Here is a 106,081-nt window from a genome sequence, read left to right on the forward strand (position 1 = left end):
TTTATTGAGAGATGGAATTGAATCTTTTTGCCATGGAAAATTGTGTATACATGCGATATAAGGTTCCCACTAGGTTAAGAAAAATAATATTTTTTAAAATATTGCTATATCATGCCAACTTCTGCGGATTTTCAACTGATCGGATGTTTAATTGTCCAAACATATTTTTACAAACACATAGTTTTAAGTATATCACTTTTTAGCTTTTTGAGGAGATAAATATGAGAAGTGTCACAGTCACAAATAAAGAAACATTTATTATATAATATAATATATAACTATTATATTTCAAATAATTTTGTTTTATTTTATTCATCATGCAATCTAGTTTGAACAAGACAGAATTAGGTTGGATTACAAAATTTAAGCTTACATTGGACTTGTTTATATTTAGGTCTGAAAATAATGTATTTATATTTAGTCTGATCTCTCTATACATATGCAACAAATCCAATTGGCAATGCATTTTGGACTTCACCTATATTTTAGAAAATCAAAAATTATGCCAAAGAGAGCAGATCAAGAATATCATCCAAATAAAGCTCTAGAATAGAACAAATCAAAGTAAAGTTAAAATAGGTTAAATCTTGAACATATTATATACCTTTTTTCAAATACTTTTTATTATTTTTCCTAACAAATAATCACATAATTCTTCTGATTACTTGAACCAAATGCTGTGCTCGAGGGGTCAAATACAAATCTTATGTGTAATCAGATTGGCCTCAAATAATTTAGAAGCAATTCACAGTACATATCATTTTTCTGTCTTTTTTTTTTTGTTGCCTTAATGGGATCGAGTTGGCAACTATGGCTTAGAAATTATCCGTCCTAGCTCTAGGTTTGACCGTCCAAGCAAGAAAATTTTGTTCCATGAATTTTTGCCAGGTTACTAAGGATGAATAGAATGCTCGGTATTCTTTTTCTATATTTTTATTTCTCTATAAATTAGTGAAATATCATATGAAAATAAATGTTGAAGATAGTATATCCATAATTTCTACTTATTTTGAATGGCAATAAATATTTGCTATTAAAAGCTCAAAAAGATTTTTATAAATATTTCTTAAAGAATAAAGGGTTATAACTGCAAGTTCAATCTAAGAATTTGTTTAGATATTTCTCCACGATTAAGCTAAAAATCTTGAGAGAATCGGACCTGATCCATCCAACATATATTTTTTAAACAATATGCATATATCAACGGCATCTCTTGCGGTCCATTTCTTAAGGTGAAAAAAAAGATCGGATGAAATCATTTTTTTTCTTTCTATGGGAACGATGCCAGTCTACTCTAAAAGATTTATATTAACATTGTAAAATAGATCTTGCTCGGCCTGTGCTATCGGATTGCATCGAATTATTCAAACAAATCCCAATTTATCCTAATTTTTTAATATATTTTTAAATTTTTTTTTTTAAAAAATAGCAATACCAAAACCAGCTAAAATTTTCTTTTAGTGTAGTTTAAAAACAAATAAAGAGAAGAAGGGGATAGGACTTAGGAGTCGCCGTCCAGACAAGAATCCAGTCCACAGTCCTCCAAACACGCGTCATTTTATTACATGCCTCCGGTTTCCCGTTTCCCTCATCACCCCGTGACCCCGAGCGCCCACACGTGACCCCTCCCAGATCCCAACATCCTTCGGTCACCCTCTGCCTCACTCAACTTCCGAACATACGGACACTCGGTGGGTGAATCCTAAGATCACCTCCAAATTTCTTTCAGTTCCCAAAACGTCGCATGCCATTTGAACCCCAGCCCCCCCTTTGTCCTGTCTCCCCCTGACGCATGCATTTCTGTGCCACAATTATAGATCATATATTATATTCAAATAAATGCAAACTATTATTTATTGTATTGTTACACTCAACCCATCACGTTAATCTCCTTTTATTTATTTATTTATTTATTTTATTAAAGTGAGCATTTTATAATACATTTAATAAAATTAAAAAATAATAAATTTTGAAGTGTTTTGGGTAACTTTTTCTTCCGTCCTATAGTACATTCAATTCACAGTCTATATATATTTAATCTAAAAAATAATATTATTATTTATCATAGTCCGTTCTGCTTTCTTCCCTAACAAGCTCGACGCTGGAGGGGGACCTTTGTCCTTTTATTTATGGTCCATTCCCCGATGATCTCTTTTTCTTGTTCTTTTTTTTTTCCTCTTGGAGAAAAGGAAGACATCGCTCTCTCTGCTCCCTCCCCCTTCTCAAGAAATGGAAAGCCCGTGATCTCTCCCTTCGCCTGGAACCTTGTTTTTTTTTTTTTTAATCGGAAAAGAGAGAAAAGAAAAGAAAGCTGTGTAATGGGCTGCGTCCAAGGCAAGTGCTGCGGCCGCTACCAGCCCGCCGCCGCCGCCGCTTCCTGCGATGGCGATCCTATCCATTGCCACCGCCGCCGCCGCCACCTCCTCTGCCGCAGCCCCCCGGGCTCCGCTGCCGTCCACTCCCACCGCCTCCTCCTCCAGTTCTCCTCCCTCTCCCAGTGCGGACACTACCCCGACTCCCCCGACCGCGAGAACCAGGACACACTCTGCATCAAGACCCATCTCCAAGGGAACCCAAACCTCCACCTCTTCGCCGTCTTCGACGGCCACGGCCAGTTCGGCGCCCAGTGCGCCACCTTCGCACGCGACCGCCTCGTCGAACACCTCGCCGGCGATGCCAACCTCCTCGACGACCCCGTTAAATCCTTCGATTCCGCGTTCCTCGCCGCCAATTCCGAGCTCCACGACAGTGAGATCGACGACTCCATGAGCGGCACCACGGCGATCGCAGTTCTTGTCGGCGGGGACTCGCTTTTCGTCGCGAACGTCGGCGATTCGAGGGCCGTCGCCGGCGTCTGGAATGGGGACCGGGTGGTGGCCGAGGACCTTTCTTGGGATCAGACGCCGTTCCGGAAGGATGAGTATGAGAGGGTGCGGCAGTGCGGGGCGAGGGTGCTCAGTGTCGACCAGGTAGAGGGCATAAAGGATCCGGACATCCAGAGCTGGGGGGATGAGGAGAGCGATGAAGGGGACCCGCCAAGGCTGTGGGTACAGAATGGGATGTACCCGGGGACGGCCTTCACGAGGAGCGTCGGTGACGCGACGGCTGAGAGTATTGGTGTCATCGCCGTGCCGGAGGTCATGACGGTGAAGATCGCGTCGAACCATCTCTTCTTCGTCGTCGCAAGCGACGGGGTGTTCGAGTTCCTCTCGAGTCAGACGGTGGTGGATATGGTAAGGATTTGTTGTTTTTGCACGAAAAGAATTGCTTTAGGTTTTGCAGTTGCTTTGTGTATCATTAATTTGATGGTCGAATTATTTCTTTCGTCTAAATGAATTCCTCAACAATAAAAGTTAAAAGATGAAACATAATTGTCAGCATCGAACAAAAAAAGCAAGGGAATGTAAGTTAGGTACATCTGCAGTTGATGCATTTGTGAAATGGTTTTTTGTCTTTTGCCTCATCTTCTTAATGGAAAATTTTTTGAAGTTCATGGCATGAATTTTCTTCAATCACTTCTTTTCTAGGGTGAATTTCCAGAGTTGGATGTAGTAGACTTTGAACTATGCCTTGTGCCTTAACAAAATGTGATATTTATCAACTTAAGGTGAATAATGATGGGATCAGGTGAAAGAGTGGGCGCATAATCTGGTAATGCATTAGTGGAGGCAACAGGGAGCGGGGACCAGGGTAAAAGCATAGAGTCTAGTGGCAAAGTAGGTCTGAAAAGGAACTGGGGACTGAGTGTTGCCCGAACTTTTTTTGTCTGTTCCAAGGCACAGCTAGCTTTTAACATTGCTGAGATGTTGTTGTATGTTGGTAATGCAAGAGCAATTGCCATAGTGGCTGCTTTTTCTGATTAAGATTTCGCTAGTTGAAGGAAACTATGTTAGAAAACCAATACTTTTCAACACTTGATACAAATGAGTTTTCTGCTATGAGACTATGTTGTGCCTCTTGGTTTGGGAAGTGGTGGATATATGCTTTTGACAGAAAAGTCGCAGAAGATCTGTTACTTTAAATGTTACGTGCATGTAGCTAAGGGTTGCACTGTGGAGGTTTTTAAGGGAGCAACATGTCGAACATTATTCAGCTTGTTCACTTTATAACATTACTGGAGTATTCAGATACATGCGGATTGGTTTTGTAGTTATTTGTTTTATTGATAAACTACACTCTGCAGAAACCTTTTTAAAAATGCAAGCTTATGGTTGGACTGCAGTTGTATTCACGACTTTGTTTGCTTACTATGGCGGTCCTTTCATCTAAACTTTTATTTGCTATACTATGAAATTCATTGTTAGCAGAACTACACCTGGGTTTAGCATCCTATTTTCTGCATTTTTGCTACCTTGAAAAATAATACATATCTGACAAGCCTACTGACTCTAGCACCTTTTCCTTTAGTGTTAATTGTTAGGTCAATTTGCTCCTGAGTTAGTTTTTCTTTCTTTAACTACCAATCCATGGAAATCAAAGTAATATGAAGTGAAAAAAGATGTGCTTTTAATTAATTGGTGCCCCTGATAAAATTAGTGTGCTATATGTGTCAAGCTACTATGATATGGGTAAAATTACCATGACACCGGGAAAACATAATATGATTTGTGTTTTGGTATATCACAACTATGAAATATTTATATAATATACTGATGCACTATGTCAGATCTTCTCCTTTAACCACCAATGCATGGAAATCAAAGCAATAGGAAGTGAAAAAGATATGCCATTAATTAATTGGTGCCACTGATAAAACTAGTGTGCTGAGGGTATGTGTCTACTAGGAAATGTGTAAAATAACCATGACAGCAGAAAAAAAATAATTATAATTTGTGTTTTGGTACATCACAACTATGAAATATTTATATGATATACAGATAAACTAAGTTAGATCAATTTGTATTTTTTCTGATAATTGTCGAAACGGGATAGATTCCTACATAGAAGTCTTATCACATATTGAAATATACAATAATAAGAAGATTCATATATTTTACGACACCTACTGATTTGCTTATTATAAACTAAATGTTGCTACTGATGCATGGTGGACTTGTATTTTTTGGTGACAAATTCACCTTGATATTGCAACAACAAAGCTCACAGCCAGAGCATACTAGAGGTTTGAATACAAGAATTAGATTTTCTGTATGGTTAGGGTATGCAAATTAGGGTTCCAATGAACCTAGTCTAAGGTGGTTTAGATTATATTTATATTATGCAGTTAAATTTTTTATTTTCAATTATTTTTTATTTTGCTTATTTTTAAGGAATAAGTTGCATATTTTTAAATTCCCTTGCAACTTGTGGACTCAATTTGAGGCTATTTTTCTACTCATTTTTCAAGTCCTATTTTGGTAAAGATTAGTATCAGTAAAGCTTATTCTAGGTCTAGGTGGATTAGGAAATTTTTATAATCATTAGAGTTGTGTTTTAAAGATATTTTAATGGCTTTCCATCTTGGATTTCATAAAAATGAAAAAATGTTCATATTTTTCAAAATCCTATTTTATGTTTTGTCAGGTAAAGCTTGATACCACCATATATGTTTCTTATGATTATTTTTTTCCTAGAGAGAAAATCTACAGGTGTCCTGGTTAGATCGAAAATCCTGCTTTGTCAATATTATTAAATAATTATGGCTTTAGCTGTAGAGGGAGAAGAAAAGGGTATAATCAGTTTTGGTGAAAAATAATGGCTATCATTCTTGCTTCTGTATCTGTTCTTTGTCCTGAGCTCTTATATTATCTGTTCAGGCATTGATCTAGATCATGGAAAGTTGGAAACAATTCCCCGCATAATTGTTTCTTTATGCTGATTTAAAGGTTATGCTGGGTCTGCACCTATTGTAGGTATGATCAAGTGGATCAGATCATCATATCGCAACTCCAATATATTTATCTAATATTTTCAGCGTCTAGGTTAACTCATGCAAACTGTTGACAAGAGTAGCTAGTTTATTCAACCGGGTGCCACAGAACTATCAAGAATTTGAGCCTCTCAGAATTGCTTGAGGGATCAAACTGTAACATCCTTGAAAATGATGGGAAAATTGCTGCCAATTCTAAATCTAGTGCGGTTCATGTAATTTTGAGTGGTAGGGATCACTATCTGGTTCCTTGGAGATAAAGGTTCTGAAAAAAGACTTAGGTTGATGTGCTTGAAGATGGAATGTTGGTATAAAACTCCGTTCCATCGGTGGTGTAACGTTCTGAATCAACCAATGACTGAGAATAACTCGAAGTGGCATTTCAGGCAACAGTCTCTAGTCAAGAAGGGTAAGGACTGATAACAGGTCATTGGCTTCTTTCTGGTGATCAGACACCATGCTTGGAATGCTTAACAGAAAACAAAGCACAGGACCTTGACCTTGTCAAGATCTATGTGCTTCTTCAGCAGCCATAGGCAAGAAGATTGCTGGATATTGGTGCAATCTAATGAACAGTTGCAGAGAAAGGTCATGGCCTTAGCAGGCTGTTATCTTAAGAGGTGCATGCATGTAGGAGTGCATAAGCAGGAAGCCTGGAGAGTGTTCAAGTACCATCATGTATATGCAAAAACATGGCCTTAGCAAGCCACATTCTTAATAGGTACATGCACACAAGAGTGCGTAAGCAAGAAGCCTGCAGAGTATTCAAATACCGTTTTCTATATGCAACAACTACTTTCTACTACATTGCCTTTCAACTAATGAAATAAAATACCATTTAGGGCCTGTTTCAGTAATTCAGAAGGATTGGTCTGGATTTCCTGCTGGATTCATTCATTCGATAGTCTATTTGGACATGGCCCAGATCAACCCAACACCCCCCAGCCCAAATCTTGTGGGAGGAAAAAGAAATATCCCTGTGGACCTTTATAGGCCTACAGGCTGGGATTTAAGTTGAGACTTGGGTCGGCCCTTAGAAGACTGTAGGCTTGGCTGGTCAACAGGCCCAATTCTTGCAGGATATTCCTGCAGGAATACCCAAATAGGCATTTAATTCTTTTTATATAACAAAGTTCAATTTTTGTTTTATTAGTCATTCACTTACCATCTATCTCTTCACATAGCTTACCAAATGTAGCAAGCATCTCATGTTGCCACTTCAAGGAAAACACCACAAACTTCAATGAGCTGATGATCATAATGAACATTTCATTTTTGGCTTCTTATGCATGCCATAAACATATTTCTTTGGATGATTGGCCTTTCAATTTGACTTTCTATTTTTATGTACCAAATGCAAATTACTCTTGTGCATGCTACTCTCTCTCACATACACACTCGCCCCCAACCCCACCCCCACCCCAACCCCCACCCCTTCTCCCTCTATTGTTTGTGTGTGCGCGTATGCACGTGCGTGCATGTGTGCTTACTTGTGTATGATTGGAATTGCTTTCATTAAAACTTCCTGCACTTCACTGCAGGTGTCCAGATACCCAGATCCCCGGGATGCTTGCTCAGCAATTGCTGCAGAATCTTACAAAATATGGTTGGAGCATGAAGAACGGACTGATGATATAACAATCATTATTGTTCATATCAAAAACTTGAGTGATGTAAGTTCAATCATATTTGCATCAATTACCTAAAAACAGTTGCATTTTATTGTTAGGTTGGTTAATGACTGCTAGTCTTTCAAAAACATCTGATCAGTCAGATTCTGTAGCAACTAATGAAGCAAGTCATACCAGCATGAAGGCTTCCCTGATGATATCTGCATTCCCAGCGTCAGAAACTTGTCATCCAAAAAGAGGGAGTTTCCTTGAGCTTCATTCTTGTCCTTCTGACTTTCCCCTGGAACGAAATCTCTCATGTGTTGCTCCTTCTCCAACACATTCTGTCTATAGAAACGGTAAGCAACTACTGTATTGCTATTCTGTTCGACATTTTGATCTCTCCAAACTTGATGGAACAATATATCTGTTTCTTGACAGTGACATGTGCTGACTGACTGACTGAAGCGGCTTGGTATTCATCCTACCTTCCAATGTAATATGCCTTCTCTAACTCGTAAGCTTACTATTTATAGGGAAAATGCTAGTCTGGTCTTATCATAATTTAGTTACAGAATAACAAATCATAAATATACTGTGTCATTGTTTGTCAAACTATCTAAGCAGTCTGTCAATTCGATTGCATTTTTTTGTTATATTGCCATAATTTTGAACACCCATGAGTTAGTTGTTTGAGGATTTTTTTTCTTCTGTAATTTTGTATGGATGAAGTATGCTAACTCTAACTAGTTACTACGTGGCAGGATAAGTTCATCAGCAATGGTGGAGGGAATAATTCTATTCCTTGTGATCTTTTAATTTTGAGAATCCATTACAAGGAGCTTGCTTGTATCATCTTTGCCGCATTTTCAGTATCTCACCTTCTAGACCACTTGTATATAACACAATGGCTGTTCTAATATGTGAGTAAAGCGGGGTGCTGATTTGAGAAAAAATGATGCCTGTTGACCTTTCCAAGGACTATTGAGTGGCCATTGCTGCATGGCTCTGGAAGATGGTTGTGCACTATTTGGCATCCTACATGTTAATTTCTTGCGGAAGGCATAGGGCATGGAACAAAGGATGGTGAGCATAGAAAATGCCTGTGTTAGGAAGTTGAGGCTTATGATAAGGTGACCAACGACATTTACCAAAAAAAAAAACAAAGAAAAGAAAAGAGAGAGAAATAACGGTAACCTTATCGTGTCACTCTGCACTTGCTTGAATGTCTTGTATGCTTGATTACCGTGTGTTCCAGATATTTTTTTTTTTGAGATGGAATGATGATTTCTTTTTGGTGCAAGAGATCTTGATCATCTCATCTGGATGGCCTGTGCTTAGATATGTGAGCTTAGATACCTTGTGACAGCTCCTTGGTCGTCCAGAGCTCAACCAACCAACGAGGTACTCAAACTGTGCCTGTCTGCCTCTGCCTGCCTCAAATCCATACACGCAACGTTCAAGCGTTCCAAGAGGAGTCTAAAGTAATTACATTTGAGTGCCACTATATCTGGGTCGTTTGAGCAAATGACATTTTGTATATTTTAGGAAAAACTATCAATTCTGACTGTATCAATGCGAAGTTCGCCATACCGATGCGATACTAGCATAGTGGCGGTACGGTACAACGTATTGAATATCGGTATACTATTGGTATCGAACTGATACGGTACAATACATCCGGTACCGTCTACTATAGTATAAAATACCATGATCAATACTCAGAGTTGGATAAATTATTCAACCTAACTTCACATTAACATGTCTAAAATTGTAATTTTGAACTGCTTGATTTAAATTTTAAATTGCAATTTAGAATTTAGAATTGCAATGCTGAACTGACAAAAATCAAATTGCTGTTTTTCATGTTTGCCAGTAAAATAAATTTTTTTAACTTCATTGGCTTTTCTAGTAATACTTCAACTTGATGATTTCTTTTTGATCCCTTACAAGAATTAGTACTAAATATATCTAATCAATTGGAAGTCATACGCTGGCGAGGCTCTCTGCCGAAGCGCATGCGTGGGTGTGATAGGAGGATAGACAGTATCTTTTGCCCTACAACCCCACGCGAGTATATGGCTTACATGGGGCTCCGTGACCAACCAATCACTTCTGACGGTTCGCCAAAAACCTGGTTGTGTTTTCCTCTGGGCGTAGATCGGCTGAGAACTGGTAAAACTCATAATAAATGCACAACTCCCATGTGCCAGCTGCGTGTGCTTCACTTTGGTCTTTCGTGAGTTTTGTTTATTTGGCCATCAAGAAAAGTCATTTGACGTTTCTTGAACTCAGCCTCGTGGCAATCCCTTTAACAATATGTTCCCTAGAATCGAGTCGATTCATAAATGTTAGGCTTGGGAGGTTAGGTTCTCTAGGAGGCTCGTTGAGATTTGATTCTGCGACTTCTTCCAATCCCAGCCTTTACATGTGATGGCCGTGGATTATGTCCCAAAAGGGATGATGAATGAGAAAGAGGCATGGGAAGAGATTTTTTTTCAGAGTTCGTTTGGTTTGTGGAAAGCATTTTTTTTTAAAAAATATGATTTCTAAAAAATAAATTTTTAAAAAGAGGATGCCTGAAAAAGTATTTTTGGCATGTTTGGTTAATCATGGAAAAGTGACAGATTTTCAGAGTGCTTATGTTTGGTTGACCCTTCACTTTTCTGGAAAAGTTATGCATAATTTCTATTATATTCTTAATAAAAATTAGATTTTTAATGCTTCTTTAATGCTGAAGGGTCATTTTGAAAAAAAATAAAAATAGAGTGATTTCCGGCTCATGAAAAAGTATCTTTCTTATGTTTCTCATGAAAAAAACTTTTCCAAAAAATATAGAAATCATAATCTCACTCCTCAGGCATTTTGCGCTCAAAAAAAGTTGTCAATTCGGTTTCCCATTCTTTCCCCCGACCCTGCTACGAGGAAAGACGTTCACTTCTTAAAATATCCCATATATGTAGGTGGGAACAGAGGAGTGAGGCTCAAAATCATCCCTAATTGACTCGATCAACAAGCAGTTATCGGCATTTTCCTTAAGCGCGTTTTCTGCTTGAACTGGATTCTAGAAAGGCCGTTAGTTCTTTGACCCGAGGAGAAGCAACTCCATAGGCAGTCTGCGCGCGCGCTAACCCGAGCGGGACTCAAAATCTTCCCGCGCTTCTCCGAGGGACATGGTTCGAAACGAAAAAGAATATAACTTTCATGTCTCTCTCTTTTGAAAACTCCAACCAAATAAGAGGCATCTCATTACTTTTCTGTTGACCACACTTTCCTCCTTTCTTTTTCCGCAAACCAAACGATTCCTTAGCTTTTCTTTTCAGCACAGCAATGGGAAAGAATTACAACGTTAGTTGGCATCTGATAGCGATCTTTGGAAGCCACTAAACAACGTTTTAGTTTAGATCGAGATATCAAGCTTTCTAGTTTGAGGTTTTTCAGAAAAAAATGGCCAAAACAAAAGTCAAAGCAAAACCAATTGCCAAGAAATATTTGGTACCAGTACTGTAGCATCTCTCGAGAGAAAGGTTTCATAGCATAGGATAGCAAACAAAGAAGCCAGTCTCAACATCCAAACATCATTTTAATACAACTCCAGTCCAATAAAACCCAAGATTGGTAGTTGAAATACTAGAATAGTGAAAAAAGGGATGTTGCACCTGAGCTTTACCATTTAGACGCTATTTAAAGCATCATACCTTGCAATCCAGCTATCCCTTCTACTTGGCTTTTAAACCATCTGTTTGATCTCAGACATTCTGACACATACAACCATTATGGCCACAAATGAGCCAAGAAGGGCTCATTCATCTTCCAGAAGAATTTCGAGAATGCTGCACACCTGAACAACTCTGGTACTTCTGTGGTGAAGATTTGAAAAACTCATTATACCGTGCCAATGGCATCATTTCAGGGAATATCAACTAATAGAATGAGCAAGGGAAAAGGACATGATAACAATACAACATTATATAATTATTGGATAAAAAGCACATGAATGGGATTCAAAAATAAATAGTTAGTTTCTCATCTATCATGTCTTGCAAATTCTTACATTGCTCCAATAACATTGTCAACTTCTTATTATTTATGGACAAAGAGGCAGCTACCCTCTGTTTGCTTCTATCCCCTGATAGGGAGTAATCACCAGCAAAGTTACTGCCTCTGAAATCTCCATCAGTTTTCCCACGTTCAACGGCAGACTCGGAAGCACAACCATCTTCAAGGGTGACCCCTGGAGGCGAGCATACAGGCACGGGAACTGATGAGGGTTGCTCTACAAATGAATCGCTACAGTTGATTTCAAAAATTTCATCAAAGGGCACTTCGTTTGGAACATAATGCAGTGGTTGTTGCCCTTCGGAACTAAATCTGCTCTCAAAATACTGCATGCCTGTATTGGACTTCATAGGCATTTCAGCATCTGTCTTGCAGAGTGAATCCGTTATGGAAGGATCCAACACATAAGCAACTGAGGCCTCCCCAGATGTCAAATTCACCAGTCGCCAATTGTAGATCCGCCTGAAAATTGTAACCCATCTTGGAATAATGAAATAACATGAATCGTGTAGCTCAAGACCTGCACCCTTCTGTACCATTACACTAGCCTCCTTAGCAGCTAGATCCCGACTCAACAATTGGCACGACTGGGTAAGATACTTGATCAAGCAATCTTCAAAGGCTAACTTTTGATTTGGAATCTGTAAACCCATATGGGAACCTTGCCTCAAAAAAGACAGGTCGTAGGAGAAATTTGGAAGTTTGCAACTCTTTATTGCTCTAGTGAGTGGCTCAGTTCTTGCAGGCGAGCTCCAATCAATGCTTGGTAAGAACATGTCTGCTATCATTCTCTCTCTGCTCGATTTCTCTAGCAGATCAACTTCAGGACAAGGCCAATGGATTGGGTTGATGGACGCCGCAATCAGTATTTCCTCCACCAATCGGTCCAGGGCTTTATTGAAAGCTAAAATGCAACAATCTGGGCCCATTTCAGAGGCATTACAATTGTCAAGAACCCTCAGTGAAGATCTCAAATAGCTCAAGACCAGCTCACGGGTCTTTACCAGACGAGGAGAAGGTTGTACAGGTGAACAGTTTGCCAGCCACTGTAGACCCTCTCTTAATTTATCGTCGTTGAAGAAACCATTAAAGTGCTCTTGGGGGCTATCAACCAGGAAAACAACTGAAAACAAGTTTACCCTTGTCTTGTCTGCATCATGAAGACCAAGTCTCTTAATTACTGTGGCTGAAGGATCAGCAGTCTCTTCTTTGTACGCATCACCAACTACTATCAAAAGAGGTAGGCTTGATCCAGAAGGTACAGACGTTAAAAGGTTCTGAAGCCGAACCCTCTGAATTTCCCACGGAATGCTTTCTGATACCAGAAATATAATGCAGCTTGCACCAGCAAAAGTATCATCTTCAGAAACTTGCTGCTTATGGACAAACATTGCCTCCCTAATGACAGATAAACAGCAGGCTTCGGAAGAACTATTTCTGTTGATCCATTTCTTCCATATTGATAAGTGAGACGACAAAACCATCAGCTCATCATTTTCTTCACCAGACCCCATGAGTTTTGAGAGCAACCATCTTGAAGCCAAGAGATTGGTTTGACCCGTTGTGACATTTTCCTGGACACAGACAAGCAACTTCCAGCAAAGGCATCTGGCATTGGGATTTTTTGCACTTAAAATTGGTGCAACCAGTTCTGAGATATTCAGTGTTGACCATGATTTCTCATGTCTTCCATATCTCTCTCTTGCAATATAATCAATGTTAAGCTTGCAGCTGGCATGTCTTGGTGGCTTCATTAAAAGATAAAGTAAAATAAGGAGCTAAATTTAACATAATATATAACTTTACAAATAATTTATGGAGATCAGAGACATATGAGGGAGGTAGCTTACTGCTTCAATTTGTCGTACTGGTGGTCCAAATGAGAGTGAACTCAATGCTGCATTTGCAAGAAACATTCTTTGTTCCCGGATTTCCCTCTTTGAGGATGCTATTCGCTTCCATTTTCTGGCAGTTAATAATGCAAAACATAACTGTCAACTCCTATTTTTAAAACATGAGACATGTAAAAAAAAATTAAAAGAAGAAGAAAAACAAACCTTATAATCAGCTTCAGTTTTTCACTGGCAACTTCATTCTTCTGACACACAATGATTTTTGATGCTTCATTTTCTAGGCTTCTGCCTACTTCTGTCTGAGGGGCTGTATTCTCAACTATGAGCTTGGAGTTTGAGAATCCAGGTACTGCAGCTTGAACTATAGTTATCTCCATTTGAGGCAAGATCCCCTGACCCATGGAGGTACCTCCATCTAATTCAGTCATTTGTTCATCCTCGTTATTTAGAGAATCATCTTCAGTTGAATAGCTAGCAACTGGAGGGAAGACTTCAGTCATTTTAGCATCATTTTCTTTTATTGCAGTAGCTGGAAGTGGTCCCTCGAGCAGTTGTTCAGTTCGTGCGACAGCCCTAAGATCATAATCAGATTTATAATCGTGCACTTCTTCATTGCCTGTATTGATCCAATCTTCTGTTTTGGATGATTCAGTTCTCTGAAGAATGCTGTCTGGGACATCTGATACAACTTCTGTTTCTTCAGAGAGGTCTGAGGTGGTAGGACCAGAATAAACATCATCAACAATTCTCTTTGACTTCTTGAGGTGCACAAGTTTTGCACACTTGGTTGGGAAATCCACGTCACCATTAAGAAATGGACCTTCCTTCACCATATACATCCCTTCATATTTTTTCGAAACAAACCCATGATATTGCAGAAGACCTTCAACATCCTCCTCCTGAACAGGGCAACGAAATGTTCAGAGAATTAGTTTTGCAGAAATTAATTTGATGATTAACCAGAAGCTAAATGGCAAAATTTACCCCGATGCCTAGCCAGTCCACAACATGTGCAATGGGAATTCCTTGGTTATTCTGAAGACCACTGTGCAAAGACGCAAGTGCCTGTGTTCTTATCTGGAGAAAAAAGTGTTGCTTAAACTACATGTATTCCTAAAATATCATTAGCAGGTCTATAAAAGATGTAGTAAGGCTAAATCATGGCTAGTTATGATAATCCTGTCTTAAGGACATAAAGCATATAATAAATAAAAAAATGTAAGAACCACGATCAAGGTAATGGCTGGTTGAATTGAAACCATTAACGGATAACCATTGTAATGAGATTAGGGCTGTGCTAGGTGTGGATGAGCACATCCAATTTGAGTTGTCTAATGCACGCACGAAAGAGAGAGAGAACTCGCAGATTGCAAGGTGAGATTAGCTCCTTATTGCTTTTATGCTGAGCATTTTTTCCAATCTGTACCTATGAAAAATATCGCAGACAATAATTCAATTCAAAAAATATATATATCTTCTTTTAAAACTACTTCGCTCCTTGACAAAAATGGATGCAAAAAGAGACCAAAATTAACCATAACCCTCAAAACTCATTCAAAACCACATCTAAGGCATGCATATCCCTCATTTCCTTTTCTCTTAAGCTCGATCGGTTGCATAATAGGAACACAAAATCCCTTGCATATCAATTTTGATCAAGACGTCATCATCTTCAATTGGCCTAACACAGTCTTCAAAATGAGAAAAATTGACATGTTTGCCTTGCCATTTTGAGCCACTTCTTGATCATGCAGCCAATGCAATCTTAGAGGAATCTCTTCCATCAAAGTGATGCTATACCTAATGGGATCCCTGGGAAATTTATCTATGCTAGTCATTTGTACTAAGGACCATATTCCAACAACACAAGGATCAATCCATTCCCACAGATTCCATTCATGCGTCTCGCTAATAAAAGATATAGTTATTACAAAAATTGAAAATATTGCGTTGAAAGAATCTATTACAACAGTAGAGATAATAGATTTGAAGTAAATTTCGGGTTCATTGGCGTATCATTCATTTTCAATGGGCTCAAGGAAATCCATGCATGATATGCAGACAACATCAGTTCATGTACTTGCATCACAATCATATGAATTGCATGTGAAAGGAATGTAGATTACGTAGAAACAAAGTTACCTTGGCAAAGTGAGCATGCATCAAGCAGGCCTGCAGGTAAGTTGCTTTTCTTGCAAGGCGAAAGAAGGCAATATAATTACCTATTCTACATGCTCTGGAATGCCAAAACCATTGTGTTCTGTTATATTTCATTGTTATCATATTAAAAATAACTGACTGTCAATACACATGAATACCTTGCTGCATCTCGAGCAAATAAAATTTCTGGAGCGCATCTAATCTTTGGAGTCATCTTAGCAAGGTCAAGTGAGAGCTCCGCAGGTTCCACCTAAAACAGAGAGGGGAAAAGATCAGCCAAAAATTGTATATGGTTTTAAGCCACAGCCAAGATGAAAGACAGCTTACTTTGTATCCTGGATGCTTATCCAACTTGAGAAGTGCATAATAACCACGAAACTCCTTTTCTGTCGGAACACTGATTCCCTTCTTCCTGTGGTCATCATACATTTGAAACAACTCAACTGATGTCTTGTTCATTTGTTCTATGTTCAGGTGTGCATCAAATCCTTCTGAAAAACCCTCTCCTTTCTTGTATTCACACAACTCATGCATAGCAATGATATGGAGTCTTATCTGGTATCAGACAAGGAACAGCAACTACTCAACTTCTATTGTGTAATGGCAGCAACACACAAAAAAGAAATAGTAAATAAAAATAGAACTGAATAATACCATCTGCTCAAGCATGATGATAGCCTGTTGGTTGAAAATATGTTGCATTCTGAGGTCCATCCTTATCGCCCGCATTCTATCCCACAAAAAGTTGTAGATACTCAAAAAGTTGTCACTGTAAGGTTGATCCAGCAAACTCAGAAGATAATCAACTGTCTTCTGCAAGACCGGCATAGGCCTTATCAAGTCAGCTTCTCGCTCGGCTGTCCTATTATACTGCAAGAGACAAGAACTTCCATCATGCTTCCTGTTATAGGTGATGAAAAGTAATTTCAGAACAAATTCTATCAGGTGGACATGAGATGAAGATTACTCATCCACTACCTTTTTGACAGAAAGAAATTTGGTTGTTTGGTTTCTTTCTCCATCCAGGCGCTCATGCCTATCAAGATCTCCTTTTCTCTCACGCTCCTTCCGTTCAGATTCTGAATCATAACATAAATCCAGCTTATTACTCTCAAATGGTTTTTAATGCTCTTCAAGTTTTGGCGAAAAAGGACAAGCGGTGAGCATCTAACAACTATTGTTATAAATAAATACACAAGATTATGATATCTAAAACCTTGGATATACCTGGACACATATCTGGACAAAGCCCAACCACAACTTGAGATGATTCTGGGCCTTCAGTATCAAACAAATTGTCAGTGCTAGATAAATCACGTGCTAATTCAGTATGCTCATCTGCACTGCATTTGTCCAAAGAAGCTTGGTTGTCTTTATTTCCTGAAGGTTTGCGCTTTACAAAATCATGTAGGTTCTGAATTGGTTGGCTTAGTTCAACATTGAAGCGGGCCAACCGCTTCGCCTTCGCTTGCATTTCCCTGCATTCAAATTTACTTCAGAACTTGTCATGAGATATATACTACAATTGTTTTCCTGAAGAAAGCCAAGGTAAGCAGAATGGTAGAAAATACCTTTCAGAATCAGATTGTGTAGAAGATGTTGCCAAAACATCAGCAGAGGGCACAGGAGATCTAGCCCTTTTGGTTGCATTAAGAAAAGAAGGCTTCGGTGGAGATAGAGTTCCAGTATCATGTGCATCAGAATAAGACACAGCTTGATGATTGCTCTGTTGAGGTGGGAATTTATCATAATTTACTGGAGATTTCCTTTGACTGCCCAATCTAGGAGGGGATACATCAGGCCTGAAAAACAACTGCAATCAGATATGATCCATCAAGATAAAAAATGTAAAATGAGGAAACAGCAGAAACAATGATGATTTCTTACTGCCAGGAATACAAAGAATACAAAGTTTAATAAAGCACACCAAGACGCAACAAGGTTTCAAAACCTTGCTGGACCCATATATGTGTCTCCGGGCTATTAATTTATAGCTAATATACAATGAACAGTGTTATTAGTAAGCTATGCAATGATATATTATCTCAATCCAATTGCTGCTAAGACCATTTGAAGAAGAGCAAAGAATTAAAAGAAACATTAAAAAATAAAAAAATGAAACTCACCTTTGCACATCTTCATGAGAAAAATCAGGCTTCTGGACGGAGCGATTGCTTTCAAAAGCCAGAGGTGGTGACCTTATCCTTTTTGAAGTTTCAGAATTCCCATTTTCAAACCGCATTTTTGCATGAGTTTGCAATCTATCAACAGGAATCAAGAAGAGAGATCAGACACCTCATCACAATTAAGATAATTGAACATTTCAAATATGAATAATGAGCTATGAGGAAGCTGAAAAATGTATCAAATGACACTCTAAGTAACACAAAGTGCCTTGATGCAGGTGTGCATGGTATACAGGAAACTCAGGAATGATGAATGGAAAACCAAAAATTCGTAGAAAAAAAGCAGAACATAGTAACAAATCAACAAGAGTACATCAACACACCATATGATGATGCAAAGGCTATCTGTTGTCTTATCAACCTTGATTGATGTGCACAGTACACCATCTCGATACCAGGCCCCATACCGGTGCCCGAACTATGTACTGGTAACCGAATTGGCATAGTACAATATGCCTCGAAGCACACAGTTCGGTACGGTATCGCGTACCATGCTGATATACATGAAAGAAAATGATCCTTCACACCCTTGAATACCATAGTAGTAGAGTAGATTAAATTACCTATTTTGTTACTTGTTCTTATGTCTTTACCAAACACTTTCTACAGAACTTATCTATTGTCGCTCGATCTTACATGTGCATGCTCATATAGTTCCATATCGTGTCTCATGGTCCCTATAGATGAGATTGTAACCAATGTGATTAAGATCGGGATTGTGTTGTAAATTGTAGAGGGGGTCAAATTGGATATGATCACAAATTGTAAGATTCTTTCTTATTTCTTTGAAACAATAAAAATAAGGATCAAACAATATGAGGTAAGAAGCACAATTAAATTTGATTAAACAAATAATGAGTACTATCATCTAAGGACATAAAAGTGCACTTTCTGACAACCATAAGGTCATAAATATCATGTCCACGAAAAAATATTAGGTTGAATTAATTAATCTAGCTTTATCACACCACATAAGTCCTAGAATATCTTAATTTGAGTTGTTTTGACCCAAAAAAATATAAGCTTATTGAACTAAATTCTCCTTGGAAGTTTGAGGTAAGAGATTTTAGAAGGAATCAAATTAGTAAAAACAGCAAAAGAGATAATACTAGGTCTTATTTCCCAAAACAACTAATATATTTTCTAAACTCTTAGTAATTGTAAATTTAAAGGATATTGCTTCTTTGATGTTTTGGAATACTATTAAAGATGAATTGGCCATCATAAAAGTCAAAAAATAATTGATCTCAAGATATGGATAATAGCTTTAGTATGTAAAAAGATGACCTGGATCTGGAATCTACTACCCAGATCTGAATCTTACTACCCGTACTGAACTTCAACCACAGATCCGATTTGGATTGTTGAGGGCCATTTTGATACAATCATAGACGATGTGATCCTGATAACAATGATTATAGCAAGTCATTTAACTTAGGAAGGACTTTCCACTAACTCAAAGGACTTCTGTTGGTATACCATGAGGATAAGAACTCATCACTACAAAAAAATAAAATACATAAGGTGATGGCTAATGGCTTGTGGTCATGAAAAACTAGTTGGAGGTGCACATTTTTTTACTGAGGTAGGTTTCCATACTGTTCAGGAGAAAGTGGATCTTTCTTGGGAAAAAAAAACTGATTGACGTCTTTAATGCAGTACTGAGTCACAACTAGAATCAATTTTTCTTCCAAGGTTGCACACAAGGCTTGTTGCCTAGAACCACCTTGTGTAGTAATAACTGTTTTTCTGTATTGTACTTACGTCATCCACACTTTGTCTGCCTTCCTTATGTGATATTGGTGCAAGTCACAAGGCAACAGAACAGATTTTATCACGGTCAGCAGAACCATCCCGAACCGCCTGATTCGGGGCGTTGCGAGCCGTACCAGTGGCGGACCAAGATGGTTCCGGCAACGAAAATGAGACTGGCAATGGAAGAAAAGAAGAAGGAAAAAGAGAAAAAGAGAGAGGAGGAGAGGAAGAGGGAGAGAAAGGAAAAAAAAAGAAGGTGAAGGCCAAAGAGCCGCCATGCAGAGGAGGTGGAGGCCGGGGAGCCGCGGAAGAGGGGCTCTGCCTCTAGTCTCCAGTTTCGTTCGAAACAGAGGCCCAGAGAGGGCTCCTTTTATTTTTGTGATTTTTAAGTGAAAATCGGCAAACCCATTACTAAGTTCACTTAATTTTTTTATTAAAAAAAAATTAAAGTCAGTAGCTCCTCGGTTTCCGCCTCCTCCACGCGGCGGCTCTCCGACCCTCCGCTGGCTCTCCACCGGCCTCCCTCGGCCTTCCCCTTCTCTCTCTTTTCCTCTCTCCTATTCTCCCTCTCCCCTACCTCTTCAACTGTGTCAGTACAGGCCCAGCACGGTGCGGGCCCGTACGGACCCGTGCCGTCGGGCAACCAGTCCGGAGCCTGGTACCCACACAACAAACACTGAATTTTATAACTATAGTAGGCAGTTGAGAAAGAAAGGCATGAGTTTACTAATATAGAGCCATCTTAAATTCTTTATCCAATGGAAAACTAATTATAAAAACAATTAACAGGTTAACAGTTGGAAATTCACCATATCTCTAGATGGAAACAATTAGCAAGTTTGCTTTTCTCAAATAACTTACCCAGTTTTATACTTTTATCTCTCAGCAATTAGCAAGTTAACTTTTTCAAAACAATTGTAAAGTGTAATCCAACAAAAACCCTCCCATATGGATCAGATCTGAGCTTATTTCTGGATATCTGCAATTTGCTGTCACCATAACTACTAAATTGGTAAACCTTGCCCTAGTGTAACCCTATCACTACTGAACTATTAACTTGCTACAGTATGACAGATGGTTCTATACTCCTAAAGGGAGGGGGGGTGGAGGGAGGAATCCTAACATCTTAATACCACCCAAATTTAAGATGCTTCCTTGGCAATAACCTATGGCAGAAAAATTAGCTATGTGGCCAGATTATATTGTCTGCAGATAACTGTCAAAATTAGCAACAGCTGAACTAGGGAAAATACATCACCAAGGAGAAAGAGGACATCACCTACAACTCTGATGAAATATTGAATGGTCACTCTAGCATGTACTTCGATATCGAAGTTGCATGATCTCACTGTTTTTGCTAGCTTGCATGCAATGACATTCAATAAGCACATATAAAAATATGCCTAACTATTGTATATTAACAAACATAAAGGATTGAAGTACATAATAAGAAAGACAACCAAAATGGAATGGCAAATTCACCTTCTATTATCAGCATCAGTTGGATTATAATGTTCCAGAACATCAGCATCATGAGATGGCAAAGGAGGTGACCTAGCCCTTTTGGGGGTCGGAAATTTAGCCTCAACATGATATGCAGCAGCATAAGCTCCAACAGGAGAAAGCTTTTCAGAATTTGCAGGATAACCAAGATTATGTGACTGTTTTGGCTCATTGACCCCATAAGGAGACCGGGAGGCAAGCCTGCAAATAGGAGAACAACTATGATATGAGCACTGACCCTTGGACATTTAATGGCCAAATGCGTAGATGAGAGCTATCCGAGCAACCAGATATTAAACACTTGTCCAGATATTAACCTTCCAAGATAAGTCTTGTAATGTCTATTTCACCTTAAAAGCAGCAAGTATCCAGATATTGAGCATTTAGCCCCGCACTAACCTTCCTAGATGGATTCTTTGTATGTGCATTTGGGAGTTTGAGAAACTCCCAAACTCGAAGAGAATCTTTTCATGAGAAAATCATAAATTAAGAGAAAAGGTGGTTCCTACCGAATAATTTTGTTATATGGAATTCAGCAAACCTCAAAACAATTATGAAGAATCAACAGTCCACATAATACCAGTACTATCAAGTACAATAAGAGTGTATTTTCACTTTATCTAATAATTTTTAGGCTTAATTACTTAAAAAATCTTGTACTTTTTTCGCCCTTTTCAATTTTAGCATATCGTTCTTTTTTTTATCAATTGGGTATGTGTACTTTATAAATTGTTGCAATGTTGGCCTACTGTCAACCGGCGTCCAACTGTCCAACTTTGCCGTTAACGTGCAAACATGGAAATGACATGTAAACATTTTAAAAATCACATGTCAACCATCTTAAGCACAGAAGGGAGGTGGGAGGGAGATAGAGAGTGTTGAGAGAGAGAGGGGAGGGGGGAGAAGGAGTGAGGATGGTGAGGGTTGAGATTAGGGTTTGCATTTGGAAATTTGCTCTTGAATGCCCTTCATTTCTACTTGCTTAAAAGGGCAAGGAGCGAGATTAGGATTTGCAATTGGGAAATTGCAAGTTAGAGGGCCTTGGAAGCTTTGATACGATGGCGGGGACAACCACCTCAGCAATAGAGCAGTGATTCCCTTCTCTCCCGATGGTCCCTCATCGAGCTTCTCTCTCAGTGGTCCCTCATCGAATTGTTTGAAGAAAAGCCCAAGAGCTTTTTGTGCCAAAAGACAACGGTGAGTTTCTTATTATATTTCATTGACTATTTGTTTGTTTAATATTAATTGTAGTTTTGTACCGCATTATGGCAACAGTCAAGTAGGGATTATTAGGTTATTGCACATGCATTACACAGCAAGTGGTAGTTATGCTATTTGGAATGGTTAAGTAGTTGAAATTAAATAATTAAAGTGATGCAAGATTATATATTGATTAAGTTAATGGATTTTATTTTGTATTGCTTACTAACAATGTTAACAGTATGATTTTATCATAGAGAATGGGAGATTGGTTCAACATACAGATGCATCATGGGGGTGTACTTTGCAAAGGCATCTGGAGCTGACATACTTAGGAGGCAAGGTTGATATGTGGGACAATTGTGATCCAGATTTCATTTCATACTTTGAGTTGGTAAATATGGTTAAGGAGTTAGGATATCAAAAGGTGTCAAGAATGTGGTATATAGTTCCAAACATGAATGTAAGTGAGGGTGTTAGAGAAATTAGGAGAGATAGTGAGGTGATGGAAATGGCACACATTACACTTCAACACAGGACCATAGCGATGTAAGTAAAAGTTGCGGTTGTTTAGCACTTAAAGGGTAAAAATGTAGTTGAAAGTAAGGAGTCTGACACTAAGATTGTGGTCACTGATACTTTGGGTGAAACTGCTGCAAATAGTCAGATTGCAGCACTTTTGGTTAGTGACAAATCTACTGATGAAGATGATGATCCTGACAACATACCAATGGAGCCGAGTGCAACTGAGGAGACTTCGAGTGGTGATGAGCTCATGAGAGATGATGAAGAAGCAAGATGCAAGGCGAAAGGGCACTATTGAAGTTCATAACTTGGCAGTGGAGTAGGTGCACTTGGAAGTGGAGCTGATGATGTTGGACCAAGTGTTGTTGGACCAGATGCTATTGGAGTTGAAGGTAATGAACCTGCCCATTCTATACAAATTAATGAAGAGGGGCAAAGAGAGTTGAATGGTTACCATAGTGAATATGAAGCTTCAGATGCTGAAGTCCTAACTCTAGATAGTAGTGAGGATGAGCAATTTGAGTCTAGAGGGGGAAGGAGGGTAAGGTACACTTATTACAGCCCAAAGTGTGACAACATGAATGTGAAGTTTGAATTAGGGATGAAGTTTGAGGGGCCTAAACAATTTAAGGATGTTGTTAAGAGATATGCTATAGTGAATGGATACAATATTAGATGGGAAAGGAGTGGTGAGAAAAAGATGGAGGCCAAATGTGCAGAGAAGTTTCCTTGGAAGATATATGCAAGCTAGATGCAGATGGAGAAGACATTTGTTGTAAAAGCACTTGAAAATGAACACAAGTGTTGTAGGAGTTTGAGGAATAGACAAGCTAATTCTGAATGGCTTGCCTGGGAATACATTAATAAGTTTAAGGTTAACCCTAATTAGAATGTGAAAGAGATGGAAGAAGATATAAAAGAAAAATATGCTTTAACTGTAGGATCCAGTGCTATCAAGCCAAGTGGAGGGCATTGACAATGCTTACAAGTACTCTAGAGGATTATTACAGCAAGCTGTGGCCCTATACTGCAGAGCTGAGAAGGACAAATAAGAATGGAATTTTTAAGGATGAAGTTGATAGGCCTTTACTAGGGCAAAGCCATATTTTCATAAATTTTATGTGGGTTTTGATGCTCTGAAGAGAGGTTGGCTAGCAAGGTGCAAGCCAATCATTGGATTGGATGGTTGTTTCTTAAAGACATTCCTAGGGGGCCAACTTCTTTGTGCTGTAGGAAGAGATGGGAACAACCAAATGTTCCCAATAGCCTGGGCAGTTATAGAGGGTGAGAGTGAGAATACTTGGACTTGGTTCCTAGCACTATTGCATGAGGATCTTGGAATTCATGATGGATATAGCTACACAATAATTAGTGACCAGCGGAAGATACTTTTGTTAGTATCTTAACAACTTGTTTTCCATCTTATTTGTTTATTTTCTTTGTATTATGTTAATATCTTAACATGTAATGTTTGTTTGTCACAGGCCTTCTTAATATAGTCAGAAACTTAATTCCACATGTAGAGCACAAGAATTGTGCGAAGCACATATATACCAACTAGAGAAAATCCAACATGCACTGAAAAAGTGGTTTTGGATAGATATAAGGGCCGCAAATCAGGCAGATTTTAATGATGCCATAAGGGAGATGGAAGACTTGTCAGATAAGGTTGTTGATGACTTTATGAACCAAGATCCACACTACGTCTACAAGGCATTTATTGGTACCTTTCAAAGTCTGACATCATTGACAATAATCTAGCAGAGACTTTTAATGGTTACATTGCTTAAGGCATAAACATATCACATATATGCTAGAAGAAATAAGAGCTACATTTATGGAGAGGATGTCTGAGAAGAAACAAATAATGGTAAACTCAGATGACAACATATGTCCAAGAGCAAGAAAGAAGTTGGAAATTGCTAAAGTGTAGTGTCTGCACTCCAAGGCCTAATGGAGAGTTAGAATTTGAAGTTAGAGTTTTAGATGATAGGTACATTGTGGACCTTAGTCAGAAGTCTTGGTCATGTAGACAGTGGGACTTAACTGGCATACCTTCCATCCATCCAATATCATGCATCAATTGCATGAAGCAAATTCCAGACATGTATGTTGATGAATGCTACAAGAAGAAGGCAAATTTTATGGCTTATCTGTATGCCTTACATCCATTGAATGGCCGATGTGGCCCTGAGAAAACAATGAATCAATCTTGCCCCCTCCCATCAAGAAGATGCCTGGAAGACCTAACAAGAAAAGAAGGACAAGGATGAAGAATCCAAGAACAAAAAGAAGCTACCTAGGACTAGGCTGCAAATGCAATGCAAGGCCTGTGGCCAATATGACCATAACAAAAGAACATGCAAGCTCAAAGACCAATCTCAAGAAGCTAGACCTAAGAAGCTCCCAGTGTGCATAAAGCCCTATTGTAATATGCCTTATAGGTTACAATGACTTTGTGAACTTTTTTCACTACTTGTAGGTTAGGGAAAGAGGAAGACCACAAAAGGATCGAGGTGCACAAGCCACTCCTCAAAGACCAATGAGTGCGAGGAGGCCAAGAGTGCAAGAAAGACAAGGAGGGCAAAGTCCAATTGCATGTCATGTTAGTGCAAGCCCACCCCAGCCAAGCCAGCTACATAATAAGGCAACCTTCAAGACAGTCAGTGGGTAACATTGTTTCATATATACTTTTTCATAAATGTTAGCTCTTTTTAATTATAATTCTATACACTACATTGCTAAAGATACAAACATTCTTCATCATAGGTCATGCAAGGTTATGGTGTCTATCTCTCTCCTAAGACTGGACTAAATTATGTTAGGGTAATGTCATTTGTCAATTGTAATTACTATGTACTAACTCTATATGTAATGCTGACCCTAATGAATGAATAATTTGTGATTTAAAGATGCTTGGAAGTAGCACAATTCAGACCTTTGGAGGACCATCAAAGCATGTTGCCATCAGACCAACAGTTGGAGGTGCTACAATCAGACCATCACTTGGAAGTGCTGCAATCAGACCATGCACCTCTAGTAATATTGCTGCTACAATTAGAGATAGCTTTGGAGGTAGCCAAAGCTCTTCATTAACTCAAAATTAGCCAAGTCAGGGAGAAAAGGGCACTTAGTGGTGTTTATTATAGTAGAGTGTTCTGGTTGTTCTAGACATTATGCATGTATGTACTTTATTTGTGTTTGGAATATGTGACTATAGTGTTCCGGTTGTTTTGGACAGTGGTTACTTAAACAACCATTACAAATCTGTATGGGCTGACAGTAAATGAAAGCTCCTTTTTGATACACTTGCTTTTTTAACTATTCTATACATTATGTTGATACTCTTTATAGGATGTCTAGCAACCAAAGATTGCAGATATCTCAATTGGTTTTGCGTGGCAACTGACATAAAACAAAATAATCATAAGTAGAGATAATAACCAATTGAACACAGCTTCTTAAAAACTTCATAATACTATTCATTCATCATAATTAACATCCATAGCCTAACATCAATATATGATAAAGGTATTTCAATCCTCAACCAGTGCCTCACATGAAACATCAGAACCTAAGGCAAGAACTGTTGAGGTTGTTTCCAATTCACCCTCAGCAAGAGCCAATAGATCACTAGCATTGTCATCCATGAGAGGACAATGGCCCTAACATACATCTTTTCTCTTTCTTTCCACCTTGAAATATCAAGTGTTAAGTACTTGTTCTCCTCCTGCAACTTTGCATACTCAATTTTCAGTTTCCCAAGTTGATCATCCACCTTTGCCTTCAACATCTCTTCCAGCATTTTCACCTCTTCTCCAGCAATTTCTTTCATCTCCTCCACTAGTTGAAGCTTCTCCTTAAGCCCCTCCCTCTGGTTAACATGGCAGCCACCTCCTTCCCATGATCACGCATATCAAAATCAACCTACTTGAAGAAACTGCAATTATTATCTTGCAAAACAACAGTTCAATCGACAACTGCTAGCTTTCCCAACGTCAGCTAATAATTTGGAAAAAACATACCTTCCAAGATTGTCATCGCAGAAACCTCCTTCCTAGGTTCCTTTTACTCTGAAGTATACAACCTAGCTTTTAACTTGGTGATGGAATAACATTTCATCTTCAGACACCATTGAACTTGCTGAGATAGCTTCCAAGAACATCCATTGCAAACCCTAATCTCGCCTCTCCCCCCTCACCCAATTTCACAAAGAAATGAAACCCTAATCAAAGTCTCTCTCCATGTCTATCTCTCTTTCCTGTCCCCCTTCTGTGAATCTGACACATTTCCACATCTTTTATCAAATGATTACATGTCAATTCCATGTTGGCACATTAACGGCAAAGTTGGATGCCAGTTGATGGAAGGCCAACATTGCAACAATTTATAAAGTACACATACCCAGTTGAAAAAGAAAAATGAACGATGTACTAAAATTGAAAAGGGCACAAAAATACAGAATTTTTTAAGTAATTAAGCCTAATTTTTAACTTCTATGGTTTAATACTAAATTGATTCATTTAATGACTGGTCAAAGCAAAAGAGAATACATGGCTTGAGAAATATCACTATTTATGCTTAATATTAATGACTACATAAGGGTTTGGAACATGGTCTGCCGTACCAATCGGTACGGGTCGATACAGGCCGGTACCGGATGGAACCGGTATGGTAAGCTATATTTTTTGGTTCCGACTATTCACAACCCATACCGACCCGGTGCCGGCCCGTACCAAACTGGTACCAGCCCGTACCGACCTCAATTTTTTTTTGGCTTTTGGCCCGAACCGGTTCGGTTCGGTATGATACCGGTACCATACCAATACCGGTGCTCACTAGTATGTCGGTACGGTCGGTACAGCGAACCTTGGTTTGAAATTTAGTAATTTCAAAAAAAAAATATTTCATGTTATTAGTTCAAAGCTGAACCTTCACCTATCCTTATACATAGTTTTTCTTTTCCCATTTACATGCATACAATTGAAGTAGGGTCACACTTGTAATGGTAAAATAAAATAATAATTGTTTCGGTATATCTGAATCCTACTTCATCAGTTGCTCTTCTTAGAGGCTACCGCCAGGAGCAGTAATGCAACGCTTTCATCTTTTATAAGTCATCAAGGCTGTGATAAATAATTGATGAAAAGAATTAAACAGAGAAATGCAAGGACACCTATGCCAGAGGGGTACAACTAAGAGGCTACGACTAATCTAGCATCACCTGAAAACTGAACATTTAAGGAGAGCTAACAGCCCTGTAAGACCTCAGAAAGCCGTGCAAAGATTGGCTAGCTTGTCCAGCCTTTACAATCATTGATATAAATGAAAAGTCCTAACTAAATCTGATCAACATCCATAAAAGATTTAAACCCACAGACCAACCACATACTGCGTTTAAGTTCTAACCAATCAAGGGCTAATTCTTTGCAATTTATATTCATTCCAATCTTCCACATGCAAAATTCCTGAAAGCTATTACTGGACTTAAACCTGGCATTGAATTCCTACTGAAGGTACCATTTGGAAAATGACTAGCTGCTATAATACTTGGAAGGCAGCTAGAATGATACCCTTTATAAATTGCATAGTTTAAGATCATAAAACCAATCAAGATGTTTTAGGCATATACAACAAATACATCATAAAGCTGGTAATAAAGGTGGTTGGATGTGTATAAAACATAATCAGGAAACAAAAGATGTAAAACACTTAAGCATATACGGATGGCAGTTGTGAAATATAATTTAGAAAACGGTTGTTTGCATGAATACCCTCCTAAATATCAAATTTTGCATGAATACCCTCCAAAAATTGATATTTGCATGTATACCCTTGTAAAACACTTCTCTTGCAATGTGACAAACTTATTGGGAATGACCAGCAAATAAGGATCTAAAAGTTGATCCCAGATTATAGGGATAGAACTTGATGCTTATGGCAGTAGTTATTTTAAGCACATAACATGGGGCAACTTCCTAGATTAAAAGAAAGAGACAAAATTTTATATATGTAAACTAGGAATTTAGATCTAAAGTAAATAAACAATTGGACTCAGAATTTCTCAAAACTAGGTATACATATTACTTTGGGTGCTTGAACTTGTTTGCAGATAAATTCATACAGCCAATATCAGACAGTTTGGATAAGTCTTAGCTTGAGTAGTCAAATTCTCAAGGATACTTAACAAAATACGAAGTGAACTCAAGAAATTTGAAGATTGTGACTGTATATTCAATTCAGAAGAATCAAAGAACAATATTGTTTGGGAAGCTAAAAGATGGATTCTCAACATCATCATATGGTCGATCAAAAAAAGTGGTGGCATTGAATCTTCAAAATTGTTGTAAGCATCTAGTTTATTATGGTTATCCCAACACTGACTTTGATTTAAAAGGTGAGCAGTCACGAAACAAGTGATGTTTATTGATCGTATTACCAGCACGAAACTTAAACAAAACCATAAGGAGAAAATCAAATGACAAAAGCACCCAATTCCCATAAAATCATATCAGTAGATAAATAAACCTTCTCAAGAAGTGATCAAGATCAAGAAAAGACATCTCACTCACCAAAAGCTTCTTTTTTTTGTGTGGTACAATGAGGGATGCTAGGGAAGATTAAGAGCGAACATAGAAACAACCCATGGCATCAAATTGAGCTAATATGGCCATTTCAACAGGAAGATTTAAATCGGCCATGAAGTCACAATTTAAGTACCTCCCAGCCAGCCAAACGGCTGGAGCATTGGCTTCTCTAAATGTACGCAAGACATGGAAGGAAGCCAACTTTGATGTAATAACCTGAATATCTTGAAGAAGTGGGTGCGAAGAACCTAAAAAAGTACCATTTTTTATCGAGTTGATGACGATGAGAGAGTCACCTTCCAAGACAATCCTTGTGCACCTTATAATAAAGAAAGCAGTTATAAGACCCGCCTAAGCAGCCTGTAGTTCAGCAAGTGCAACCTTAGTAGCTGGAAACACTCTTGAAAAGTAATTTTTTATACAAGTTGTCTTGCTTTGCTCAAAAGTAGCTTGCAACAAGTCCTTCCCAAAATTTACCCCTCTCGAAAAGTGAAGTCCAATGTATGCAATACCATACCGAATCGACCAGTTTGGTTGGTATCGTACCGTAACGACTATGAATTGAGATGGTTCGTTGTATCGGTATAGAACTTTGATCCAATTGGTGCGAACTAGCCCTTGCCAGGCTGAATCGCCCAAAATCGCTCGAAACACTAGTTCAAGGTCTCAATAATTAGGGAAGAAAGGGATCCAACACACTTTTCTCCCATTGTTTCAAGGTAAGAGAGGAGCAGAGGAGAAGGAGAAGAGAGAGTGGAGTTCCTCCAATCTAGCTATTTCCCTCTTCCATTTTCTTTTTCGGTTCATCACATAAATGGCCAAAAATTTAAAAAAATATAGAAAAATCATACCAAAATTTCATATTATACTTACTTGATTTAACATGTAGTACACAATTACACCATTCTTTAGGCATATAACATCAAAATTTAAAGTATATTACATTTAAACATCAAAAATGAGCTCACAAAACCTTAATTTCCATTCAAAACTAAATAAAGGAAGCTTGAAAATATTGAAAACAAAAAATAAAAATATATTTTTTTTATACCAGTATGGTTTCATATGGTGCAGTACTAGTATTGTATCGTACCGATCTCCTACCGATACATAGTCATTACCGAGACTATGAACCCTGGCAAAGTCAAAGTGTCAAGAAAAATGATGTCTCATTAATCTTACATGACCACCTCCAAACCCGCTAGCCTTCTAATTATTAGTCTTGGAAAATTTGATCCTTCCACTCTAAAACTCCATGACCAATTGGAAAGTAAATCCAATTATGAATGCTTAAAGATTCCCACTATTGCACCTCAAGAATGTAGACAGAAGAATTATTTTCGTATTCTTGTTATAATCTAGCTCTTCGCAATTATTTTCCTTGATGACGTTGAGAACAACCACCAACCACAACACAACCCTAAGACACACTCGAAGTGGAGAAAAAATGTTGACACACCCCCCTCTTTAAGGAATGCACTCTAAACAGATTCATTCTCATGGTTATCATCATAGATAACTCAAAGCAAGGTTTGAAATACCAATTTTGGTACCTATACTAATACCATCCTGTAAGTTCGTATCAGTACGGATATCAACACTTGGTACACCCCCCCTACAGAGTATCAGATCTGAACCGATAAGGTATTGCTTGGTCTAGGGCAATATGTCTCCATGTGGCGAACCTTGACTCAAAGAATAACATGTTTTATATAATGAAATATTGACAACATAGATCCAGAAGATGCCAGGTGCAAACCAACACACTTTTTACAAATTATCATAATCCTCATATAGCTCTACAAACAAGTCTTATACTTCTATTAAAAAATTCTTGATCCCTGAGTTGGTGTCATATTCTCATCCAACTATGATTTAAACCAGAATTTTATTCTAAGAGACATCAAATTTCTGATAGTAAGACAAGTTCTCGTTGAATATTCCTTCCAAACCCCAAAAAAGGACCAAAATAAGACTAATAAGTAAGATAGGCGACACGCACCTAAACTAATGATCGAACCCTAAGAGCAATCAAAGACTCTTGAAAAACAATTAAAGCTTCCTGTGCAATACAACTAAAAAGAAGTCGTACCCCACATAACCTTTGCATGTTTCATTGAAAACTGAGGATAAAACACAGCAAGTAATCCATCTACTCCATTTGTTTGAAAATCCAATTTACCAAACATAGAATTCACAAATGACCATTTCACCCTATTGAAGGTTTTCTTTCTAGTATTTCTTGAACATGAAATCACTTCCTTTTTTCTTGTATCAAATTACAAACATATTTGTTGTCCATAAGCACTGAACCTGGAATGTGCCTGCATTTGATGAAGACGACTAGATAAGAGGTATCATTCCCCCAAAGCATTGTTTTTAATGAGAATAGGGAGATGTAAAGCACTTGCATCCTTCTAATCCAGCGAGAGAGACCTCCACCATAAAGGTAATAAATGGGTCCAAAGGACATGTAGCCGAAAGCAAGTTGGATGAAGGAAGAAATGAAAGTGAATGAAAGAGGCTTGGAGCAGATTTCTAAAAGGTGGGATCTGACCTCTCAATCGTCGCTTTTCCCATCTGAGGACTCTGTCGCCTTTGTCTTTCCTTTCAGCAGAGAAGAAGATGGAAAAACAGAAGGGGATATTTGTTTTTGATGGATTGTTCAACATGGGTTCGAGATGGTCAAACCTAGCCAGCAAGGTCAAGATAAAGCTCCCCAAGGATCCAACAGAATAGCTAAGATTTGTTGACAATATCCAGCAACAATCCCAAGGACATCATAGATAGTAGATTTTGTTTCGAGTTTCTTGGTATCATGCAACAGTTGTAGTAGTAAAATCTCACTCCATGTTTCCTTGTCTCAAGATTATATGCTCATGAAGCCTCGCGCCAGCCCTTCCTCAAACTCAAAGAGCTGGTAATATAATCAAAATCACAATGTCTTTTAGCTCTTGAGTTGATTCAATTTCAAGTTGAAAATCTTTGCTCCAAATTTTGACTCATGATTTGAATTCTACAATTTCTCTGGATGTAATGAGGCATATCATCCAAATTTGCCATTAAGCAAACACCTAAATATTACCAACTTGCTGGGACCTTAAGAGTTGATTTTTCCCATTAATTTTTTTGTTTTCTAAAGATAAAAAAAGGAATTTCGACTTAAAACTCTCACTATCACAAACAACTATGTCTTACTCATTGAACCCGGAGAACGCATGGATTGAATGGAAGCAAAGCAGTTTATCTCACGGAGAGAGTTATTGACTCAGTTTAACGTGTATAACAACTTGACCGTGTTCATTTGTGGGATACTTTTACAGCAACAGAAAGTGTGCTAAGCTAAAAGAACCGTTATACGCTCTAATTCATCCATTATGCGCACCCTGAAGAAGGCATAAAGAATACCTCTTTTGAAAAGATGTTTTGATGGATATATAGAAACAAATCTAACCTATCACCCCATAGTCCTTATCGCACCCAAAAATGAGAAGAAGCCCGCTCAAAGAACCCTAATTTATGCACTCAACTTTTAGGGGGGCGTAAGATAACTGGAGCCAAGGATACACTAGATCAAAAGAGGCAATTTACAAACTGAATAAAACTTCAAATCATAAATCACTGCATGCAAAAGAACATTCAAGCAAAGAATCTATTGATCAAAGATAAAACGAAGTACCAGTACTCACCTTTCTGATTGAGGTGGCGTTTGTTGCTTCCCAGGCATTTGCTGCTGCCGATTCAGCTGCTGAGAAGTCACAGGTTGGGTCTTTTTATCGAAAGGCGTAGGGTTTGGCGGAGAGGGAAAAGAGGTGGGGTTCCCAAAGAGGGGAACGGATCTTGGGGCGCCAGCGGGGCCCGAGTTCTTGCCAAAACCCTCGTACGCCATCAAAAGAAAAGTCACAGCAGAACTCCAGCTGCAATGCTTTTAGATTGCCCACAGAAAACCCTAACCCAGCCAAAATCCCAGACCCCCACCCCCCGAGAGCCGTTCGCAGTCACCGCCTAAAGAATAGGTCTGATAGAGAGTGAATAAAGACTGGGTGGGGATGGCATCGAAGACAAGAATCGGAGTAGCCAAGACGGCGGCGGCGGCGGCGGCGGCGGCGGCGGCGGCGGCGGGTCCAGGGTGGATGTCCAAGAACAGGCGGCGGGGAGGGCTACGCAGCGTCGGCAGACGGCGGCGGTGGGTCGCAGCGTCGGCAGACGGCGGAGGTGCGTCGCAGCGCGCGGCGGAGGACGCCGGACAGTGGCCAACGCACGGCGGAGGAGAAGGCAGCCGGACCAAGAACAGGGAGCGGAGAAAAGAGCTCCAAGAACTGATGGAAAGTATCCTAAGTTCTGTCTGACTGCCTCTCAGGGTGGTGCTTTTAATAGCGAGAGCGCCAGGCGCAGGCGTGGGTAATCTTGGGATCATATTGGGCTCTTGGGCACCTGGCCCAAGCTCAGCATGGCCCATGCCCAATCCAAAACTTGTGGTTCCAAGCTAGGCCCAAACAATGTACGGCCCTGGCTTAAACTGGACTGGCCCATGTTAGGGTTTACATGGGTTAGATCTATCAGGTTGTGATTTGTGAATAGGGCCACTTGGAGTTTTATCAAATTTTGGTAGCTTTTAAATTTTACTAAAAAGAATACAAGAAATTATATATAAATCATTTGACATAAATAACCTTACCAGTTACTAGCATACAATATTAGTTATGCACCAAAAGATTATATGTTATGAAGAAACATAAATTAAAATATAGACAAATAAAGTATTTAAAAAGAGTATTTGAGAGTTGATCTCATTATTGCATAAACTCGCAATTTCAATATAAATAAAAAGTGAGAAATTATATGCATGTCAGTCCTTCATCATCTCCTTTTGATGAAACAATCCTTCATCCACTTAGCTTTCAACCTGAAAAAGATGGAAAATGTATACTAAGTAAGTTAATTTTCAATGATCTAAAAAACCAAAATAATTAGCTTAAAATTTTGAAATAAGAGCAAATTCTTGGAAATGAAGGTCACTTACTCTTTGAATTGACAAGATTTAGATACTAGGCTTCTACGACCCCATATTTATGTCGATGTTTGAAATATATAAAATTTGGCACATTCAAATACCAAAAATTAGAAGCATGCATTAAAAAATGATAAGTTATTATTCCAAAATATACTTAATCGCCTGAAACAAGATAATCATTGTCATCTTCATCAAATTATATCATTGTTGCACCATATAGCCAATCCTGTATACAAATTAAACTCTCTACAGTTGATCACCCAATTTGCTATAATATAGATCAAAGGATTAGTCTTCAGTGTTAAATATTGATTCAAAGGAAACCACGGACACAGGATTTGCTAAGATGTCACATGTAATTTTAGATAGCACATAGTATTAATATCATTGGCTTTCCACCGTCCCAAAATATCAAAAATTCTATCATTATCATTACCATCATCATCACTTATGGCAAGAGGATAAAGTTTGTCATCTAAATTAAGAAGTGTTTTCTTTTTTATATTAAGAAGTGTTTTCTTTTTTATATTTGCAAAACTCTTTTCTAAAATCAGCTTTCTTTTTATGGCAAGAGGATAAAGTTTGGGGATAAAGTTTGTCATCTAAATTAAGAAGTGTTTTCTTTTTTATATTTGCAAAACTCTTTTCTAAAATTAGCTTTCTTTTTGTAGCAGAAAAAAACATTCACCCCACAACCTTAGATAGGTCGGAGCTTTCCCACTCATTTCACTTAACATTTGATAGAAAGAAAGATACTCGACATAGAGTTCATAAGTGCAATTATAAATATGTGCATGAATAAACTGGCCGCTACCATAATAAATCTTAGAATGGTAAGAATTTCAATTAGTCAAGCTTGTAGTGATGATCAAGAACAACAAAGACAGCCAATATCACCACTTTCTTCTGCATATATCAAGAGCCATATTTTTTGTACATCCATCCAAACTCTTTGACAATTCATGTAAAGAGACTTGTATGCTATAAATTTCATGACAAGAAAGATTCAAATTACAATACTATGATCCTGTAAAGCATTTAGTTGTACATTAAAATATTTCAAAGAATCGACGAAGAACTTCATCTTTTTGCCAATCAATATCTGTAGGAGCCATAACAAAGTTTGAATTTCGTGCCTGTGAGTGGGACCAAATGCTTTGAAACCCGTTCAAACGTAAGACATTCTTGGAACTCTTGCTTCTTTCATTATGAACTTTTTATATATTTAACATTTAAATGGATTCTTTTATTTGACTCAGACTATCTTATATATTTAGATTAAGGATGCGCATAACCATACATATGACCATAAATAAAAGCATGCCCTTAGAAGAAGAAAAGTTTTCAACAAGAGTTCGAATAAGAACATCATTGGTAGAACAATTGTCAACTATGATAGTGTATATTTTCTCTATGTCCCAATCCACCACACAATGATGGCATTTGTAAGATTTTCTACAATGTGTAGGGATAGAAGTATTGTGAAGTTCAAGATTTTCTTTTGCAGTATTCAGTCATTGTCAATGAAATATGCCCTTAAGAATAAATATCCAAGCATTTTATTTGAAGTTCAAATATTGGTCATAAGACAGACTCAGTGACATGAATCCTTTAATAACATTTTTATCTTAAGACTTTTATTCCTTATAAATTTTTATGCACTCCCTTTTAATAGTTGTTCGCAAGGCAGATTTGAATCTAGGCTGAAGATTAGTGACAATTTTTCACAAACCTTCGCATTCAATTACTGCTAATGGAAATTCATGCATAATAATCATCATGGATATCCCATCTACTACATTCTTGATCAAATTTTCATGCAGCTAGATTACCAAAATATGGGCCTTCCAATGCAAAAGATGATATCACTTGTATTTAGTTTTTTTTTATATATATTTTGAATATAGAAACTATAAGTGCATGCTTCACATATGCGATCAACTTGGTTTTCATCTCTAGTATGGTTCCAAACTCAGGATTTTATTTTAGTTTCTCTCTTGTAATATTTGCGGAAGGTTTTGAGGTGGTTCCACGTGTCGGACCAACAATGATTCGAGTGCGTACTAGAAGACACATGAAGACTAAAAACAATCGAATTACAGTACCTTTCTATTACAAAATAAGTATTCAAATATTTTGAGGATTGAAAATAGTTGGTTTAGATACCAATTTATGGATTAGGAAAACTAGAAAGCCCTCATGAGATATTAATCTTCCATGCATTCACTCTGAAGGATTAAAAGAGTAAAAAGAATGGCACATACTACCAATTTATATTATGATACGAAGCATATCAAATAAAATAAATCTTGAATCGAAAAAGAATGGAAAATCTGTTCCTATCCTGGCTTTTGTGACTTTTGCTGCTACTTCTCAACTTCCGGTAGACTACATGAGAATCATAAAGAGTTAAGAACCATAAAAAGTGATTAATATTGTATAACTTCTCCATTCAAGCAGTAAGTTCAACCTGATCAAGTGAGAAAAGCATGGTGAGGACTTTGGAGAGGTTGAGAACGACATGGAGCTTGGAGTCTTTTGGGGACCTATATGCAAGGGACCAGAAAGAGTTTGAATCCATGGTTGTTTGTGTTGCAAAGGGTTGTACAGTCTTTGATCACTGCTGCATCATCCAATTATGAAGATGGATGACTACCAAATACGACACTTTGCATTATATGCTGGACATGGTACATGGCCACTGGATGCCAAACATCTATCTATTTTTGCAATTAGATGATATGATTATGATCGAGAGCTGTACATTCCTCTACGGTGCAAAATATGCACCATAGAGGATCCCAATTCAGAATGAGTTTGGATCCTCTATGATGTGTGTTTAGTATCCTATAGATCTAATGCAGCCCTTGATCACCACCATATAATTCAATTATGGAGATAGACAGTTATCAAATATGACGTATCACTGTTGGATGCCCATAGTTGTCTGTCCCTATGTTGGTGGCAATCAAGGGTTGTATAGCTCTCTACATGCATAATACACACTAATACCATAGAGAATCCAAACTTGTCTTTATAGCGTTGACAATTTGGATACGTTGATTATATTTCTTTGTCATATCACTTTTCTTCTCTACAATCACATTTATTTTCCTAATCTAATTTACTAATTTATGCATGTAACCATCGACTAGATGATTAGAATCCAATATTGACAAGCATGGTTTACTTTTGACAAACAACTCCTAATATTATAGGGTATATGATAGATGATATCCTTTATATACATGTATACACGCGCGCGCGCGCGCACACACACACACACACATATATATATATATATATATATATATATATATATATATATATATATATATGTTTGCATGCATGCATGTATATACATATATATGTATGTATATTATATATATGGGCTAAGCTATCAATCTTACAAATTGCTAGCCCAAGTTCAACCTGATTTTAAATCGGGCTGAAAATTCTAGACCCAAGCTTAGCCCAGCCCGTAGAAAATATGCCATCCCACTTAACAAGTGGGTTGGGTCAACAGGCTGTGGAGTGGCCCACCTAATGTTCTTCCCTTACCAAGCACCAAGTGTGTGTATATGCAGAATTGAAATATCAATCATCCCGGTCAATTATGATTAGAACTATTTAGTTCACGCGAAGAAAATTTTTTTATTGAAATATTTTTCTTGAAAAAATAATTTCTAGAAATATGATGCATGAGAAAATAGTTTTAGCATGTTTGGTTGATCATGGAAAGGTGACGCATTCTAAAGTGGCTTATGTTTAGTTGAACATCTATTTTTTTGAAAAAGTTGAATGAATATCTATTATACTTATAACAAAGAAAAAGACTTTATCCATTGATTTTGATGGCTTAAGAGTGCTTTTGGAAAAAAAGAACCCCAATTCTCAACCAGTAGGCAAGTAGCTTTTCTATATCTTATTGGTTTTTTTTTTTATGAAACATGGAAATCTTATTTCCATCACAATGTTACTTTTCTATAAAATATGAGAACCTTATTTCTATAGAAATGCTACTTTTCTATCTCTCTTCTTTAAAAACGTCGACCAAATAAGAGTTATTTCCTTGTTTTTTCGTTTACCACATTTTCTTCCTTCTTTTCTAGCAAACCAAGAGGTGTTGTTCGTCTACACATCAGTAACATTTCATATGTCATGCTTGGGTAATAATATACACAAACTTTGAGTATCATTCTAGTTGTGCATCTCCATATTTTCTTCTCTATCATGACATTTAGAAAAATCATGAAACAATCAAGTGAAATCCTAGCTAATCCATAGAGGATAAAGGATATGCTTGGTTGAAAGAAAATATATGGAATAAAAAAAATATTTTTTCAAATTGTCCAAAAATCTAGTAATGAAATTTTCTAGTTTATAATTTTTTTGAAATAAAAAATAAAAACTATTTTTCAATAAAGATAATTCATTCCTAAAATTTTCCTTTCAACCGATGTAGTCTAGATACTTTCTCTTACACACCATCACATACAGACAAAGTGCCAAATTCTATTACTCAAAATTCAAAAATCTCAAATAAAAATAATCAAGTAGTTTCAACTTATCAACAAAGAAAAATAGCCACCACCATGCAAACGGATTAAATGGAACGAGTAGTTATAATCTTAAGGTAGAGTACTTGATCTTTCTTTGCTCTTGGTGCAGCCCGTTAAACCTCCACGACATCAATAAAAAGACAAACTTTTAAGCATATTTGGAATGATGCATTGTCATCGATATTCCAAATAATTATTAAACATTATATAAATATAATGATGATTCTTTATCTCAAAAAATTATTTTTAAATATATTAAAATACTCACTGAAATAATATTATTATAATAATTTATTGCAGAAATAACGAGCAATAGCAAAAAATAATGGTGTTATCTTTCCTCTTTTTTTAATTAAATAAAATAATATTTTTTTGACCATAAGCCACTCATGATCAGAATTTTGACTGAAATTAAAATTTAAAATAAATATTTAATTATTAAAAGAAAGCATTAGAGAAGATGATAGTCATTATTTGTGTAATAATGATGAGTTATAATGAGAAGTAAAAAAAAATGATATCATAATTTTTTATGCCATTTATCCTAATGGATGAGACTATTTAAACCATGCTTTGCTCTCCTTCCAATCATAAAACAAAAGAGAAAAAAATCAAAGATTTTTTTTTTTTGGTACAATAGCAGCTAACACATGATGCTATTAAATTATAGAGTGATGAGTTATATAGGATGCCATCTAATTTATAATATTATTTGTCTCTATGTAAAAATGTATAGTCCGACAATAAGCATACGCATTCAAAAGACGGGATAATGTTTGACACCTATCAGCCGCTGTTGATGATGATGGTGAGAAAAAAAAAAAAAAACATGATGTTATAATTTTTTATGTTATTTATCTGGATGGACGAGGCCGTCATAACCAAAACCATGCATTTTATTGTTTGAGATCCAAAACCTACCACCGAGTTCTCGAAGAAAAGAAGGAAGGGCAAAGATAAGGGATGGGGATCCAGCACCAGCTATTAAGGAATGCATCCCTGGCTTCATCCAAAACCTTAAATGCTCTCACTCCCCAGATTCCCCCTGCCCGGATTCCAGGCCACGTTCAATCTTCCAGGTGCAGCACAGCATTAAGTCGGTCTTTCTATCGAACCCCTTTAAATTCAACCACAAACCTCCCCAAGATCAGCACTTTATCCAAACCCAAGCCGAGGTTGGTGTTGTCTCATCCGAGCCGGAGGGTTGGTATTGCGATGGCGTCGTCGGGTTCCGTCCAGAATTCGGAGGAGGAATGGAAGGCGATCCTCACGCCGGAGCAGTTCCGGATACTTCGGATGAAGGGAACTGAGTAAGATTGGCTCTTATTTCATCAATTTCTTTTTTTTGTTGTTATTTTGGAAGTTTTGAGTTCTTGGGGTTTGAGTAAGAATGGATTTTTTTTTTGAGTGTTTGTTTTGATGTACCATAACATCACGATATTTTGTGATTCTAGTTGTATCTAAATCTGTAGCTTCTAATGTCTGCTGTCCTTGTTGGGTACCGGGAATTCATAAAATCCCTGAATCGTTGGATTTTAGATATCTTCTTCGGTTAAATTTCTTTAATTTACGATTTTTTTCCCATTTAGATCTTTGCCCTATCAACAAGATCTCAACTTTCAAAAGCTTGCAGCTTTGGATGGAGAAAAGGAGGTAGAATCTAATTTTTGGAAATGAAAATTCCATTCCTTTTGCTCCGTACTTTTCATTGTCCTGGTAGATGGTACTTGGCCCTAAGATAACTTCTTCTTCGAGAAAGAAGAACTTTGGAATTAAAGGCTTGTGCTTATCTTAAAAAAATTGTGTCATATCGGGATTTTCCTGAGAGAATGATGTGCCAGTTTGGAATAAACCATGCAAATTTGCATAACTTTCTTGGTTGATATATTTTAATGACACATATCTGGTTCTGGGTTGTTTCTTTCATCAAATTCTTGATGAACTTGGTCGATCCTGATAATTAGCCTTGTTGCATCTAGGTTCATAGTCTATGAATTTGATTTCTTGTAACAATTGTTTGAGCATTTTGATTTTTGGATACTTATGACTTCCTTGTCATCAAAAGCCTGATGTTCCCTTATCAATTGAAATATGGCTTAATCATAATGTTATTGAGTTGAGACCTGGGGATTAAAACTCACTTACTCTTGGCTTTTATGTTGGAAATGTTGGTCTGCCTATTGCCATTTTGATTATCACTTATGCTGTTTGTTTCTTTGTAGCTGGCTTTTGAGAAATAATCTAAACTGTTTGTTTAATTGTTTTCTCTTGGGCTTGTTATCTTCTAGTTTGACTAGGTGCATCTCTTTTCTGATTTGGAATTATGGATTAGTATAATTTGTTTTGTAGTTGGCAGTTTCAGTACTTGTTAACTGGAATATCTGATGGTATGCTGAATTCATCTTGTTTTGGGTTGTCTTATTTACCTAGTCATCTCAGAACCATCAAAGTAATCATTTGAAATATTATACTCCATGTTACTTACTATTTTCCAAGACTTTTTGTTTTACTGTTCCTATCTGCTGAATCGCATGCATTTTGCTGCCTAACATTTAAATTACACAATTGATTTACTTCTTGATTCACTATTTCTAGTGTGCTTGATGATTGGGATGAATGCATATATCAGCTGAAATCACAGGATTGTCAATTAGCATCTACTTTTAGCTTTAAAATCCAGTGGTCTGAATATGTGTGAATGTAGACAATGACCTGTTCACCTATTCATCTTTTTGTACTCTTTATTTTTTATTTTTTTTGAGCTACTTAGCTTTGTATCTTGTACATTGCTTGATTTATTGGATTTTCAATTGGTTGATTCATACTATCTGGAATCTTCTACCTAGAGTGCTGCACCTACTTCGAAATTGCTCCATTATCTTGCTCCTGCACCCGCTTCTTAGGGGCTTCCTTATTCAAAGCTTTCTTAGCGCTCCACTTCCCTGCTCCTGCATTTGAAGCTATTCTTCCACCTGCTCTTGATTCAGGTATCAAAGGATGGTTATCTGTTTTTTGTTTGATTTATTTTATTTGAATATTAATTATTTATATTGAGAGATAATTTGCATGGTGATCTGAAACTTCTAGTTTTTCCTTCCATCAACTAGCCTTCTAAGACTCGTGGCAGGCTTCTCTCTTGCTTGAAGATGCCTGGAATACGAATTTGGCTCTGACTCTGGAGGATTGAACTCATGTTAAAAACTGGGCATGAAGATTTTGTTCAATCCTTCCCTATAACCTTCTCAACTTGGAGTTATAATCCATTGCAACCACCATTAAGGCATGTTTGGATATTCTTACAGGGTTGGGCTGAAAATCTTGTAGCAATCGGATTTGTTGGCCCATCTAACTTGCATTTTCTAAGAGCCTGTCCAAACCAAACCTAGGTCCTAGCTTTTGGGCTGCAGGAAGAAAAAAAGATCTATGGAGGTCTTTTTTTTTTCCACAGGATTTAGGCCGGGTGGTATTTGGTTGATACAGGCCATGCTTAAATGGACAGCCTAATTCATGAATCCTATAGGATGTTCAGGCAATCCTGTAGGAATATCAAAGCAGGCCAAAAGGCAAAGGCTCTGTTGGTTGGTTTACATAGTAATAATGTCGTCACTTTATTTAAAGGGAAAGAGCACTTGCATGGTTTTGACATTTATTAGATGGTTTTATGGTTAAACTATTTATTCAAGTAAATGTCTTCCAGAAATATTGTTGTTTTTGTTTTAATCAAATAATGAACTTTGCAAAGAAATGTTCTCTTTTTAAAATAATAACATATGGAATATGTGATGGAATTCAATATGATTTTGTGCATCCCACAAATCTGATGGCACAAATCTGATTTTGATGCACATAAGCTTAAAGATGTGATCCATGTAAGTGCTCTATTAGAATCTCATATCGATGTTGCAAATCTCATAATTTTGGGTCAACATTTATTTTTCCCCAAAAGAAAAATGTGCAAGTGATAACTTACATTATCAAGTGGTCTTTTGTTTCTAACTTGACCTCTACTTCCCTCATTTTTCATTTCATTGCACTTGCATATATGTAAATTGCGAGTCTCAAGGCAAGGGAGAGCTTGTTCCACCGTAAGTTAAACCAACTAGTGCTCTTGGTTTTCTCCATGGTTGTTCTGATGGTGAGCTTATACTGATTCATGAGCTTGAATGGATCAGTTTCAAATTTCATGCCACGTATTTGATCTTTATGGTTCATATTACTATATTTATTTTTAAAAAAGATTAAAAGAAAGCACGGAGCGGACACTCTAGTAGAACTCAGCCCCGGCCTGCATCCCTCAATCTCAGAAAAATAAATTAGAGAAGGAAATGTGAAAGAATAATTTAAAACAAAAAGAAGAGGAACGTACAGCTTTGAGATCTTATAATGCCACTTCCACTAATTTATTTATAATTCAGTATATTGCTCATTATATATGACTGGCTGTTGGCTTCTTGAGTAGCTCATAAGTTGAGTCAATTGCTAAACTGACATTATTCATTTCATTTAATGGCTTCAAAAGAATGGAACAAGGCTTGTTACTTACAGCTAAGGCTTAAGATTATCCAATCATTTCACTCAATGGTTGTCCAATTGTCATTAAGGAACCTGAAAAGTACATATGCAACAAAGAGCAAATATTGTAGGACTAAATGTTTAGGGTTAGCATATCTATGTATTTATGTGCATGCACTTGCATGTGGGACCATGAAAAATTTAGGAAGAATGAATACTTCCATTTCTTTTTTCCTTCAATTTCTTATGTTTTGTTTGCATGCCAAGTCAAGAATTGAGCTTGTTTCTTATGTTAATTGAATATGATGTTGTTTTTCAGATACCCAGGCACTGGTCAATATGACAAATTCTTTGGTGAAGGCATATATGAATGTGCTGGTTGTGGGACTCCCCTTTACAAATCCACTACCAAGTTCAATTCTGGGTGTGGCTGGCCAGCTTTCTACGAGGGTCTTCCTGGAGCTATAAATCGCTCAGTGTGCTTCTTTTCTTATTGTTTTGCAATAATATATTCTTTTTCATGCTTCCCTTCAGCCAATTTATCTGTGTTTACAATAATAGTTTAACAAGGGTGACTTATCTTTTCAGCCAGATCCTGATGGAAGGAGAACGGAAATAACTTGTGCAGCTTGTGGTGGGCATTTGGGTCATGTGTTTAAAGGCGAGGGGTTTAACACACCAACTGATGAACGACATTGTGTCAATAGCATTTCACTCAAGTTCACTCCTGCCTCCTAAGCAGCTAATTTCCTCTCATGTTTATTATATGTGATGCCTTCCTAGATAAATAATAAAGTTGACCTATGTATAAGGATCTATTATCATCAACTGCTTCATATTGTCGGTTTATGAATAAGGATCTATTATCATCCAATGCATCCTATTGTCAATGGAAAGTTATGTAGAACGGCTTCAAACATTCTTTCTGTTGTTCCTCTGAACTGTTTGCGGATCCATGCCTTATTCTCAATCTTCTTAACTGAAGACCCACACAAAAACAAAAACAAAAAAAAGAAAAGAAGAAGAAGAAGAAGAAAAGTCTTAATTGAAGGGACAAATTATGATCAAATATCACCAATCCTCTGTCATGAAATGTACGATGTGCCTCCTCTCTTATTCGAAAACAAAGGGGAGAATCAAAAACCATCAGGGTTCAGGTACTCCAATATCATCTTTTTTGATTCTGGGATCAGAAGTTTTTCCACAGCTTCTTACAAGGGAATATGAAGTTTTCATTTTCTGCAAGAAGAATGCCTGCCATGAGTCACTTGTTCTATGCAGATGATTGTTTGATAGTGGCAAGTCTCATTTGTAGGTATAGTAAACAGTACTATACCACATGTTAATCTTTCAGGTCAGAAGTCATAAACTCGAAGTATGGTCAAGCATCTTGGTATCCAGATGGACAGCAGTAAGTTAGTGTTCCTCATTCCTTTTCCTATAAGAAATCAGCTGCACTTTAATTGGGATGAAAGTTAGCTCCTGCCTCAGAAGCAGCTTGCTTTCTTCTACGGGATATTTTAGCTTTCATTTACAAACAATAAGAGTTTTAAGGGCTTTGTTTTTGAATCTGCTTTTTTTTTTTTCAGTTTTCTGTAAGGGTAGTTTATGTTAAATGACTTACAGAATGCCTTTGTTGTATCTTCAATTGTCAATGAATGGCATCAAACCCTATATTGATAATTTGGATCTGGCCTGCAGTTCTAGGGTAAAGAGCATGGTCAGAGATAACTTCAGAGGAAACAAAACCTACCTGTTCCTGGATGTAAGCACTCAAATGTGAAGCTTGTCGGTTTTGAAAGTTTCCTTTAGATTGATATGACCCTGATTTTTATGTTTCAAGTCTTTCAGTCTCCAAATTCTAAGCTTCTTTTAATATCGGCAGTTATATTATTTCAACCAGTTCATTCCTGAACAGGTTACAACAGCTGCTGCTTGTTGCCCTCTATTCTGAAGATTTTGATTGTTTTTTCTTTTTGACAATTTGGTGGAAAACACAATGTTGTTCCACCATTCAATTAGTATGCATGCTAGGGCCTTTTTTTTTTGAACTATTATTTAAATCAGATTTACATTATGGGTCAGAAAAGGATTTGTTATACAGTAGGTTCTAATCAACTAAATCTATGATGATTTAGAGAAATATAGTTGATTAGGTTCCCTAGAATTGGCCTCCAGTAAAGAGGTTTAAATGGAGATTCCTTGGTAAAGTTAGATTCCTAGCAAAAATGATAATGAGGGTTGGGAGGATTTTGGTCTAATGATTCACACTGGTGCAGTTTTAAATCTTTTAATTTTTTTGGACTGTGAACGTTGCTAATTTTCCCCCGTTGATGGTGATCTTCAGTCTTTTGATCTCTAAGGCTTCAGTCATTGTTCCAAGGCAAATGGCTCAACCAAAGATAGGATGTTAGATACCTTAGACTTTTACTTCATCTACAACTCATCGTCTTTATAATTTTCACTGGAGATTAGTACTGGGCACACCTATTCCTGTGTGCAACAATTGTGCTAAATAACACAACATCAGCTCCAACTCTAAATGCATGCTTAGAGAGCATAATATCTTTTTTTTAAATTATCTTGGCATAGCATAATATGTTAAATTTTTACTATCTGCGAGTTTTTTTTTGCATCAGTTCAAGTCATAACTCTTTCTTTGGACGCAGAGTCCTTTCTTTGGCGTGCTATTTGATGTTTAATCTCTATCAACTGAAAGTTCTATTCCTGCCCCAGTTTCAATGGCTGTTCAATGTTTAGTATATAGTCCTTTACATACTTATGCTTGAATGTGTGCAGAACAGATATAAGAATGTACATAAGTATATGTGTGCAAAATACTATTAAACAAAAGCAAAAAATAAAAATACGGAATGAATCAAGGAACTAAGGACATTTCCAATACCGAAAAAATCGGCACCACCCATTGATTTTGCACCTTCTAACATCTCGAGACGAGAATTTGCTCATCACGTTCCTTCGCTGCTCTTTCCTGGATTCTTTGGAGTGAATATTGTATAAAGACCGAGTGTTAAATGACAATTAACTGAGGACTGGGCATTATGTCCCCTTCCTTTTCTGGTTCAATGTCTATGTTTCTATTTCAACACTCTCCAATGATTATTAGATAGGCAACAATTATTGCTTTCTGATTTGAAAAGCATTTAAATACTATTAAACAAAAGCAAAAAATAAAAATAATTTTTCTGAAAATATAACCATCTTGCACCCAAAATTTTATTTAAATTTTGATGGATTCTGTGTGCATTTGCATGTGTTCTTTTACTAGTTAAAATATATAGATAAATAGATAGTAGCACCAACTTGTCTTCTTAAAATTGTGTGGACCACCAAGTCATGGAAAGATGAAAGAAACTTTGATCAGATGAGGATTACAATTGCTCATTCTTCCTTGTGTGTTACAAGGTAGCCAACTCAAGCATGCAGTCAGATTGACCATGCTATCCATTAAATTAAGGCTAGAGGTTCCGAACTCGCATCTTAGGAAGTGGGATGGATATGATCCGGCTAAATTGATCTAATTAACTCGATCTAACCTAAACCGATTTGGCCCAATCCAATGTTGGTTGGGTTGGATTTGAGTTGAGAAACTCAGATTAAAGGTCTGATTGGGTTAAATTTTTCATAAAATTTATTTTCCACATTCTATGATTTATTAATTTTATGAAAATAGATTTTATTGAAAATAACCATATAAATGTTTTGATAAAAGTTATTTATTTTAAATTATACACTTATTTTAATAAAATTTGTTAACTAAATATTTGGACTTTCAATCCGATCTTAACCCAAACTGACCTGACCCGTCTGATTTCCATCGCTACTTGCAAAACATAAATATGATGTCACCTTCAGCTGTACCTTTCTAATATCTGCCGAGGTATCTACTTAGGTTGTCTACAGGATTGCTCGTTGTTGGTAGTTGAAACCGTTGCGAGGAGGACTTCATGGTTCAGCTAACCAAATCAAAGACCGAGCTCGCCTGTGAGAGCACAACCACGGCCGCTTCTTCTGAACCCCCCCCCCTCCGATCTGCATCCTAGATCTCAAACCCCTCTCGTTTTTCTATCTTCATCCAAAATCCCAATTTCCTACATAAAATTGCTTCTTTTGATTCCTTATGCTGTACCGACAGGCACCGGTTCGGTACAGGTTCAACTGAGCGGTTCCGGTCGGTTCAGCATACCTTGAGTCAAGCCATGTCAACTAAGTTGAGGAGATCCAAGATGACTATTTCATCGCCAATCGATGCTAACCCTATTAGAAATTTCTAGTCATGCAAGGAATACCCATTGAAGAACGGAGTTAGATCACCAAATAAGATTTGCATAAGCTCACTAGGACCTCTATAAGGAGTACGAAGCCCATGACTTGTCAAAGTTGAATTTCTCAAGCCAGGGAGAATTGATGCAAATAGGAGATGCACTAAAAGATAAGAATTGACCCTTAGGGTTATAGTAGAACCAAGCGCATCCAGGGTGATACGACAGCAATACTCATGTTGTCAAAGGATCCGATGATGGATAGCTCATTTTCAAAGCCAACAAACACCCGACGGTGGTCACTCCGCTGTTAGAAGCATCCAAAGGCACGTAGCTCACCATCGGAAGGTTTTCTTCTAGAAACAAACCAAGAAGACTCTCATATGAGCTCGAAGACGTACATTGTTCTAAATAATTTGGAGCGCATATCACCACAAATTCCTAGTAGTCGATCCTGAGTCAAAGACAGACTTGAAGATCTGACAGTAAGAATCCAACTTTAGATGGCTTTTGATGGCAAATTGACTACCTTCCAGAGCCTTCCGGCAGCGCCCTTCTCACCATCAGAAAGAAATCTCCTTCTAGAACCTCTTTTGGTTAAGATTATTTAGCTTGGCTGTGTTGGGGCTGTAGTTTCAAAATTGTAATCGGATTACAGAGAACCTCTATGAGTTGTCTTCATTGCAAGGGCTGTGGGACATTATCAATAGCTCCCCATGTACAGTTTTTCATCATTGAAAGTAATAACATGTTCCATTGAAATTTTCTCAAATTATTGAGTAATGAGAAGCTGCAGTTTGGGAGGAGGCTTTGGTGTTGCTGAAACCCTTGAAGACTGGAGGTGTGAGGTTGAAGGTCCAGCATGAAGAGGAGGTGTAGGGTCTTCTAGGTATCAATAAGCACAGGTTTTATTTCTTTCCATTAACCCTTAATTACTTTTACTCTACATCAATTTTCTGCGTCAGCTTTTACTTTAGTTTTGCTTCTAGATTTTCATTTCTGCTGTGTTACTTTAGTCTCGTGTAGGATAAGGACTCCCATAGGGCTCCATATTGCTTGACCTATAATAGAACACAGGGTGCAGATGTAGTGTTTTGAGGAGTTTTCACAAGCTAGAGGGCTTCTAGTCCTGCAAGGTAATTTAGAAGCCTCTTGAGGATGTCAGGAGAGTAGTAATTCTAAAGGGTTCTAATGGAGTCCATAGTTGATGTGTAAGAAATTCTCAGGTCACACTAAGAAAAGTTCAAGTGGGGTTTAGATGAGTTAGAAAGGGGATAATGTCTACAAAAATCAGAAATAGTTAAAGGGTATAATCAAGGATAAAATAAGGATTTAACCACTAGTTGGGGGGCAAATATCAATTTTTATTTCTAAAAAACAATTTTAACCTTTTCAGTTAATCAAGTATCATGTATTCGATAAAAGAAAATGTGCAGGAGATTTCTTGATATCATTATTAATGTTCTTTTTCAAGGATGTAAATCCTGATACCATATATCATTCTAGCCTAGTGCCGGGTTGATATGGTACCATGGAACTGCTAGTCTGACTCATGGGATGGTGGGGCATCCTAGTACCATGCTTTGATGCCTTTTCTTTTTTGTTATTTTTAACTTTTGTTGTTTTAAATGAATTTGTGATAAATATTTAAATGCTTTAAGTTCCTTAGATATGATTTTTTAGTTTGATGATGGGTTGTACGATGCTTGAGCAGGCAGATGTCGAGGATGCTCTTACTAGTTTTGCAAGGTCTCCACCATTGAGGAGGTCAGATCTCAGGGAGGGCAAGCTGAAAATGGGTTGAGCCTTCCCCTTCCTCTCCTCTCTCTTCTCTCCCTTCCTCTCCTCCTCCTTCCTCTCTTTTGCTCTCTCTCTAAGTTTTAGCCCCTCTCATGACTGAAGCAAAGAAGAAAGACAACAATAAAGGGCCAAGTGCTCTCTTTCTTATTCACGTCTAGCCTAACTGACTTGTCCTAATTGTACCAACTGAAACAGCCAAAGCACCCCAGTCTATGCCTAAACTGGTTTCCCCCACTGGTCCCGCATACAATTTCCTTTGTGGAATGGTATCGTACTATTAGGATAGGCTGACACAGTAGGGTCTTTAATCCTTCTTCTTGTTTAATATTGGATAGAAGCAATAATTTCATGTAAAAAATTGAACTAGAATGAGAATATTCATCTATTATTTAATAGAGTTTGGGAAATAAATGAATTGAAAATAGCAAGTTTTTAGTTAATGCAACAAAACAATTTGAGTGCCAATCATATGTCATAGAAGTACATGTATTTAAAAAAATATGGTGCAATATAGTTGGAGTTGTTCGGGGCCCTCATTTTCTTCTTGAATTGATAAATAGGTGAATTGTTTAATAACAAGAGGAATTCTATTTTGAGATTCTTGAGCAAAACTTTTGAGACATACCAACAAAGACCAGCAAAGTGATGCCCTTTTCGTTTAAGTGTTCAGCTCTTTTTTCTTATTTTGTTTTCTTTTTCCTTATTAGATTTATTGCATCGGGTCTTGGGTTGAATAACTTTTGGAAATAAGCTCAACGTATTTAAGCAGGACAGTGGTGGACCATACATGAGATTTGGATGTGGCTGGAAACAACTATCTAGAACTGGTAGATTAGAAATTTGGAATACTGAGAGTCAAGATTTGCTGTTTCGGTATTGAACCCTATACCGGTACCGTATTATAGTGTCGGTACATGATATGGTACGAGACGGTGAGGCATACTGAGTGTCGGTATGATACGAGTTTGCGTACCGATTCTGTACTGGTGTGGTAAGGTACAGTACTGACCGGTGCGGCAAACCTTGTAGAGAGTTGTACTATATCAAAAATTTTAAAACATCATGAGTGATTAAATGGCTGCTTAGGGAAGTTAAATGAGAGAACCGGAACTCTTATGTGACATGGTAGGTGTCCTATTTGAGTTTTAGCCAGATCGTGTCCAACATTCCAAACTAAATAAGCAAGGTGAGGACCACATTGGTAGTTCCTTTATTGGAATGCTCCTTGTCCACAAAAGTCCTTAATTAGGGTTTTTCCTAATTCTCCTTGGTATTGATGATAATGGCTACATCAATATGTGCATAGGTGTCCATACATCAATCCCAAATTATATAGTTAGATTGCTTTTTGCTTGATAAATCCATCAACCATAATCATGTAAGTTCTCCATGATACTGATGACATCCAATGCACACAGGCATCTTGTAAGTATTTTTACTAATGAACATGTATAGGTAATTTAATATTATTTAGTGATCATTTCAGGTAACATTTTAGTGCTTATTTACTTGATTTCTGATGACATCATTGATGTTTTTTCAGAAGGAATTCTTGGTGAAACTCTTAGCAAGTTCAGCATATGGAGTCTCTACATTAGTTTTGTGCTAGCAGCTGGCTGATTTATCAGACTTCAGTGTTCAGAACTCAGAATGCGAATATTCTATGAGAATCTCCCATCCTGCGACCGGTATGACTACAACCCGAGATTCTTCAAGTTTAACTTAAATATAATATAGATATATTTGTTATTCAAATCCCAAAAAAATCACCATGTTTACCTCTATGAACTTCAAAATTTCTTCTATTTTTCATTATTCCTAATAACCTTTCATTTATATTTATATTTTCTGTGTTGATAGAACTTGTTTTCCATTTTGTATGCGAACTAAGATTTATGTCATCTCAAATTCAATCTACTGCATCCTTGTTGTTTGCATACAATTTTAATCTAATTTTGATTTCTTTTGGACTAACAGAAAAAAGCAGTTCTATCAACATGTAATGGATGGTGGGAATAAATATTAACAATCTTTTATGTCCTGCTTTTCTCCTTTCTTCTTTGGTTTGAGATTCAAAAAATTTCTTTGTTCATATTTAGGCTGATAACAATCTGTGAGAACAAATATGCTGCACGGGCAGAGGGTAAGCTTGAAGTGGAAGAAGTCCATTACTAGAAGAGTATACAAAGCCGGACTAGGAATTACATGGAACTTGATTCACATTAGTAGTTACCAGCTTCATGGAGATGCTTGTAATGATAGATGCTACCCAAAGTTCGCTATCTCGGTACCGGACTCCGTACTGGTGCCACGCTAGCATAGTGTCGGTATGGTACGGAATTCTTTTAGCGTACCAAGTGTCAGTACGCCATCCATACCGGATACTAGTACCGAACTGGTGCAGTATGGTAAGTCCCATACCGCCCGGTTCGGGCCGGTATGGCATACCAGGATGCTAACACAATTTGATAGTCTAACAAAGGCAAAGAGCAAGGAAATAAGGAGGAGCCTCAGTCGTAGGTAACAATTTATGATATACTATGATTTTTTTTTTGTTGAATGCTGATAATGTTTATACAGGAATCCCTTTACTGGGTAAATTAAGCAAGATAGGTCTATGCATTCTCAGTTTAGCCCTCTCTGTAACTCATTGATATTTATATGAAAGCTGAGGTAGTTTTAGCTGCTGTTGAGGTGCTGAAAGAGTTAATGTTAACAGATTCTATACGTAGATTTGTTAAAGATCCAGACTCTCATGTTGTTGTTTGTCACATTGATGGGCTATGTGTGTTTAATTGCAGACTGAATCATCTTAGATAACCTTTATAAGGACCAAGGTTTTAGATACTGGTGGGATGGCAGCATGCCACCATCCCAGGTCTCAAGACAGAGCCCATCCTAGTGTCGAGACAAGACAAGTCGGGAAGCAGACCAGGGTGGGACAACACCATCTTAAGTGTCGGTAAGCGTGGTGTCCCGTTCCACAAAAAAACTAGGATGGCCTTGTGTCCCACGGTATCAAAACCTTGTGGCTTAATCTTTGATCAACTTTGACATCAAGAAATTAATTTTCAAGTTCGTTGCATTTTTGTTTTCTTTCACCCTATTTTCTCTAGGCGACACTTGTAATATTATTCTTTAAACTATCACAAATTAATCAGTTTTAATGGGATGAATGATTTTTTGAATGTTTGCTTATTGGTCCTATTGATCTAGATAATTTTGAGTCGCAAATGTTCTATGCAGAACATATTCATGACGTATTCGGGGAACAATCATGCATTAGATATCGTGTTTCTATTGTTGTTATTTTTCTATTTTTGCTTCTTTTTATATGAGTAGGTTCAACGACATATCATTAATGCTATATTTGGATTGCAGGAATGGGAGGTGGGAATGGGTATCATCCCCAATTCCTATGGTTGGTAACTTGCATTGGGAATATTGATTTCAGTATCAGATTGCCATAGAAAAGGACAAACCACACCCAGGGGGCTTGGGTATTGTTATCTCCAGTGCTGGATATGTGCTTGTAAAAGAGTTTTTTTATATTATATTTCTTGATATAAATTATATATTGAAAAGGTGCTATAATAATATATTATTTATTGGCTAATGGAATAATATATATTATAGCTCATATTAGTACTAATATATAAGATATAACTTAGATTATTACATGATACTATATATTACATATTATGTATTATGATAAATAATGAGTTAGGCCAGGATATATGATATTATCATTTATATTAATAAATTATAAAATATTAGTAAAATAATACATATAAAATTATACTATTTATTTATGAAAATAAAATGTTGCCTTTTGTTTAATTTCTTAGAGCTTCACCGAAAGTTAGAATTAGATCTACCTTTGAGAGATTGGGATACTGTAAGAAATGGAAAATATAATCAAGAGACTAGAAGTCAAAGTATGCTATACCGTATCGAACCGAACGGTACGGGGCGTATTGTACTGTACTGGTTTGGTACCGGTACATGGTATAGAGAGCATATCGACACTTGGTATGCCGAACTGGCTCTCATACTGGGCGTACCGATACAGTAATAGGGTGGCATTGGTACGAGGCTTGGTACCAAGACAACGTATCTTGTTAGAAGTGCTTCTCAACAAAATCTATAGTTTATTAAACTTAAGAACCTTTATAAGGAGTCCTATAGTTATTTGAAATTCCAAAAAGAATAGGGAGATAAGGCTGGGAGTGAACCAAGAGGAATGGAGGGTAATACTGTCTGAGATTGTCTGTTCCGAGGGTCTCTATCTATCTAATAAATAGAATTTTGGTTTTTCTAGGGGGCTCCAAGCCCCCCCCCCCCCCCCAACAAAACATGGTTCCACCCTTGAATATACTAATGTTAGTATTCTTAAATAATACATTATATTTTATTTGTTTTATTGTACTATATAGTTAATAGAAGTATATGTCATGTTACATTATATATTTACTATAATAATATAGTACATTATTTTATATTATAATAAATTTATAATCATCATGATAATGATATTAATATTAATAATAACAACATTATTAATGATATTATTGTTAGTATTAAAATATACTAATATAATTTTAATATATTAATGTAATATTACTATTACTAAATAAAATCTTACAATCACAATATTAATATTAATTTATTAAAGTAACTATGTTATAATATGCTACAGCAGTTTTCATTTCCTTCAAGATTACTTGGACTTATCCAAACATGGGGATCAAACTTATTCATTCCCGATAATTTCCAAGAATGGAGTCCTAGTAGTGGTAAAATAATTCCTAATACCCATTCCTAACAACCAATGCTTAATTTCCTAGCAAAATTGTCCCTGAATGCTAGACTTGTGACTGGCAGGTAGCATGGTGCAACGTGGTTTAATTCAAAAAGCATCAAGGAAAATTAAGTCTCGACATGCCATAAGTGATGACCTCTATCTTCGACCAAATTTAGTCATTTGGACTGCTGGGTCAAAGAAATGGTGATTCTCACCAAGGTTATTTATATGTAGGATTGTTGCTCGTATAATCAAATAAAATTATAAGTTATAACTGAGCTTTGATAAAATGCATATTTTGCGCTCGGTCCATCATTAGCAATTCATTTCATGTCTCACATATGCTTAAACTATAGTGGAACAGATACACAATCTACCAAATATTGTGGGGCAATCTCTCCACTGATCAATCTATTCTATGCTAAATATCTATACTTGAATTAATAAAAGTAGCTAGTGTGTATCACTGCAGTCATGCGATACGAAAACTTAATATATTGCATGCATCATGTCAAATACAACGTCTTACATGAAGGTAAAGCTAGCATCATGTATCACTGATCACATTCTAAGGTCATATGCAGCCCTTCTGTTTGCAAGATCAACTTTAATGTGGATCATGATTTTAAACATACATTAGAATAGAAGAATCAGAATAACAATTTTAAAGAAATTTTATCTGATAAAAGTCCATTCTTAGTGCTGGTATGCATACCCCAACATGTATGTAGATGAGCATCAAACCAGAGTTTTCGGTGCAGTGTGCAAGGGGCTGGCATATTCTGAAGTGGCCATTTTGCCCCCAGCAGTTCAGCAAAAGAATATCTGCTGGAGTACATGACTTTTAGTGCTTATTAAATTTATTAGCACAAGGTGCTATTTTAAAGTTGAACTATTAGGTGGCTTTTGGTGTTTTTGTTTTTTAACCAAGGTTCTAGATACTGGTGGGATGGTAGGGCATTTGATCTCCCGAGTGTCGAGATGGAACAAATAGGGAAATAGACCAGAAGGGGACAAGACATTTGCTGTCCCAAGTGTTGGTATACGGGACATCCTGTTTGATGGACACATCGGGATGCTCCTAACCCCATGGTACTTAAAATTCTGTCTTTAACACTCCTATAAAAGTGGATTCTATTTTATGTCTCATTGTCTAGGCAGAGCTAAGGTATAAAACACTAAACCAATTTACATAGAAGGACATATTAACTGATCCAGTAACCAAAGCTTTTTTTTTCTTGGTTATTGATAATAATAACCTATGAATGATAAAGTTAAATCATCTGCAAGAATTGCTCTGTTCAGAGTGCTGCATTTTGTTTAGTGATTAGTGTTCTATTTTGGATTGATTGGTTCATTTTCATTATGTAAGACATTTATTGATTGCTCTACTTGTTTGATAGGTCAACCACCATAGTGCTCTATCTTCTTCAGTGGCGTCAGTGCTTGAATCTTTTGGTAGGTAGAAATGAGAAATGCACTGCCAAGTTGAAGTACTAACTGCATTAGAGGCCTGTAATAGGTATACTACTTTCATGGGACGGCTTTGGTTATCCACACAATTATATAAATTCAGTGTACTTGCTTTTTTTTTATTTTTAGGCCTTCTTTTTCGAAAATTTATGATTTAATGTGCACTGAAAAATTCCACAACATATTGTATGATTTCTCTATGTTGTAAGAGAATTCTGAATTTTCTTTACACTCTGAAAAAGGAGCACCTGTACCGCCTTTTCCCCCCATAAATCATTTCATCAAGAAAAAAGCATTTGTTCTGCCCTTATGGAAGTAGCCCAATAGCTCCTGGAGCAAGTCATACAAGGTATAGTCTTGGGAATTTTCATATCTAAGGGCTGCAGCAAACTATCGTCTTGTTGAGGATCGTATGTGTTGTTGAGTCCCACCTGGAATAATTAGTAGGATAGAGAAAGGTTGATAGAAATTATCGAGCTTAAAATTTAGGTTCAGCTGGATTCTAATGTGTATATCGAGTCCTTGTGGTAGGTTCTATTTCCCAGCATCATCTATCTTTGAAGGGATACTAACAACTGTATGAGTTCTAGGATCCATACAAAAACTGAAAAGCTAGATCAATTTGTTTGGAAATCTCTGATATCAACAGCTTATTCTGAACAGCATGCTGGTGTCTGTAAGTGAACGTAGACAGGGTAGTAGTCTTTGAGAAATTATTAGGTGGACTTCGATCTAGGGTGACCCTGGATCCAGGGTGAAATGAATCCACCTAGGATGATTCACCCTAGATCCATGGTGGACCCAGTTCATGTAATAATTTCTCAGTAGTCTTCTGACATTGGACCAATTATATGTTATTTTAGTACACAGAGTTACTTGAAACATGATTTCCTTCTAGAAATTGGATGCAAGTGGATCTCCAGGGAGATGAGTTTCACTTCACTTTACGTTATAGGAAGCACCCTATCGTATAGCTCTTGAGATGTCCTTGTTACTAATATTATTCATGTCCCCATGTTACATAAGCTAAGAGCAAAAGCCTATTTCCTTGTTGGGTCCATGTACTGTCCTCAAAGCTGATCCATTCGAGCTCTTCTATGCTCTCTCCTAAGATGATTTCCATTGCTTTTATTCTGCTTACCATCCCATGATAGTTAACCAGCTAAAATTTGGCAGAAGTTGTATTTTGATGCGAACGATTAAACTGATCGATGCACTTCATATCAAATCAAGTTCAGAAACATGAAGAAAACAATCAGGCGTCATTGCAATATGTTCATATCATCTTTTATGATGGTTGAGAGCAATCATAGCATCTCCTTTGTCCATGGCTTTGGTCTATGGGGATCCTCAAAAGCTTTATACCCCTTTGATGAGGGTGAGCACTCCTAAACTCACCAGTCCATAAGGTATTAAAAACTAAGTTTACTATTTAAAAGAAATGATGAACTTTCGTAGTGAGAAAGTGACACAAGGCCACTTGCAATTCCGTACTGCATTTAGAGGAAGTGTTTGGCTTGCAAATCTCCCTAAAGATGCTTCACCAGCAAAACATCATGTGAGTACCGGCCAATGATTCTGTTGATGTCTCAAGAATATATACTTCATCCTTTTTTTTGGACTAATTAAGCTGCCAATTCTTTCATGCTAAGGCTTGCATTTTAAAGGTTCCAGTACAGAACAAGTCTCTTTGGTGATGTAGACCCTGTAAATTTGTCCATAAAGCTATGTCACAAGATTTCACTCAGTCCTTGTAGCCTTTGTCATCATCTCTACTCATGCTCTTGTACAATAAAGTGCCACTGAAAGATCCTGAAGAGATTAGCAATTTGCAACATATCATACCTTATTGTTTACTTTCAGCAAGCTTTAGCTGATAATTTCCCTCGTAGTGCGTGTACGGCTTGCATGATCCTGCATTGGTTATCCTAGTTAATAATGCATAATGCTTCGATTAAGGCACATGCAAGCGAATAAAGCTCTCTCTTTCTCTATCATTTGGCTTACCTAGTCTTTGCCATAATAGGCTGCTCTAATGTTCTCCTACTAGAACAAAAATCCTCTGATGCATGCACCCGAGGAGATTATCTGGAGCTATTTTTTTTCCCTATATATCCCATCACATCCATCTTAAAGTAGAAACTGAAGAATTAAAGCAGGATGGGACTCCTACTAACGGAGTTCATCCGTGCCGTGATTTAAAAAGGAAGAGAAAAAAAAGGGAAATACACAAAACATGCATTCATGAGGCCCATATCTCCTCTTTCTTATCAAGTTGTCTATTCCTCTCCGTCCGTTTGTGAGGCTTTCTTTCTCTTTCTCAAGTTCTTTTTTTTCTCTTTCAAATCCCTTTGCCTTTCTCAAGATCTTTGCACCTAAAGCTCTTCTTCCTTGTGAGGGCGTTGTTCCTCTTCTTCCACGTGATTTACTCTTGGTAAATAAGTCATCCAACAATCCAATATACATCTCCAAGCAAGTCACAGTGTTCATCAGTATATAGTTTATAACCACATGATATTATACTTAGTAAATAAGTCATCTAGCAACTCAATACAGACCTCTAGATAAAGTGATATATAATTTTTAGAATATAATAGTTACTGGTATACAATACATGGCTAAATGATATAAACCTAACAATTAAGTTATTCAACGACCTAATACATATATCCAGGCAAATCAATACACCATTTTGAGAATATACTGCTTATAATTATATAGTCGATAGCTAGATGATACATATTCGACGGCTTTCTAATATATACTGTAAGTTTATTTAATACGTTCCATGCAACAATCTAATATATACCTCTAGACAAATTGATACACAATTTTTTTAGATTCTATTAATTCTTAGGAGAAAAATTCGGAGAAGGAGAAAGGGCTTTGGGGAGGAAGAGGAAGGCTTCATGGATAGATGTAGAAGGAAGGATGACTTAATGAGGAAGAAGAGATACCAGCAAATGGCCTCATGGACGGATATGCTTCCCATATATATTTTTGTTTAAGTCACTGAATGGATGGACTTCATTAGTCCCGTCTCGCTTTGATTCTTCGATTTCCACTTTAAAATGGATGAGATGGGATACGTGGCAAAAAAAACAAAAAAAAAAAATAGTTCCGAGGATTTTGGTTTCTCACTACTCTTGGCTTATCTTTATTTGTAGGTAATTACTTTAATATGATAACTTCTACTTTATTGGTGTTGGATTGAAGGCCTGATTAATTTAAATGGGATGTGCATTGCAGCTCTCGAGTGTGTTTTGCAATCTGAGGACAGGCTCCATTGATAGTGGATAAAGAAGCTCGCCTACATCCACCCTTGGACCCACTATCAACACTCTTACCGATTACCTTTCACTGAACCCCTCGATCTCCTTGCCTTGGAATGAAAACTTATGTTTTGGTTCTCATGCTACCTTTCTGTATTTGTATCAATACCGTCCATAGCATGAACAACTTTTTACTCAATTCATACTCCATGCTTACTCTTTTCTTTTTGATTTAAAGTTTCTCGGGCAGGTGAGATTGGCCAGCCGGATCAAAGCAGTACATTATCGGAACTTGATCCTTGACCTTGACCTCTCTCACATCAAGGTGATTTCTTTCCTTCAACAAGGCCGGATCAAGTTGGCTCAATATAATGATATGAGATGAAGTGGATTCAACGTCTGAAGTTCCCTCCATCCATTGTCTTTTTTTTTCTTTTTGGTGGGATAGAGAGAGGGAGTGCAGGAGCTTAGGTGTGAGTAGTATATTCTAGAACTCAAGATTATAGGAAGAAAAGATAAATGCCACAAACAAATGAAGTGGGGACTTCATATCCATGTTCTAGTTTGATTAAAATAGATGAGAAGTGCTTACCTATGTTCTTGTAATGATAGCCATGGGAGGGAGAAGTGTTCACTGGTTGAGTACACATGCATCTGCGAGTTCTCTGTTTTTTTCCTCTCATCTCCTTATGTTCACTTAAAAAACACTCAAAAGAAGGCAGCTTACAAAAGCTGGGAAAAGAGAAAGGACTTTATTCTTGATCATGCTCACACATGGTCACAAAGTCTCGATTGTCCTTTCTCATGGTTGTAGCTCAAACACATAGCAAATTGAGTTTTAATAGAATTTAGTTGTTTAAACTACTTGTTTTTTCAAGGAACTTCACTTTTTGAATATATAACTCCACAAGAAACTTTGGGAGGTGTGAGGAGGATGATAACCTTCATTGTAAACCTTCTTTCCTTGGCTTCTTTGTTCCCGTGCCATGCTTAAAAAACTTTCACTTGCTATATTATAGTGCCTCTATCAAGATACAAGTATTAAATATTTGGCAATGAAACCTAGATGTGCCGCATGGCACATCCCCGCACCACTTAACCTTGGAACTTACAATTTATTAACTAATCCTTTGTTTAGGCCCTTGTGTTTGATTTGACAGCCAGCTCTTAGGATTGTGCACCACGTGGCATACCCCTATGTAAGCCCATAATTTATAGGCATTCTGTGCACTGAATACAATGGCTCTATTGATGCCAAAAATCATCAAAGTTTCATCTGATGTAAATGAATATTTTAGCTAGAGCTTTGGCTAAATTTACTTAATTGGATGGGTTTGTTCTAATTTGATGGAAATGGCTCTCACAAGCATGACACATTTTGTTTTATCTAATTGGTTCTTAAAAATCTAGGGCCAGTTGGTGTTGCTTCTATATTTCAAACATCGGAGAAGAAAATTAAACTAGATTTAATAGATCAAATACAGATCAAATTATAGTATTTTCATACTAATATCCATTTTTTTTTGGCGAAGACAAATATAGATATAAATATTATGCCGGTACTAAAATTAGTATTATATTTATTCTAAATATATGCATGGATATAAGTTGAATGTTAGTGATATTCATCTTTTTTTTTTCTCCGATCCAAATATAGATATAAGTCGGATATTATTTGGATACGGATACACATTGAATCTTTAGTGTAATTCAATGATGAAAACTAACATAAATGATTAAAGGATGAGATTAGAATCTATATTCAAATCGCGTGTGATGCATGGATAATAAGATAAGAGCCTATGATGTAGTTACTAAACCCGCATGGAGACCGACTTAGTCAAGGATTCAAGTTACTAGTCCGACTGGATTTGTATTAAAATACTACTCAACTCAACTAAGCCTTAATCTCAAAGTTGTTGAGGTTGGCTAATGAATCCTTGTCCTCCATTATGCTCAGTTTAGGATCATACTTATAGAAAAATGTTAAGATATCAAAGTCCTTCTTTACGACTGCATCTTATTTGATTTTCAGTCTAACTCTATTACACCTACATAATAATGTATCCCTCAGCCTACATTGTATATGTTCAAACTTTTTAACTTATCTTTCTCTTAATTTATTTTTAATTAGTGTTACCTCCACCTTTCTACAAAAAACTTCATTTTTTATTGTATCGTTTCTTGTATTACTATATATCCATCTCAACCCTCTTATTTCAACTACACTAATCTTGTAGACATTTTTTTTTAACAACCTAGCATTTTATATCATAAAACGTAGTCTAATTGATCATATATTGGTATTAAAAATAAAAAAATTAAATTTATTTAAAATAAAATATATAGTATAAAATATCAATAAATTTAATAAAATTTCAGTATCAAATACCACCATTACTCTTTAATTGCAACATACATCAACTATATTATGAATTATCTATTTTGTTTAGATAGCTTGTAAAAATATTATATGAAAATAGGAACATGTAGAAGTTATTGGTATTTTTAGATATTTTAACAATAAAATATTTGAAATAAAATGATGTATATTCATTTTTCAATTTTATCAAGGGAAAGGATTTTATTTCTATAAAATAATTAATTATTAAAATATGAAATAATATAGGATACACCAATAACTCTATGTGATGACATAATTGAGGTTCAAATAAGTAAAATAAATCATCATTACAAAAGCAAAATTGAATGTTGTAGTCTGGTGGTTGAGTTTATGCTTTCCAAGCAATAGATCAAAGGTCCCATTCTGACTATAAGAGCAAAATTATTTAGAGATTTTTGTACCAGAATTTACAAAATATCTCATTGGGATTTGAAACATCTTTCAAGCCCAAATCCAGATAAGGTTCAATAAAATCTACTGAAGGTATTTGGTCCAATCAGATATTGTAATTTTAATCTAAATCCGATCTAGACTGGATAAGATCTCAGCCCTAACTAGATTGATCGATATGTACGTTGAAACTTTTTTATGTTTTAAATTATTTCTAAAATCTTTAGAGCTTTTGGTAGCAAAAAAATTATTGCTTTTTATAAACAATAAAATAGAAGTAAGGCATAGCAGAAGTTTATGCAAATTTTATCTTCAACATTAATCTCCATATAATAACTTGCTAAGTTTTTAAGAAACAGAAAATATAAAAAAATAAAAATACCAAATAAGCCACTAGTTTGTCATCTGAAGGCAAAATGAATAGTCCAAGGGAAAAAAAATGACCTAATTAAAAGAAAAAAAGAAGAAAAATCAGGTCTAAAGCCCTCAATATAGAATCTGATCTTTTTCAAGAGAAAAGGTCGGACAACGTCTAATTAAATTTATTGAGCTGATAAATAGTAGTAAAGGACAGACACTTGTGATCTGTGGAGGCGTATTAAAACAAACACTGTAAAACTACAAACTCTTAACCCTTGTAAAAATATCTTCTATAGACTTCTCTAGCACCCTTATCTCAGTCCTCAACCAGAAGCTTAATTTGTTTAGCAGCTGGAGTCCTGAGTCTTCTTGTTCTCTAAATTCTATCGTTAATCTCAAGCCAAATACGTACAGCGGTGGATAACTACTACTAAGATCTTAGACTTTCTTCATAGCTGAGATCTTTGAGGAAATTAAAAGCTCAAAAATATTGGAAAGAAAGATGGAAGAGTTCAAATTGCCCACCAGAATGGTTCCTTCTTAAATTGCCCATGGCTCCTCATGCCGCTGACAAGAAACACTAGCAGGAGCATTTTAATTCTTCTTTGTTAGGTTCTCAGCAGGGATTTTATTTTAAATTGCCAATTAAGAGGAAACCATAACTTAACAAGGCAATGAGGGAGAAGTAGCAAAAGGTGATAATGCTCCTCTATAAATGAGGAATCTGTAAACACTATGGACCAGAAAACTTACTCAATATCCACACTTGTTTATCCCATTGATTAAAAGGAGTAACACTTTCTAGTAGTCTAGCAAGAGCAAAAACATTCAGGTGAAAGCTTAAAGTTCATTGAAGTCAAGGATTCAACTATTGAAATCACCTCCCCGATCGTCGCAGTTTGAAACCGAGCGATCTTCAGTCTCTGCCAAAGAAAAAATTATAAGAAGCAAGGAGCAAGGAGGTTCAGGTCTAATCCATAATGAGAGCGCAACTGTCCCAAAAAAAAAAAGAAGAAAAAATAGCATTGGCGGAGAAGAGGGCCTTCCATTTTGGCAGAAGTAAGAAGTATTAGGCCAAAGACATATCTAAAAGAATTCCGCTTTCTTCTTCTGTATAGTAGCTCAAGGTGATGAGCTTTCTCCAATTCTTGTCGTGCTTATCAAAACAAAGCCACCACCATTTGGTCAGAAGAGTTGGATTCCTGACTCCTATCTTGACAAACTAAATTCCAGTTACTAGGAGGTGACTAATTCTGGAAATATCTGATTTTAAGCCTCTCATATGAAAGTAAAAATTTTAGATGAAGTAGTAGTGACACTCAGCTCAAGCTGACCAATTCTTCTAAAAATGTCATGAGTTATGTTTTGACAACAGCAGTATTGCCATTGCACCTTATTACTTGTTTTTGGCTTTACCAGTTAACATTTACCTTATGGAGAGTTAAAAACACATTGCAACTCTAAGAAAACTTTTACTAGGACCTGAATCACCTCTCTCTCTCTCTCTCTCTCTCCCCACACACATTCATTAAAAGAGTTGACAATTATATGTCTCAGCCTTATCTCCATTCTCATCCAATACACAAGAAAATGAACAAAAAATCAGTAGTTGAGGGCGTTTGATTGCATCGTTTTTGTTGAAAGAAAGGAGAATGGTTGTTTAGAAGAAAAGATGAGCATCTCTGCATCATCTTGTCATGTTTCTTATGACATATCTAGTCAAGGTTGTCCACATTTCCTAGCTTTCGCAATGCTGAAATTGAGCTAGCTGGGATCAAGCATATGCCATTACCATCTCGTCCATGGTCCGCTACAAGGCATGACCACATCATCCTGCAAATTCACTGAAAAAGAAATGATGAGACAGATGTCTAAACTATTAATGAACCAAGTGCTTTTTCTTTGGCACAGCCTAAACGAGACATCAACCTCGGCAAGGAACATCCTCAGTAGACCCTTAAGCACTCCCTTGAACTGGGAGCCCGAAAGAAAATCATGTGCAACATAATTGAGTATTAGGAGACACCAGGACATTGAGTCTGAAGAGCCAAGCAATAATTTTGGTTTTAAATAAGATACCGTACCCACTTGGCAGGGAGCATGAGGCATTTGTATTGGAAAAGCTGTTCTTCTGAAGCTCTAGTATTATGGACAATGTCTACATAAATACTAAACTATTGTATTCCTGAAAAAAAAAACATTTTAAATACTTAAGTGCATGATTAATGTTAGCCATGGTTTATTGAAGAAAAATGTATTTACAGAATATATATCTTTAGACAGGTTAATAAGGTGGCTGATGAGGTGGCAGCCTATATGGCTGATTATTATGAATCCAAGCTTTTGGGATACCTCCACTGTATTATCTGGTTATCTTTGGAATATTTTGATGGCTGATGTGATTTTTCATGAGCTTTGTAAAGCAGCCGGATCAACAAAAAGAAAGAAAGAGTATACATCAATTTTCCAAACAAAAGGTATACAATGATGCTATGATGAACAATATTTTGCTCTAAGATTTTTAGCATCTTTCCCTATTTGGATAGAAATATGACTTGCCCGACAGGTGGTATAACCAGGCACTCTTTTTTCAAATGGAATATTAGTGAGGCATATTGGCCAAAAGTTGGCTTCCGCAGCATTGTTCCCCAAGGCCTTTTCTTTTCCTCTTCTTATCCCCTCTTTCTTTTTATTGCGGAAGATGGGAATTCCTATAATCCACTCATTAAGGAAATGGACTCAAAGTCTACCTTTATTTTTAATTGAAAATAGAAAATTTATTTCTATTTATTTTAGATTTTTTATAATAAAAAATATGTTTGGTTTCTCTCTTTTTTAATAGCAAAAGTGAAAGACTACAATGGAAGTTGGAAGCATGGCACTAAGCAAGCATCAAGAGGATGGTGAGTGGAGGAGGGGGCAACTAGGCACAACATGATGAGAGCACCCTTGATTGGATCGACGGATGCTAGAAATAGACGGACACCACTGCTTCCGAAAGAATGAAACGATAAATGAAAGATAGATGCCGGAAATGAATGAATGAATATTGAGAATAAAAGAATGGATAGACGATGATGGAAGATGGATGCCGAGAACAAATGAACAGATAAATAAAAAAGTGACAGCACTGAGGATGATGACGATGAGGCTACAATGGAAGTCATCATAGAGAAGGATAGTGGAGGGGAGGCGGTGGCGGCGAAGGCATTGAGGAGGCAGCAGGATGGAGCAAATCGAGTGGCTGGGTGGAGGGGATGAGAGAGGGGTGAAAACTTACTCCTAAAAAAAAAGTGAAAGTAAAAAATTTTTATTTTAGTAATAATTAATATTTTAAAAAATAAGAAATAGAAACTGGATAACCAAACATATTCTCTATATCGGTTTCATATTTCTATTTTTTTTAAAACAAAGAAGCAGAAGAAAAAACCAAATAGAACCTTAGTTTTTTTTTTGAATGCACATTTAAGGCATACATGTCAGTGTTTTGCCCAACTAATATGTGTTACTATAGACTATCAATGCTCCTTTATAAGTTAGTTCCATCAATAAATAATTGGGTCAATTGGATCTTAAATGATTAGTTCCCTTTCATCCATCCATACCTAGGATAGTAATCCTAGCTCTCTTCTATTTAGAGCCTATTTGAAAAATCTAATTGAATTGGGCTAGATTTTCTATAGAAATTGACCATGGTGACCTTTCTAGCCCATATTTTTACAAAGGCCTATCCTAATCTTTGCCGACATTCTATTTGTGGGTCTATTGGATTACAGAAAGAAAGAAAAAAAAAGATCCGTAAAGGGTTTTTTTTCTTCTTTTTCCTTCCACAAAATTTGGGCTGAGAGAAAAATATGTTTATATGGGCCTTATCCAAATAAACTATCCACTTTATAAATCTAATAGAAAATCCAACTTAATTCTGATAGATTTTCTAAACAGGCCCTTAAGGTTGTTAATGAAGAAGGAACTGCTCTACTTTCTATTTTTGAGAAAATGATAGCGTTAACATTTTGTTTCTTGAGCGTATCAAACAAATCTTGACTTACACACACACACACACACACACACACACACACACACACACACACACACATATATATATATATATATGTATGTATGTGTATATATATATATATATATATATATATATATATATATATATATATATATATGTATGTATGTGTGTGTGTCTATATATATATAGACACACACACATATATATATACACACACACACATATATACATACATGCATATGATATAAAAAAATAGAAAGGATCTTATGAAAAAATAACCCCTTTTTTGCTTTTTTGTATATTTGAAGTACATTTGTTTTATTGTTTATTTTGAAATGTTTGAACATATTGATGCCTCGTCCTAGTAGATGTGTGGTTCATATATAAGCAATCCACAAGAATGTCTTAAGACAAATATAGTCATTTATCCCAGCTCCTACATAAAAATCTAGACTCCATTACATCATACCAATGCTAAACAAAATAAACTAAGTTGATTAGTAACATATCTATGGTTTCAAATACACTTTATAGACTTTAATATATGGAAATGTTAATCCAATTGGTTGAGAACTTTCTAAGCATCAACACTCACACAATCCAAACAGTAGAGAGGCACATTGATCTTGTGACATGCTCATCAACAAACTCCTTATTGATATTAGTAGTTCCACCTAAAAATACTGATTTTAGTATGCCCACGAAATACAAAATAGCACAGTAGTCTTGCAAGCAGCCTTACAGAGAGGATCAATAATTTAGGAGTGGCTGAGAGAGATAATTGTTTGACTAAATTTATAAAAGATTCTATTGTGTTGCCATACTTGGTCTTTTTGCTGATTTGATTATTTGTGTATCGAGGACTCATTTGTTTTGCAGGAAGAGAAAAAAAAGCATGGTCAATGAAAAAAAGAAGGAAGATCTTATATTTCGTAGGAGTTTTTGAAGAAAAGAGATGGAAAAGTAGTTTTTTCATATGATAAGATTTTCAAATTTTACGAAAAAAAATATCTATGAAATATTAAAAAATTCAATTCTCATTGCTCGAAAATTGAAATAATTTTTTTGAAATATATTCTTAAATTTTTAGATAGAATTGGATAAATTTTTTTCTTTATTAATGGCATAATAGGTATTTTACATAATTTTTTTTTCAGATACACATTAGTCATTCTAAAATGTATTTTTTTATCAACCAAATATATAAAAATTATTTTTTCAAATATCATATATTCAGAATTATTTTTTTATAAAAAAATATTTTAGTAATAAAAAAATTTTCCCAACCAAACGAGCGTTAATAGAAAACTTGGCATGAGAGCCCTAGTAGAAATCTAGTCATGAAGTTTTGTGTTTCTGGACTGGATAGTACAAATTTTTGTTTGGAAGTGACTTGTGGGGCCCATCAATGTCACTCTTGAAGGCAAAGACTTCGTCGCTGAACTGTGCGACGTGACCTTAAAGAATGGTGTAAGAAACTCTATTTTGTTAATTGACAGGTCACCTTAGCTCACGGCTGTAACGCCATCTGGATTGTTTAAACATAATTGACGAAACATACAATCATGTATTGGAAGAATTCCTACCATTCATTTCCCTTTACATTGTTTTTTTGGGTACATATTTCCCTTTACATTATTAATCCTGTCATACATCTCAAAGTTGACATGAGCATGGGCCTCCACCACCCCATCTTGCTCACCAATTGAATGACGCATATAGTGCTTTGAAGATTAATTTAATTTTCCTTATCTTAGACACATAGGGTATTAAAAGGCCATCCATTAGTGGCATATTTTCTTTTATAGGCATATAGCTCCATTGCCTTAGTCATGACCTAAGGTATCGCCTGAGAGAATATCTAAAAAATTGATGCAGGAGGATTTTTAGATTTGATATGAACCATTTTTTGGCTACTACGGGTAAGGCTGGACAGAATTTAAGAATGAGATCCGTCACATCAAAAAATTGAGCCGCAGATTAAACTTTTAGAAGGTATAACTTGATTATATGACGTTCGATTGAGATGATGCCTGTTGTGCTTCAAATTTGGCCCGAGGGTGACCACGCTGGAGGAGTCGAGGGAGCCGCCGGTGGTTAGAGGAAGAAGACGGGGGCCACCTCCTGCGCAGCGGTGGACCTGCACAAAGCCTCACTGGTATTTCTGGTGAGGGCCCTCCGACGATCAAGTTAGAGCGGAGTAAATTTGGTCCAGCCAAAAGTCCTTTAAAAGTTACCTGATCGGGCTATTGTAGTCCCGGTGGAGAGGCGCAGGTGGTAAAGGCATTGTCCGCCCTCATTATGAGAAGAGGGCGTGTGGCTCTGAGTCGAATGGCGCACAACTAAGGCTGGCCGGTGGCATGTGGTGCCGTCCGTTCTCGAGAATGGTAAGGTGTTGACAGTCATAGCAGGATATGGCCTGAGTAGTTATGGTGCTATTCTTTGACTGTCGAGGGCTAGCTATCGAAGCGTGGCACAGTAACGTTGCAATGTACGGCCACGTAGGAGGGTGTGGGTACACACATGGGTGCGGCTGTTAGCGAGGCCGAACTCGTTGAGGGGTCACATCATGCGTTTGGCGAGGTCGGCTAGACGGGCGTTGAGAATAGCTTGGCTCTCCGGATTCCGAGGTGTGCTCGGTGGAGCGCCCCGAGCTCGAGGGTCGGGGCATACTACTAAAGTTGGTCGCCCCGAGCTCGGTCGGGACGAGCCGGCGAACATTAGAGGTCGATGAGGCTTTTGGGCGGAGTTCAAGGCCGGGATGATTCTGCACTGGACCGAGGATTCAACCGGTCGGCGTTGGCGTTTATTGGGCTAATATTGGGCGGCCTTTTTGTTATGGGTTGAACGATCCATTTCGCCCCCCATCAACGCCATACCGATTAAAGGGCGGCACCCCAAGCAATCGAGCCCAAATTTTATTATTTGGGATTTAAAACAAACCAATCAAGCATAAAAATTTCTTTTCGGATAAAATTATGACTGGATGTATCTCTTGATCTGAGAAGAATCGGAAGAATGATAGAAAACAGAGTTGACGTAAAAGTCGAGATCTAGCTTCCGAAGAATTTTAGCTTTTCGAGTTTATTTATAGTAATATCTATTTTAGAAAAGAGAGTCCTACTAAAATTAAGAAAAAACATCCAATTCAAATTATGCAAGGTCGTGTGTACTTCATTTTTTTTTAATGAAAAAAAAGAGGACTTAAGCTCTACTTTTGCATTTTTTTTATTATTATTTTTTTGAGAGATCTGAGTTGAGTGTGGGTTGAGAAAAAATTTTCTTCTCCTCAACCAGATAAGAAATCGAAATCCTTTTCAAAAAACAGACCAAGGTTTCTCTAACTTGACATAAGAGTATAGGTAGATTAGTTCATGATTGGCAGAGTTTTCATTGATGGAAGACAAGAGTCGCCTGAGTATTTGCCAAAGGAAGGAGTTCCTGAGATCGAACTTCATCATACGTATCGAACCCTGGAAATGCAACTGCATAGGGTTATCATGTGTTTGACTACAGTTATATCTAAAGCGTGGAATCGTCATGCATGCTCAGTGGCAACAGAGCAGCCTCCTGCACCTGCAATCACAAGTATAGTCTAGCTCCATTCAGAAAGGTGAAAAAAAGATGGCTGTAATCGATAAAAAAGGAATGTGCTTACAAGCTAATCAAGTTGCCTTGCTATTGAAGGATTTCAACATGAACCTTCTCTTTGTAAGTAGCCCATGAATTTGCTTCGTTACCAGAAGAATGACAAGAAAACTAAGAAACCTAAAACACAAAGTGAAGCCATGGGCACATATTTAAACTAGGAGGGACTTACTCCCTCACCTGCAAAAATTCTGAAAGTGATATTTTCCACAATAGAAAGGGATAAGTTCCAATCTCAACCCCAATAGGTGAGACAACACTTAATGCTCAATGATCACTTGTTATTAAAGGTGCTTTCATGGTGATACAAACCAAGGAAAATAGCTCAAACTACCCCTAAACTCAACCCAATGTGGGTAAGAAGAACCCTAATATTTCATAGGCTTCAAACACCTAGACGCATAAAATATATGGGTTCAGCCATTTCCCTTTCCCACCAAACACCGCAACCGGAGCTTTACATCAATACCGGCTACACCCCCACACCAGTTATAAACATTCCTAGGCCCGGAGGGTGCATATTGGGAAAATTTGTGCCTGGAAAGAAAAACAGTTATAAGGTCCTCCGCCTTGGTGGGTCCATTGGAAGGGGTTTTGCAGTCATATCACCATGTATATAAGTACGAACCTGGCTGAAAACTTGTGCTTTCTTGAATGGGTCCTTGGGTTTGGGGCTCCCTCCCCCTCTCACTTGCCCCAGTGCTCAGTGTGTAGATCCCTGATAAAAGAACCATGGAGAGATGGAGAGGTTGGTGGTGCCGCTCAAAGATTCTGATCTGGTCCGGTTCAGCAGGTAGTCTGTAACTGGGATTCCTTTGTTTATAGTCGAAATCTTGGATTAAGATTCCCTGCAGATGTTTTTTGGGTTTAGGAGAATTTGGAAAGTAAGTTACTAGAAATGTCCAGTACACAGGATTATATTTTTGTATAGGCCTTTTTTTTTTAAAATAAAAAAGGGGGGACATGCTCTTCAAAATCCAATTCTGGCTGTTGGATTTGTGTCTGGCATGCTTGGAGCTCTGTCAGGAATCACAGCTTTATATTTTTTTCCATTTGGTGCTTTGCATTCTGGATTTTAGGTCAGTTTTGTGTGCTACTTTTTGATTATAAGCTTTTTATGGTTTGAAACTAAATGGGCTGTGGAATTGTCATCCTCTTTGAAGATCTTGTGATTCAAGTTCTCTGCTATGGATTTTGGTTGGAGTTGGTTTTCTGTGATGGAACTAATTTAACCTTTCAGCTCTTTTCAGCCTTTTGCTTCCTGGAAGCTCTTCCAGGGGCTTGCTGTATTCTTTTGTGCAGGAAAGACAGGGTCCTTTCTAGAGGGTTCCATGAGCACTTGGTTTGTTTGTTCTCTCTTATATGCTGCTTCTTAATTTTATTCTTTTGGTTCGCAGATTGGGGTGTGGAATGTTTGATGTGGGGTTTTTGATTGGTCTGATTTAAATAAAATAAGAGAAAAAGATCCCTTTATGGGCATGCAAGAATCTTTGCATGCTGAGTTCTGAGATTCCTGTACTTGAGTGAATAAACTGGTTAATGGGGACTCGGACAATGACATCTCAGGGCAGCGGCAGGCAGCACTCTGAGATTCAGAGCTTGGCGATGCAGGGATCCCTATGTAGACTCACTCTCAATGAGGTTCAGAGCCACCTGGGTGAGCCCTTGCACAGCATGAACTTGGATGAGCTCCTCAGGAATGTATTCCCCGGCGAGTTGAACCAGCCATTGGCGATGGACCTTGGCAGCGGCCATTGTGGTTTGGGCTTGGGCCTTCAGTGTCAGGGGAGCATCAACGTACCGAGGGCACTGAGCAAGAAGACAGTGGATGAAGTGTGGAGGGACATCCAGCAGAAGAAGGCCAATGGGGAGCTGGGCTTGAGCCATGGGAGGCAGCCGACACTCGGGGAGATGACCCTCGAGGATTTCCTAGTGAAGGCTGGGGTGGTTGCCGAGGGAGCTGATAGGAGGAGGGAGGTGCAGGTTGGAAATGTGGCTTCTGTTGGGAGTGGTGATTCGATGGCGGGAATGCAGGGTTTGCCACCGCCGCCGGTGCATTGGTTGCATCAGTATCAGCAGCAGCAGCAGCAAGCACAGCAGGCATTGATGGGAGCTTATGTGGGTCGACCGGTCCCGCACCCACTAGGGGCTGGAACTGGCGCCATATTGGATGCGGTGTATCCCGAGGGACAAGGGAGGTCACTGGCAGGGGTGATGCCTGATCCACAGACACCAGGGCGGAAGAGAGGGGCTGCCGAGGAGGTGACAGAGAAGATAGTAGAGAGGAGGCAGAAGAGGATGATCAAGAATCGCGAGTCAGCTGCTCGTTCGCGAGCTCGGAAGCAGGTGGGTCTAAATCTTTCCTCTATCCATTTCTTTATCTCAGATAGTTTCCGATTGTGTCTTGTCCTTATCTTAGGATGCTCTGATCTTTTTGCCCTGTTTTGAGAACAGGCTTACACTAATGAGCTGGAGAACAAGATTTCCCGTCTGGAAGAAGAAAATGAGAGGTTGAAGAAGCAGAAGGTAGTTTTATCTTTGTTCTTCTTTTCCCTCTTCCACCTTCCTTCTTTTATCTTTCTTCTCTCTTTTCAGATTGATTATTAAACAATGCAATCTTCTCATATGTCATGTGGAAAATTCTGTTGTCTCTGGCAGGATTCAATGTGAATGTACCATATGGTGCTGCATTGTGGTCTAGGATTTAAAATGACCGATAACATATATGAACTTATTCAGATGAACTTGTTAATGCTGGTAATAAGACTTGACTAGAACTTCGATCATCAAAAGAATTTTCATAGCAATTCATTTAATAAGTCCATCGAAGCAACTGTTCTGAAATTTTTGGTCCAGTTGATAGAACTATGGCCAAATTAAAAGGAAACCCATTACTAGATCCTTGTCTAATGTGTACAAAGATGAAGGACAAATCTCAGTGTGCTTAAAACAAGCGGAAATATAATAATGAAAAAAGATATTTGAAAATAGGGTTGCATGGTCTATCCTTATGACTCATAAACCTTCCTAGAATCAGGGTAAGGAGGGGAACTTCATTCTGGGGTTTTGGCTCATTTTGACTCTCAGTTCCAACATAACAACTTAAGAAACTTGGCTATATTGCTCCAATAAATGAGGATTTCATCCACCTATTAGAGATTGGTCATTTGTTTGAACCACTTCCAGCCTAGAATCCATGTAACAACAACCTGCAGCTATTCTAACATAAAATACAGAAAACAGAAATCACTATAGAGCACATCATGGAGAAAGAAAGTTTCAAGGAATATAATGGCAAGGACCCAGAGGACTTACCTGGAAGTACTGGTGAGGGGCCTAAATTATTTGGCTACTTTTGGTGCAACAAGCCCCTACTCCCTAGGGCAAAGAAGGAAGAAATATCAAATTATTCTTTGAAAATGAAAAGAGTGCAAACATACCTGATACTTAAATGGCCACAAGCAAAGATCCCAACATATCATTTTCAGATATTTCCTTCTTGAATTTTTTGTTGATTTAACTTATTATGAAGTTCTTGATGTCATTTTGTGGTAAAGAAAAGGATCCTGTTAATTTTACAAGCTAGTTATACAAATGGTCCGATGAGACTGTGAAATAGATCATATGGAAACTTGTATGCTGATATGAACAGGATGCTATGCAGCTGCAGCATGAATAAGCATGCTACCTTCATCATATAGTTCAATGCTTTACGCCTTTCTATGCCCATATCATCCATTAAGTATTAAGAATCACAATAATCTACCTGATGTTGGCTCATAGTTTTGCTTGAGGTGAAGTTATATATTTCCAAATTGGTATTAACCATCATAATTTTATGATTCTCCCAGACATCCATGGCATAGGATCAAACAACAGAAATGATGCTGTTGATTAGGACCTTATGATGGTCGATAATCTGGACATTATATGTTTCCGCAATGGTGTCAGCCTTGACACTTTTATGTTTCTCCTAGATATTTCGTGGCATAGGACCATGCAACAGAGTGGATTCTATTGAGTAGGACCTTATGATGGTTGGTAATCTGGTCATCCTGTTGTTTGAAAATGATATTTCGCAATGAGTTAAGTTCTTCTAATAGACATGGAGATTGAAAGGGTATGATGAATATTGTGAGAATACATGTATATCAGTTCAACAAGAATCTCCGTTCATCCATTTCTTTAATTATTTTAGTAAAATTGTAAATTCTTGAAGCACTTAGTCCTAATCTTGCATGTCGACATGCTAATCATTGAATAGACGTGCAAGAAAAATATAAAATTGATATGATGGAGTTTGTGGAAGATCCTAAAACTGTGTGTATAGTGTTATAAAACTTACTCGAAATGTAGGATACTTCTTTCTTCTTCTTTGTAGACTAGGGTACTTCTTTTGGGTAGATTGAATATGATTTACTTTTTATATGTCAGAAATCATGTTTTATTGGATCATTTTAAGATAATGTAGACTAAGGGCAAGAGAAGCTTTATGACTCGATTTGCTTGTCTAGATTGCTGTGGCTGACTTCACATCATATTAAAATATTTTTTTGATCCAAGAGGTAGTAGGGGAACAAACCACTTCACCATAAGATATGGTGAAGATTGATTTTATATTATAAAAGAATTGTTATTGAATTTCATGCAAAACTATCTTTGGCCATAGTCTTATAGTGATCCTAAGGCATATAAAGGTGACATGGGAAGTTTGGATGAGGAAATATTTTGGTGAAGTGGAGGGGTGTAAAGATAGTATTCACAAAATTTAGTGAGCTAGAATGCTAATAATTAAGGAGTCACTGTTTGTTTAGACGGGAAGAGGAAAAAATTGAACTTAAAAACTCTAGGGAGTGGTTGAAGGAGAAGAAATGTGGGGAGGGATTATAGAGAGAGAGAGAAAGAGAGTTGACTATGGAAGAAAGTAATTTTTAAAACTTGTTGAAGAGAGGAAATTGATATGAGAGAGGTACAAGCAAGTTATGCAAAGCCAATATTGAAAAACTTACTGATATATTACCCGTTCGATACGATATGGTCAGGTACCATATGCATTCATTCCAACACAAGTTCCTAGCACTTTTTTCCCATTCTTGGCTATGGTGCCTCCCGAAACCAGGTGGTACGAGGTGGTTCCACTTGGTCCAGATCGATATGGACCAATAAGGCTCATATTGAACCGAACCTAGGAATGTCTTGGTTCCTCACCAGTATGACACATTATGCCTAGGTACAAGAGGTTTGGGATGGTTCATCAAACTATGGATACAAGGATTTGTGGTTTAAGGGACCAAACTGCCTCTATGGTCCAATAATTGGCTAGTGGTCATGAAGAGTGAACTATTTTAAGTATAGATGTTTTCTATTCTATTTTTGGGTGGAGGGGCAATGGCTGGCAAAAATTTCAATTAGTTTTTAAGGTTTCTTCATACAGGTACCACCCTGTTACTATATCGGTACATTTGGTACGGAGGCCGGTTTCGCATATCGAGTGTCGGTACGCCTTTCGTCATACATGTCGGTATCAAACCAGTATTGGTGTGGTAACGTCCCATACTGTCTGATTCGGTATGGTATGGTGTACCTTGCTGTGCGGGTGCGTGTTTAGCCTCACACTAGCTATGCACTGGGCAGACTTGGATATTGATATAGGATCAAAGAGTGAAAATAACACTTTTTAGCTAGCTTTTTTGAGTGAGTCTTGGGTTATGACAAATGACATCAGAACGGACCCGATTGATGATCTATGTGGACTAGGGAGCATTGCACCACTGGTCTATTTGGGTTGACCACGGGCTAATCGTGGTATTCATAATTAGATTTGTGGTACTTGTAATTAGATTTGAATGGATTTAGTCCCTTAGACTAGCAAAGACATTAGGGCTTAAATGGAGAGGGTCTGAGGGACTTGTGTTGGCGTATGTTTAACCCCACATCTACTATGCATTGGGTAGATCTTAGGTTTTTATATTGGACCAAAGAACCAAAATAATGCCTTCTGGCTACATTTTTTGGTGTGGTCCTGGGTTATTACAAGACTTTGAGGAGCCTTGGGAGGATAATTATTAGATATGAAAGTCAATTTTGATCAAGTTAAGATTTTCAAGGATGGATGGCAGTAGGGCTAGCTCTTATAATTTTATTTAACTACCCGTGGGAGGTATGGTTCAAGGTAAGTTACTAGGTTTGTTAAAGCATTTCTCGGTGATGGTCTTAGTGCTAATAGATCTTCAAGATCCTTGGTTATCATATTTCTAGAAGCTCTAAACTATAGGCTATAAAGCTTGCCAAATTGTGTATAGAAGATTACTATGAGGGACATTGCAAAGCAGTTAAAAATTTGCTATTGTGGTTGATATCTCCCAGTCAAAGTGATTCATCTTGAGGAAGCTTTACTTTTGCTTGCTTCTTAGTGACACATGAAAAAGATGAGGTTATTGATGCAAATGTTAAGATTAGATCTTATGCTTTGCTTAGATGTCCATTTTTGAGAGGGAGACTTAGGTTCTTTTATCTAAAGTATCCAATGTATATTTAAGATCCTAGCTGGTGTGGTCAAGATTTTGTAAAGGACAGGTAAATCTGTTATTTTATTAATCTGTAGGATAAGAAATGGGAGAAGATAGATGATTCACTAGTTAGGGGGGAAAGCAAGGTTTAAAACATTGGTACTAAAGGTAGATGAATCCACCAGTTAGGTGGGAAACCAAGGCTTAAGATATTTGTACCGAGTCCCATACCGGAAGCCGGAGCAATACGGCGCTAGTACATACCGACTCCCTGGTACATAAGAATTGTCAGTATGGACCAGTATGCTTAGTATGTGTCGGTTCATCTGCAAACAAACATCCGTGTCCCACACCTAAACTGATCTTATTTTCCTATTGGAACAGCACAGTACTGATGGTATTGTGCTGAACTTGCAGTATGTAAATCCTTGTGGAAAAGAGTTTGTATAGGTAGAAGGAAGGTGCTCTTCATGTAAGGAGATTAAGAGTGGTGAATCTGATCCTTCTATAGAAGATTCTTTGACAATTAGGTCCAGCGGATAAGGAGTGATATCTTAATGGGTTTGGGATTTATTGGTGTAGTCAGCAAAGTTAATTTCTTTCAGTTCTCTATTTTCGAGTTTTTAGTGGAGAACCCTTCTCTTTTGTTCTTTTAAGATGAGGTGGGAGTGAGCTGGAGAGGCGGATTTAACCTAAAGTATAGGTTTGAATAGGAGTTACTGACAGAGTTGCACTTTCTGAATGATGTTGATGTGCATTCCAAAAGCGAGTGCATTTTAGCAAACAATGTTGCCATTGCTCTTGACTAGTGTTAATTAGGGAGTGTTTCAATTGGAGGCAAAAGGTAAGAGCATGGTATGCCGAACCGGCTCGTAGTGGCCGGTACGGGCCGGTATGAACCGGTTCGGCCAGCTACCAGTATGCCAGAGCCGTGAAAACCGGTACAGGATGATTCTGTGCCGAAGACGAAGAAGACGAAGAGAAAAAGAGAGAGTGCGGGGAAGAGAGGGAGACCACCTGTGGCCGCCATCAGAGAGCGGCGGAGGGGCGTCGGAGGCTGGTGGGGGCAGCGGAGCCCGGCGGGGGGCGGGGAAACCCGCGGGGGCGCGGCCGAGGCCGCGGCCGCGGCCGCGTCCCCTGTTTCGAAAGAAACAGAGGACGCGGCCGCGGCTTTTTAATTTGGAGGTTTTAAATGAAGTCGGTATATCGGTTTTAATTTGGACAGAGGCTACCTGTGGCCTCCGCTGCGCCCCCGCGGGCTCCGCCCCCACTGGTCTCCACCGCCCCTCTGCGGCTCTCAGATGGCGGTTTCGAAACAGGGGACGCGGCCGCGGCTTTTTAATTTGGAGGTTTTAAATGAAGTCGGTATATCGGTTTTAATTTGGACAGAGGCTACCTGTGGCCTCCGCTGCGCCCCCGCGGGCTCCGCCCCCACTGGTCTCCACCGCCCCTCCGCGGCTCTCAGATGGCGGCCACAGATAGTCTCCGTCCCTCTCTTTCTCGCGCTCTCTCTCGTTCTCTTCTTCTTCCCCGGCTCCGGCGGGGAAGAGCTTTCCGGTTTGTATCGCCCGATTTCGGTACGAACCGGAACCGTACCGGTCCGGTAGGCAACCGATATGCCTACCGGATCCGGTACGGCGGACCTTGGGTAAGAGTATGGTATGAGATCCAAAGGGCTATCGAGATACTTCTATGAAGGTTGAGTAGGAGGCAAAGATTCTAATATGTATGAGGCAAAATGTAAGTTCTTGATGTTTATGCTTCAGCAAGTTACTTGAAAAAATAGTGTTTGCTAGAAGTCGAGTGTTGTTTTTGTTAATATCTTTTTGAGAAGGATATGTTTGTGAGACCTGCTAAAAGTAGAGTCTAGAGATCACAGTATTTGCTAATTTGCATGTAGAACATGGAGATGTATAAAGATTTTTCTCATCTTTTCATTCTTTGATATATTTATAGTAATCTCTGTTGTAGTATTTTGCCACTTGGATTGATTAGATGTGCACATCTCTATTGTTTGAACTTTGAAGGTTCTTGAAAGTGATTTGAAGGAGTGGAGATCTATTCATTCACTGTTTGGTAGAGATTTTGTAGGATAGCCGAACATCAGATTTTTAACAGAAGGATAGAAAAGTAAATTACATTATCATGAGAGAGTGTAAATGTAGGAAACTGCTTGTGGAGTTTTAAATGACTGTTTACTTTGTTAACATAACATTTTCTTTTCAAAAATATACTCAGTAGATAATTTTCATCTAGTAACTTGTTTAATCTTCCTACTTTCTTTGTCATGTTCATGATCTTGATGGGTGTGCCTAGAAGTTCCATAGATTTTGGAAGTTCCTCATTTCTATGGTAATTGGGAAGGGGAATATGTTGAATTTACCATTTATCTAGGAGATTTTAAAGTGATAAGAGCGGAGTAGAATAGGAAAGAAGACCCTCATGCTTATGGGAGATAACTTTGGCAAATGTTACGTAGGCATATAATCTTTTTAAAAAATTTAATTAGCAAGAGAACTATTAGGGAATGAATGATCAGAATGGTGACTCACGTTATTGCCGTTGAGAATTGGCTGGCCCTTGGGACCATGGCGAGAAGTGCGACGATGCTGGAGAGCAAAGTGGTCGGCTGCTTTGGTCAGAATTGGGGGAGGCGGGCGGCGCTCGATCGTTGCAGCCGAGGTCCTCGTCGAATGGCAGCCCTTCGACTTGAAACAGCACCGAGCAAAGAAATCCTCTGGCTGGAATGTATCCGGCGGGGATCCTCCGATGCCTAAGTTTGTGGTAATAAAAAAATAGGAGGTTGTCTTTTAGTCTGCTAGGGCGTTCTTCTTGCTTACCTCCTCTGCCCCTCCTCTTTTGTGTATATTCGGTGGAGTCAACGTACCACCAGAGAATTAGGGCATGTGGGTCGACCAAAAGTGACTGGCTCGAGTACGGTCTGGTCATGGGGCGATGCTTTGCACACGGATGACGTCCTGCCTGTCACTTGGTCCCTCGGTTAGGATGTGGCCAACTATGGAGAGCTTTTGATATGCAAGCTTGGCGGTATGGCACTGGGCCCGCCCAATGGCCACTTTCGATCCATCACGTGTTGGCGCTGTGGCGTGTTTTAATTGGTTGGACCTTCTGGTGAGTTGTAGCCGGTTTGGAAGTGTATCATTTGCCCCCACTTCCATAATCAAGCCAAGCTATCCTGCTCGGGCTGCGGTAGTAGTTTTTTTTATAAGGGCCGCTTTTAATGAAGATTGCAAGGAGCCTTTTCATTGGGGAAACGAAGATTTTTCAAATTCCGTATTTATGAAGGGCATGGCCTTGCTATCCTTCCCAAAGCGTCGTAATCATGGGTGAGGCGTCTATGAATTTAATAGGCGTCTGGGTCTCGACTGTGATATGAATGGGCCATCTTGGGGCAAACACCCAAGAGACGCGTCCAAGGCTAGGTGAAGCGTCACCAAAGGGGTTGCTTAAACCCTCAATAAATAAGGAAACCTGTAGCTGTAGCCCATTCACCTTGTTCTTTTACTCTCCAGAATCTAGAGAGAGGTGTGAAGTCACAGGGTGTGACTTATGCGCTTTCGTTGCAAGGTTTTCCTTGTTCCGACAAGAATCTTGTCTTTGTTTTCTAGTGGGTTGTTTTGTTTCTTCTCCCATAGTCTTCTTCTCCTCGTCTTCTTTTTTTTTTTTGTTTAGAGGATATTCATGGACCTATCTGCTGGAGGTCGGTCTCCTAGCGATGAGGTAATGGGTCAGGGTTCTCCCGACCAAGTCTTTATGGCCTCGAGAGAAGTTCTTCCTGAGGTATCTTTAGGTCCATATATTGAGATAAGCCTTCTAGGGGAGTCCAACCTCGATCGGATTCGGATGGCATTTTTTATTTTCGAAGACTTTGTCCTTGAGCGCCTGCGAATCGTGTGACTTCGCCCTAGGAGAACCAGAGAATCGTGGGGTTAAGGCTTTTGATTCCGTCGATTGTCGCTGACTTGTTGGCCTAGTACCAACTTGTCTCCGCACACCTCGTCGTCAATGCTTGGAGGATGATTGTGGGCTTGCTTTGCTTTGTATGGATTCAAGGGATCACCCCTTCTTTAAAGTGAAGGCCCATCTCGGAATAAGGGGTGGTGGTACCTTTCTTGTAGAAAGGGTTACAACATCCTTCCTCCAGGGCCTTCGTCCATCCACGAGTAGAAGGGTTAGTATTTCTTTGTGTCTTTGGCAATTTCTTGGAGTTTTCCGACCCTGTGGACACTTTGGAGGCAGGCCTTAAGCCTCTTTCCCATTTGTCGGATGAATAGTAGGAGTTCGTTAATCTGCTTTGTCTGATGAAGGCTCCACTTTTGGTCGAGCTACTTCGAAAGTCGGCCTTGGTCGACACCGGCTTGAGTCCTACTCCTTTTGTCGGTATATTTTCTTATCTTATTCTACTTGTTCGTTGATTTGAATCTGTGACTAACTCGTTCCTCTCCCGTTCTTGCAGCCATGAAGTTTGAGGTGGAAGAACTCTTCTGCTTCTCGAGGAAGAGAGAATCCGGCGAGAGCAGTTCTTCCTCGGGTAAGAGAAGTGTACCCGCGGGACTAGTCATTAGAATCGATAGTTCTTCCTCGGGTAAGAGAAGTGTACCCGCAGGACCAGTCATTAGAATTGAGGAGTCCGACGGTGGAGGATCATCAGAGGTGGAGGTGCTTACTGCCCTCCCCATTAATGTACCATCATTTGCTCCGGCGGCCGCTCGGATTTTTGGGTGGCTTCTGTGGTTATTTTGATTTCGCCGACTGCACCAGAGGCTGCTGGTCCTTCTTTAGCCCCGATAAAGGGGCCACATTTTTCTGTCGGTTGCGTCACCACCAGGCTACCAACAAGGTATTTGAGCCAGCCTTCAACCCTCCCGCTAGGGGTATGCGGGCGTTGATGTCTTCACTTCGACTAGTTCCACAGAGCATGAAGTTAGGGACCTTTGTACCAAACTGGTCGGTGAGGGTCTTCGACTAATTGTGCCAAGGCGATCCCTAGGTGATGTAGGAGATGGTCCAGAGGTTCATGCTCCCAGGTGACGAGGAGTTATGGCGGAGACTGCTGGAGAGCGTGATCAACTCATCTTGCTGCATCGCCGTTGAGGTAATCAGATTGGTTCTTCTGTCCATTTGTTGTTTTTGAATAATCAATCTTTTCTTTATTTCTATAAGGACTGTATGCCACTCGTCTATTTATTGAGGTTATCCACTCCCATCAGTGGAGGTTGGAGGTCTTTGACCACCTCCTGCGAGAGGCGGAGAGCAGCAGGGCTTGTGTCAAGGCAAAATAGGTAGAGGCCGAGAAGAGGAGGCTGAGGCACAGACTCGCTTCTTTAGATCCAAGGCCGAGAGTTCCCAAACAGAACAGATGGTTGCTCGGTTGTGGGAGATACAACAGGCCATCAGCGAGGAAGGGGCCTGAGTGAGGAAGGAGGCCGATGTGGAGATTGCCCGCCTAAGGGATGTGGTCACTGTAGCCGAGCTTCAGGCCTCCATGGTTGAGGAGAGGTTTACTTGGGCAGGGATAGAGCTGCCCGGTTCGAGGAGAGGGCCGACCTCGCAACTAAAGAGGTCCGGGCAAAGGAGGCCTTCCTTTCCAAAGAGAGGGCCCAGCACGCTGTTGCAGATTATAAGGCTTCTGCAGAGTTCCACAACGAGATGCTGAAGGCTACCGGGGACTCCTTCAAGAAGGGGTTTACCGTCTGCCGGTTGGACCTCAGCTCGGTCACCTTCTTAGGCGAGTGCTCGGACGAGGAGGCCTTTCTTCGGGGATCAAGGAGCGAGGCCGAGGAAGAAGAGGAAGAGGAGGAATAATAGGAAAAAGAGGAGAGGAGAGACAAATGATCATATTCGCCATTGTTGGTCTCTTTTTTTTTGTTTGTGTTGGCTCGGGTGTGAGACATTATTTTGTATTTCTCTTCTTTTTTCCGATGAATGAAATGAAAGTCTACTCGTCATTTTATTTACTTGATGGCTCAATTTGAACTGATGTACTTTTCGTTTGAAGAGTTGTTCCATTAAGTACAAGGCTGCTCGGCAATCTTGCTACTATGCCCTTTGTTTCTTGAGATGATTGTCGAGGTTCCCACCTCGGTGACGTAGTGGCAGCTGCTTGGCAATTGTTGCGGGGCAGGATCCAATCATTCCCCTGGAAAGCTGCGCGCGTCGTCATGCTGACCTGTGACTAGGGTCCGATGTGTCTTCCTCAGCCGAGATCAAACTTCGGTGAGGCAATAATCCCAAATGCTGCTAGGGCAGGTAAGGGCTCTTAGGAAATCCTAGAATTGAATGTGGCCCGGCTAAGGGTTAGACATGCATCCTCTAATCAGAGCTTAGGTGCTTTGATTCCTGCTGTGGAACTTCGCCTATAAATGGAATGAGATTCGCCTTTTAATTGTGGATCGAGGCAGTTACTTTGCCCTTGGCCTTCACCTAGTTCTAGAGAGGCTGTAGCTTGGGCTCATAGGAGTTCTCCACCAGTGGCCGGCCGTCGGTTCAGTGAGGATGGAGGCAGAGCTAAGAGTGGGAGTGACCCAGGGTGCGGAGCTGCATCATAAGCTCGTCGAATCAGTAGTGGGATTGAAAAGCATGTCTCTGTGCGCCATGTAGGATGAGGGCAAGGCTACTTCTTCCTTAGAACATGAGTCTTCTACTATTATGGGACGTGAAGAGGTCAAGTCCTCGCCGAAGGACTTTGGTCGGGGACCATCATGCCGTCCTTTGAGGGAGCTATGGCGGGAAGTAACCGTTGGACTCCTTCTGGATGTTGTAGTCTGCAGAAAGTCTGATCACCATCTGATTGTCCATGCTCTTGTATGGATAATTCGATTTTTTGTTCTTGTGTAAACACGCATGGTTTGTAGCATCCATTGTAACTAGAATAATGAATAAAGACTTTTGCGTCGTTCTCCTTTTTTGTTTCTGTTCCCGTTTGTGGTTATAGTGCTTTTGTGTATAGTGATTGTGCCCACTGTTGAATGGTTCCTAGCCACTTTGGTGCACTGCTCTTATCAACGAGGACATCAGGTTGGCCAAATGGGAGACCGCTCGTAGGATTGATGTTGCGATTTTAACAACTCAGGGCTTCTCCTGTTTTTGACCTGTGTGGGGGCTGGCCTTCTGCTTAGGCCGTTTTTGACCTAGAGAAGTTGGTTGGCACGCCGAGCCTTTGGCATAGAGGCCGGTCTTCTGCTCGGGCCGTTTTCGATCTAAAGAGGTCCGTTGTCATGCTGAGCTTTCGACGCTAAGGCCGGTCTTTTGCTTAGGCTATTTTTGATCTAGAGAGGTTGGTTGGCACGCCAAGCCTTCGACGCAGAGGCCGGTCTTCCGCTCGGGTTGTTTTTAACCTAGAAGGGTCGGTTGGTATGTTGGGCCTTCGATGCAGGGACTGGTCTTCTGCTTGGGTCGTTTTCGATCTAGAGAGGTCAGTTGGCATGCCAAGCCTTCGACGCGGGGGCTGGCCTTCTGGCAACCACCATGGAATGCTTCTTTTCAGGGGACGAAGTAGGCGATCTTATTAAAAAATTTCAACTTACAAGATCGCTCCAAGTTTTATTGATGGTACATCCGAAGGTTGGTAGAATTCGACGTTCAGGAAATGGCCTTCCCATCTAAATGTTCGAAGCGATAAGCTCCAGGTCGGACAACTCTGGATATTTTGTATGGTCCCTCCTAATTAGGTGAGTTTGCCTCGCTTGGTTGGCTGGGAGACTTCGGCTCTCCTTGATACTAGTTCCATAGGTAGGAAGAGCTTAGATTTCGTCCGAGAATTATAATATCGGGCTACTCGATGCTGGTAGGCAGCCATGCGGTTCTGAGCTTGTTCCCTAGTTTTTTCCAGTAGGTCGAGGTTGACTTGTGAATGCTTTGAGTTCTCCTGCTCTTTCAGGAAGTTGACCCAATGCGATGGTAGTCTGATCTCCACTAGGATCACAGCCTCGATCCCATACATGAGAACAAAAACGTCTCTCCCATCGAGGTTTGGGGTGTGGTTCGGTAGGCTCGGAGGACGCTATACAGCTCTTTTGCCCAAAGTCCTTTAGCCTTGTCTAGCCATATCTTCAGGCTCTGCAAAATTGTTCAATTGGTCACTTCGGCCTCTCTATTCAATTGGAGATGTCCCACCTAGGTGAGGCGGTGCTCAATGTGCAACTCCGTGCAGTATGATCTAAAGCGGTGTTGTCGAATTGCTTCCCATTGTTAGTGATAGCATAGGAAAGACCAAAGCGACATATGATTTTCTTCCATACAAAGCCCCAAGCCTTCTCCTAAGTGATGTGAGCCAGAGGCTCGGTCTCGCCCCATTTGGTGAAATTGTTGATGGCCATTACCAGAAACTTTTTTTGTCTAGTTGCCTGAGGGAATGGTCCTAATCAAGGAATGCCGTACCGGCCCGTACCGGCCGGTACGTACCGGCCCGTACCGGCCGGTACGTACCGGCCCGTACCGGCCGGTACGTACCGGCCCGTACCGGCCGGTACGTACCGGTCCGGTCCCTGACCGGTACCGGACACAGATGAAAACCGGTATTTTCCGGTTTTCTTCTGTGAACCGGCCGGTACGGAGACTGTACCGGCCGGTACCGCTTGGTACCGGCTTCGTACCGGTGCGAACCGGCCGGTTCGCACCGGTACGGTGTTTTTTTTTGGGGGCGGGGGGGGGGGGAACCACAGCGCCTCGCTGTGGTTTCAAAAACCACAGCGCCTCGCTGTGGTTTCAAAAACCACCGCGCCGCGCGTGGTTTCAAAAACCACCGCGCCGCGCGTGGTTTCAAAAACCACCGCGCCGCGCGTGGTTTCAAAAACCACCGCGCCGCGCGTGGTTTCAAAAACCACCGCGCCGCGCGTGGTTTCAAGGAAGACTTTCAAAAACAAAAAAAAAGCCGTTTTTTTTTTGTGGGAACCACAGCGCCACGCGCTGTGGTTTTTAAACCACCGCGTGGTTTTAAAAACCACGCGCCCGCGCGTGGTTTTAAGAAGTGGCCGTGGGCCACTTCTTTCAAATAAAAAAAAAACCAGGTTTTTTTTTTTTTGGGGAACCACAGCGCCACGCGCTGTGGTTTTTAAACCACCGCGTGGCGCGTGGTTTTTAAAACCACGCGCCCGCCGTGGTTTTAAGGAAGAAAGCTGTGGCCGAGGCCACAGCTTTTTTTTTTTTTTTTTTTGATGGGAAAGAAAGTGGCCGGCCACTTTCTTCCCATCAAAAAAAAGGAACGAGAGGCCTGATGACAGCACCCTCGCTCGCGGGTAACGGCCGGTACGGTACCGGTCCGGCCGGCCACCGGTACGCCGATCCGGACCGGTACGGCGGACCTTGGTCCTAATATATCCATCCTCCATTGGGCGAATGACCAGGGTGCATTGATTGGGGAGAGGGACACGGCCGATTGTCGTTGGACGTTGGCGTCTCTGGCATCGGTTGCACTTTCTCATGAAGTCAGTGACATCTTTTGAATGCTTGGCCAGTAGTAACCATGATGTAAAATCTTATAGGCCAATATCCTGCTGTCCAGGTGGCTTCCGCAGATTCCTTTGTGAACTTCGCGTAGTGCATAATGGGCTTCGCTGGGGCGGAGATATCGAAGGAGAGGAAGAGTGAATGACCTCTTATAGAGCTTTCCCTCTAGCAGGATATAGCTTGCGGCCTGAATCTTTAGCCGCCATGCCTCTCGACACTCCTACGAAAGTTTGCTGTCTCGGAGGTAGTCCACGATCATGTCCATCCTGCTAGGCTCAATCACCTCAAGGTAGGTGGCTTGATGGAGGCCGGGGTAGTCGAGATAGCCAACTTAGATAACAAGTCGGCTCGGGCATTTTGACCTTGGGATTCGCAAAATCTCAAGCTTTTTGTAGGTCGAGGAGCATGCTCGGACTTTCTGCAAGTATCTTGCCATAATCGGGGACCTTGCTTCGAAATCTCCTCGAACCTGTCCCATTATGAGTAGAAAATTGGACCTTCAAGAATTGAACCCGCAGCTCTTGGGCGAGCTTTAATCCGATCAGAAGAGCCTCATACTCCGCCTCGTTGTTCAAGGCCTTGAACCCAAAGCGTAGCGCGCATTTGGCTACGACCCCTTTTGGGCTGGTTAAAATCAATCCTGCCCCACTTTTGTTCATGTTGGAGGATCCATCGACGTGAAGCATCCATGAATCCCCCAACTCATGAGGCGTCGTACATGTTGGGTTATCCAGATGCTCGGGGACTGAGCACTCCACAATAAAGTCCGCCAGTGCCTGCGCTTTGATAGCAGGCTGAGGTTGATAATATATGTCAAATTCAATAAGTTCCACAGCCCACTTAGCCAACCTCCCTGATGACTCTAGCCATTGTAGGATTTGCCTCAGCGGTTGGTCGGACAGGACAACGATTGGATGAACTTAAAAATATGGGCGGAGCTTCCTTGCTGAGATTATGAGCGCATACGCTATCTTCTCCAGTTAGGGATATTGAGTCTTTGCGTCTCGGAGGACTCGACTCATATAATATATTGGCTTTTGAATTGCGGCCTCCTCGTGGATGAGCACCGAACTTAAGGCCGTCGAGGAAATAGCCAAGTAGAGATAGAGTACCTCGCTAGGGGTTGGTTTGGAGAGGATCAATGGGTTGTTGAGATAACTCCGTAGTTCCTTGAATGTAGCTTGACATTCGCTCATCCAACATAACCCTTGTGGTTGTCTCAATTTCGAAAAAAAGGCAGGCTCTTCTTAGCTGACCTTGCGACGAATCTGCTTAATGCCGCCATTCATCAGACGAGGCATTGTACCTTTTTGTTCTTTGGGGGCACCTTCTCCAGTATGGCGCGGATCTTCTCGGGATTTACTTTAATTCCTCGTTGAGTCACCATAAACCTGAGGAATTTTTCGGAGACTCCAAATGCACACTTGCTCGGATTGAGCTTCAGGCAATATCTTCTCAGAGTCTGGAAGGTCTCGTCCAGATTAGCAACATGATGTTCGACCCCTCTGTTTTTCACTAGCATATCATCGACATCGACCTTCATGTTGCGACCCATCTAGTGCTTGAATATATTATTGACCAAACATTGGTAGGTGGCCCCATCATTCTTCAATCTAAAGGGCATAACTTTATAGCAATAAAGCCCTTTATCTGTGATGAATGAGGTTTTCTCCTCGTCTTCTAGCATAATCCGGATCTGATTACAGCCCAAGAACGTGTCCATAAAGCTGAGGAGTCGATGGCCCGAGGTCGCATCGACTGGCTGATCAATTCTTGGTAAAGAAAAACTGTCCTTCGGGCAACTTTTGTTGAGGTCGGTGAAGTCGATACATATTCACCACGTCCCATTTGGCTTCTTGACCATCACAACATTGGCTAGCCAGTTGGGGTAGTTTACCTCCCGGATGAAATCAGGGCGGAGAAGCTTTTCTACCTCTGCAAGCACCTTCTGTCTTTCTGAGGCAAAGCTTCTTTTCTTCTGCCGGACCGGCCGGTGAGTAGGGTCCACAGTCAGCCTGTGGGTGATAATTTTTAGGTCTATACCTGCTATAGTGAAAGCTAACTAGCTAAAGACATCAGCATTAGCACAGAGGACTTCTAGGAGCTGCACTTGGACGACGTCATAAAGATGGGCTCTAATTTGCATTGTTTGGCCTGACACCGTCACATCAAGAGGCACAGAACAAGGGTCTTCGGCTGGCTTCCCACGCTGTTGCCCTTGGCTATCTTGGGAATTGAAGCTCTTGACGTGAAGCATCTCCCTCGGCTTCTTTCCCTTAAGCGTAGGCATATAGCATTTTTGGGCGAGCATTTGGTCACCTCGGGCCTCTCCTACACCGCTTCTGGTTGACAACTTCATTGGCAGGTGGTAGGTGAAGACCACACAAGGCGTTTAAGCCTGGCCGTCCTAAAACGACGTTGTAGGCTGATGGGACTTTAATGACCAAAAAATCCATCATGATCGTGGTTTGCTGTGGGGCCTGTTCTCCTGTGACAGGGAGAGTGATGATCCCTTCCATAAGAACTGGGTCTCTAGGAAAGCCGACCAGGGGGAGGCGATCCTTTGAAGCCTGTCAATTGGTAGATTAATTCTAGAAAAGGCCTCATAAAACAAGATGTCTGCCAAGCTTCCATTATCTACTAAAATTCTTTTTACATCATAATTTGCAATAGTAAGAAAATTTACAACGACATCGTTGTGGGGGTTTTGTACCCCTTGTTAGCCTTCGAGAAAGAAATGACTTTCTCTATCCTGGGTTTCTTCATCGACGAGCTTCCCATATAAATGACTCGTGCGTAGGCTCTTCGAGCAAACGAGCTAGCTCCACTAGCGGCTGTTCTGCCGGCTATGGTGTTAATGATTCCAGCCGTTGGTTGGTTATCGGGCTTCGCCTTGGCAGAGGGTCGCTTTCGACCAGGAACGACTTGGCCTCGAGGGTTTCGAACATAGGCGTTGAGGTAGCCCCATTGAATTAAGGCCTCGATCTCATTTTTCAATTGGAAGCAGTCCTCGGTGTTATGTCCATGGTTGCAGTGGAACTGACAGTATTGTGTCATGTCCATAGGAGCTATAGACTTCATCTTCTGCGGCCACTTCACATAGTTGCGGTCGCAGATTTTCATGAGAATCTGTCGGCGCGGAGTGTTTAAGGGTGTATATCTTCCAAACATCCGGGCAAGGCTTCTCGATCAACGGGTGGCTTCTTCATCCCCTCTGCGTTTTTTTAGCAGGGGCGTCAAATCTTCCCGGGCTCGCTTATTGTTTTTCTTTTGGTTGGGTTCGCCTTTAGCTAACTCTCGCAGTGTCGTCATGGCCTCCTAGGCGTTGATGTACTTGTCCTCCCAGGCCAATAGCTCGGCGTAGTCTCTTAAAAACCTTTTCTCTAAAAAAAATCGAGAAGTCCTTAGTCTGCTCCTCATGGTAGACAGTACGTCTGAATGATTTAGGTCACGTACTTCTAGGGTGGCCGTATTAAAGCAGCTAATGTAGTCTCGTAAGGACTCGTCATTTCACTGCTTGATGGCAAAAAGAGTGTCTGAACTCCTCGGTCTTTTGTTGCTCACCAAGTAGGCAGCGAACATTCGGTCGAGCTGCTCAAATGAATGGACCAAGCTCGGTTGTAGCCTAGTGTACCACAATTGAGCTGTTTTCTAAAGGGTAGCTGGGAAAGCTCTGCATAGCACCGCATCAGAGGTACCCTGGAGCATTATGAGAGCTTTGAAACTCTCTAAATGATCTAAAGGGTCCGACGTGCCGTCATACGTCTCTAGCTGGGGCATCTTGAAATGGGGGAATAGGCTCTCCTATTATCATCATCAAGAACAAGGCTTTAGTGGTGAACTCCATGTCTCGATCTTGATTAGCCTGATGCCGTCGTAGGTCTTCGAGGCGTTGGCACTTCTCCTCGAGCTTATGGTTGAGGTTGGCCTCTTCTAAAAGCCCCGCCAGGTCGGCGAGAGGAGGAATGGTTGGAGGCTGACTCCTGCACATGACCCCATGGCTGGTTGTAGGGCCCGCACGAAGCCTTGCTGGAGTTGTAACGATGGGAAGGTTGGTCCAAAGGCACCTGCTCCCCACTCTAAGGTGGGGAGCGTCGACTCAAGCGTTCCAGATCCTCTCGGTGATCCTGCTTGTGGGCCTCTTGTTGTTGTGGCTGCTGGGGGTGATTGGTTGCTGCATGTGTTGTATCGCAGTAGTCAGCGTCTGGATTTGTTGAAGAATTGCATGAAATTGTTCAGAGGCCACTATCGCAACCGTCTATGGCTCTGGCGGGGGTGGAACCCTTTGCGGGCTCTGTAAAGATGGACTTCTCTAGCGTGTTTGGCTAGGGATTAGAAGGTGCTGGTTGCACTCTTCAAGATTTCATAGTGACGGAGAGACAAAATCTCTTAGGGTGCTCTAACCCTTTCTCTAGTGCCAATCTATCGCCTCTGAGAATTATGGGGCTTTAGGCACTGTGGTGAGAAGCACGATGACGCTGGAGAGCTCAGTGGTCGGCTGCTTTTGTGAGGACCCGTGCGGGCGTGTGTTTAGTCCCACATCGGTTATTTGCTGGGTAGATCTTGGGTATTTATACAGGATCAAGGAACCCAAATAGTAACTTCCGGCTAGCCATTTTGGGTGAGGTCCTGGGTTGTTACAAATGGTATCAGAGCGGACCCGGCCCATAATTTATGTGGACTAGGGGACACTGCAGCACGGATCCATTGGGGCTAACCATGAGCAGATCGTGGTGTTTGTGATTAGATTTGAATGGATTTGAACCCTTAGCCTGACGAGGACGTCAGGGCTTGAACGGAGGGAGTATGTGAGGACCCGTGTGGGCGTGTGTTTAGTCCCACATCGGTTATTCGCTGGGTAGATCTTGGGTATTTATACAGGATCAAGGAACCTAAATAGTAACTTCCAACTAGCCATTTTGGGTGAGGTCCTAGGTTGTTACAGCTTTTGTCAGAATTGGAGGACGCGAGCAGTGCTCGGTCGCTGCAGCCGAGGTCCTCGTCGGATGGCAGCCCTCCGACCTGAAACATCACAGAGCAAAGAAGTCCTCTGGCTGAAACGTATCCGATGGGGATCCTCCAATGCAAGGTATGCTGAACGGCCCGTATCGGCCGGTTCAGCCCGTATCGAACCGGTCTAGTCTCTGATCGGTACGATTCGGCGGTGAAAAACGGTTCTAGCCTTATGGGGCCGAAACCAAGCGGTAACGGCCCGGAACCGATCAGTACTCGAGGCGTACTGGACGGAACTGGTCGGTTCCTTTCGGTTCGTCTAGGAATCGGTGCGAATTGGTCAGTTCTCACCTGTTCATTTTTTTTTTGCCACGTGCGCTGTCTAATTTGACTACAGTGCGCATGCTGTGGCCTTTTTGTCCACGCGGAGTGGCCACAACGCGGACGCACTGTGCCTTTTTGGCCACGCAGAGTGGCCACAACACTCCGTGCTATGGCCTTTTTGGCCATGCAGAGTGGCCACAACGCGCGTGCTGTGGCTTGATTTGACCACAGCATGGGCGAACCAAGGTACCGATTCGATTTGGTCTGAACCGGTCCGGTACGCCGACCGGTACCGGTTCGGCATATCTTACTCCGATGCATAAGTGAGCGTGGTAATCAGAGAACAAGCGGAGGTTATCTTTTAGTCCGTTTGGGTGTTCTTCTTGCTTATCTCCTCTGCCCGTCTTTTGTGTATATTTGGTGGAGCCTACCTATCACTTGAGAATTAGGGCATGTGGCTCGACTAGAAGTGACTGGCTCGAGTACAGCTTGGACATCGGGCAATGCTTTTCATGCAGATAATGTCCTGCCTGACACATCGGAGGGATCTCGATGATTATTGGGTCTCTCGATTAGGATGTAGCCAACTGTCGAGAGCTCATAAGATGCAAGCTCGGCAGTATGGCACTGGGCCCGCCCAGTGGCCTTTACCGATCCACCACGTGTTGGCGCCGTGGCGTGTTTTAATTGGTTGGGCCTTCTGGTGAGCTGTAGCCGGTTTGGAGGTGTATCACATGTAAAGAGGATTGGGGAGGGCGGGTGTCAACAATATTAACTAGGTTTGAATAGGATTGGGGTTCCGTTGTTTCGAATGAAACTGGGGCTCCATTTTTTATTTTGTTGATTTATACTGAGGGCTGGAAGACCTCATCTGCGACTTCAATTTGAATCGGCAAAATAAAAGTGGGGGCCCCTATTTCGGTACGCACTAGAATGGCATGACATGGTACCATACTGTAATATACCGCTGGCTAACAGATACGGGTCTCGGTACTGGTATAGCTAACCTTGACAGAGGGATTTACCAGTGACAGAGGGTGGGGAACAGTCAGGACATGTTAGTGACTAGAGGATAAAGGTTGCATTTTGATTATGTCTTTCTATATTCTCTAATTGGTGACAGCATGTGTTTGAGCCCCAATGTACTCTTGCTTGTTGATGGGGACATCAGAGCCCTTCATCCAGATGATCCTGAGCCCCCGGATTGAGCCAGACTCGTTTATTTGCATATTTATTTTATTTTTGGGCTTATTTGCATTCTAGGGTTTATTTGTGGTTTATTTTATTTCTGGGCTTATTTGCATTTTAGGGCTTATTTGTGTTATTTGTGGGTTCATTAGGATTTATTTCTGTGTAAGGGGGGTTTATGCAAGTTGTGTATTTGGGCCCTATATATAGGGAACTATTTTCATGATTAGGGTTTAATGAATGATTAAGAATTTCTTTTCCTCCCAGATCTTATTCTTCCTCCTCCCCTTCTCTTCTTCCTGTGTCTCTAGAACCTCTTCTTCCTTCTTCCTCTCTTGTTCTTCCTTCTTCTCCTCTTTTTCCGCATTTGTGCGGCATCAACTTGGTATCAGAGCCACGTCGGCTTTGCCCCTGCTGCCAAAGCCACGGTCCAGTGTTTCCTCTCTTCCTTTCTCTCTCGGTTTTCACCAGCCCCCCCTCCCCTCTATCGGTTTTCACCAGAGACAAAAAAAAAAGAAAAAAAAAAAAGAGAAGAGAACAGCCCCTTCCTGGTTGGCCGTCCCTGTCTCTGTGCCCACACCCACCGCCGTCTCCCTTCACGACGCCGCCGTGCCGCTGGTTCGCCGCCGGAGGTCATCGCGCCCCACGGACACCCACCGTGCCACGACTTCCACGGTTCTGCCACCGTTGGTCCTGTGACCGATCGTCGGAAGAAGCCGCCGCCTGTCACCGCCGACCACGGATCGGCGACCGCGAACGCCATAGCCCCTCTGTTCGGGCGTTCCGCCGCAGCCGCCGAAGCGGCCGGTTCGCCCTCCCGAATCGATCGGGAGGTTGAAGAAGAAATCAGGTAACGGGTAAGTCCTAAACCCGTTACCCACAACCCGGTAACCCGGGTCCAACAAGCAAAAAAAAAAAAAAAAAAAAAAAAACCTTACCTCTGTCATTTTCTTCCTTCTTCCCTCTTTCCGTGGCCGCGCCGCCCGAGCCCAATCCACCTCCCGCCGCCGCCCAAGCTCGCACGCCGCGCCACCACCGCCTCTGCCGCGCCTTCACCGTCGTGCCGCCAGAGCCCGAGCCGCCGACCGCCTCCCGTCGCTGCCGCCGTTGCCTCCGTCCGAACGCCGCCTCTGCCGAGCGTGCCTACTCCGAGCGCCGCCAGCCTCCGGCACCTCCACCCGAGCCGTTGCCGCCCGAGGAACCTCCGGCACTGTTTCCGACCGTTCCCGCCTCCGCAGCACCTTTCTGATTTCGGCCACCATTTCCGCAGGGCCGTGCCAACCCCGCTGCCTGTTCCCCTCTTCATTACACGGGCCCAACTGCAACCACAGGCCCACGGCAGCATCCCCTTGGCATCCATTATAGCCTTGCAATAATTTGGCTTCAGCAATCAGCTCCACTGAGTCCCTTGTGCTGCAGATCCAGACCCATCGCTTCAGCTAGCTCCACCCGGTGCCGACTTCGTGTTCGAGACTCCACAACGGATGCTTCTGGTTGACTGCATCCACCACAGGTAACAGGTTCTTCCTCTTTTTGGGCTTGTCTATCTAATTGTGTTCTAGTTCTCTTGCATGACAACCATAATTGAAAACTTACTTTCCTGTCATATTTTGAAATCCTGAACATATATTACCACACCCGTCCTATTCACCCTCTAAATCTAGATATTAAATTAGCACACCCTAGCGGCAGGATAGTTCTCAACATTCCTAGATCAGATTACTTTCGGACTTTGAACGACTGTAATACGTGTTTGCAACCTAATTTCTTATAGTGACTAATTTCCTGCCTTAATTCTGAAATAACCAAAGTGCAAAATTAGTAATATTTAATTTTAAGTTATTTTTGTGAAAATTTGCTGATTTCCGAATTCATAGTAGATTGCATTAGTAGGTTGTCCTGCATTGCATTTAGTAAGTTAGGGTTCATTAGTAGCATTGCATATCATATCACCAACTAGAGTAGTCCCTGCATGCCAACCCGTAGTGGTAGAGAGTACCTCCTCACTGACTCTCAGACCCCTTTACCCACCATGGACCCCAGAGTTCTACAAGATATTTTGGAACAATTAGCTGCATTACGAGCTGATCAAGATGAATTCAAAAGAGAGATCCATGCTCTAGTCCAACACCCTAGGACTCCTGAACCGTCAACCCCAATCGCAGCTTATCCCGAGCTTGGTTTGACCACACCACCTGTAGCTTTTTCCCATCCCCCTAGGAACCAACTTCCTCCTGATCACCAGCGCGATCTTGACGAGCGACTACTTCGTACCGTACGAGTAGATGCTCCCACATTTACTGGTCAATTAGAGCCGAGTGTGTACCTTGATTGGAGAGCAGCCATGGATAATTATTTTGAGTGGTACGACATGACTGATGATAGAAAAGTACGGTTTGCTAAAATGAAGCTTATTGGGCAAGCTCACTGGTACTGGCATAACGTTGAACATATGCATGAGACCCAAAGGCTTCCTCGTATCACCACCTGGGAGGATATGAAAGAAAAACTGAATGAAAAGTATCTGCCATTCTCTTACCGACAACGCCTTATGGATAGGTGGCAGAAACTAACTCAAGGGACTTTAACCGTCGCCGATTACATTGCACGATTTGAAGAGTTTCACATGAGGTGCGGTGTAATCGAAGAGGAGACTGTTACTCTTTCTAGGTTCCGGGCAGGACTCCGCGAGGAGATTCAGAAAGAATTAATCCTCCGAGAGATTACCACCCTTGGCCAAGCATACCAGTTGGCTCAAGATGTAGATAGTTTCTTACAAGCCTCTGTAGTGAGGCGTACCGACCCTCGACCCATGGCCCCAGGAGCCCGACCTAATCAAAACTACCTCCCACAACCCAGGCAGCTTCCCAATCCTTCTAACCAGCCCGGCCCTAGCCAAGCACCGATTCGGACATCCCCGATACCTGTCCAGAACTCTTCAAATGATAAAGAAAAGGGCATACTAGGTCCCAATCCTCGTTCTAGAAGCCAAACCCAATGTTTCAGGTGCCAAAAGTTTGGCCATATCGCGTCCCAATGTAATGCCAAGATCTATCTAATGACTGAACTTGAAGTAGGAACCCAGGAGACTGAATGTGTCGAAGAAGTCTATGAACCAAACATCGAGGATTTTGTAGAAGACTTTGGAGACGAACAGACCGGGTTAGAGTTTATCCAGTCTGAACCCCAAAATGAGCCCACTGATCGGAATGACCAAAATCCTAGGCTTCATGTGGTTCGGTATACTCTAGCTCAAACCAAGACCGAACAAGATTGGCGTAGAACCTCCATATTTTACACGTTTCTTAAGATCAATGATAAAACATGCAAAATCCTATTTGATAGCGGGAGTTGCATCAACGCCATTGCGTCTGGAGTTGTTTCCCGCCTCGGCCTGAAATCTACCCCTCATCCCAACCCATATAAGGTAGCCTGGGTAGATAAGACATCCATCTCGGTGTCGGAAAGATGCCTTGTACCGATTCAATTCCTATCTTATAAAGACGAGATCTGGTGCGACTGCCTTCCGATGGACGTAGGTCAAGTCATTTTAGGGAGACCTTGGTTATACGATAGGGACGTCACACTTCATGGACGTTCGAATTCGTGTAGCTTTATGTTCCAGGGTCGGAAAATTGTACTGAACTCATTGCCTCCCCGAGAGCCCGCCTCTACAAAAAAGAGTGCTACCCTACGGAAAGATAAATCACTTCACATCATTACTTCGAACGAGGTAATGAAAGATATCGACAGCCAATCACCTGTGTTTAACCTTGTGGCTAGAGTTATCAATGTGGAGTCGAATCCTGAGCACCCACCCGCAGTAGTTTCCCTGTTGGAGGAGTTTCACTCTGTTTTCTCTCAGGATCTTCCAGATATACTTCCTCCGATGCGTGACCTCCAGCACGTCATTGACCTCATTCCTGGAGCATCCGTACCAACTCTTCTCCATCATAGGCTCAACCCAAACGACCACACCGAACTGAAATGTAAAGTTGACAAACTCCTCACTCGAGGGTATATTCATGAGAGTTTGAGCCCCTGTGCTATACCCACACTCCGCACCCCCAATAAAATTACGGTTAAGTATCGTTTTCCCATCCCTAGGCTGAACGACCTCTTAGATTTTTTGTCTAGTGCCACGATCTCATGGCAAGATGTCAATATGGACTTCGTGTTGGGACTTCCTCGTACCTATATCAAGCACGATTCCATATTTATGGTTGTGGACCATTTTTTGGATATGGCGCCTTTTCTCCTATGTCCTAGGACTTCTAACAATTCTAGAGTTGCCAAACTTTATTTCAATGAAGTCGTTAGACCTCCTGACCTTCCAACACCTATTATGTCTGATAGAGATGTTAGATTCGTGAGTTCCTTTAGGAAAATTCTTGGACACATGATTGGCACTAAATTAAAATTTTCATCGGCCTATACTAGGACCTGGGATTTAGTGTTACCGACCGCCGAGTTTGCATATAATAGTTCGGTCAATAGGTCCTTAGGCGTGAGTCCTTTCGAAGTGGTGAATGAATATAAACCTAGGCAGCCCATAGACTTGATTCCCATGTTTCATCAACATAGAGTCTCTGAGTCTGCACAATCATTTGCTTCACACTTGCATTCATTGCATCAGGAGATCAGCAAACATATTTGCTCTAATAATTTAAAATATAAATCTCTTGCTGATTTGCACAGACGTTATAAAGAATTGAATGTAGGCGATCATGTCATGGTAAGAATTAGACCTGAACGACAACCTTCGGAAATGTTCAAAAAGTTGCAATCTCGTAGTGCGGGACCGTTCAAAGTTTTAAAGAAAATCAGTTCGAATGCTTATGTTGTAGATCTTCCTGAAGACTATGGGATTAGTGCGACATTTAATATTAAAGATTTAGTCCCATACAAGAAGTCCACATTCATTCCTTCTGATCCTTTTGTTGATACACCCATTGTTGTTGATCACCCTGACCCAGCACCTGCTATTGAGCCTCCACCTCCAAAGTTTCATGCACGCAGAGAACACATAGAACATATATTAGATGAGCAGGTTATTTCTACCAGGAGAGGAAGCTACCAACGTTACCTTGTTCGGTGGAAAGGTCGAGCCGAATCAGATGTGACGTGGATTTCGCGAGTCGAGTTGCAGCGCCTTGACCCTGATTTTCTGGAGCAGTACGACAGCCGGCCAGACCTGTACTCGACGGGGTCGAGTTTTTCTCACCCGGGAGGAGTTGATGGGGACATCAGAGCCCTTCATCCAGATGATCCTGAGCCCCCGGATTGAGCCAGACTCGTTTATTTGCATATTTATTTTATTATTTTATTTTTGGGCTTATTTGCATTCTAGGGTTTATTTGTGGTTTATTTTATTTCTGGGCTTATTTGTGTTATTTGTGGGTTCATTAGGATTTATTTCTGTGTAAGGGGGGTTTATGCAAGTTGTGTATTTGGGCCCTATATATAGGGAACTATTTTCATGATTAGGGTTTAATGAATGATTAAGAATTTTTTTTCCTCCCAGATCTTATTCTTCCTCCTCCTCCTCCCCTTCTCTTCTTCCTGTGTCTCTAGAACCTCTTCTTCCTTCTTCCTCTCTTGTTCTTCCTTCTTCTCCTCTTTTTCCGCATTTGTGCGGCATCACTTGTTACTTTAGGTAGTCTTCTAAACGTGCAATTCCTAACCCATATCCAACACGCTCAACGACCTTTTATTCGCTATCCGCACTATGCACTCTCTCTCACTTTCTCTCCCGCTCGGTGAAGTGACTCTTGCTTGTTCCTTTTGGTGCCGATGCCTATATTATATCCACAACGACTACCAATTCCAGCTTGCTTTTTTTCCTGCTCACACTCCTAAGCCAATACTCCGAAACCTCTCGATCCGGAAGGGTCTTGCACGGAGCAGCTACTCTTCCCTTTCTGCCGTTTCCTTCTAACCGGCTTGAGCAGCATAGGGTGTACCTCTTCTTGTGCCTTTGAATCTAGAAGTACCCGCGGAGGCCCAAGAAAGCACCCGACCTCGTACATATGTAACAATTACAAGGGGCACTCCCGTAGGCTCATCTTGCATACAAATTTTGGGGGTACCAGGTCCTACATCCACCAAGAACATTTCATGACCTCAGGTATTTTTGGGAATAAATGGTACTATTAAGTTCTACAGGAAGATGATTGGAGATATTCTTATTTTTTTCTTAGTGCAATCTTTCTAGGTATCTTTCACTAAGAATATGCGATCTCGTTTGTTTTACTTGGTCTAGTTGAGAAGCCACATCATTGATGCTAGGAAGCTGGTCTTTTGTTCAAGTAATTTCAGACGTAATATCTGTATTTTTTTAAACATATAATGGGAATTTTAAGAAAGCATAGGAATCTCAGATTCTTTGAAATTGTGCCCCAGAAAATAAGAATTATTTTTGGAGAATTTTCGATGTTTAGCTTGTTCATCAAATATTTCGTGGTTGGTTATTATGTCGCTATTCTCATTTCACCAGACCTGCTTGGTATAGTTAATTACTTTTTCTTTGTAAATGTTGTTATTGAGGTTCTGCTGATTTCATCTTTACTATCTATTGATACATGTTAGCTTCCCACACTTCTAGTTGTATTAGTTAGGAAATTCTTGATTATTAAGTTGTTATTTTCTTGCTACATAAGGTGCAGATTTCCCTAGGCCTGGCATAGATATTGACACTAAAGTGTTGGCTTTTTTCTTAAATAAATGAATTATTAAAGGGAAAATCTTAATGGGGAGTCATTCATTCAACACCTTACCTCTGAGGTTGGATGAGCTGCTAGTTCTGTTTCCTTTTGTTATCATAGGCCAGTGAGCAAAGAAGATCTGGATGAAGTTAAAAGTTGATTTCAAGACACTCCTTCTGAGACCAATATGCTCTCCATAATCCTTTCATTGCGTACATTTTATTAAAATTGATGATTGACTATTGCAAAGCATCTCGAAGTTGTTGCCTTTGGTTTTTATCTAGCAAAAGTTAATGTGCTGCTCAGTATTGACTTGAGTCAAGAATCTGATGCTTGATATCTAGCAGGCTACTTTGCTTTGCATGCAAACTCTAGGAGAACATGTAAATGGAGGATCATGTGCTCGCCACCGTACAATGGCGATTAGAGTGGCTGCTAGCTCTGTGATGTAGCAGAATAGGCTTGATACCAAGGAAGAGCTGGATGAAGTTAAAAGTGATTAAAAAACTATATTTTACGGGACTAGGTTTTAAAAAAGGAACAATCTGATCCAAATAAGCACACTCAAATAGATGGGATAAGGCTTGGTGCAGAAGTTTTTGTTCTCTTATAGAACTCTTGTTTTCTGTTAAATGGCTCCTATGCAGAGACCTAAGATCCAATTTTTGACCTTCTTTCCCATTCACATCTTGTGGAACAATTGTCAGGAAAACCATGCATGTTGAACATGATAGCTAAAGCACAAAATCTTTAGAGACATGTCTTGTTGCATGAGTTGAATACCAGATAAAAGACAGCATTATTGACTACATTTGAAGCCATTGGAGGATGAGAGAGAAATAATTGTTAAGTAGTTTAAGGTATAAGAGTGATTCGATCAGGGAGAAGGAAGATTTTCCTTAACTCTCTCAACTCGAATCTCTCAAAAGAAATTTTGAAAAAAGTGGAGGAATTGGCGAAAGTAGGGTTTTGCCCCCCTTCTTTCATTGATCATTTGACGATTCAATTGATGGATCAAAACTCTTTATTTATAATGGTGAGATTTGCCCTTACATAATTCGGGTCAGTTTTTTTTTATAATTCTAATACGACTCAGTCTTCTAAAATAGACATGACTAGTAGAAATAAACTCGAAAAAGCTAAAATTCAACAGGAGGTACATCTTGGTTTATGTATCAACTTTGCTTTCTGTCTCTCCATCTAATTCTTTCTGGATTGAGAGATATGCTCAGTTAAAATCTTTTCCAGAAAGAAAACTTTCAGTTTGACCGGCTTATTTCAGAGCCTAAATGATGGAATTTCGACATGTTCCAATTCTCTACTGGGTTGGTGCTAAGTTGTAGATTTTGAAAAGTTATCCAATTTGAAGAAAAAAGCATTATCTCAACCGGGCGTCGTATGACCAAGTTGTGGCCTTCAAAAGTTTGGCGTATGATTTGGTTTCTCGATGTGGTAAATCTCGCTTCTTGACCCTATCCAACCCTACCCACAGTATCCAAAGTGGTCAACATCGAGTATGGTGATCCTTCTGCATATCCGTAGTAGCCAAAATAATCTACATCGAGTTTGGTGATCCTTTTGTATACCGATAGTAGCCAAAGTAGTCCACATTGAGTCTGGTGATTCTTCTGGATCAAAAAGGTAGAATGGAGTCTGCAGTCAAGGATGTATCTGTATGCATGCATATGAGTATGTGTGAAGGCGGGGGGAGGGGAGAGAAAGAGAGAGAGAGAGAGCCACAGTTTATGCTAGAATGATGACTTGCTGTGTTTTCACAACTTTATACTAGTGGTTGTGTAACCATGACTATTGCCAATGATAGATATTGAATCGTCTTTAGGCAGTATACTACTAATCGGATCCTATTTGCAACCCATGTTTGTCCACAACGGCGAGTCATTTAAAAGTCAAAACTCTATTAACAACGCCCATCTAGGTGTTCGTTGGTCCCATTTTTTCCTTTTTCTTGGGATCCTTGGGGAGAAACTGAAACATCTTTTTCAACTGAATTTTCTTTAGCCTTTGGTCCCATTTTTTCCTTTTTCTTGGGATCCTTGGGGAGAAACTGAAGCATCTTTTTCAACTGAATTTTCTTTAGCCTTCATTGCAGATGAATTTTCTACATGCTGGTGATAAGAAATAAATTCATTAATGCACCCAGCAGGAAATAAGGGAAATTGTTCAACCAGATATTAGGTGAACTTTTGAACTTGTACATGTGTACTTTGAAATTTGAATTTGTACATATGTACTTTGAAATTTTGAAATTAACCCAATTTCACATGAATTGAGCTACAATTTTTTTGCTGCTGAATACTTTGAAGATTTAAACACATGACCCAATTGCCAAAAAGCATCGTGTCATACCTGTCCTTACTTGGGAATACTTAGAATCTTTGATTAATTGAATTTAATCAATTGCGATCAAGGTTTGCAATTTTGGTATCAGATACCTGTATGTTACTGATTTGGTATGGTATAATTGGTACATAATGGTATGCACCCTATACCGAGATAGCTCTTGACCTCTTTTTTCTCACGGTACCACACAAAACCAGGCTATATGGATTAATATGGTATGGCATGCAACCCAAGATGGTATGGGGTGGTTGTGCTTGGTTTAGATCGGTACATATTGGTTCTATTCTTATACCAAACTGAAACTCAGTCCCGTACTGGTAACTTATTGTTACGATACTATACAATCGGTACGACAAACCTTGATCTCAATAGATAGTCATTTAAAAAAGTATGACCACATTATTTTGGCAAAAAAGGTAAAGAAACATGACCAGAACAATTCACCACATTGAGAACACTAAGCTTAAACATTGTCTTAACACTAAGCTTAAACATTCTCTTCGTGCCATATATCAGCACTGTTTCCTCTTCCTCTTCTTCGTTATCGTATCATTCTAGTTATATTTTATTTTATTTTTGTTTATTTATGAGCAGGGCAAGGCCAATTTCTTAGAATATAAGCTGATTTCAAAACTCAAACCAGACATTAAAACAAATTTGGCAAACTGTATGTGTGATATAAAATAGAAAATTCTGTACAATTGCTGGGTGTGATAGACCTACATAAATACCAAATGAATAGTTGCAATCTATTTGTTGTTTCCGCCTTACAGATCTTGTAAAACAAATGTTTTTTTTCTGCACTATTACTGCTATGGTTACCTGTCCATCTTTGGTGACTCATTATCAATTGCATTCCCCGCAATTTTTTATTTTCATTAATGCTTAATAGTTAACAATCTATTTATCCAACTTATAAAGAAAAAAGTAAAATATGGCTGTTGCTCTTGCTGAACCTTTTGCTCAAGATATTCTGATGAGAAGATAGGCTAAGCAAATGTTTTGCAAAGGATCCATTCTTTCTCTCATGCCCCTGCTACATTCTTTCTGATGTGTTTCAGAAATAAAGGTCAATGGCTAATATTCAAGTTATAAATTCCGAATATTAGTGAAAATACCTTTCTCCTTTGGAGTGTTGGACTTTGCTTGTTGAGAAATGCTGTGTACTGCTGTAGATGCTGACTCACATTTGTTTTATTCCTGCAGGAGTCGGAATCTGTAATACATTATGTACTTCAACTCGAGCAAAAGTATCAGCTTCGCCGAACAAGTTCGGCCCCTTTCTGATCATGTCTATACTAGATTTTGTAGATTTGCATGGTGTGGTTCCTTCGACTTAATTGTGTATTAGAACATTCAGTAGTCTGTTATTTGAGCTCTCCAGCTTGATAATTCTGAGTAAGGTTGTGGGAGCCCTGTCTGCCGCTGCCACCGCTGCTGCTGCTGCTGCTTTTCTGTTTGGAGTGGTGCTTTGTTGTATATTCTGGGTCACTTATTTGAGCCATAAAGTTCGACATGACCTCACCCTCTCTATCTATTGCTATGTTCTGCAGCCTTTGAAGGTTGTTGCTGTCATATTTTTATTTAACATGAAATGATGTTGTGTACCAACAGTATAATATCAGTCTTTCTTGGTAAGTACAATTGACATGAGACATAAGCTTAGAAGATCATCACTATTTATTTGAGAAATAGGTCCTCTAAAAAAAGTGCTTTTTTAAAAAGAAAGAAAAAAGTTCCAAGGGGAACAATTCTGCACAGCGTCTCATCGAAAGTATTTAAGGGAAATCTGAAAAGTGGTATTGGTTAACTTCCTCTCATAAAAAGAAAGCGGCATCGGTTTAGAAGTTTCTGACTGATTCAGTTCTTCACAGAAGCTGGATTTGTTCAATGGTAACTTCTTCTAAAAGATCCAAAAGAGCCTATTTTGTTGGGGCCTTAATGAGATCTGATGGTGGGACAATTTTATCTTAAACTGCTTGTCCATCAAAGTAATATTCCTGCAAGATATAATCCTACTTATAGGAAATTGGCAATAGCTTGAACAACCTTACGGATGTTCCGAAACATGTACCTTTTCACTGTTAGACGAGCCCCCCTTCTTCTCTGGAGATGCAAATGGCTGGTTTTCTTTGTCTCTGTAAACTTGGACTAAAGCTGCAGTATTATATGCAAAAGAGCCAAGCATTCCTGGAATAAGCTGTGAATGGAAAAGGAGGTCCTTAGCACCAGATTGTGCACCTAAGAACATGGTGAGATCCTCATTTCTGCAAATCAATATAGTATTGGGAAAGAGAAAACTGTTGGAGAAGCCTATTAGTTGCAGTCTCTTTTTGCACATTGGATAAAACTTACATCAAGAATCTGCTTTTGAATTCTCTAGCATTTGGTATTTATTCGTTTAAATAGTAGTTTAATTAAGTGTCATGCTTATTTGTTACACTTCATATGATGGTTAATAATTGAATTTTTGTTACTTGGATTGTTACACTTAATCGAGTTAGGGGCTTGTTCCATCCTAGGATTATTTAACTAGTCATACATAAGAATATAACTATAAAGTTGTTTGTTTGAAAGAAAATTTAGCCTTTGGAGTTGGAAGAGTTTTCCTTGCTATTTTTTGCTCCTATCCTCTTGCTAAATTTCCTGTGGGAAAGTAGTGTCTCCTCCTGTTCCACTTTGTGCTATCTCCTTACCTTTGAATTGCTATTCTGAAATCATATTGTAATGCAGTGAACCCTTCCCTTTTTGAAATCATTTGAACATACTAATCACTAATACTACATTATGCCATGTGCAGTGGGTCAATCCTGACTAAAATCACATTCCTTCCTTTTCTGATTCAAATCCAGCTTGATATAAACCGAGATCAGAGATTAATATCACCAAAAAAAAAAAATCAGATCTTGAAAGATACCATGCAACTAAAACTGTTGCAAAAATATTATCTACTGAGCTGAACATTGGGGCCGTATCTATGGCATTAAGTTGGCTGATTAGACTGATATCAAGGCATGTCTACGCACCACTAATAAACCTAGAGATATGCTTCATTGAGTGCCTAAAGGGTCCAACCTGATAGGATTATAGGTGCAAAGTAAGTGCCAGTCCAACTAGGATTTGATAAGATTTACAAATTTTAATTACACACCCAATTAAATAATTTGTGTAACCTTATATTTTTTAGATCTGATTTGGAGTGCCTTAAAGTGTTGTGTAAGTGTTTGGGGGGCTATATTAATCAGCTATCCCTACCTGATTGGGACAAGAGGTGAGCGGCATCATATTAGGAAACTAGAGATTGACTTGGATAAGTCAAAGAGATTGATCCTTGCAAGTCTAGAATCCAACATACACTCAAAGAATCCAGATTTGGAACAAATCTTGATTTGATAAGAGTTCAAGATGCTGCCGCTGCAATAGATAGAACAGTAGATAGGTTCAGATGGCCAAAATTAGACTATCCAATCGTAGTTTGACACGTAGCAAAGTAGGAGACCAGTTTCAATTGAACTCATATTCTTGGATTGATCAAGATAAGAAAAGCCAAATATTAGCTCCTTGTCAGGCTCTAAATTCTAGAGCGCAACTCTGGCCAGATATAGTCTCTTCATCTATAAAAAGGCTCAAAGCTCTAGGTACGAGAATGAAGTTACAAGCTCTATACTTCCTCTTCTCCTTCATCTTTCTACATATCCTATTCCCCAAAGCCCTGTCCGATGTAAGCATTGGAGTGCTGGATCAGCTTCGATGACCTCCTTTGCTCTTCTTTTTGTGTGTAGACCGGTGCTTATCTTCCACCACAGTAGATTAATCAATAACTTCCTCATCTTTAGATCACGAGACAAGATTTTGGCAGCAACAAGCTCTACAACAATTAAGAAACCAAATCTTGAAAACTGGGTAGCCAATTTCCGCTCAACTATGACTTTTCTAAAGATAAACATTAGGTGGCTGGCCACTAGGGATCAAAGTGGGTTGTACCGACCACATCACATTTGATCTCACGCAAAAAAGAAACCAAGAAACCAAGCAAATCACATACAATATACATGATGCCATGGAAGGCTATATCGCTTGGTTTGGAATGTATCGAGCTGTATTTGAGGTGAATCGGTATGATTTTGCCCCTCAGTTCAAGAAACTAGTAAGAGAGAGCGAGAGGAAAAATGAAAGAGAGGAAGAGAGAGAGTGAGGGAGAAAGGGATGGAGAGAGAGAGATAAAGAGATGGTTTTCAAAAATTATACTAAAAAAAAAAACCACTTGGCTTTTACCTGTCACTTTGTTATGTTAAGTGGTATATTTTACTGGCGCAAATTCAAAATAAGCAATGGCATTCCAAGCACCAGCTGAATGGTTTTTCGAGTGATATTTTGGAGTTACTAAAGCATTTCTTACACAAGTTAACATCCTTTTTTTCCCTTATTGGCCATTATTGCTTTTTTAAAAGCATATAACATTCGGATAAACCACACTATCTTAATCTCAAATAGTTTCGTCCAAGATGTATAGATCTGGGAAATTAGCGGTTAATATAACGGCGAATAACAGATTCAGTAGGATCTATTAATAGAATAAGAAATGCTTTCCTCTCAACAAGAGAGGAGAGAGAAAAGAGATAACAATATACAAAAATAAAATTAACTTGTATTGTGTTCTTTATAAACTAAACATGCAAGAGGGCCACATGCAAAAGACTGAAATCCTCTGATCTCACAATAGGACC

The 106,081-nt window shown here is 39.5% G+C and overlaps 4 protein-coding genes across 11 annotated transcripts; 3 read left to right on the top strand and 1 right to left on the bottom strand.

Moving 5' to 3' along the window:
• Positions 1–2,084: 2,084 nt before the first annotated feature.
• Positions 2,085–8,782, top strand: LOC103710933 (probable protein phosphatase 2C 35). 3 transcript variants are annotated; one of them, XR_003386451.2, is made up of 5 exons: positions 2,085–3,233; positions 7,411–7,542; positions 7,644–7,838; positions 7,921–7,975; positions 8,244–8,782. XR_003386451.2 is itself a non-coding variant. In XM_008796865.4 (5 exons), exons 1-4 carry the CDS (start codon positions 2,130–2,132, stop codon positions 7,935–7,937), a joined length of 1,452 nt encoding a protein of 483 aa, XP_008795087.2. In that variant the 5' UTR covers positions 2,086–2,129; the 3' UTR covers positions 7,938–7,975; positions 8,230–8,782. The 3 variants fall into 3 exon arrangements, 2 of the variants coding, with proteins under 2 accessions (XP_008795087.2, XP_008795086.2); XM_008796865.4 differs by having other exon boundaries at positions 2,086–3,233; positions 7,640–7,838; positions 8,230–8,782; XM_008796864.4 differs by having other exon boundaries at positions 2,087–3,233; positions 7,640–7,838.
• Positions 8,783–11,430: 2,648 nt separating this feature from the next.
• LOC103710934 (SAC3 family protein B) lies at positions 11,431–33,653 on the bottom strand. Of its 2 annotated transcripts, XM_008796867.4 has the most exons (14): positions 32,997–33,653; positions 20,975–21,196; positions 17,678–17,812; positions 17,123–17,353; positions 16,779–17,029; positions 16,530–16,630; positions 16,206–16,421; positions 15,879–16,106; positions 15,710–15,801; positions 15,534–15,627; positions 14,376–14,468; positions 13,596–14,290; positions 13,389–13,503; positions 11,431–13,286 (listed from the first exon to the last, which is right to left on the bottom strand). In XM_008796867.4, the coding sequence occupies exons 1-14, from the start codon at positions 33,194–33,196 to the stop codon at positions 11,484–11,486; spliced, it is 4,476 nt and encodes a 1,491-aa protein (XP_008795089.2). In that variant the 5' UTR covers positions 33,197–33,653; the 3' UTR covers positions 11,431–11,483. The 2 variants fall into 2 exon arrangements, with proteins under 2 accessions (XP_008795089.2, XP_038988329.1); XM_039132401.1 differs by lacking the exon at positions 20,975–21,196.
• Positions 33,654–39,755: 6,102 nt separating this feature from the next.
• On the top strand, positions 39,756–55,984 carry LOC103713395 (peptide methionine sulfoxide reductase B5-like). Of its 5 annotated transcripts, XM_039132412.1 has the most exons (8): positions 39,756–40,193; positions 43,715–43,871; positions 43,984–44,806; positions 45,097–45,160; positions 49,393–49,477; positions 51,022–51,166; positions 52,860–52,978; positions 55,686–55,984. In XM_039132412.1, exons 1-3 carry the CDS (start codon positions 39,847–39,849, stop codon positions 44,131–44,133), a joined length of 654 nt encoding a protein of 217 aa, XP_038988340.1. In that variant the 5' UTR covers positions 39,756–39,846; the 3' UTR covers positions 44,134–44,806; positions 45,097–45,160; positions 49,393–49,477; positions 51,022–51,166; positions 52,860–52,978; positions 55,686–55,984. The 5 variants fall into 5 exon arrangements, with proteins under 5 accessions (XP_038988340.1, XP_017699833.1, XP_038988345.1 ...); XM_017844344.3 differs by lacking the exon at positions 52,860–52,978; XM_039132417.1 differs by lacking the exon at positions 52,860–52,978 and having other exon boundaries at positions 43,988–44,806.
• A 14,502-nt stretch (positions 55,985–70,486) lies between these two features.
• LOC113463120 (ABSCISIC ACID-INSENSITIVE 5-like protein 2) lies at positions 70,487–102,978 on the top strand. The gene is made up of 4 exons (XM_039132419.1): positions 70,487–70,640; positions 71,245–72,193; positions 72,302–72,373; positions 102,561–102,978. The coding sequence occupies exons 2-4, from the start codon at positions 71,387–71,389 to the stop codon at positions 102,639–102,641; spliced, it is 960 nt and encodes a 319-aa protein (XP_038988347.1). The 5' UTR covers positions 70,487–70,640; positions 71,245–71,386; the 3' UTR covers positions 102,642–102,978.
• The last annotated feature ends 3,103 nt before the right edge of the window (positions 102,979–106,081 follow it).

Source organism: Phoenix dactylifera, chromosome 1 (genome assembly GCF_009389715.1).
Source record: "Phoenix dactylifera cultivar Barhee BC4 chromosome 1, palm_55x_up_171113_PBpolish2nd_filt_p, whole genome shotgun sequence".
Taxonomy (NCBI): Eukaryota; Viridiplantae; Streptophyta; class Magnoliopsida; order Arecales; family Arecaceae; genus Phoenix; species Phoenix dactylifera.

Coding starts and splice junctions, on each gene's coding strand:
- LOC103710934 (XM_008796867.4), bottom strand. CDS start 33,196: ATGGCGTACGAGGGTTTTGGCAAGAACTCGGGCCCCGCTGGCGCCCCA. Junction 15,802..15,878: donor ATAAGCATCCAGGATACAAA/GTAAGCTGTCTT, acceptor TCTCTGTTTTAG/GTGGAACCTGCGGAGCTCTC. Junction 15,628..15,709: donor TTTGCTCGAGATGCAGCAAG/GTATTCATGTGT, acceptor TTGGCATTCCAG/AGCATGTAGAATAGGTAATT.
- LOC103710933 (XM_008796865.4), top strand. CDS start 2,130: ATGGTCCATTCCCCGATGATCTCTTTTTCTTGTTCTTTTTTTTTTCCT. Junction 3,234..7,410: donor GTCAGACGGTGGTGGATATG/GTAAGGATTTGT, acceptor ACTTCACTGCAG/GTGTCCAGATACCCAGATCC. Junction 7,543..7,639: donor ATATCAAAAACTTGAGTGAT/GTAAGTTCAATC, acceptor ACATCTGATCAG/TCAGATTCTGTAGCAACTAA.
- LOC113463120 (XM_039132419.1), top strand. CDS start 71,387: ATGGGGACTCGGACAATGACATCTCAGGGCAGCGGCAGGCAGCACTCT. Junction 72,194..72,301: donor GTTCGCGAGCTCGGAAGCAG/GTGGGTCTAAAT, acceptor TTTTGAGAACAG/GCTTACACTAATGAGCTGGA. Junction 72,374..102,560: donor AGAGGTTGAAGAAGCAGAAG/GTAGTTTTATCT, acceptor TTATTCCTGCAG/GAGTCGGAATCTGTAATACA.
- LOC103713395 (XM_039132412.1), top strand. CDS start 39,847: ATGGGGATCCAGCACCAGCTATTAAGGAATGCATCCCTGGCTTCATCC. Junction 40,194..43,714: donor CTTCGGATGAAGGGAACTGA/GTAAGATTGGCT, acceptor GTTGTTTTTCAG/ATACCCAGGCACTGGTCAAT. Junction 43,872..43,983: donor CTGGAGCTATAAATCGCTCA/GTGTGCTTCTTT, acceptor TTATCTTTTCAG/CCAGATCCTGATGGAAGGAG.